Below are 142,963 nucleotides of genomic sequence, written 5' to 3'. Positions count from 1 at the left end.
TGCATTCCCACCAACAGTGTAAGAGGGTTCCCTTTTCTCCACACCCTCTCCAGCATTTATTGCTTGTAGACTTTTGGATAGCAGCCATCCTGACTGGCGTGTAATGGTACCTCATTGTGGTTTTGATTTGCATTTCTCTAATAATGAGTGATGTTGAGCATCTTTTCATGTGTTTGTTAGCCATCTGTATGTCTTCCTTGGAGAAATGTCTGTTTAGTTCTTTGGCCCATTTTTTGATTGGGTCATTTATTTTTCTGGAATTGAGCTGCAGGAGTTGCTTGTATATTTTTGAGATTAGTCCTTTGTCTGTTTCTTCATTTGCTATTATTTTCTCCCAATCTGAGGGCTGTCTTTTCATCTTACTTATAGTTTCCTTTGTAGTGCAAAAGCTTTTAAGTTTCATTAGGTCCCATTTGTTTAGTTTTGCTTTTATTTCCAATATTCTGGGAGGTGGGTCATAGAGGATCTTGGTTTGATTTATGTCGGAGAGTGTTTTGCCTATGTTCTCCTCTAGGAGTTTTATAGTTTCTGGTCTTACATTTAGATCTTTAATCCATTTTGAGTTTATTTTTGTGTATGGTGTTAGAAAGTGTTCTAGTTTCATTCTTTTACAAGTGGTTGACCAGTTTTCCCAGCACCACTTGTTAAAGAGGTTGTCTTTTTTCCATTGTATATCCTTGCCTCCTTTGTCAAAGATAAGGTGTCCATAGGTTCGTGGATTTATCTCTGGGCTTTCTATTCTGTTCCATTGATCTATATTTCTGTCTTTGTGCCAGTACCATACTGTCTTGATGACTGTGGCTTTGTAGTAGAGTCTGAAGTCAGGCAGGTTGATTCCTCCAGTTCCATTCTTCTTTCTCAAGATTACTTTGGCTATTCGAGGTTTTTTGTATTTCCATACAAATTGTGAAATTCTTTGGTCTAGTTCTGTGAAAAATACCGTTGGTAGCTTGATAGGGATTGCATTGAATCTATAGACTGCTTTGGGTAGAATAGCCATTTTGACAATATTAATTCTTCCAATCCATGAACACGGTATGTTTCTCCATCTGTTTGTGTCCTCTTTGATTTCTTTCATCAGTGTTTTATAGTTTTCTATGTATAGGTCCTTTGTTTCTTTAGGTAGATATACTCCTAAGTATTTTATTCTTTTTGTTGCAATGGTGAATGGTATTGTTTCCTTAATTTCTCTGTCTGTTTTTTCATTGTTAGTATATAGGAATGCAAGGGATTTCTGTGTGTTAATTTTATATCCTGCAACTTTACTATATTCATTGATTAGCTCTAGTAATTTTCTGGTAGAATCTTTAGGGTTTTCTATGTAGAGGATCATGTCATCTGCAAACAGTGAGAGTTTTACTTCTTCTTTTCCTATCTGGATTCCTTTTACTTCTTTTTCTGCTCTGATTGCTGTGGCCAGCACTTCCAACACTATGTTGAATAGTAGTGGTGAGAGTGGGCACCCTTGTCTTGTTCCTGATTTCAGGGGAAATGCCTTCAATATTTCACCATTGAGGGTGATGCTTGCTGTGGGTTTGTCATATATAGCTTTTATTATGTTGAGGTATGTTCCTTCTATTCCTGCTTTTTGGAGAGTTTTAATCATAAATGAGTGTTGAATTTTGTCAAAGGCTTTCTCTGCATCTATTGAGATAATCATATGGTTTTTATCTTTCAATTTGTTAATGTGGTGTATTACATTGATTGATTTGCGGATATTAAAGAATCCTTGCATTCCTGGGATAAAGCCCACTTGGTCATGGTGTATGATTTTTTTAATATGTTGTTGGATTCTGTTTGCTAGAATTTTGTTAAGGATTTTTGCATCTATGTTCATCAGTGATATTGGCCTGTAGTTTTCTTTTTTTGTGGCATCTTTGTCTGGTTTTGGAATTAGGGTGATGGTGGCCTCATAGAATGAGTTTGGAAGCTTACCTTCTTCTGCAATTTTCTGGAAGAGTTTGAGTAAGATAGGTGTTAGCTCTTCTCTAAATTTTTGGTAGAATTCAGCTGTGAAGCCATCTGGTCCTGGGCTTTTGTTTGCTGGAAGATTTTTGATGACAGTTTCGATTTCCTTGCTTGTGATGGGTCTGTTAAGATCTTCTATTTCTTCCTGGTTCAGTTTTGGAAAGTTATACTTTTCTAAGAATTTGTCCATTTCATCCAAGTTGTCCATTTTATTGGCATAGAGCTGCTGGTAGTAGTCTCTTATGATCCTTTGTATTTCAGTGTTGTCTGTTGTGATCTCTCCATTTTCATTTCTAATTTTGTTAATTTGGTTTTTCTCTCTTTATTTCTTAATGAGTCTTGCTAATGGTTTGTCAATTTTGTTTATTTTTTCAAAAAACCAGCTTTTAGCTTTGTTGATTTTTGCTATGGTCTCTTTAGTTTCTTTTGCATTTATTTCTGCCCTGATTTTTAAGATTTCTTTCCTTCTGCTAACTCTGGGGTTCTTCATTTCTTCCTTCTCTAATTGCTTTAGGTGTAGAGTTAGGTTATTTAATTGGTTTTTTTCCTGTTTCTTGATGTAAGCCTGTAATGCTATGAACCTTCCCCTTAGCACTGCTTTTACAGTGTCCCATAGGTTTTGGGTTGTTGTGTTTTCATTTTCATTCATTTCTATACATATTTTGATTTCTTTTTTGATTTCTTCTATGATTTGTTGGTTATTCAGAAGCGTGTTATTTAGCCTCCATATGTTTGAAGTTTTAACAATTTTTTCCCTGTAATTGAGATCTAATCTTACTGCACTGTGGTCAGAAAAGATAACTGGAATGATTTCAATTTTTTTGAATTTTCCAAGACCAGATTTATGGCCCAGGATGTGATCTATTCTGGAGAATGTTCCGTGTGCACTTGAGAAAAAGGTGAAGTTGATTGTTTTGGGGTGAAATGTCCTATAGATATCAATTAGGTCTAGCTGGTCCATTGTGTCATTTAAGGTTTGTGTTTCCTTGTTAATTTTCTGTTTAGTTGATCTATCCATAGTTGTGAGTGGGGTATTAAAGTCTCCCACTATTATTGTGTTACTATTAATTTCCTCTTTCATACTTGTTAGCGTTTGCCGTACATATTGCGGTGCTCCTATGTTGGGTGCATATATATTTATAATTGTTATATCTTCTTTTTTGATTGATCCTTTGATCATTATGTAGTGTCCTTCTTTGTCTCTTTTCACTTCCTTTATTTGAAAGTCTATTTTATCTGATATGAGTATTGCGACTCCTGCTTTCTTTTGGTCTCCATTTGCATGAAATATTTTTTTCCAGCCCTTCACTTTTAGTCTGTATGTGTCTCTTGTTTTGAGGTGGGTCTCTTGTAGACAGCATATATAGGGGTCTTGTTTTTGTATCCATTCAGCCAATCTTTGTCTTTTGGTTGGGGCATTCAACCCATTTACATTTAGGGTAATTATTGATAGGTGTGGTCCCGTTGCCATTTACTTTGTTGTTTTGGGTTCACATTTATAAAACCTTTCTGCATTTCCTGTCTAGAGAAGATCCTTTAGCATTTGTTGAAGAGCTGGTTTGGTGGTGCTGAATTCTCTCAGCTTTTGCTTATCTGTAAAGCTTTTGAATTCTCCTTCATATCTGAATGAGATCCTTGCTGGATACAGTAATCTAGGTTGTAGGTTATTCTCTTTCATTACTTTCAGTACGTCCTGCCATTCCCTTCTGGCCTGGAGGGTTTCTATTGATAGATCAGCTGTTATCCTTATGGGAATCCCTTTGTGTGTTATTTGTTGTTTTTCCCTTGCTGCTTTTAATATTTGTTCTTTGTGTTTGATCTTTGTTAATTTGATTAATATGTGTCTTGGGGTGTTTCGCCTTGGGTTTATCCTGTTTGGGACTCTCTGGGTTTCTTGGATTTGGGTGGCTATTTCCTTCCCCATTTTCGGGAAGTTTTCAGCTATTATCTCCTCGAGTATTTTCTCATGGCCCTTCTTTTTGTCTTCTTCTTCTGGAACTCCTATGATTCGAATGTTGGGGCGTTTCACAGTGTCCCAGAGGTCCCTGAGGTTGTCCTCATTTCTTTTGATCCTTTTTTCTTTTTTCCTCTCTGCTTCATTTATTTCCACCATTTTATCTTCTACCTCACTTATCCTATCTTCTGCCTCCGTTATTCTACTCTTGGTTCCCTCCAAAGTGTTTTTGATCTCATTCATTGCATTATTCATTTGTAATTGACTCTTTTTTATTTCTTCTAGGTCTTTATTAAACAGTTCTTGAATCTTTTCAATCTTTGTTTCCAGGCTATTTATCTGTAACTCCATTTTGTTTTCAAGATTTTGGATCATTTTTATTATCATTATTCTAAATTCTTTTTCAGGTAGATTCCCTATCTCCTCCTCTTTTGTTTGACTTGGTGGGCATTTTTCATGTTCCTTTACCTGTTGGGTATTTCTTTGCCTTTTCATCTTGTTTAGATTGCTGTATCTGGAGTGGGCTTTCTGTATTCTGGAGGTCTGTGGTTCCTTTTTGTTGTGGAGGATTAACCCAGTGGATGGGGTTAGACGATTGGCTTGTCAAGGTTTCCTGGTTAGGGAAGCTTGCATCAGTGTTCTGGTGTGTGGAACTTGATTTCTTCTCTTTGGAAAGCAATGGAGTGCCCAGTAATGAGTTTTGAGATGGGTCTATGTGTTAGGTGTGACCTTGGGCAGCCTGTATGTTGATGTTCAGGGCTATGTTCCTGCGTTGCTGGAGAATTTGCGTGGTATGTCTTGCTCTAAAACTTATTGGCTCTTGTGTGGTAGTTGGTTTCAGTGTAGGTATGGAGGCTTTTGGACAGTCACTTATCACTTAAAGTTCCTTGTAGTCAGGAGTTTTCTGGTGTTCTCAGGTTTTGGGCTTAAGTCTCCTGCCTCTGGATTTCAGTTTTATTCTTCCTGTAGTCTCAGGACTTCTCCAACTATGCAGCCCTGATAAGAAAACTTCTAGGTTAATGGCTAAAAGATTCTCCCCCGTTAGGGACACCCAGAGAGGTTCACAGAGTCACATGAAGAAGAGGAGAGGGAGGAGGGAGATAGAGATGAACAGGAGGAGAAAAAGGGGGACTCAAGAGGAGAGAGACAGATCTACACAGCTGTCTGTTCCCAGAGTGTTCTCCGTAGCCCAGTCACCTACAAAGATTCACAGAATTGGATTGGGAAGAGAAGGGGAAAGGAGGAAATAGAGGTGTTCTGAGGTAGAAAACAGAGAGTCAAGATTGGGAGAGAATAATCTTCAGTTTAAAAATAGGGCTTCTCTTCTTTTTTTTTTTTTTTGTAAGGTTATAGTGTATTGAAAAGGAAAATTAAGGAGTAGTAGAGGAGTACTAGAGGAATTTAAAAGAAATAAGAGAAAAAGAAAAATAGAAAATAGAAGAGAAAAAGGAAAGAAAAAAAAGAAACAAAAAAGAAAGAAAAAGAAAAAAAAGAGAAAAAAAAGAAAAAAAAAAGGAAAAAAAATTTTTTTTTTCCCCCTAATTAAAAAATCGTAAAAGTCTATGGAAATGAAAGTTAAGGAGTAATGGGGGAGTAATAGGGGATTTTAAAGGAAAATAAAAGAGAAAAAATAAAAAAGAAAAAAGAAAAAAAGAAAAAAAAATTAAAAAAAGAGAAAAAAGTAAAATTATATCTAGGAGTTTCTCTGGAGCTGTTGCGGTCAGTGTGTGTTCGGCTCAGTTTCAGATAGCTCCTCGTTCCAGCTTATGCTTCTCGATATCTACAGGCTCCTCCGGTGTAGTCAATGTTTCCTAGAGGGATTTTAATCTGTTGCACCAGTCCCTTCTGAAGCGGTTCCCTTTGTTTATTTGGCTTCTGTTTGCCGGTCTCTTCAGAGCCTCATTTCCGCCCTGACACAGGCGGGCGGAGGTGGACTCTTATTCAGGTAGCTAGTTCCGTCGCTCCGGGGGGAGGGGCTTGTGCTGCGGGGACGGGCTGGCGCTGCGGGGAGGGGCTGGCGCTGCTCTCTCCGTCTGCGCTGCTCAGGAATTGCTCTGCACGCAGTGCAGGGGAATCGGGCCTCATCTCGCGGTGAGGGGGAATTCTCATGGTTTTTCTCGAGTTGCGGCCGGAACGTGGGGTATATTCTCGAGTTACGACGGGGAGGGCCCTTCCAGACACGTGTTTGTTCAGCGACGTCAGGACTCCTGCCTAGGTGCGAGGGACAACTCGGGATTCTCCTGGAGTCTTGGCATGGCAATTGGGACGCGTCTCCACGTGAGGCGGGAGACCCAGGGTCCCTTTCCACGTGCCACAGGGATCCTGGGGCTCCTATCCATTTTCAAGAGGAGTCAGGCATCGTCTCCTTTGGAAGCATTGATCTCCGCGGATCTCTCGAGTTTTCAAAGGATGTGAGGCCTCCGGTCGCGATGAGGCGGAGAACTCGGTCTTTCTCTGTGGTCTCCACAGGGGATTCAGACATCCCTTCGTCTTGGGAGATGTAAGACTAGCCTGCATTCAATCCACTGCAGGGATATCCGGCCTTACTTCGAGTCAGAGCATCTCGGTGTCCTTTCCACTTCAGGCCACAAACTCAGGGTCCCTCTAACTTACCTGTAGCTGAGAGAAGCCTCCTCTTGAGGTGCTTGTGGAAAGTTGGTATTCCTCTTGAGTCGAAGCCAGGGACTAAGCTCTCATCTCGAGTTGATTTGGGGTCCACCGAGCCCTTTCGTGTTGCTCCAGTGACCTCAGGATCCCTCTAGACTTGAGACAGTGATCTTGGGTTTTCTCTGGAGTGCCATCAAGGAAATCAAGGCTCCTTTCACGTTTGATGTGGAACACGGAATTGTTCTGCACACAGTGCAGGGGAATCGGGCCTCATCCAGCAGCGAGGGGGAAGTCTCATGGTTTTTCTCAAGTTGTAGCCGGAACCTGGGGTATATTCTCGAGTTACGACGGGGAGGGCCCTTCCAGACACGTGTTTGTTCAGCGACGTCAGGACTCCTGCCTAGGTGCGAGGGAAACCTCGGAATTCTCCTGGAGTCTTGGCATGGCAATGGGGACGCGTCTCCACGTGAGGCGGGAGACCCAGGGTCCCTTTCCACGTGCCACAGGGATCCTGGGACTCCTATCGATTTTCAAGAGGAGTCAGGCATCGTCTCCTTTGGAAGCATTGATCTCTGCGGACCTCTCGAATTTTCAAAGGATGTGAGGCCTCCGGTCGCGATGAGGCGGAGTACTAGGTCTTTCTCTGTGGTCTCCACAGGGGAACCAGACAACCCTTCATCATGGTAGATGCAAGACGAGCCTGCATTCTCTTCACTGCAGGGATATCCGGCCTTACTTCTAGTCAGAGCATCTCGGTGTCCATTCCACTTGAGGCCACAAACTCAGGGTCCCTCTCTCATACCTGTATCTGAGAGAAGCCTCCTCTTGAGGTGCTTGTGGAAAGTTGATATTCCTCTTGAGTCGAAGCCAGGGACTAAGCTCTCATCTCGAGTTGATTTGGGGTCCACGGAGCCCTTTCCTGTTGATCCAGTGACCTCAGGATCCCTCTAGATTTGAGACAGTGATCTTGGGTTTTCTCTGGAGTGCCATCAGGGAAATCAAGGCTCCTTTCACCTTTGATGTGGAACACGGAATTGCTCTGCACGCAGTGCAGGGGAATCCAGCCTCATCTCGCGGCCAGGGAGAAGTCTCATGGTTTTTCTCGAGTTGCGGCCGGAACCTGGTTTATATTCTCGAGTTATGACGGGGAGTGCCCTTCCAGACACGTGTTTGTTCAGCGACGTCAGGACTCCTGCCTAGGTGAGAGGGACACCTCGGGATTCTCCTCGAGTCTTGGCATGGCAATTGGGACGCGTCTCCACATGAAGCGGGAGACCCAGGGTCCCTTTCCACGTGCCACAGGGATCCTGGGACTCCTATCCATTTTCAAGAGGAGTCAGGCATCGTCTCCTTTGGAAGCATTGATCTCCGCGGACCTCTCGAGTTTTCAAAGGATGTGAGGCCTCTGCTCGCGATGAGGCGGAGAACTAGGTCTTTCTCTGTGGTCTCCACAGGGGATTCAGACATCCCTTCGTCTTGGGAGATGCAAGACGAGCCTGCATTCAATTCACTGCAGGCATATCCGGCCTTACTTCGAGTCAGAGCATCTCTGTGTCCATTCCACTTGAGGCCACAAACTCAGGGTCCCTCTCACATACATGTAGCTGAGAGAAGACTCCTCTTGAGGTGCTTGTGGAAAGTTGGTATTCCACTTGATTCGAAGCCAGGGACTAAGCTCTCATCTCGAGTTGATTTGGGGTGCACGGAGCCCTTTCGTGTGACTCCAGTGACCTCAGGATCCCTCTCGACTTGAGACAGTGATCTTGGGTTTTCTCTGGAGTGCCATCAAGGAAATCAAGGCTCCTTTCACGTTTGATGTGGAACACGGAATTGCTCTGCATGCAGTGCAGGGGAATCGGGCCTCGTCTCGCGGCGAGGGGGAAGTCTCATGGTTTTTCTCGAGTTGCGGCCGGAATCTGGGGCATATTCTCGAGTTACGACGGGGAGGGCCCTTCCAGACACGTGTTTGTTCAGCGACGTCAGGACTCCTGCCTAGGTGCGAGGGACACCTCGGGATTCTCCTCGAGTCTTGGCATGGCAATTGGGACGCGTCTCCACGTGAGGCGGGAGACCCAGGGTCCCTTTCCACGTGCCACAGGGATCCTGGGACTCCTATCCATTTTCAAGAGGAGTCAGGCATCGTCTGCTTTGGAAGCATTGATCTCCGCGGACCTCTCGAATTTTCAAACGATGTGAGGACTCCGGTCGCGATGAGGCGGAGAACTAGGTCTTTCTCTGTGGTCTCCACAGGGGATTCAGACATCCCTTCGTCTTGGGAGATGCAAGACGAACCTGCATTCAATTCACGGCAGGGATACCCGGCCTTACATCGAGTCAGAGCATCTCGTGTCCATTCCACTTAAGGCCACGAACTCAGGGTCCTCTCACATAGCTGTAGCTGAGAGAAGCCTCCTCTTGAGGTGCTTGTGGAAAGTTGGTATTCCTCTTGAGTCGAAGCCAGGGACTAAGCTCTCATCTCGAGTCGATTTAGGGTCCACGGAGCCCTTCGTGTTGCTCCATTGACCTCAGGATCCCTCTAGACTTGAGACAGTGATCTTGGGTTTTCTCTGGAGTGCCATCAAGGAAATCAAGGCTCCTTTCACGTTTGATGTGGAACACGGAATTGCTCTGCACGCAGTGCAGGGGAAACGGGCCTCATCTCGCGGCGAGGGGGAAGTCTCATGGTTTTTCTCGAGTTGAGGCCGGAACCTGGGGTATATTCTCGAGTTACGACGGGGAGGGATCTTCCAGACACGTGTTTGTTCAGCGACGTCAGGACTCCTGCCTAGGTGCGAGGGACACCTCGGGATTCTCCTCGAGACTTGGCATGGCAATTTTGACGCGTCTCCACGTGAGGCGGGAGACCCAGGGTCCCTTTCCACGTGCCACAGGGATCCTGGGACTCCTATCCATTTTCTTTTTTTTTTTTTTTTTTTAATTTTTATTATTATTTTTTTTTTTCCAGTGGGTTTTGTCATACATTGATATGAATCAGCCATGGATTTACATGTATTCCCAATCCCGATCCCCCCTCCAACCTCCCTCTCCACCCGATTCCTCTGGGTCTTCCCAGTGCACCAGGCCGGAGCACTTGTCTCGTGCATCCCACCTGGGCTGGTGATCTGTTTCACCATAGATAGTATACATGCTGTTCTTTTGAAATATCCCACCCTCACATTCTCCCACAAAGTTCAAAAGTCTGTTCTGTATTTCTGTGTCTCTTTTTCTGTTCTGCATATAGGGTTATCGTTATCACCTTTCTAAATTCCATATACATGGGTCAGTATGCTGTAATGTTCTTTATCTTTCTGGCTTACTTCACTCTGTATAAGGGGCTCCAGCTTCATCCATCTCATTAGGACTGGTTCAAATGAATTCTTTTTAATGGCTGAGTAATATTCCATGGTATATATGTACCACAGCTTCCTTATCCATTCATCTGCTGATGGGCATCTAGGTTGCTTCCATGTCCTGGCTATTATAAACAGTGCTGCAATGAACATTGGGGTGCACGTGTCTCTTTCAGATCTGGTTTCCTCAGTGTGTATGCCCAGAAGTGGGATTGCTGGGTCATATGGCAGTTCTATGTCCAGTTTTTTAAGAAATCTCCACACTGTTTTCCATAGCGGCTGTACTAGTTTGCATTCCCACCAACAGTGTAAGAGGGTTCCCTTTTCTCCACACCCTCTCCAGCATTTATTGCTTGTAGACTTTTGGATAGCAGCCATCCTGACTGGCGTGTAATGGTACCTCATTGTGGTTTTGATTTGCATTTCTCTAATAATGAGTGATGTTGAGCATCTTTTCATGTGTTTGTTAGCCATCTGTATGTCTTCCTTGGAGAAATGTCTGTTTAGTTCTTTGGCCCATTTTTTGATTGGGTCATTTATTTTTCTGGAATTGAGCTGCAGGAGTTGCTTGTATATTTTTGAGATTAGTCCTTTGTCTGTTTCTTCATTTGCTATTATTTTCTCCCAATCTGAGGGCTGTCTTTTCATCTTACTTATAGTTTCCTTTGTAGTGCAAAAGCTTTTAAGTTTCATTAGGTCCCATTTGTTTAGTTTTGCTTTTATTTTCAATATTCTGGGAGGTGGGTCATAGAGGATCTTGGTTTGATTTATGTCGGAGAGTGTTTTGCCTATGTTCTCCTCTAGGAGTTTTATAGTTTCTGGTCTTACATTTAGATCTTTAATCCATTTTGAGTTTATTTTTGTGTATGGTGTTAGAAAGTGTTCTAGTTTCATTCTTTTACAAGTGGTTGACCAGTTTTCCCAGCACCACTTGTTAAAGAGGTTGTCTTTTTTCCATTGTATATCCTTGCCTCCTTTGTCAAAGATAAGGTGTCCATAGGTTCGTGGATTTATCTCTGGGCTTTCTATTCTGTTCCATTGATCTATATTTCTGTCTTTGTGCCAGTACCATACTGTCTTGATGACTGTGGCTTTGTAGTAGAGTCTGAAGTCAGGCAGGTTGATTCCTCCAGTTCCATTCTTCTTTCTCAAGATTACTTTGGCTATTCGAGGTTTTTTGTATTTCCATACAAATTGTGAAATTCTTTGGTCTAGTTCTGTGAAAAATACCGTTGGTAGCTTGATAGGGATTGCATTGAATCTATAGACTGCTTTGGGTAGAATAGCCATTTTGACAATATTAATTCTTCCAATCCATGAACACGGTATGTTTCTCCATCTGTTTGTGTCCTCTTTGATTTCTTTCATCAGTGTTTTATAGTTTTCTATGTATAGGTCCTTTGTTTCTTTAGGTAGATATACTCCTAAGTATTTTATTCTTTTTGTTGCAATGGTGAATGGTATTGTTTCCTTAATTTCTCTGTCTGTTTTTTCATTGTTAGTATATAGGAATGCAAGGGATTTCTGTGTGTTAATTTTATATCCTGCAACTTTACTATATTCATTGATTAGCTCTAGTAATTTTCTGGTAGAATCTTTAGGGTTTTCTATGTAGAGGATCATGTCATCTGCAAACAGTGAGAGTTTTACTTCTTCTTTTCCTATCTGGATTCCTTTTACTTCTTTTTCTGCTCTGATTGCTGTGGCCAGCACTTCCAACACTATGTTGAATAGTAGTGGTGAGAGTGGGCACCCTTGTCTTGTTCCTGATTTCAGGGGAAATGCCTTCAATATTTCACCATTGAGGGTGATGCTTGCTGTGGGTTTGTCATATATAGCTTTTATTATGTTGAGGTATGTTCCTTCTATTCCTGCTTTTTGGAGAGTTTTAATCATAAATGAGTGTTGAATTTTGTCAAAGGCTTTCTCTGCATCTATTGAGATAATCATATGGTTTTTATCTTTCAATTTGTTAATGTGGTGTATTACATTGATTGATTTGCGGATATTAAAGAATCCTTGCATTCCTGGGATAAAGCCCACTTGGTCATGGTGTATGATTTTTTTAATATGTTGTTGGATTCTGTTTGCTAGAATTTTGTTAAGGATTTTTGCATCTATGTTCATCAGTGATATTGGCCTGTAGTTTTCTTTTTTTGTGGCATCTTTGTCTGGTTTTGGAATTAGGGTGATGGTGGCCTCATAGAATGAGTTTGGAAGCTTACCTTCTTCTGCAATTTTCTGGAAGAGTTTGAGTAAGATAGGTGTTAGCTCTTCTCTAAATTTTTGGTAGAATTCAGCTGTGAAGCCATCTGGTCCTGGGCTTTTGTTTGCTGGAAGATTTTTGATGACAGTTTCGATTTCCTTGCTTGTGATGGGTCTGTTAAGATCTTCTATTTCTTCCTGGTTCAGTTTTGGAAAGTTATACTTTTCTAAGAATTTGTCCATTTCATCCAAGTTGTCCATTTTATTGGCATAGAGCTGCTGGTAGTAGTCTCTTATGATCCTTTGTATTTCAGTGTTGTCTGTTGTGATCTCTCCATTTTCATTTCTAATTTTGTTAATTTGGTTTTTCTCTCTTTATTTCTTAATGAGTCTTGCTAATGGTTTGTCAATTTTGTTTATTTTTTCAAAAAACCAGCTTTTAGCTTTGTTGATTTTTGCTATGGTCTCTTTAGTTTCTTTTGCATTTATTTCTGCCCTGATTTTTAAGATTTCTTTCCTTCTGCTAACTCTGGGGTTCTTCATTTCTTCCTTCTCTAATTGCTTTAGGTGTAGAGTTAGGTTATTTAATTGGTTTTTTTCCTGTTTCTTGATGTAAGCCTGTAATGCTATGAACCTTCCCCTTAGCACTGCTTTTACAGTGTCCCATAGGTTTTGGGTTGTTGTGTTTTCATTTTCATTCATTTCTATACATATTTTGATTTCTTTTTTGATTTCTTCTATGATTTGTTGGTTATTCAGAAGCGTGTTATTTAGCCTCCATATGTTTGAAGTTTTAACAATTTTTTCCCTGTAATTGAGATCTAATCTTACTGCACTGTGGTCAGAAAAGATAACTGGAATGATTTCAATTTTTTTGAATTTTCCAAGACCAGATTTATGGCCCAGGATGTGATCTATTCTGGAGAATGTTCCGTGTGCACTTGAGAAAAAGGTGAAGTTGATTGTTTTGGGGTGAAATGTCCTATAGATATCAATTAGGTCTAGCTGGTCCATTGTGTCATTTAAGGTTTGTGTTTCCTTGTTAATTTTCTGTTTAGTTGATCTATCCATAGTTGTGAGTGGGGTATTAAAGTCTCCCACTATTATTGTGTTACTATTAATTTCCTCTTTCATACTTGTTAGCGTTTGCCGTACATATTGCGGTGCTCCTATGTTGGGTGCATATATATTTATAATTGTTATATCTTCTTTTTTGATTGATCCTTTGATCATTATGTAGTGTCCTTCTTTGTCTCTTTTCACTTCCTTTATTTGAAAGTCTATTTTATCTGATATGAGTATTGCGACTCCTGCTTTCTTTTGGTCTCCATTTGCATGAAATATTTTTTTCCAGCCCTTCACTTTTAGTCTGTATGTGTCTCTTGTTTTGAGGTGGGTCTCTTGTAGACAGCATATATAGGGGTCTTGTTTTTGTATCCATTCAGCCAATCTTTGTCTTTTGGTTGGGGCATTCAACCCATTTACATTTAGGGTAATTATTGATAGGTGTGGTCCCGTTGCCATTTACTTTGTTGTTTTGGGTTCACATTTATAAAACCTTTCTGCATTTCCTGTCTAGAGAAGATCCTTTAGCATTTGTTGAAGAGCTGGTTTGGTGGTGCTGAATTCTCTCAGCTTTTGCTTATCTGTAAAGCTTTTGAATTCTCCTTCATATCTGAATGAGATCCTTGCTGGATACAGTAATCTAGGTTGTAGGTTATTCTCTTTCATTACTTTCAGTACGTCCTGCCATTCCCTTCTGGCCTGGAGGGTTTCTATTGATAGATCAGCTGTTATCCTTATGGGAATCCCTTTGTGTGTTATTTGTTGTTTTTCCCTTGCTGCTTTTAATATTTGTTCTTTGTGTTTGATCTTTGTTAATTTGATTAATATGTGTCTTGGGGTGTTTCGCCTTGGGTTTATCCTGTTTGGGACTCTCTGGGTTTCTTGGATTTGGGTGGCTATTTCCTTCCCCATTTTCGGGAAGTTTTCAGCTATTATCTCCTCGAGTATTTTCTCATGGCCCTTCTTTTTGTCTTCTTCTTCTGGAACTCCTATGATTCGAATGTTGGGGCGTTTCACAGTGTCCCAGAGGTCCCTGAGGTTGTCCTCATTTCTTTTGATCCTTTTTTCTTTTTTCCTCTCTGCTTCATTTATTTCCACCATTTTATCTTCTACCTCACTTATCCTATCTTCTGCCTCCGTTATTCTACTCTTGGTTCCCTCCAAAGTGTTTTTGATCTCATTCATTGCATTATTCATTTGTAATTGACTCTTTTTTATTTCTTCTAGGTCTTTATTAAACAGTTCTTGAATCTTTTCAATCTTTGTTTCCAGGCTATTTATCTGTAACTCCATTTTGTTTTCAAGATTTTGGATCATTTTTATTATCATTATTCTAAATTCTTTTTCAGGTAGATTCCCTATCTCCTCCTCTTTTGTTTGACTTGGTGGGCATTTTTCATGTTCCTTTACCTGTTGGGTATTTCTTTGCCTTTTCATCTTGTTTAGATTGCTGTATCTGGAGTGGGCTTTCTGTATTCTGGAGGTCTGTGGTTCCTTTTTGTTGTGGAGGATTAACCCAGTGGATGGGGTTAGACGATTGGCTTGTCAAGGTTTCCTGGTTAGGGAAGCTTGCATCAGTGTTCTGGTGTGTGGAACTTGATTTCTTCTCTTTGGAAAGCAATGGAGTGCCCAGTAATGAGTTTTGAGATGGGTCTATGTGTTAGGTGTGACCTTGGGCAGCCTGTATGTTGATGTTCAGGGCTATGTTCCTGCGTTGCTGGAGAATTTGCGTGGTATGTCTTGCTCTAAAACTTATTGGCTCTTGTGTGGTAGTTGGTTTCAGTGTAGGTATGGAGGCTTTTGGACAGTCACTTATCACTTAAAGTTCCTTGTAGTCAGGAGTTTTCTGGTGTTCTCAGGTTTTGGGCTTAAGTCTCCTGCCTCTGGATTTCAGTTTTATTCTTCCTGTAGTCTCAGGACTTCTCCAACTATGCAGCCCTGATAAGAAAACTTCTAGATTAATGGCTAAAAGATTCTCCCCCGTTAGGGACACCCAGAGAGGTTCACAGAGTCACATGAAGAAGAGGAGAGGGAGGAGGGAGATAGAGATGAACAGGAGGAGAAAAAGGGGGACTCAAGAGGAGAGAGACAGATCTACACAGCTGTCTGTTCCCAGAGTGTTCTCCGTAGCCCAGTCACCTACAAAGATTCACAGAATTGGATTGGGAAGAGAAGGGGAAAGGAGGAAATAGAGGTGTTCTGAGGTAGAAAACAGAGAGTCAAGATTGGGAGAGAATAATCTTCAGTATAAAAATAGGGCTTCTCTTCTTTTTTTTTTTTTGTAAGGTTATAGTGTATTGAAAATGAAAATTAAGGAGTAGTAGAGGAGTACTAGAGGAATTTAAAAGAAATAAGAGAAAAAGAAAAATAGAAAATAGAAGAGAAAAAGGAAAGAAAAAAAAGAAACAAAAAAGAAAGAAAAAGAAAAAAAACAGAAAAAAAAGAAAAAAAAAAGGAAAAAAATTTTTTTTCCCCCTAATTAAAAAATCGTAAAAGTCTATGGAAATGAAAGTTAAGGAGTAATGGGGGAGTAATAGGGGATTTTAAAGGAAAATAAAAGAGAAAAAATAAAAAAGAAAAAAGAAAAAAAGAAAAAAAAATTAAAAAAAGAGAAAAAAGTAAAATTATATCTAGGAGTTTCTCTGGAGCTGTTGCGGTCAGTGTGGGTTCGGCTCAGTTTCAGATAGCTCCTCGTTCCAGCTTATGCTTCTCGATATCTACAGGCTCCTCCGGTGTAGTCAATGTTTCCTAGAGGGATTTTAATCTGTTGCACCAGTCCCTTCTGAAGCGGTTCCCTTTGTTTATTTGGCTTCTGTTTGCCGGTCTCTTCAGAGCCTCATTTCCGCCCTGACACAGGCGGGAGGAGGTGGACTCTTATTCAGGTAGCTAGTTCCGTCGCTCCGGGGGGAGGGGCTTGTGCTGCGGGGACGGGCTGGCGCTGCGGGGAGGGGCTGGCGCTGCTCTCTCCGTCTGCGCTGCTCAGGAATTGCTCTGCACGCAGTGCAGGGGAATCGGGCCTCATCTCGCGGTGAGGGGGAATTCTCATGGTTTTTCTCGAGTTGCGGCCGGAACCTGGGGTATATTCTCGAGTTACGACGGGGAGGGCCCTTCCAGACACGTGTTTGTTCAGCGACGTCAGGACTCCTGCCTAGGTGCGTGGGACACTTCGGGATTCTCCACGAGTCTTGGCATGGCAATTGGGAGGCGTCTCCACGTGAGGCGGGAGACCCAGGGTCCCTTTCCACGTGCCACAGGGATCCTGGGTCTCCTATCCATTTTCAAGAGGAGTCAGGCATCGTCTCCTTTGGAAGCATTGATCTCCGCGGACCTCTCGAGTTTTCAAAGGATGTGAGGCCTCCGCTCGCGATGAGGCGGAGAATTAGGTCTTTCTCTGTGGTCTCCACAGGGGATTCAGACATCCCTTCGTCTTGGGAGATGCAAGACGAGCCTGCATTCAATTCACTGCAGGGATATCCAGCCTAACTTCGAGTCAGAGCATCTCAGTGTCCATTCCACTTGAGGCCACAAACTCAGGGTCCCTCTCACCTACCTGTAGCTGAGAGAAGCCTCCTCTTGAGGTGCTTGTGGAAACTTGGTATTCCTCTTGAGTCGAAGCCAGGGACAAAGCTCTCATCTCGAGTTGATTTGGGGTCCACGGAGCCCTTTCGTGTTGCTCCAGTGACCTCAGGATCCCTCTAGACTTGAGACAGTGATCTTGGGTTTTCTCTGGAGTGCCATCAAGGAAATCAAGGCTCCTTTCACGTTTGATGTGGAACACGGAATTGCTCTGCACGCAGTGCAAGGGAATCGGGCCTCATCTCGCGACGAGGGGGAAGTCTCATGGTTTTTCTCGAGTTGCGGCCGGAACCTGGGGTATATTCTCGAGTTACCACGGGGAGGGCCCTTCCAGAAAAGTGTTTGTTCAGCGACGGCAGGACTCCTGCCTAGGTGCGAGGACACCTCGGGATTCTCCTCGAGTCTTAGCATGGCAATTGGGACGCGTCTCCACGTGAAGCAGGAGACCCAGGGTCCCCGTCCATGTGGACAGGGATCCTGGGACTCCTAACCATTTTCAAGAGGAGTCAGGCAACGTCTCCTTTGGAAGCATTGATCTCCGCGGACCTCTCGAGTTTTCAAAGGATGTGAGGCCTCCGGTCGAGATGAGGCGGAGAACTAGGTCTCTCTCTGTGGTCTCCACAGGGGATTCAGACATCCCTTCGTCTTGGGAGATGCAAGACGAGCTTGCATTCAATTCACTGCAGGGATAACCGGCCTTACGTCGAGTCAGAGCATCTCGGTGTCCATTCCACTTGAGGCCACAAACTCAGGGTACCTCTCACATACATGTAGCTGAGAGAAGCCTCCTCTTGAGGTGGTTGTGGAAACTTGGTATTCCTCTTGAGTCGAAGCCAGGGACTAAGCTCTCATCTCGAGTTGATTTGGGGTCCATGGAGCCCTTTCGTGTTGCTCCAGTGACCTCAGGATCCCTCTAGACTTGAGACAGTGACTTTGGGTTTTCTCTGGAGTGCCATCAAGGAAATCAAGGCTCGTTTCACGTTTGATGTGCAACACGGAATTGCTCTGCACGCAGTGCAGGGGAATCGGGCCTCATCTTGCGGCGAGGGGGAAGTCTCATGGTTTTTCTCGAGTTGCGGCCGGAACCTGGGGTATATTCTCGAGTTACGACGGGGAGGGCCCTTCCAGACTCGTGTTTGTTCAGCGACGGCAGGATTCCGGCCTAGGTGCGAGGGACACCTCGGTATTCTCCTCGAGTCTTGGCATGGCAATTGGGACGCGTCTGCAGGTGAGGCGGGAGACCCAGGGTCCCTTTCCACGTGCCACAGGGATCCTGGGACTCCTATCCATTTTCAAGAGGAGTCAGGCATCGTCTCCTTTGGAGGCATTGATCTCCGCGGACCTCTCGAGGTTTCAAAGGATGTGAGGCCTCCGGTCGCGATGAGGCGGAGGACTAGGTCTTTCTCTGTGGTCTCCACAGGGGATTCAGACATCCCTTCGTCTTGGGAGATGCAAGACGAGCCTGCATTCACTTCACTGCAGGGATATCCGACCTTACTTCGAGTCAGAGCATCTCGGTATCCATTCCACTTGAGGCCACAAACTCAGGGTCCCTCTCACCTACCTGTAACTGAGAGAAGTCTCCTCTTGAGGTGCTTGTGGAAAGTTGGTATTTCTCTTGAGTCGAAGTCAGGGACTAAGCTCTCATCTCGAGTTGATTTGGGTTCCACGGAGCCCTTTCGTGTTGCTACAGTGACCTCAGGATCCCTCTAGACTTGAGACAGTGATCTTGGGTATTCTCTGTAGTGCCATCAAGGAAATCAAGGCTCCTTTCACGTTTGTTGTGGAACACGGAATTGCTCTGCACGCAGTGCAGGGGAATCGGACCTCATCTCGCGGCAAGGGGGAAGTCTCATGGTTTTTCTCGAGTTGCGGCCGGAACCTGGGGTATATTCTCGAGTTACGACGGGGAGGGCCCTTCCAGACTCGTCTTTGTTCAGCGACGTCAGGACTCCGGCCTAGGTGCGAGGGACACCTCGGTATTCTCCTCGAGTCTTGGCATGGCAATTGGGACGCGTCTGCAGGTGAGGCGGGAGACCCAGGGTCCCTTTCCACGTGCCACAGGGATCCTGGGACTCCTATCCATTTTCAAGAGGAGTCAGGCATCGTCTCCTTTGGAAGCATTGATCTCCGCGAACCTCTCGAGTTTTCAAAGGATGTGAGGCCTCCGGTCGCGATGAGGCGGAGGACTAGGTCTTTCTCTGTGGTCTCCACAGGGGATTCAGACATCCCTTTGTCTTGGGAGATGCAAGACGAGCCTGCATTCACTTCACTGCAGGGATATCCGGCCTTACTTCGAGTCAGAGCATCTCGGTATCCATTCCACTTGAGGCCACAAACTCAGGGTCCCTCTCACCTACCTGTAGCTGAGAGAAGCCTCCTCTTGAGGTGCTTGTGGAAAGTTGGTATTCCTCTTGAGTCGAAGCCAGGGACTAAGCTCTCATCTCGAGTTGATTTGGGTTCCACGGAGCCCTTTCGTGTTGCTACAGTGACCTCAGGATCCCTCTAGACTTGAGACAGTGATCTTGGGTATTCTCTGGAGTGCCATCAAGGAAGTCAAGGCTCCTTTCACGTTTGATGTGGAACACGGAATTGCTCTGCACGCAGTGCAAGGGAATCGGGCCTCATCTCGCGACGAGGGGGAAGTCTCATGGTTTTTCTCGAGTTGCGGCCGGAACCTGGGGTATATTCTCGAGTTACCACGGGGAGGGCCCTTCCAGAAAAGTGTTTGGTCAGCGACGGCAGGACTCCTGCCTAGGTGCGAGGACACCTCGGGATTCTCCTCGAGTCTTAGCATGGCAATTGGGACGCGTCTCCACGTGAAGCAGGAGACCCAGGGTCCCCGTCCATGTGGACAGGGATCCTGGGACTCCTAACCATTTTCAAGAGGAGTCAGGCAACGTCTCCTTTGGAAGCATTGATCTCCGCGGACCTCTCGAGTTTTCAAAGGATGTGAGGCCTCCGGTCGAGATGAGGCGGAGAACTAGGTCTCTCTCTGTGGTCTCCACAGGGGATTCAGACATCCCTTCGTCTTGGGAGATGCAAGACGAGCTTGCATTCAATTCACTGCAGGGATAACCGGCCTTACGTCGAGTCAGAGCATCTCGGTGTCCATTCCACTTGAGGCCACAAACTCAGGGTACCTCTCACATACATGTAGCTGAGAGAAGCCTCCTCTTGAGGTGGTTGTGGATCTTGGTATTCCTCTTGAGTCGAAGCCAGGGACTAAGCTCTCATCTCGAGTTGATTTGGGGTCCATGGAGCCCTTTCGTGTTGCTCCAGTGACCTCAGGATCCCTCTAGACTTGAGACAGTGACTTTGGGTTTTCTCTGGAGTGCCATCAAGGAAATCAAGGCTCCTTTCACGTTTGATGTGCAACACGGAATTGCTCTGCACGCAGTGCAGGGGAATCGGGCCTCATCTTGCGGCGAGGGGGAAGTCTCATGGTTTTTCTCGAGTTGCAGCCGGAACCTGGGGTATATTCTCGAGTTACGACGGGGAGGGCCCTTCCAGACTCGTGTTTGTTCAGCGACGGCAGGACTCCGGCCTAGGTGCGAGGGACACCTCGGTATTCTCCTCGAGTCTTGGCATGGCAATTGGGACGCGTCTGCAGGTGAGGCGGGAGACCCAGGGTCCCTTTCCACGTGCCACAGGGATCCTGGGACTCCTATCCATTTTCAAGAGGAGTCAGGCATCGTCTCCTTTGGAGGCATTGATCTCCGCGGACCTCTCGAGGTTTCAAAGGATGTGAGGCCTCCGGTCGCGATGAGGCGGAGGACTAGGTCTTTCTCTGTGGTCTCCACAGGGGATTCAGACATCCCTTCGTCTTGGGAGATGCAAGACGAGCCTGCATTCACTTCACTGCAGGGATATCCGACCTTACTTCGAGTCAGAGCATCTCGGTATCCATTCCACTTGAGGCCACAAACTCAGGGTCCCTCTCACCTACCTGTAACTAATTGAAGCCTCCTCTTGAGGTGCTTGTGGAAAGTTGGTATTTCTCTTGAGTCGAAGTCTGGGACTAAGCTCTCATCTCGAGTTGATTTGGGTTCCACGGAGCCCTTTCGTGTTGCTACAGTGACCTCAGGATCCCTCTAGACTTGAGACAGTGAACTTCGGTATTCTCTGGAGTGCCATCAAGGAAATCAAGGCTCCTTTCATGTTTGATGTGGAACACGGAATTGCTCTGCACGCAGTGCAGGGGAATCGGACCTCATCTCGCGGCGAGGGGGAAGTCTCATGGTTTTTCTCGAGTTGCGGCCGGAACCTGGGGTATATTCTCGAGTTACGACGGGGAGGGCCCTTCCAGACTCGTCTTTGTTCAGCGACGTCAGGACTCCGGCCTAGGTGCGAGGGACACCTCGGTATTCTCCTCGAGTCTTGGCATGGCAATTGGGACGCGTCTGCAGGTGAGGCGGGAGACCCAGGGTCCCTTTCCACGTGCCACAGGGATCCTGGGACTCCTATCCATTTTCAAGAGGAGTCAGGCATCGTCTCCTTTGGAAGCATTGATCTCCGCGAACCTCTCGAGTTTTCAAAGGATGTGAGGCCTCCGGTCGCGATGAGGCGGAGGACTAGGTCTTTCTCTGTGGTCTCCACAGGGGATTCAGACATCCCTTCGTCTTGGGAGATGCAAGACGAGCCTGCATTCACTTCACTGCAGGGATATCCGGCCTTACTTTGAGTCAGAGCATCTCGGTATCCATTCCACTTGAGGCCACAAACTCAGGGTCCCTCTCACCTACCTGTAGCTGAGAGAAGCCTCCTCTTGAGGTGCTTGTGGAAAGTTGGTATTCCTCTTGAGTCGAAGCCAGGGACTAAGCTCTCATCTCGAGTTGATTTGGGTTCCACGGAGCCCTTTCGTGTTGCTACAGTGACCTCAGGATCCCTCTAGACTTGAGACAGTGATCTTGGGTATTCTCTGGAGTGCCATCAAGGAAGTCAAGGCTCCTTTCACGTTTGATGTGGAACATGGAATTGCTCTGCATGCAGTGCAGGGGAATCGGGCCTCATCTCGCGGCGAGGGGGAAGTCTAATGGTTTTTCTCGAGTTGCGACCGGAATCTGGGGTATATTCTCGAGTTACGATGGGGAGGGCCCTTCCAGACACGTGTTTGTTCAGCGACGTCAGGACTCCTGCCTAGGTGCGAGGGACACCTCGGGATTCCCCTCGAGTCTTGGCATGGCAATTGGGACGCGTCTCCACGTGAGGCGGTAGACCAAGGGTCCCTTTCCAATTTCCACAGGGATCCTGAAACTCCTGTCCATTTTCAAGAGGAGTCACGCATCGTCTCCTTTGGAAGCATTGATCGCCGCGGACCTCTCCAGTATTGAACGGATGTGAGGCCTCCGGTCACGATGAGGCGGAGAACTAGGTCTTTCTCTGTGGTCTCCACAGGGGATTCAGACATCCCTTCGGATTGGGAGGAGCAAGACGAGCCTGCATTCAATTCACTGCACGGATATCCGGCCTTACTTCGAGTCAGAGAATCTCAGTGTCCATTCCACTTGAGGCCACAAACTCAGGGTCCCTCTCACATACCTGTAGCTGAGAGAAGCCTCCTCTTGAGGTGCTTGTGGAAAGTTGGTATTCCTCTTGAGTCGAAGCCAGAGATTAAGCTCTCATCTCGAGTTGATTTGGGGTCCACGGAGCCCTTTCGTGTTGCTCCAGTGACCTCAGGATCCCTCTAGACTTGAGGCAGTGATGCTGGATACTCTCTGGAGTGCAATCAAGGAAATCAAGGCCCCTTCACGTTTGATGTGGAACACGGAAATGCTCTGCACGCAGTGCAGGGGAATCGGGCCTCATCTCGCGGCGAGGGGGAAGTCTCATGGTTTTTCTCGTGTTGCGGCCGGAACCTGGGGTATATTCTCGAGTTACGACGGGGAGGGCCCTTCCAGACACGTGTTTGTTCAGCGACGGCAGGACTCCTGCCTATGTGCGAGAGACACCTCGGGATTCTCCTCAAATCTTGGCATGGCAATTGGGATGCGTCTCCACGTGAGGCGGGAGACCCAGGGTCCCTTTCCACGTGCCACAGGGATCCTGGGACTCCTATCCATTTTCAAGAGGAGTCAGGCATCGTCTCCTTTGGAAGCATTGATCTCCGTGGACCTCTCGAGTTTTCAAAGGATGTGAGGCCTCCGGTCGCGATGAGGCGGAGAACTAGTTCTTTCTCTGTGGTCTCCAAAGGGGATTCAGACATCCCTTCGTCTTGGGAGATGCAAGAGGAGCCTGCATTCAATTCACTGCAGGGATATCCGGCCTTACCTCGAGTCAGAGCATCTCGATGTCCATTCCACTTGAGGCCACAAACTCAGGGTCCCTCTCACATACCTGTAGCTGAGAAAAGCCTCCTCTTGAGGTGCTTGTGGAAAGTTGGTATTCCTCTTGAGTCGAAGCCAGGGACTAAGCTCTCATCTCGAGTTGATTTGGGGTCCACGGAGCCCTTTCGTGTTGCTCCAGTGACCTCAGGATCCCTCTAGACTTGAGACATTGATGTTGGGTTTTCTCTGGAGTGCCATCAAGGAAATCAATGCTCCTTTCAGGTTTGATGTGGAACACGGAATTGCTCTGCACGCAGTGCAGGGGAATCGGGCCTCATCTCTCGGCGAGGGGGAAGTCTCATGGTTTTTCTTGTGTTCCGGCCGGAACCTGGCGTATATTATCGAGTTACGACGGGGAGGGCCCTTCCAGACACGTGTTTGTTCAGCGACGTCAGGACTCCTGCCTAGGTGCGAGGGACACCTCGGGATTCTCCTCGAGCCTTGGCATGGCAATTGGGACGCGTCTCCACGTGAGGCGGGAAACCCAGGGTCCCTTTCCACGTGCCACAGGGATCCTGGGACTCCTATCCATTTTCAAGAGGAGTCAGGCATCGTCTCCTTTGGAAGCATTGATCTCCGCGGACCTCTCGAGTTTTCAAAGGATGTGAGGCCTCCGGTCGCGATGATGCAGAGAACTAGGTCTTTCTCTGTGGTCTCCACACCGGATTCAGACATCCCTTCGTCTTGGGAGATGCAAGACGAGCCTGCATTCAATTCACTGCAGGGATATCCGGCCTTACTTCGAGTCAGAGCATCTCGGTGTCCATTCCACTTGAGGCCACATAATCAGGGTCCCTCTCACATACCTGTAGCTGAGAGAAGCCTCCTCTTGAGGTGCTTGTGGAAAATTGGTATTCCTCTTGAGTCGAAGCCAGGGACTAAGCTCTCATCTCGAGTTGATTTGGGGTCCATGGAGCCCTTTTGTGTTGCTCCTGTGACCTGAGGATCCCTCTAGACTTGAGACAGTGATCTTGGGTTTTCTCTAGAGTGCAATCAAGGCAATCAAGGCTCCTTTCACGTTTGATGTGGAACACAGAATTGCTCTGCACGCAGTGCAGGGGAATCGGGCCTCATCTCGCGGCGAGAGGGAAGTCTCATGGTTTTTCTCGAGTTGCGGCCGGAACCTGGGGTATATTCTCGAGTTACGACGGGGAGGGCCCTTCCAGACACCTGTTTGTTCAGCGACGTCAGGACTCCTGCCTAGGTGCGAGGGACACCTCGGGATTCTCCTCGAGTGTTGGCATGGCAATTGGGACGCGTCTCCACGTGAGGCGGGAGCCCCAATGTCCCTTTCCACGTGCCAAAAAGATCCTGGGACTGCTATCCATTTTCAAGAGGAGTCAGGCATCGTCTACTTTGGAAGCATTGATCTCCGCGGACCTCTCCAGTTTTCAAAGGATGTGAGGCCTCCTGTCGCGATGAGGTGGAGGACTAGGTCTTTCTCTGTGGTCTCCACAGGGGTTTCACACATCCCTTCGTCTTGGGAGATGCAAGATGAGCCTGCATTCAATTGACTGCAGGGATGTCAGGCCTTACTTCGTGTCAGAGCATCTCGGTGTCCATTCCACTTGAGGCCACAAACTCAGGGTCCATCTCACATACCTGTAGCTGAGAGAAGCCTCCTCTTGAGGTGCTTGTGGAAAGTTCATATTCCTCTTGAGTCAAAGCCAGGGACTAAGCTCTCATCTCGAGGTGATTTGGGGTCCATGGAGCCCTTTTGTGTTGCTCCAGTGACCTCAGGATCCCTCTAGACTTGAGACAGTGATCTTGGGTTTTCTCTGGAGTGCCATCAAGGAAATCAAGGCTCCTCTCATGTTTGATGTGGAACACGGAATTGCTCTTTAGGCAGTGCAGGGGAATCGGCCCTCATCTCGTGGGCGACAGGGAAGTCTCATGGTTTTTCTCGAATTGCGGCCTAAACCCGGGGTATATTCTCGAGTTACGACTGGGAGGGCCCTTCCAGACGCGTGATTGTTCAGCGAGGTCAGGACTCCTGCCTAGGTGCGAGGGACACCTCGGTATTCTCCTCGAGTCTTGGCATGGCAATTGGGACGCATCGCCACGTGAGGCGGGAGACCCAGGTTCCCTTTCCACATGCCACAGGGATCCTGGGACTCCTATCCATTTTCAAGAGGAGTCAGTCGTCGTCTCCTTTGGAAGCATTGATCTCTGCGGACCTCTCGAGTTTTCAAAGGATGTGAAACATCCGGTCGCAATGAGGCGGAGAACTAGGTCTTTCTCTGTGGTCTCCACAGGGGATTCAGACATCCTTTATCTTGGGAGACGTAAGACGAGCCTGCATTCAATTCACTGCAGGGATATCCGGCCTTACTTCGAGTCAGAGCATCTCGGTGTCCATTCCACTTGAGGCCACAAACTCAGGGTCCCTCTCACATACATGTAGCTGAGAGAAGCCTCCTCTTGAGGTGCTTGTGGAAAGTTGGTATTCCTCTTGAGTCGAAGCCAGGTACTAAGCTCTCATCTCGAGTTGTTTTGGGGTCCACGGAGCCCTTTCGTGTTGCTCCAGTGACCTCAGGATCCCTGTAGACTTGAGACAGTGATCTTGGGTTTTCTCTGGAGTGCCATAAAGGAAATCAAGGCTCCTTTCACGTTTGATGTGGAACACGGAATTACTCTGCACGCAGTGCAGGGGAATCGGGCCTCAGCTCGCGGTGAGGGGGAAGTCTCATGGTTTTTCTCGAGTTGCGGCCGGAACCTGGGGTATATTCTCGAGTTACGAGGGGGAGGGCCCTCCCAGACACCTGTTTTTTCAGCGACGTCAGGACTCCTGCCTAGGCGTGAGGGACACCTCGGTATGCTCCTCGAGTCTTGGCATGTCAATTGGGACGTGTCTCCACGTGATGCGGGAGACCCAGGTTCCCTTTCCACGTGCCACAGTGATCCTGGGACTCCTATCCATTCTCAAGAGGAGTCAGGCATCGTCTCCTTTGGAAGCATTGATCTCCGCCGACCTCTCGAGTTTTCAAAGGATGTGAGGCCTCTGGTTGCGATGAGGCGGAGAACTAGGTCTTTCTCTGTGGTATCCACACTGGATTCAGACATCCCTTCCTCTTGGGAGATGCAAGACGAGCCTGCATTCAATTCACTGCAGGGATATCCGGCCTTACTTAGAGTCAGAGCATCTCGGTGTCCGTTCCACGTGAGGCAACAAACTCAGGGTCCCTCTCACATACCTGTAGCTGAGAGAAGCCTCCTGTTGAGGTGCTTGTGGAAAGTTGGTATTCCTCTTTAGTCGAAGCCAGGGCCTAAGCTCTCATCTCGAGTTGATTTGGTGTCCACGGAGCCCTTTCCTGTTGCTACAATGACCTCAGGTTCCCTCTAGACTTGAGACAGTTATCTTGGGTTTTCTATGGAGTGCCATCAAGGAAATCAAGGCTCCTTTCATGTTTGATGTGGAACACGGATTTGCTGTGCACGCAGTGCAGGGGAATCGGCCCTCATCTCGCAGGGGAGGGGGAAGTCTCATGGTTTTTCTCGAGTTGCGGCCGGAACCTGTCGCATAATCTCGAGTTACGATGGGGGGGCCCTTCCAGACCCGTGTTTGTTCAGAGACGTCAGGACTCCTGCCTAGGTGCGAGGGATACCTCGGGATTCTCCTCGAGTCTTGGCATGGCAATTGGGACGCCTCTCCATGTGAGGCGGGAGACCCAGGGTCCCTTTCCACGTGCCACAGGGATCCTGGGACTCCTATCCATTTTCAAGAGGAGTCAGGCATCGTCTCCTTTGGAAGCATTGATCTCCGCGGACCTCTCCAGTTTTTAAAGGATGTGAGGCCTCCGGTCGCGATGAGGCGGAGAACTAGGTCTTTCTCTGTGGTCTCCAAATGGGATTCAGACATCCCTTCTTCTTGGGAGATGCAAGACGAGCCTGCATTCAATTCACTGCAGGGATATCTGGCCTTAGTTCGAGTCAGAGCATCTCGGTGTCCATTCCACTTGAGGCCACAAACTCAGGGTCCCTCTCACATACTTGTAGCTGAGAGAAGCCTCCTCTTGAGGTGCTTGTGGAAAGTTGGTATTCTTCTTGAGTCGAGGCCAGGGTCTAAGCTCTCATTTCGAGTTGATTTGGGGTCCACGGAGCCCTTTGCTGTTGTTACAGTGACCTCAGGATCCCTCTAGACTTGAGACAGTGATTTGGGTATTCTCTGGAGTGCCATCAAGGAAATCAAGGCTCCTTTCACGTTTGATGTGGAACACGGAATTACTCTGCCCGCAGTGCAGGGGAATCGTGCCTCATCTCACGGCGAGGGGGAAGTCTCATGGTTTTTCTCGAGTTGCGGCCGGAACCTGGGGTATATTCTCAAGTTACGATGGGGAGGGCCCTTCCAGACACGTGTTTGTTCAGCGACGTCAGCACTCCTGCCTAGGTTCGAGGGACACCTCGGGATTCTCCTCTAGTCTTGGCATGGCAATTGGGACGCGTCTACACGTGAGGCGGGAGACCCAGGGTCCCTTTCCACGTGCCACAGGGATCCTGTGACTTCTATCCATTTCCAAGAGGAGTCAGGCATCGTCTCCTTTGGAAGCATTGATCTCCGCGGACCTCTCGGGTTTTCAAAGGATGTGAGGCCTCCGGTCGCGATGAGGCGGAGAACTATGTCTTTCTCTGTGGTCTCCCCAGTGGATTCAGACATCCCTTCGTTTTGGGAGATGCAAGACCAGCCTGCTTTCACTTCACTGCAGGGATATTCAGCCTTACTTCGAGTCAGAGCATCTCCGTGTCCATTCCACTTGAGGCCACAAACTCAGGGTCCTTCTCACATACCTGTAGCTGAGAAAAGCCTCCTCTTCAGGTGCTTGTGGAAAGTTGGTATTCCTCTTGAGTCGAAGCCAGGGACTAAGCTCTCATCTCGAGTTGATTTGGGGTCCACGGAGTCCTTTCGTGTTGCTCCAGTGACTTCAGGATCCCTGTAGACTTGAGACCGTGATCTTTTGTATTCTCTGGAGTGCGATCAAGGAAATCAAGGCTCCTTTCACGTTTGATGTGGAACACAGAATTTCTCTGCACACAGTGCAGGGGAATCGGGCCTCATCTCGCGGCGAGGGAGAAGTCTCATGGTTTTTCTCGAGTTGCAGCCGAAACCTGGGGTATATTCTCGAGTTACGACGGGGAGGGCCCTTCCAGACACGTGTTGGTTCAGCGACGTCAGGACTCCTGCCTATGTGCGAGGGACACCTCAGTATTCTCCTCGAGTCTTGGCATGGCAATTGTGACGCGTTTCCACGTGAGGCGGGAGACCCAGTGTCCCTTTCCACGTGCCACAGGGATCCTGGGACTCCTATCCATTTTCAAGAGGAGTCAGGCATCGTCTCCTTTGGAAGCATTAATCTCCGCGGACCTCTCGAGTTTTCAAAGGATGTGAGGCCTCCGGTCGCGATGAGGCGGAGAACTAGGTCGTTCTCTGTGGTTTTCTGCAAAAACTCCCCCAGTCAATAATGTATTAATCAAACTAACAAAACTGAAATTCAAAGAAAAATATTAAAAGTAGCAAGGGAAAAGCAACAAATAACAAACAAGGAATCCCCATAAGGCTATTAGCTGATTCTTCAGTAGAAACCCTTCAGGTAAGAAGGAAGTGGCAGGATATATTTAAAGTGATAAGTTGGTATTCCTCTTGAGTCGAAGCCAGGGACTAAGCTCTCATCTCGAATTGATTTGGGGTCCATGGAGCCCTTTCATGTTGCTCCAGTGACCTCAGGATCCCTCTAGACTTGAGACAGTGATCTTGGGTTTTCTCTGGAGTTACATCAAGGAAATCAAGGCTCCTTTCACGTTTGATGTGGAACACGGAATTGCTCTGCACACAGTGCAGGGCAATCGGGCCTCATCTCGCGGCGAGGGGGAAGTCTCATGGTTTTTCTCGAGTTGCGGCCGGAACCTGGGGTATATTCTCGAGTTACGACGGGGAGGGCCCTTCCAGACACGTGTTTGTTCAGCGATGTCAGGACTTCTGCCTAGGTGGGAGGGACACCTCTGGATTCTCCTCGAGTCTTGGCATGGCAATTGGGACGCATCTCCACGTGAGGCGGGAGACCCAGCGTCCCTTTCCACGTGCCATTGGGATCCTGGGACTCCTATCCATTTTCAAGAGGAGTCAGGCATCGTCTCCTTTGGAAGCATTGATCTCCACGGACCTCTCGAGTTCTCAATGGATATGAGTCCTCCGGACGCGATGTGGCGAGAACTAGGTCTTTCTCTGTGGTCTCCACAGGGGATTCAGACATCCCTTCGTTTTGGGAGATGCAAGACGAGCCTGTAATCAATTCACTGCAGGGATATCTGGCCTTATTTCGAGTCAGAGCATCTCGGTGTCCATTCCACTTGAGGCCACAAACTCAGGGTCCCTCTCACATACCTGTAGCTGAGAGAAGCCTCCTCTTGAGGTGCTGTGGAAAGTTGGTATTCCTCTTGAGTCGAAGCCAGGGACTAAGCTCTCATCTCGAGTTGATTTGGGGTCCACGGAGCCCTTTCCTGTTGGTCCAGTGACTTCAGGATCGCTCTAGACTTGAGACAGTGATCTTGGGTTTTCTCTGGAGTGCCATCAAGGAAATCAAGGCTCCTTTCACGTTTGATGTGGAACACGGAATTGCTCTGCACGCAGTGCAGGGGAATCGGGCCTCATCTCACGGCGAGGGGGAAGTCTCATGGTTTTTCTCGAGTGGCGGCCGGAACCTTTGGTATATTCTCGCGTTACGACCGGGTGTGCCCTTCCAGACACGGGTTTGTTCAGCGACGTCAGAACCAATGCCTAGGTTCGATGGACACCTCGGTATTCTCCCCGAGGCGTGGCATGGCAATTGGGACGCATCTCCACGTGAGGCGGGAGACCCAGGGTCCCTTTCCACGTGTCACAGGGATCCTGGGAATCCTATCCATTTTCAAGAGGAGTCAGGCATCGTCTCCTTTGGAAGCATTGATCTCCGCGGACCTCTCGAATTTTCAAAGGATGTGAGGCCTTTGATTGCGATGAGGTGGAGAACTAGTTCTTTCTCTGTGGTCTCCACAGGGGATTCAGACATCGCTTCGTCTTGGGAGATGAAAATCGAGACTGCTTTAAATTCACTGCAGGGATATCCAACCTTACTTCGAGTCAGAGCATCTCAGTGTCCATTCCACTTGAGGCCACAAACTCAGGGTCCCTCTCACATACCTGTAGCTGAGAGAAGCCTCCTCTTGAGGTGCTTGTGGAAAGTTGGTATTCCTCTTGAGTCTAAGCCAGGGACTAAGCTCTAATCTCGAGTTGATTTGGGTTCCACGGAGCCCTTTCTTGTTGCTACAGTGACCTCAGGATCCCTCTAGACTTGAGACAGTGATCTTGGGTTTTCTCTGGAGTACCATCAAGGAAATCAAGGCTCCTTTCATGTTTGACGTGGAACACGGAATTGCTCTGCACGCAGTGCAGGGGAATCGGGCCTCATCTCGTGGCGAGGGGGAAGTCTCATGGTTTTTCTCGAGTTGCGGCCGGAACCTGGGGTACATTCTCGAGTTACGAATGGGGGTTAACTTCCAGACACGTGTTTGTTCAGCGACGTCAGAACCCATGCCTAGGTACGATGGACACCTCGGTATTCTCCCCGAGGCTTGACATGGCAATTGGGACGCGTCTCCACGTGAGACGGGAGACCCAGGGTCCCTTTCCACGTGCCACAGGGATCCTGGGACTCCTATCCATTTTCAAGAGGAGTCAGGCATCGTCACCTTTGGAAGCATTGATCTCCGCGGACCTCTCGAGTTTTCAAAGGATGTGAGGCTTCCGGTCGCGATGAGGCGGAGAACTAGGTCTTTCTCTGTGGTCTCCACAGGGGATTCAGACAACCCTTCGTCTTGGGAGATGCAAGACGAGCCTGTATTCAATTCACTGCAGGGATATCTGGCTCTATTTCGAGTCAGAGCATCTCGGTGTCCATTCCACTTGTGGCCACAAATTCAGGGTCCCTCTCACATACCTGTAGCTGAGAGAAGCCTCCTCTTAGGGTGCTTGTATAAAGTTGGTATTCCTCTTGAGTCGAAGCCAGGGACTAAACTCTCATCTCGAGTTGAATTTGGGTCCACGGAGCCCTTTCATGTTGCTACAGTGAACTCAGGATCCCTCTAGACTTGAGAAAGTGATCTTGGGTTTTCTCTGGAGTGCCATCAAGGAAATCAAGGCTCCTTTCAAGTTTGATGTGGAAAACGGAATTGCTCTGCACACAGTGCAGGGGAATCGGGCCTCATTTCGCGGCGAGGGGGAAGTCTCATGGTTTTTCTCGAGTTGCGTCCAGAACCTGTGGTATATTCTCGAGTTACCTCGGGGAGGGCCCTCCAGACACGTATTTTTTCAGCGACCTCAGGACTCCTGCCTAGGTGCGAGGGACACTTCGGGATTCTCCTCGAGTCTTGGCATGGCAATTGGGACCCGTCTCCACATGAGGCACGAGACCCAGGGTCCCTTTCCACGTGCCAAAGGGATCCTGGGACTCCTATCCATTTTCAAGAGGAGTCAGGCATCGTCTGCTTTGGACGCATTGATCTCCGCAGACCTCTCGAGTTTTCAAAGAATGTGAGGCCTCTGGTCGCGATGAGGCGGAGAACTAGTTCTTTCTCTGTGGTCTCCAAAGGGGATTCAGACATCCCTTCGTCTTGGGAGATGCAAGACGAGCCTGCATTCAATTCACTGCAGGGATATCCGGCCTTAGTTCGAGTCAGAGCATCTCGGTGTCCATTCCACTTGAGGCCACTAACTCAGGGTCCCTCTCACATACCTGTAGCTGAGAGAAACCTCCTCTTGAGGTGCTTGTGGAAACTTGGTATTCCTCTTGAGTCGAAGCCAGGGACTAAGCTCTCATCTCGAGTTGATTTTGGGTCCACGGAGCCATTTCGTGTTGCTCCAGTGACCTCAGGATCCCTCTAGACTTGAGACAGTGATCTTGGGTTTTCGCTGGAGTGCCATCAAGGGAATCAAGGCTCCTTTCTTGTTTGATGTGGAACACGGAATTGCTCTGCACGCAGTGCAGGGGAATCGGGCCTCAGCTCGCGGCGAGGGGGAAGTCTCTTGGTTTTTCTCGACTTGCGGCTGGAACCTGGGGTATATTCTGGAGTGACAACGGGGAGGGCCCTTACAGACACGTGTTTGTTCAGCGAAGAGAGGACTCCTGCCTAAATGTGAGTGACACCACGGGGTTCTCCTCGAGTATTGGCATGGCAATTGGGACGCGTCTCCACGTGAGACGGGAGACCCAGGGTCCCTTTCCACGTGCCACAGGGATCCTGGGACTCCTATCCATTTTCAAGAGGAGTCAGGCATCGTCTGCTTTGGAAGCATTGATCTCCGCGGACCTCTCGAGTTTTCAAAGGATGTGAGGCCTCCGGTCGCGATGAGGCCCACATCTAGGTCTTTCTCTGTGGTCTCCACAAGGGATTCAAACATCCCTTCGTCTTGGGAGAGGCAAGACGAGCCTGCATTCAGTTCACTGCAGCGATATCCGGCCTTACTTCGAGTCAGAGCATCTCGTTGTCCATTCCACTTGAGGCCACAAATTCAGGGTCCCTCTGACATACCTGTAGCTGAGAGAAGCCTCCTCTTGAAGTGCTTTTGGAAACTTGGTATTCCTCTTGAGTCGAAGCCAGGGACTAAGTTCTCATCTTTAGTTGATTTGGGGTCCACGGAGCCCTTTCGTGTTGCTCCAGTGACCTTAGGTTCCCTCTAGAATTGAGACAGTGATCTTGGGTATTCTCTGGAGTGCCACCAAGGAAATCAAGGCTCCTTTCACGTTTGATGTGGAACACGGAATTGCTCTGCACGCAGTGCAGGGGAATCGGGCCTCATCTCGCGGCGAGGGGGAAGTCTCATGGTTTTTCTCCAGTTGCGGCCGGAACCTGGGGTATATTCTAGACTTACGATGGGGAGGGCCCTTCCAGACACGTGTTTGTTCAGCGACGTCAGGACTCCTGCCTAGGTGCGAGGGACTTTTCGGGATTATCCTCGAGTCTTGGCATGGCAATTGGGACCCGTCTCCACATGAGGCACGAGACCCAGGGTCCCTTTCCACGTGCCAAAGGGATCCTGGGACTCCTATCCATTTTCAAGAGGAGTCAGGCATCGTCTGCTTTGGACGCATTGATCTCCGCAGACCTCTCGAGTTTTCAAAGGATGTGAGGTCTCCGGTCACGATGAGGCGGAAGACTAGTTCTTTCTCTGTCCTCTCCACAGGGGATTCAGACACCCCTTCGTCTTGGGAGAAGCAAGACGAGCCTGCATTCAGTTCACTGCAGGGATATCCGGCCTTACTTCGAGTCAGAGCATCTCGGTGTCCATTCCACTTGAGGCCACAAACTCAGGGTCCCTCTCACATACCTGTAGCTGAGAGAAGCCTCCTCTTGAGGGGCTTGTGGAAAGTTGGTATTCCTCTTGAGTCGAAGCCAGGGATTAAGCTCTCATCTCGAGTTGATTTGGGGTGCACGGAGCCCTTTCGTGTTTCTCCAGTGACCTCAGGATCCCTCTAGACTTGAGACAGTGATCTTGGGTTTTCTCTGGAGTGCCATCAAGCAAATCAAGGCTCCTTTCACGTTTGATGTGGAACACAGAATTGCTCTGCCCGCAGTGCAGGGGAATCGGGCTTCATCTCGCAGCGAGGGGGAAGTCTCATTGTTTTTCTCGAGTTGCGGCTGGAACCTGGGGTATATTCTCGAGTCACGACGGGGAGGGCCCTTCCAGACACGTGTTCGTGCAGCGACGTCAGGACTCCTGCCTAGGTGCGAGGGACACCTCGGGATTCTCCTCGAGTCTTGGCATGGCAATTGGGACGCGTCTCCACGTGAGGCGGGAGACCCAGGGTCCCTTTCCACGTGCCACAGGGATCCTGGGACTCCTATCCATTTTCAAGAGGAGTCAGGCATCGTCTCCTTTGGAAGCATTGATCTCCGCGGACCTCTCGAGTTTTCAAAGGATGTGAGGCCTCCGGTCGCGATGAGGCGGAGAACTAGGTCTTTCTCTGTGGTGTCCACAGGGGATTCAGACATCCCTTCGTTTTGGGAGATGCAAGACGAGCCTGCATTCAATTCACTGCAGGGATATCCGGCCTTACTTCGAGTCAGAGCAATTCGGGGTCCATTCCACTTGAGGCCACAAACTCAGGGTCCCTCTCACATACCTGTAGCTGAGAGAAGCCTCCTCTTGAGGTGCTTGTGGAAAGTTGTTATTCCTCTTGAGTCGAAGCCAGGGACTAAGCTCTCATCTCGAGTTGATTTGGGGTCCATGGAGACCTTTCTTGTTGCTACAGTGACCTCAGGATCCCTCTAGACTTGAGACAGTAATCTTGGGTTTTCTCTGGAGTACCATCAAGGAAATCAAGGCTCCTTTCATGTTTGACGTGGAACACGGAATTGCTCTGCACGCAGTGCAGGGGAATCGGGCCTCATCTCGTGGCGAGGGGGAAGTCTCATGGTTTTTCTCGTGTTGCGGCCGGAACCTGGGGTACATTCTCGAGTTACGAATGGGGGTTCACTTCCAGACACGTGTTTGTTCAGCGACGTCAGAACCCATGCCTAGGTTCGATGGACACCTCGGTATTCTCCCCGAGGCTTGACATGGCAATTGGGACGCGTCTCCACGTGAGACGGGAGACCCAGGGTCCCTTTCCACGTGCCACAGGGATCCTGGGACTCCTATCCATTTTCAAGAGGAGTCAGGCATCGTCACCTTTGGAAGCATTGATCTCCGCGGACCTCTCGAGTTTTCAAAGGATGTGAGGCCTCCGGTCGCGATGAGGCGGAGAACTAGGTCTTTCTCTGTGGTCTCCACAGGGGATTCAGACAACCCTTCGTCTTGGGAGATGCAAGACGAGCCTGTATACAATTCACTGCAGGGATATCTGGCTCTATTTCGCGTCAGAGCATCTCGGTGTCCATTCCACTTGAGGCCACAAATTCAGGGTCCCTCTCACATACCTGTAGCTGAGAGAAGCCTCCTCTTAGGGTGCTTGTATAAAGTTGGTATTCCTCTTGAGTCGAAGCCAGGGACTAAACTCTCATCTCGAGTTGATTTTGGGTCCACGGAGCCCTTTCATGTTGCTACAGTGAACTCAGGATCCCTCTAGACTTGAGAAAGTGATCTTGGGTTTTCTCTGGAGTGCCATCAAGGAAATCAAGGCTCCTTTCACGTTTGATGTGGAACACGGAATTGCTCTGCATGCAGTACAGGGGTATCGGGCCACATCTCGCGCCGATGGGGAAGTCTCATGGTTTTTCTCAAGTTGCGGCCGGAAACTGGGGTATATACTCGAGTTACGACGGGGAGGGCCCTTCCAGACATGTGTTTGTTCAGCGACGTCAGCACTCCTGCCTAGGAGCGAGGGACACCTCGGGATTCTCCTCGAGTCTTGGCATGGCAATTGGGACGCGTCTTCACGTGAGGCGGGAGACCCAGGGTCCCTTTCCACGTGCCACAGGGATCATGGGACTCCTATCCATTTTCAAGAGGAGTCAGGTATCGTCTCCTTTGGAAGCATTGATCTCCGCGGACCTCTCGAGATTTCAAAGGATGTGAGGACTCCGGTCGCGATGAGGCGGAGAACTAGGTCTTTGTCTGTGGTCTCCACACGGGATTCAGACATCCTTTCGTCTTGGGAGATGCAAGACGAGCCTGCATTAAATTCACTGCAGGGATATCCGGCCTTACTTCGAGTCAGAGCATCTCGTTGTCCATTCCACTTGAGGCCACAAACTCAGGGTCCCTCTCACATACCTGTAGCTGAGAGAAGCCTCCTCTTGAGGTGCTTGTGGAAAGGTGGTATTCCTCTTGAGTCGAAGCCAGGGACTAAGTTCTCATCTTTAGTTGATTTGGGGTCCACGGAGCCCTTTCGTGTTGCTCCAGTGACCTTAGGTTCCCTCTAGACTTGAGACAGTGATCTTGGGTATTCTCTGGAGCGCCACCAAGGAAATCAAGGCTCCTTTCACGTTTGATGTGGAACACGGAATTGCTCTGCACGCAGTGCAGGGGAATCGGGCCTCATCTCGCGGCGAGGGGGAAGTCTCATGGTTTTTCTCCAGTTGCGGCCGGAACCTGGGGTATATTCTCGACTTACGACGGGGAGGGCCCTTCCAGACACGTGTTTGTTCAGTGACGTCAGGACTCCTGCCTAGGTGCGAGGGACTCTTCGGGATTCTCCTCGAGTCTTGGCATGGCAATTGGGAACCGTCTCCACATGAGGCGCGAGACCCAGGGTCCCTTTCCACGTGCCAAAGGGATCCTGGGACTCCTATCCATTTTCAAGAGGAGTCAGGCATCGTCTCCTTCGGAAGCATTGATCTCCGTGGACCTCTCGAGTTTTCAAAGGATTGAGGCCTCCGGTTGCGTTGAGGCGGAGGACTAGGTCTTTCTCTGTGGTCTCCACAGGGGATTCAGACAACCCTTCGTCTTGGGAGATGCACGACAAGCCTGCATTCAATTCACTGCAGGGATATCCGGCCTTACTTCGAGTCAGAGCATCTCGGTGTCCATTCCACTTGAGGCCACAAACTCAGGGTCCCTCTCACATACCTGTAGCTGAGAGAAGCCTCCTCTTGCGGTGCTTGTGGAAAGTTGGTATTTCTCTTGAGTCGAAGCCAGGGACTAAGCTCTCATCTCGAGTTGATTTTTGGTCCACGGAGCCCTTTTGTGTCTACAGTGACCTCAGGATCCCTCTAGACTTGAGACAGTGATCTTGGGTTTTCTCTGGAGTGCCATCAAGCAAATCAAGGCTCCTCTCATGTTTGATGTGGAACACGGAATTGCTCTTTACGCAGTGCAGGGGAATCGACCCTCATCTCGTGGGCGACAGGGAAGTCTCATGGTTCTTCTCGAATTGCGGCCTAAACATGGGGTATATTCTCGAGTTACGACTGGGAGGGCCCTTCCAGACCCTTGATTGTTCAGCGAGGTCAGGACTCCTGCCTAGGTGCGAGGGACACCTCGGTATTCTCCTCGAGTCTTGGCATGGCAATTGGGACGCATGGCCACTTGAGGCGGGAGACCCAGGGTCCCTTTCCACGTGCCACAGGGATCCTGGGACTCCTATCCATTTTCAAGAGGAGTCAGGCATCGTCTCTTTTTGAAGCATTGATCTCCGCGGACATCTCGATTTTTCAAAGGATGTGAGGCCTCCGGTCGCAATGAGGCGGAGAACTAGGACTTTCTCTGTGGTCTCCACAGGGCATTCAGACATCCCATCGTCTTGGGAGGTGAAAGACGATCCTGCATTCAATTCACTGCAGGGATTTCCGGCCTTACTTCGAGTCAGAGCATCTCGGTGTCCATTCCACTTGAAGCCACAAACTCAGGGTCCCTCTCACATACCTTTAGCTGAGAGAAGCGTCTTCTTCAGGTGCTTATGGAAAGTTGGTATTCCTCTTGAGTCGAAGCGAAGGACTAAGCTCTCATCTCGAGTTGATTTGCGGTCCACGGAGCCCTTTCGTGTTACGACAGTGACCTCAGGATCCCTCTAGCCTTGAGACAGTGATCTTCGGTTTTCTCTGGAGTGCCATCAAGTAAATCAAGGCTCCTTTCAGGTTTGATATGGAACACGGAATTGCTCTGCACGCAGTGCAGGGGAATCGGGCCTCATCTCGCGGCGAGGGGGAAGTCACATGGTTTTTCGCGAGTTGCGGCCGGAACCTGGGGTATATTCTCGAGGTACGACGGAGAGGGCCCTTCCAGACACGTGTTGGTTCAGCGACCTCAGGACTCCTGCCTAGGTGCGAGGGACACCTCGGGATTATCCTCGAGTCGTGGCATGGCAATTGGGACGCGTCTCCACGTGAGGCGGGAGACCCAGGGTCCCTTTCCACGTGCCACAGGGATCCTGGGACTCCTATCCATTTTCAAGAGGAGTCAGGCATCGTCTCCTTTGGAAGCATTGATCTCCGTGGACCTCTCGAGTTTTCAAAGGATGTGAGGCCTCTGGTCTCGATGAGGCGGAGAACGAGGTCTTTCTCTGTGGTCTCCACAGGGGATTCAGACATCCCTTCGTTTTGGGAGATGCAAGAAGAGCCTGCATTCAATTCACTGCAGGGATATTCGGCTTTACTTCGAGTCAGAGCATCTCGGGGTCCATTCCACTTGAGGCCACAAACTCAGGGTCCCTCTCACATACCTGTAGCTGAGAGAAGCCTCCTCTTGAGGTGCTTGTGGAAAGTTGTTATTCCTCTTGAGTCGAAGCCAGGGACTAAGCTCTCATCTCGAGTTGATTTGGGGTCCACGGAGACCTTTCGTGTTGCCTCAGTGACCTCAGGATCCCTCTAGACTTGGGACAGTGATCTTCGGTTTTCTCTGGAGTGCCATCAAGCAAATCAAGGCTCCTTTCAGGTTTGATGTGGAACACGGAATTGCTCTGCACGCAGTGCAGGGGAATCGGGCCTCATCTCGCGGCGAGGGGAAAGTCTCATGGTTTTTCTCAAGTTGTGGCCGGAACCTGGGGTATATTCTCGAGTTACGACGGGGAGGGCCTTTCCAGACACGTGTTTGTTCAGCGACGTCAGGACTCCTGCCTAGGTGCGAGGGACACCTCGGGATTCTCCTTCACACCTGGCATGGCAATTGGGACCCGTCTCCACGTGACGCAGGAGACCACGGGTCCCTTTCCAATTGCCACAGGGATCCTGGAACTCCTATCCAATTTCAAGAGAGTCAGCAACGTTTCCTTTGGAAGCATTGATCTCCGCGGACCTCTCGTGTTTTCAAAGGATGTGAGGCCTCCGGTCGCGATGAGGGGGAGATCTAGGTCTTTCTCTGTAGTCTCCACAGGGGATTCAGACATCCCTTCCTCTTGGGAGATGCAGGACGAGCCTGCATTCAATTCACTGCAGGGATATCCGGCCTTACTTCGAGTCAGAGCATCTCGGTGTCCATTCCACTTGAGGCCACAAACTCAGGGTCCCTCTCACATACCTGTAGCTGAGAGAAGCCTCTTCTTGAGGTGATTGTGGAAAGTTGGTATTCCTCTTGAGTCGAAGCCAGGGACTAAGCTCTCATCTCGAATTGATTTGGCGTCCACAGAGGCCTTTCGTGTTGCAACAGTGACCTCAGGATCCCTCTAGACTTGAGATAGTGATCTTAGGTTTTCTCTGGAGTGCCATCAAGGAATTCAAGGCTCTTTTCACGTTTGATGTGGAACACGGAATTGCTCTGCACGCAGTGAAGGGGAATCCGGCCTCATCTCGTGGCGAGGGGGAAGTCTCATGGTTTTTTTCGAGTTGCGGCCGGAACCTGGGGTATATTCTCGAGTTACGACGGGGAGGGCCCTTCCAGACACGTGTTTGTTCAGCGACGTCAGGACTCCTGCCTAGGTGGGATGGACACCTCGGGATTCTCCTCGAGTCTTGGCATGGCAATTAGAACACGTCTCCACGTGAGGCGGGAGACCCAGGGTCCCTTTCCACGTGCCACAGTGATCCTGGGACTCCTATCCATTTTCAAGAGGAGTCAGGCATCGTCTCCTTTGCAAACATTGATCTCCGCGGATCTCTCGAGTTTTCAAAGGATGTGAGGCCTCCGCTCGCGATGAGGCGGAGGACTAGGTCTTACTCTGTGGTCTCCACAGGGGATTCAGACATCCCTTCGTCTTGGGAGATGCAAGACGACCCTGCATTTAATTCACTGCAGGGATATCAGGCCTTACTTCGAGTCAGAGCATCTCGGTGTCCATTTCACTTGAGGCCACAAACTCAGGGTCCCTCTCACATACCTGTAGCTGAGAGAAGCCTCCTCTTGAGGGGCTTGTGGAAACTTGGTATTCCTCTTGAGTCGAAGCAACGGACTAAGCGCTCATCTCGAGTTGATTTGGGTCTACGGAGCCCTTTCGTGTTGCTCCAGTGACTTCAGGATCCCTCTAGACTTGAGAGAGTGATCTTGGGTTTTCTCTGGAGTGCCATCAAGGAAATCAAGGCTCCTTTCACGTTTGACATGGAACACGCAATTGCTCTGCACGAGTGCAGGGGATCCGGGCCTCATCTCGCGGCGAGGGGGAAGTCTCATGGTTTTTCTCGAGTTGCGACCGGAACCTGGGGTATATTCTCGAGTTACGACGGGGAGGGCCCTTCCAGACACGTGTTTGTTCAGGGACGTCAGCACTACTGCCTAGGTGCGAGGGACACCTCGGGATTCTCCTCGAGTCTTTGCATGGCAATTGGGACGCGTCTCCACGTGAGGCGGGAGACCCAGGGTCCCTTTCCACGTGCCACAGGGATCCTGGGAATCCGATCCATTTTCAAGGGGAGTCAGGCATCGTCTCCTTTGGAAGCATTGATCTCCGTGGACCTCTCGTGTTTTGAAACGATGTGAGGCCTCCAGTTGCGATGAGGAGGAGAACTAGGTCTTTCTCTGTGGTCTCCACAGGGGATTCAGACATACCTTTGTGTTGGGAGATTCAAGACGAGCCTGCACTCAATTCACTGCAGGGATATCTGACCTTACTTCGAGTCAGAGCATCTCGGTGTCGGTTCCACCTGAGGAGACAAACTCAGGGTCCCTCTCACATGCCTGTAGCTGAGAGAAGCCTCCTCTTGAGGTGCTTGTGGAAACTTGGTATTCCTCTTGAGTCAAAGCCAGGGACTAAGCTCTCATCTCGAGGTTATTTGGGGTCCACGGAGCCCTTTCGTGTTCCTACAGTGACCTCAGGATCCCTCTAGACTTGAGACAGTGATCTTGGATTTTCTCTGGAGTGCCATCAAGGAAATCAAGGCTCCTTTCACGTTTGATGTGGAACACGGAATTGCTCTGCACGCAGTGCGGGGAAATCAGGCCTCATCTCGCGGCGAGGGGGAAGTGTCATGGTTTTTCTCGAGTTGCGGACATAACCTGGGGTATATTCTCGAGTTACGACGGGGAGGGCCCTTCCAGACACGTGTTTGTTCAGCGACGTCAGGACTCCTGCCTAGGTGGGATGGACACCTCGGGATTCTCCTCGAGTCTTGGCATGGCAATTGGGACGCGTCTCCCCGTGAGGCTGGATACCCAGGGTCCCTTTCCAAGTGCCACAGGGATCCTGGGTCTCATATCCATTTTCAAGAGGAGTCAGGCATCGTCTCCTATGGAAGCATTGATCTCCGCGGACCTCTCGAGTTTTCAAAGGATGTGAGGCCTCCGGTCGCGATGACGCGGAGAACTAGGTCTTTCTCTGTGGTCTCCACAGGGGATTCAGACATCCCTTCGTCTTGGGAGATGCAAGACGAGCCTGCATTCCATTCACTGCAGGGATATCCGGCCTTACTTCGAGTCAGAGCATCTCTGTGTCCATTCCACTTGAGGCCACAAACTCAGGGTCCCTCTCACATACCTGTAGCTGAGAGAAGCCTCCTATTGAGGTGCTAGCGGAAAGTTGGTATTCCTCTTGAGTCGAAGCCAGGGACTAAGCTCTCATCTCGAGTTGATTTGGGGTCCACGGAGCCCTTTCGTGTTGCTACAGTGACCTCACTGTCCCTCTAGACTTGGGACAGTGATCTTGGGTTTTCTCTGGAGTGCCATCAAGGAAATCAAGGCTCCTTTCACGTTTGATGTGGAACACGGAATTGCTCTACACGCAGTGCAGGGGAATCTGGCCTCATCTCGCGGCGAGGGGGAAGTCTCATGGTTTTTCTTGAGTTGCGGCCGGAACCTGGGGTATATTCTCGAGTTAGGACGGGGAGGGCCCTTCCAGACACGTGTTTGTTCAGGGACGTCAGGACTCCTGCCTAGGTGCGAGGGACACCTCGGGATTCTCCTCGAGTCTTGGCATGGCAATTGGGACGCGTCTCCACGTGAGGCGGGAGACCCAATGTCCCTTTCCATGTGCCACACGGATCTTGGGACTCCTATCCATTTTCAAGAGGAGTCAGGCATCGTATCCTTTGGAAGCATTGATCTGCGCGGACCTCTCGAGTTTTCAAAGGATGTGAGGCCTCCAGTCGTGAAGAGGTGGAGAACTAGGTATTCTCTGTGGTCTCCACAGGGGATTCAGACATCCCTTCATCTTGGTAGATGCAAGACGAGCCTGCATTCAATTCACTGCAGGAATATCCGGCCTTACTTTGAGTCAGAGCATCTCGGTGTCCATTCCACTTGAAGCCACAAACTCAGGGTCCCTCTCACATACTTGTAGCTGAGAGAAGCCTCCTCTTGAGGTGCTTGTGGAAAGTTGGTATTCCTCTTGAGTCGAAGCCAGGAACTAAGCTCTCATCTCGAGTTGATTTGGGGTCCATGGAGCACTTTCGTGTTGCTACAGTGACCTCACTGTCCCTCTAGACTTGAGACAGTGATCTTGTGTTTTCTCTGGAGTGCCATCAAGGAAATCAAGGCTCCTTTCTCGTTAAATGTGGAACACGGAATTGCTCTGCATGCAGTGCAGGGGAATATGGCCTCATCTCGCAGCGAGGGGGAAGTCTCATGGTTTTTCTCGAGTTGCGGCCGGAACCTGGGGTATATTCTTGAGTTACGATGGGGAGGGCCCTTCCAGACACGTGTTTGTTCAGCGACGTCAGGACTCCTGCCTAGGTGCGAGGGACACCTCGGGATTCTCCTCGAGTCTTGGCATGGCAATTGGGACGCGTCTCCACGTGAGTTGGGAGACCCAGGGTCCCTTTCCACGTGCCACAGGGATCCTGGGACTCCTATCCATTTTCATTTTTTTTTTTTTTTCTTTTTTTTAAATTATTATTATTTTTTTTCCAGTGGGTTTTGTCATACATTGATATGAATCAGCCATGGATTTACATGTATTCCCAATCCCGATTTTCAAGAGGAGTCAGGCATCGTCTCCTTTGGTAGCATTGATCTCCGTGTACCTCTCGAGTTTTCAAAGGATGTGAGGCATCCGGTCTCGATGAGGCAGAGAACTAGGTCTTTCTCTGTCGTCGCCACAGGGGATTCAGCCATCCCTTCGTCTTGGGAGATGCAAGACGAGCCTGCATTCAATTTACTGCAGGGATATCCGGCCTTACTTCGAGTCAGAGCATCTCGGTGTCCATTCCACTTGAGGCCACAAACTCAGGGTCCCTCTCACATACCTGTAGCTGAGAGAAGCCTCCTCTTGAGGTGCTTGTGGAAAGTTGCTGTTCCTCTTGAGTCGAAGCCAAGGACTATGCTCTCATCTCGAGTTGACTTGGGGTCCACGGAGCCCTTTCGTGTTTCTCCAGTGACCTCAGGATCCCTCTAGACTTGAGACAGTGATCTTGGGTTTTCTCTGGAGAGCCATCAAGGAAATCAAGGCTCCTTTCACGTTTGATTTGGAACACGGAATTGCTCTGCATGCAGTGCAGGGGAATCGGGGCTCATCTGGCGGCGAGGGGGAAGTCTCATAGTTTTTCTCGGGTTGCGGCCGGAACCTGGGGTATATTCTCGAATTCCGATGGGGAGGGCCCTTCCAGACACGTGTTTGTTCAGCGACGGCAGGACTCCTGCCTAGGTGCGAGGGACACCTCGGGATTCTCCTCGAGTCTTGGCATGGCAATTGGGACGCGTCTCCACGTGAGGCGGGAGACCCAGCGTCCCTTTCCACGTGCCATTGGGATCCTGGGACTCCTATCCATTTTCAAGAGGAGTCAGGCATCGTCTCCTTTGGAAGCATTGATCTCCACGGACCTCTCGAGTTCTCAATGGATATGAGTCCTCCGGACGCGATGTGGCGAGAACTAGGTCTTTCTCTGTGGTCTCCACAGGGGATTCAGACATCCCTTCGTTTTGGGAGATGCAAGACGAGCCTGTAATCAATTCACTGCAGGGATATCTGGCCTTATTTCGAGTCAGAGCATCTCGGTGTCCATTCCACTTGAGGCCACAAACTCAGGGTCCCTCTCACATACCTGTAGCTGAGAGAAGCCTCCTCTTGAGGTGCTGTGGAAAGTTGGTATTCCTCTTGAGTCGAAGCCAGGGACTAAGCTCTCATCTCGAGTTGATTTGGGGTCCACGGAGCCCTTTCCTGTTGGTCCAGTGACTTCAGGATCGCTCTAGACTTGAGACAGTGATCTTGGGTTTTCTCTGGAGTGCCATCAAGGAAATCAAGGCTCCTTTCACGTTTGATGTGGAACACGGAATTGCTCTGCACGCAGTGCAGGGGAATCGGGCCTCATCTCACGGCGAGGGGGAAGTCTCATGGTTTTTCTCGAGTGGCGGCCGGAACCTTTGGTATATTCTCGCGTTACGACCGGGTGTGCCCTTCCAGACACGGGTTTGTTCAGCGACGTCAGAACCAATGCCTAGGTTCGATGGACACCTCGGTATTCTCCCCGAGGCGTGGCATGGCAATTGGGACGCATCTCCACGTGAGGCGGGAGACCCAGGGTCCCTTTCCACGTGTCACAGGGATCCTGGGAATCCTATCCATTTTCAAGAGGAGTCAGGCATCGTCTCCTTTGGAAGCATTGATCTCCGCGGACCTCTCGAATTTTCAAAGGATGTGAGGCCTTTGATTGCGATGAGGTGGAGAACTAGTTCTTTCTCTGTGGTCTCCACAGGGGATTCAGACATCGCTTCGTCTTGGGAGATGAAAATCGAGACTGCTTTAAATTCACTGCAGGGATATCCAACCTTACTTCGAGTCAGAGCATCTCAGTGTCCATTCCACTTGAGGCCACAAACTCAGGGTCCCTCTCACATACCTGTAGCTGAGAGAAGCCTCCTCTTGAGGTGCTTGTGGAAAGTTGGTATTCCTCTTGAGTCTAAGCCAGGGACTAAGCTCTAATCTCGAGTTGATTTGGGTTCCACGGAGCCCTTTCTTGTTGCTACAGTGACCTCAGGATCCCTCTAGACTTGAGACAGTGATCTTGGGTTTTCTCTGGAGTACCATCAAGGAAATCAAGGCTCCTTTCATGTTTGACGTGGAACACGGAATTGCTCTGCACGCAGTGCAGGGGAATCGGGCCTCATCTCGTGGCGAGGGGGAAGTCTCATGGTTTTTCTCGAGTTGCGGCCGGAACCTGGGGTACATTCTCGAGTTACGAATGGGGGTTAACTTCCAGACACGTGTTTGTTCAGCGACGTCAGAACCCATGCCTAGGTACGATGGACACCTCGGTATTCTCCCCGAGGCTTGACATGGCAATTGGGACGCGTCTCCACGTGAGACGGGAGACCCAGGGTCCCTTTCCACGTGCCACAGGGATCCTGGGACTCCTATCCATTTTCAAGAGGAGTCAGGCATCGTCACCTTTGGAAGCATTGATCTCCGCGGACCTCTCGAGTTTTCAAAGGATGTGAGGCTTCCCGTCGCGATGAGGCGGAGAACTAGGTCTTTCTCTGTGGTCTCCACAGGGGATTCAGACAACCCTTCGTCTTGGGAGATGCAAGACGAGCCTGTATTCAATTCACTGCAGGGATATCTGGCTCTATTTCGAGTCAGAGCATCTCGGTGTCCATTCCACTTGTGGCCACAAATTCAGGGTCCCTCTCACATACCTGTAGCTGAGAGAAGCCTCCTCTTAGGGTGCTTGTATAAAGTTGGTATTCCTCTTGAGTCGAAGCCAGGGACTAAACTCTCATCTCGAGTTGAATTTGGGTCCACGGAGCCCTTTCATGTTGCTACAGTGAACTCAGGATCCCTCTAGACTTGAGAAAGTGATCTTGGGTTTTCTCTGGAGTGCCATCAAGGAAATCAAGGCTCCTTTCAAGTTTGATGTGGAAAACGGAATTGCTCTGCACACAGTGCAGGGGAATCGGGCCTCATTTCGCGGCGAAGGGGAAGTCTCATGGTTTTTCTCGAGTTGCGTCCAGAACCTGTGGTATATTCTCGAGTTACCTCGGGGAGGGCCCTCCAGACACATATTTTTTCAGCGACCTCAGGACTCCTGCCTAGGTGCGAGGGACACTTCGGGATTCTCCTCGAGTCTTGGCATGGCAATTGGGACCCGTCTCCACATGAGGCACGAGACCCAGGGTCCCTTTCCACGTGCCAAAGGGATCCTGGGACTCCTATCCATTTTCAAGAGGAGTCAGGCATCGTCTGCTTTGGACGCATTGATCTCCGCAGACCTCTCGAGTTTTCAAAGAATGTGAGGCCTCTGGTCGCGATGAGGCGGAGAACTAGTTCTTTCTCTGTGGTCTCCAAAGGGGATTCAGACATCCCTTCGTCTTGGGAGATGCAAGACGAGCCTGCATTCAATTCACTGCAGGGATATCCGGCCTTAGTTCGAGTCAGAGCATCTCGGTGTCCATTCCACTTGAGGCCACTAACTCAGGGTCCCTCTCACATACCTGTAGCTGAGAGAAACCTCCTCTTGAGGTGCTTGTGGAAACTTGGTATTCCTCTTGAGTCGAAGCCAGGGACTAAGCTCTCATCTCGAGTTGATTTTGGGTCCACGGAGCCATTTCGTGTTGCTCCAGTGACCTCAGGATCCCTCTAGACTTGAGACAGTGATCTTGGGTTTTCGCTGGAGTGCCATCAAGGGAATCAAGGCTCCTTTCTTGTTTGATGTGGAACACGGAATTGCTCTGCACGCAGTGCAGGGGAATCGGGCCTCAGCTCGCGGCGAGGGGGAAGTCTCTTGGTTTTTCTCGACTTGCGGCTGGAACCTGGGGTATATTCTGGAGTGACAACGGGGAGGGCCCTTACAGACACGTGTTTGTTCAGCGAAGAGAGGACTCCTGCCTAAATGTGAGTGACACCACGGGGTTCTCCTCGAGTATTGGCATGGCAATTGGGACGCGTCTCCACGTGAGACGGGAGACCCAGGGTCCCTTTCCACGTGCCACAGGGATCCTGGGACTCCTATCCATTTTCAAGAGGAGTCAGGCATCGTCTGCTTTGGAAGCATTGATCTCCGCGGACCTCTCGAGTTTTCAAAGGATGTGAGGCCTCCGGTCGCGATGAGGCCCACATCTAGGTCTTTCTCTGTGGTCTCCACAAGGGATTCAAACATCCCTTCGTCTTGGGAGAGGCAAGACGAGCCTGCATTCAGTTCACTGCAGCGATATCCGGCCTTACTTCGAGTCAGAGCATCTCGTTGTCCATTCCACTTGAGGCCACAAATTCAGGGTCCCTCTGACATACCTGTAGCTGAGAGAAGCCTCCTCTTGAAGTGCTTTTGGAAACTTGGTATTCCTCTTGAGTCGAAGCCAGGGACTAAGTTCTCATCTTTAGTTGATTTGGGGTCCACGGAGCCCTTTCGTGTTGCTCCAGTGACCTTAGGTTCCCTCTAGACTTGAGACAGTGATCTTGGGTATTCTCTGGAGTGCCACCAAGGAAATCAAGGCTCCTTTCACGTTTGATGTGGAACACGGAATTGCTCTGCACGCAGTGCAGGGGAATCGGGCCTCATCTCGCGGCGAGGGGGAAGTCTCATGGTTTTTCTCCAGTTGCGGCCGGAACCTGGGGTATATTCTAGACTTACGACGGGGAGGGCCCTTCCAGACACGTGTTTGTTCAGCGACGTCAGGACTCCTGCCTAGGTGCGAGGGACTTTTCGGGATTATCCTCGAGTCTTGGCATGGCAATTGGGACCCGTCTCCACATGAGGCGCGAGACCCAGGGTCCCTTTCCACGTGCCAAAGGGATCCTGGGACTCCTATCCATTTTCAAGAGGAGTCAGGCATCGTCTGCTTTGGACGCATTGATCTCCGCAGACCTCTCGAGTTTTCAAAGGATGTGAGGTCTCCGGTCACGATGAGGCGGAAGACTAGTTCTTTCTCTGTCCTCTCCACAGGGGATTCAGACACCCCTTCGTCTTGGGAGAAGCAAGACGAGCCTGCATTCAGTTCACTGCAGGGATATCCGGCCTTACTTCGAGTCAGAGCATCTCGGTGTCCATTCCACTTGAGGCCACAAACTCAGGGTCCCTCTCACATACCTGTAGCTGAGAGAAGCCTCCTCTTGAGGGGCTTGTGGAAAGTTGGTATTCCTCTTGAGTCGAAGCCAGGGACTAAGCTCTCATCTCGAGTTGATTTGGGGTGCACGGAGCCCTTTCGTGTTTCTCCAGTGACCTCAGGATCCCTCTAGACTTGAGACAGTGATCTTGGGTTTTCTCTGGAGTGCCATCAAGCAAATCAAGGCTCCTTTCACGTTTGATGTGGAACACAGAATTGCTCTGCCCGCAGTGCAGGGGAATCGGGCTTCATCTCGCAGCGAGGGGGAAGTCTCATTGTTTTTCTCGAGTTGCGGCTGGAACCTGGGGTATATTCTCGAGTCACGACGGGGAGGGCCCTTCCAGACACGTGTTCGTGCAGCGACGTCAGGACTCCTGCCTAAGTGCGAGGGACACCTCGGGATTCTCCTCGAGTCTTGGCATGGCAATTGGGACGCGTCTCCACGTGAGGCGGGAGACCCAGGGTCCCTTTCCACGTGCCACAGGGATCCTGGGACTCCTATCCATTTTCAAGAGGAGTCAGGCATCGTCTCCTTTGGAAGCATTGATCTCCGCGGACCTCTCGAGTTTTCAAAGGATGTGAGGCCTCCGGTCGCGATGAGGCGGAGAACTAGGTCTTTCTCTGTGGTGTCCACAGGGGATTCAGACATCCCTTCGTTTTGGGAGATGCAAGACGAGCCTGCATTCAATTCACTGCAGGGATATCCGGCCTTACTTCGAGTCAGAGCAATTCGGGGTCCATTCCACTTGAGGCCACAAACTCAGGGTCCCTCTCACATACCTGTAGCTGAGAGAAGCCTCCTCTTGAGGTGCTTGTGGAAAGTTGTTATTCCTCTTGAGTCGAAGCCAGGGACTAAGCTCTCATCTCGAGTTGATTTGGGGTCCATGGAGACCTTTCTTGTTGCTACAGTGACCTCAGGATCCCTCTAGACTTGAGACAGTGATCTTGGGTTTTCTCTGGAGTACCATCAAGGAAATCAAGGCTCCTTTCATGTTTGACGTGGAACACGGAATTGCTCTGCACGCAGTGCAGGGGAATCGGGCCTCATCTCGTGGCGAGGGGGAAGTCTCATGGTTTTTCTCGTGTTGCGGCCGGAACCTGGGGTACATTCTCGAGTTACGAATGGGGGTTCACTTCCAGACACGTGTTTGTTCAGCGACGTCAGAACCCATGCCTAGGTTCGATGGACACCTCGGTATTCTCCCCGAGGCTTGACATGGCAATTGGGACGCGTCTCCATGTGAGACGGGAGACCCAGGGTCCCTTTCCACGTGCCACAGGGATCCTGGGACTCCTATCCATTTTCAAGAGGAGTCAGGCATCGTCACCTTTGGAAGCATTGATCTCCGCGGACCTCTCGAGTTTTCAAAGGATGTGAGGCCTCCGGTCGCGATGAGGCGGAGAACTAGGTCTTTCTCTGTGGTCTCCACAGGGGATTCAGACAACCCTTCGTCTTGGGAGATGCAAGACGAGCCTGTATACAATTCACTGCAGGGATATCTGGCTCTATTTCGCGTCAGAGCATCTCGGTGTCCATTCCACTTGAGGCCACAAATTCAGGGTCCCTCTCACATACCTGTAGCTGAGAGAAGCCTCCTCTTAGGGTGCTTGTATAAAGTTGGTATTCCTCTTGAGTCGAAGCCAGGGACTAAACTCTCATCTCGAGTTGATTTTGGGTCCACGGAGCCCTTTCATGTTGCTACAGTGAACTCAGGATCCCTCTAGACTTGAGAAAGTGATCTTGGGTTTTCTCTGGAGTGCCATCAAGGAAATCAAGGCTCCTTTCAAGTTTGATGTGGAAAACGGAATTGCTCTGCACACAGTGCAGGGGAATCGGGCCTCATTTCGCGGCGAGGGGGAAGTCTCATGGTTTTTCTCGAGTTGCGTCCAGAACCTGTGGTATATTCTCGAGTTACCTCGGGGCGGGCCCTCCAGACACGTATTTTTTCAGCGACCTCAGGACTCCTGCCTAGGTGCGAGGGACACTTCGGGATTCTCCTCGAGTCTTGGCATGGCAATTGGGACCCGTCTCCACATGAGGCACGAGACCCAGGGTCCCTTTCCACGTGCCAAAGGGATCCTGGGACTCCTATCCATTTTCAAGAGGAGTCAGGCATCGTCTGCTTTGGACGCATTGATCTCCGCAGACCTCTCGAGTTTTCAAAGAATGTGAGGCCTCTGGTCGCGATGAGGCGGAGAACTAGTTCTTTCTCTGTGGTCTCCAAAGGGGATTCAGACATCCCTTCGTCTTGGGAGATGCAAGACGAGCCTGCATTCAATTCACTGCAGGGATATCCGGCCTTAGTTCGAGTCAGAGCATCTCGGTGTCCATTCCACTTGAGGCCACTAACTCAGGGTCCCTCTCACATACCTGTAGCTGAGAGAAACCTCCTCTTGAGGTGCTTGTGGAAACTTGGTATTCCTCTTGAGTCGAAGCCAGGGACTAAGCTCTCATCTCGAGTTGATTTTGGGTCCACGGAGCCATTTCGTGTTGCTCCAGTGACCTCAGGATCCCTCTAGACTTGAGACAGTGATCTTGGGTTTTCGCTGGAGTGCCATCAAGGGAATCAAGGCTCCTTTCTTGTTTGATGTGGAACACGGAATTGCTCTGCACGCAGTGCAGGGGAATCGGGCCTCAGCTCGCGGCGAGGGGGAAGTCTCTTGGTTTTTCTCGACTTGCGGCTGGAACCTGGGGTATATTCTGGAGTGACAACGGGGAGGGCCCTTACAGACACGTGTTTGTTCTGCGAAGAGAGGACTCCTGCCTAAATGCGAGGGACACCACGGGGTTCTCCTCGAGTATTGGCATGGCAATTGGGACGCGTCTCCACGTGAGACGGGAGACACAGGGTCCCTTTCCACGTGCCACAGGGATCCTGGGACTCCTGTCCATTTTCAAGAGGAGTCAGGCATCGTCTGCTTTGGAAGCATTGATCTCCGCGGACCTCTCGAGTTTTCAAAGGATGTGAGGCCTCCGGTCGCGATGAGGCCCAGATCTAGGTCTTTCTCTGTGGTCTCCACAGGGGATTCAAACATCCCTTCGTCTTGGGAGAGACAAGACGAGCCTGCATTCAGTTCACTGCAGCGATATCCGGCCTTACTTCGAGTCAGAGCATCTCGTTGTCCATTCCACTTGAGGCCACAAATTCAGGGTCCCTCTCACATACCTGTAGCTGAGAGAAGCCTCCTCTTGAGGTGCTTGTGGAAACTTGGTATTCCTCTTGAGTCGAAGCCAGGGACTAAACTCTCATCTCAAGTGGATTTGGGGTCCACGGATCCCTTTCTTGTTGCTACAGTGACCTCAGGATCCCTCTAGACTTGAGACAGTGATCTTGGGGTGGCTCTGGAGTGCCATCAAGGAAATCAAGGCTCCTTTCACGTTTGATGTGGAACACGGAATTGCTCTGCATGCAGTACAGGGGTATCGGGCCACATCTCGCGCCGATGGGGAAGTCTCATGGTTTTTCTCAAGTTGCGGCCGGAAACTGGGGTATATACTCGAGTTACGACGGGGAGGGCCCTTCCAGACATGTGTTTGTTCAGCGACGTCAGCACTCCTGCCTAGGAGCGAGGGACACCTCGGGATTCTCCTCGAGTCTTGGCATGGCAATTGGGACGCGTCTTCACGTGAGGCGGGAGACCCAGGGTCCCTTTCCACGTGCCACAGGGATCATGGGACTCCTATCCATTTTCAAGAGGAGTCAGGTATCGTCTCCTTTGGAAGCATTGATCTCCGCGGACCTCTCGAGATTTCAAAGGATGTGAGGACTCCGGTCGCGATGAGGCGGAGAACTAGGTCTTTGTCTGTGGTCTCCACACGGGATTCAGACATCCTTTCGTCTTGGGAGATGCAAGACGAGCCTGCATTAAATTCACTGCAGGGATATCCGGCCTTACTTCGAGTCAGAGCATCTCGTTGTCCATTCCACTTGAGGCCACAAACTCAGGGTCCCTCTCACATACCTGTAGCTGAGAGAAGCCTCCTCTTGAGGTGCTTGTGGAAAGGTGGTATTCCTCTTGAGTCGAAGCCAGGGACTAAGTTCTCATCTTTAGTTGATTTGGGGTCCACGGAGCCCTTTCGTGTTGCTCCAGTGACCTTAGGTTCCCTCTAGACTTGAGACAGTGATCTTGGGTATTCTCTGGAGCGCCACCAAGGAAATCAAGGCTCCTTTCACGTTTGATGTGGAACACGGAATTGCTCTGCACGCAGTGCAGGGGAATCGGGCCTCATCTCGCGGCGAGGGGGAAGTCTCATGGTTTTTCTCCATTTGCGGCCGGAACCTGGGGTATATTCTCGACTTACGACGGGGAGGGCCCTTCCAGACACGTGTTTGTTCAGTGACGTCAGGACTCCTGCCTAGGTGCGAGGGACTCTTCGGGATTCTCCTCGAGTCTTGGCATGGCAATTGGGAACCGTCTCCACATGAGGCGCGAGACCCAGGGTCCCTTTCCACGTGCCAAAGGGATCCTGGGACTCCTATCCATTTTCAAGAGGAGTCAGGCATCGTCTCCTTCGGAAGCATTGATCTCCGTGGACCTCTCGAGTTTTCAAAGGATTGAGGCCTCCGGTTGCGTTGAGGCGGAGGACTAGGTCTTTCTCTGTGGTCTCCACAGGGGATTCAGACAACCCTTCGTCTTGGGAGATGCACGACAAGCCTGCATTCAATTCACTGCAGGGATATCCGGCCTTACTTCGAGTCAGAGCATCTCGGTGTCCATTCCACTTGAGGCCACAAACTCAGGGTCCCTCTCACATACCTGTAGCTGAGAGAAGCCTCCTCTTGCGGTGCTTGTGGAAAGTTGGTATTTCTCTTGAGTCGAAGCCAGGGACTAAGCTCTCATCTCGAGTTGATTTTTGGTCCACGGAGCCCTTTTGTGTCTACAGTGACCTCAGGATCCCTCTAGACTTGAGACAGTGATCTTGGGTTTTCTCTGGAGTGCCATCAAGCAAATCAAGGCTCCTCTCATGTTTGATGTGGAACACGGAATTGCTCTTTACGCAGTGCAGGGGAATCGACCCTCATCTCGTGGGCGACAGGGAAGTCTCATGGTTCTTCTCGAATTGCGGCCTAAACATGGGGTATATTCTCGAGTTACGACTGGGAGGGCCCTTCCAGACCCTTGATTGTTCAGCGAGGTCAGGACTCCTGCCTAGGTGCGAGGGACACCTCGGTATTCTCCTCGAGTCTTGGCATGGCAATTGGGACGCATGGCCACTTGAGGCGGGAGACCCAGGGTCCCTTTCCACGTGCCACAGGGATCCTGGGACTCCTATCCATTTTCAAGAGGAGTCAGGCATCGTCTCTTTTTGAAGCATTGATCTCCGCGGACATCTCGATTTTTCAAAGGATGTGAGGCCTCCGGTCGCAATGAGGCGGAGAACTAGGACTTTCTCTGTGGTCTCCACAGGGCATTCAGACATCCCATCGTCTTGGGAGGTGAAAGACGATCCTGCATTCAATTCACTGCAGGGATTTCCGGCCTTACTTCGAGTCAGAGCATCTCGGTGTCCATTCCACTTGAAGCCACAAACTCAGGGTCCCTCTCACATACCTTTAGCTGAGAGAAGCGTCTTCTTCAGGTGCTTATGGAAAGTTGGTATTCCTCTTGAGTCGAAGCGAAGGACTAAGCTCTCATCTCGAGTTGATTTGCGGTCCACGGAGCCCTTTCGTGTTACGACAGTGACCTCAGGATCCCTCTAGCCTTGAGACAGTGATCTTCGGTTTTCTCTGGAGTGCCATCAAGTAAATCAAGGCTCCTTTCAGGTTTGATATGGAACACGGAATTGCTCTGCACGCAGTGCAGGGGAATCGGGCCTCATCTCGCGGCGAGGGGGAAGTCACATGGTTTTTCGCGAGTTGCGGCCGGAACCTGGGGTATATTCTCGAGGTACGACGGAGAGGGCCCTTCCAGACACGTGTTGGTTCAGCGACCTCAGGACTCCTGCCTAGGTGCGAGGGACACCTCGGGATTATCCTCGAGTCGTGGCATGGCAATTGGGACGCGTCTCCACGTGAGGCGGGAGACCCAGGGTCCCTTTCCACGTGCCACAGGGATCCTGGGACTCCTATCCATTTTCAAGAGGAGTCAGGCATCGTCTCCTTTGGAAGCATTGATCTCCGTGGACCTCTCGAGTTTTCAAAGGATGTGAGGCCTCTGGTCTCGATGAGGCGGAGAACGAGGTCTTTCTCTGTGGTCTCCACAGGGGATTCAGACATCCCTTCGTTTTGGGAGATGCAAGAAGAGCCTGCATTCAATTCACTGCAGGGATATTCGGCTTTACTTCGAGTCAGAGCATCTCGGGGTCCATTCCACTTGAGGCCACAAACTCAGGGTCCCTCTCACATACCTGTAGCTGAGAGAAGCCTCCTCTTGAGGTGCTTGTGGAAAGTTGTTATTCCTCTTGAGTCGAAGCCAGGGACTAAGCTCTCATCTCGAGTTGATTTGGGGTCCACGGAGACCTTTCGTTTTGCCTCAGTGACCTCAGGATCCCTCTAGACTTGGGACAGTGATCTTCGGTTTTCTCTGGAGTGCCATCAAGCAAATCAAGGCTCCTTTCAGGTTTGATGTGGAACACGGAATTGCTCTGCACGCAGTGCAGGGGAATCGGGCCTCATCTGGCGGCGAGGGGAAAGTCTCATGGTTTTTCTCAAGTTGTGGCCGGAACCTGGGGTATATTCTCGAGTTACGACGGGGAGGGCCTTTCCAGACACGTGTTTGTTCAGCGACGTCAGGACTCCTGCCTAGGTGCGAGGGACACCTCGGGATTCTCCTTCACACCTGGCATGGCAATTGGGACCCGTCTCCACGTGACGCAGGAGACCACGGGTCCCTTTCCAATTGCCACAGGGATCCTGGAACTCCTATCCAATTTCAAGAGAGTCAGCAACGTTTCCTTTGGAAGCATTGATCTCCGCGGACCTCTCGTGTTTTCAAAGGATGTGAGGCCTCCGGTCGCGATGAGGGGGAGATCTAGGTCTTTCTCTGTAGTCTCCACAGGGGATTCAGACATCCCTTCCTCTTGGGAGATGCAGGACGAGCCTGCATTCAATTCACTGCAGGGATATCCGGCCTTACTTCGAGTCAGAGCATCTCGGTGTCCATTCCACTTGAGGCCACAAACTCAGGGTCCCTCTCACATACCTGTAGCTGAGAGAAGCCTCTTCTTGAGGTGATTGTGGAAAGTTGGTATTCCTCTTGAGTCGAAGCCAGGGACTAAGCTCTCATCTCGAATTGATTTGGCGTCCACAGAGGCCTTTCGTGTTGCAACAGTGACCTCAGGATCCCTCTAGACTTGAGATAGTGATCTTAGGTTTTCTCTGGAGTGCCATCAAGGAATTCAAGGCTCTTTTCACGTTTGATGTGGAACACGGAATTGCTCTGCACGCAGTGAAGGGGAATCCGGCCTCATCTCGTGGCGAGGGGGAAGTCTCATGGTTTTTTTCGAGTTGCGGCCGGAACCTGGGGTATATTCTCGAGTTACGACGGGGAGGGCCCTTCCAGACACGTGTTTGTTCAGCGACGTCAGGACTCCTGCCTAGGTGGGATGGACACCTCGGGATTCTCCTCGAGTCTTGGCATGGCAATTAGAACACGTCTCCACGTGAGGCGGGAGACCCAGGGTCCCTTTCCACGTGCCACAGTGATCCTGGGACTCCTATCCATTTTCAAGAGGAGTCAGGCATCGTCTCCTTTGCAAACATTGATCTCCGCGGATCTCTCGAGTTTTCAAAGGATGTGAGGCCTCCGCTCGCGATGAGGCGGAGGACTAGGTCTTACTCTGTGGTCTCCACAGGGGATTCAGACATCCCTTCGTCTTGGGAGATGCAAGACGACCCTGCATTTAATTCACTGCAGGGATATCAGGCCTTACTTCGAGTCAGAGCATCTCGGTGTCCATTTCACTTGAGGCCACAAACTCAGGGTCCCTCTCACATACCTGTAGCTGAGAGAAGCCTCCTCTTGAGGGGCTTGTGGAAACTTGGTATTCCTCTTGAGTCGAAGCAAGGGACTAAGCGCTCATCTCGAGTTGATTTGGGTCTACGGAGCCCTTTCGTGTTGCTCCAGTGACTTCAGGATCCCTCTAGACTTGAGAGAGTGATCTTGGGTTTTCTCTGGAGTGCCATCAAGGAAATCAAGGCTCCTTTCACGTTTGACATGGAACACGCAATTGCTCTGCACGAGTGCAGGGGATCCGGGCCTCATCTCGCGGCGAGGGGGAAGTCTCATGGTTTTTCTCGAGTTGCGACCGGAACCTGGGGTATATTCTCGAGTTACGACGGGGAGGGCCCTTCCAGACACGTGTTTGTTCAGGGACGTCAGCACTACTGCCTAGGTGCGAGGGACACCTCGGGATTCTCCTCGAGTCTTTGCATGGCAATTGGGACGCGTCTCCACGTGAGGCGGGAGACCCAGGGTCCCTTTCCACGTGCCACAGGGATCCTGGGAATCCGATCCATTTTCAAGGGGAGTCAGGCATCGTCTCCTTTGGAAGCATTGATCTCCGTGGACCTCTCGTGTTTTCAAACGATGTGAGGCCTCCAGTTGCGATGAGGAGGAGAACTAGGTCTTTCTCTGTGGTCTCCACAGGGGATTCAGACATACCTTTGTGTTGGGAGATTCAAGACGAGCCTGCACTCAATTCACTGCAGGGATATCTGACCTTACTTCGAGTCAGAGCATCTCGGTGTCGGTTCCACCTGAGGAGACAAACTCAGGGTCCCTCTCACATGCCTGTAGCTGAGAGAAGCCTCCTCTTGAGGTGCTTGTGGAAACTTGGTATTCCTCTTGAGTCAAAGCCAGGGACTAAGCTCTCATCTCGAGGTTATTTGGGGTCCACGGAGCCCTTTCGTGTTCCTACAGTGACCTCAGGATCCCTCTAGACTTGAGACAGTGATCTTGGATTTTCTCTGGAGTGCCATCAAGGAAATCAAGGCTCCTTTCACGTTTGATGTGGAACACGGAATTGCTCTGCACGCAGTGCGGGGAAATCAGGCCTCATCTCGCGGCGAGGGGGAAGTGTCATGGTTTTTCTCGAGTTGCGGACATAACCTGGGGTATATTCTCGAGTTACGACGGGGAGGGCCCTTCCAGACACGTGTTTGTTCAGCGACGTCAGGACTCCTGCCTAGGTGGGATGGACACCTCGGGATTCTCCTCGAGTCTTGGCATGGCAATTGGGACGCGTCTCCCCGTGAGGCTGGATACCCAGGGTCCCTTTCCAAGTGCCACAGGGATCCTGGGTCTCATATCCATTTTCAAGAGGAGTCAGGCATCGTCTCCTATGGAAGCATTGATCTCCGCGGACCTCTCGAGTTTTCAAAGGATGTGAGGCCTCCGGTCGCGATGACGCGGAGAACTAGGTCTTTCTCTGTGGTCTCCACAGGGGATTCAGACATCCCTTCGTCTTGGGAGATGCAAGACGAGCCTGCATTCCATTCACTGCAGGGATATCCGGCCTTACTTCGAGTCAGAGCATCTCGGTGTCCATTCCACTTGAGGCCACAAACTCAGGGTCCCTCTCACATACCTGTAGCTGAGAGAAGCCTCCTATTGAGGTGCTAGCGGAAAGTTGGTATTCCTCTTGAGTCGAAGCCAGGGACTAAGCTCTCATCTCGAGTTGATTTGGGGTCCACGGAGCCCTTTCGTGTTGCTACAGTGACCTCACTGTCCCTCTAGACTTGGGACAGTGATCTTGGGTTTTCTCTGGAGTGCCATCAAGGAAATCAAGGCTCCTTTCACGTTTGATGTGGAACACGGAATTGCTCTACACGCAGTGCAGGGGAATCTGGCCTCATCTCGCGGCGAGGGGGAAGTCTCATGGTTTTTCTTGAGTTGCGGCCGGAACCTGGGGTATATTCTCGAGTTAGGACGGGGAGGGCCCTTCCAGACACGTGTTTGTTCAGGGACGTCAGGACTCCTGCCTAGGTGCGAGGGACACCTCGGGATTCTCCTCGAGTCTTGGCATGGCAATTGGGACGCGTCTCCACGTGAGGCGGGAGACCCAATGTCCCTTTCCATGTGCCACACGGATCTTGGGACTCCTATCCATTTTCAAGAGGAGTCAGGCATCGTATCCTTTGGAAGCATTGATCTGCGCGGACCTCTCGAGTTTTCAAAGGATGTGAGGCCTCCAGTCGTGAAGAGGTGGAGAACTAGGTATTCTCTGTGGTCTCCACAGGGGATTCAGACATCCCTTCATCTTGGTAGATGCAAGACGAGCCTGCATTCAATTCACTGCAGGAATATCCGGCCTTACTTCGAGTCAGAGCATCTCGGTGTCCATTCCACTTGAAGCCACAAACTCAGGGTCCCTCTCACATACTTGTAGCTGAGAGAAGCCTCCTCTTGAGGTGCTTGTGGAAAGTTGGTATTCCTCTTGAGTCGAAGCCAGGAACTAAGCTCTCATCTCGAGTTGATTTGGGGTCCATGGAGCCCTTTCGTGTTGCTACAGTGACCTCACTGTCCCTCTAGACTTGAGACAGTGATCTTGTGTTTTCTCTGGAGTGCCATCAAGGAAATCAAGGCTCCTTTCTCGTTAAATGTGGAACACGGAATTGCTCTGCATGCAGTGCAGGGGAATATGGCCTCATCTCGCAGCGAGGGGGAAGTCTCATGGTTTTTCTCGAGTTGCGGCCGGAACCTGGGGTATATTCTTGAGTTACGATGGGGAGGGCCCTTCCAGACACGTGTTTGTTCAGCGACGTCAGGACTCCTGCCTAGGTGCGAGGGACACCTCGGGATTCTCCTCGAGTCTTGGCATGGCAATTGGGACGCGTCTCCACGTGAGTTGGGAGACCCAGGGTCCCTTTCCACGTGCCACAGGGATCCTGGGACTCCTATCCATTTTCATTTTTTTTTTTTTTCTTTTTTTTAAATTATTATTATTTTTTTTTCCAGTGGGTTTTGTCATACATTGATATGAATCAGCCATGGATTTACATGTATTCCCAATCCCGATTTTCAAGAGGAGTCAGGCATCGTCTCCTTTGGTAGCATTGATCTCCGTGTACCTCTCGAGTTTTCAAAGGATGTGAGGCATCCGGTCTCGATGAGGCAGAGAACTAGGTCTTTCTCTGTCGTCGCCACATGGGATTCAGCCATCCCTTCGTCTTGGGAGATGCAAGACGAGCCTGCATTCAATTTACTGCAGGGATATCCGGCCTTACTTCGAGTCAGAGCATCTCGGTGTCCATTCCACTTGAGGCCACAAACTCAGGGTCCCTCTCACATACCTGTAGCTGAGAGAAGCCTCCTCTTGAGGTGCTTGTGGAAAGTTGCTGTTCCTCTTGAGTCGAAGCCAAGGACTATGCTCTCATCTCGAGTTGACTTGGGGTCCACGGAGACCTTTCTTTTTGCAACAGTGACCTCAGGATCCCTCTAGACTAGAGACAGTGACTTTGGGTTTTCTCTGGAGTGCCATCAAGGAAATCAAGGCTCCTTTCACGTTTGATGTGGAAAACGGAATTGCTCTGCAAGCAGTGCAGGGTAATCGGGCTTCATCTTGAGGCAAGGGGGAAGTCTCATGGTTTTTCTCAAGTTGCGGCTGAAACCTGGGGTATATTCTCGAGTTATGACGGGGAAGGCCCTTCCAGACACGTGTTTGTTCAGCAACGTCAGGACTCTTGCCTAGGTGCGAGGGACACCTCGGGATTCTCCTCGAGTCTTGGCATGGCAATTGGGCCGCGTCTCCACGTGAGGCCGGAGACCCAGGGTCCCTTTCCACGTGCCACAGGGATCCTGGGACTCCTATCCATTGTCAAGAGGAGTCAGGCATCGTCTCCTTTGGAGCATTGATCTCCGCGGACATCTCGAGTTTTCAAAGGATGTGAGTACTCCGGTCGCAATGTGGCGAGAACTAGGTCTTTCTCTGTGGTCTCCACAGGGGATTCAGACATCCCTTTGTCTTGGGAGATGTAAGACGAGCCTGCATTCAATTCACTGCGGGGATATCTGTCCTTACTTCTAGTCAGAGCATCACCGTGTCCATTCCACTTGAGGCCACAAACTCAGGGTCCCTCTCACATACCTGTAGCTGAGAGAAGCCTCCTCTTGACGTGCTTGTGGAAAGTTGGTATTTCCCGTGAGTTGAAGCCAGGGACTAAGCTCTCATCTCGAGTTAATTTGGGGTCTACGGAGCCCTTTCGTGTTGCTCCATTGACCTCAGGATCCCTCTAGACTTGAGACAGTGATCTTGGGTTTTCTCTGGAGTGCCATCAAGGAAATCAAGGCTCCTTTCAAGTTTGATGTGGAACACGGATTTGCTCTGCACACAGTGCAGGGGAATCGGGCCTCATGTTGCGGCGAGAGAAAGTCTCATGTTTTTCTCGAGATGCGGCCGGAACCTGGGGTATATTCTCGAGTTACGACGGCGAGGGCCCTTCCAGACACGTGTTTGTTCAGCGACGTTAGGACTCCTGCCTAGGTGCGAAGGACACCTCGGGATTCTCCTCGAGTCTTGGCATGGCAATTGGGACGCGTCTCCACGTGAGGCGGGAGACCCAGGGTCCCTTTCCACGTGCCACAGGGATCCTGGGAATCCTAACCATTTTCAAGAGGAGTCAGGCATCGTCTCCTTTGGAAGCATTGATCTCCACGGACCTCGAGTTTTCAATGGATGTGAGTCCTCCGGTCGCGATGTGGCGAGAACTAGTTCTTTCTCTGTGGTCTCCACAGGGGATTCAGACATCCCTTCGTTTTGGGAGATGCAAGACGAGCCTGTATTCAATTCACTGCAGGGATATCCGGCCTTACTTCGAGTCAGAGCATCTCGGTGTCCATTCCACTTGAGGCCACAAACTCAGGGTCCCTCTCACATACCTGTAGCTGAGAGAAGCCTCCTCTTGAGGTGCTTGTGGAAAGTTGGTATTCCTCTTGAGTCGAAGCCAGGGACTAAGCTCTCATCTCGAGTTGATTTGGCGTCCACGGAGCATTTTCGTGTTGCTCCAGTGACCTCATGTTCCCTCTAGACTTGAGACAGTGATCTTGGGTTTTCTCTGGAGTGCCATCAAGGAAATCAAGGCTCCTTTCACGTTTGATGTGGAACACGGAATTGCTCTGCACGCAGTGCAGGGGAATCGGTCCTCATCTCACGGCGAGGGGGAAGTCTCATGGTTTTTCTCGAGTGGCGGCCGGAACCTTTGGTATATTCTCGCGTTACGACCGGGTGTGCCCTTCCAGACACGTGTTTGTTCAGCGACGTCAGAACCAATGCCTAGGTTCGATGGACACCTCGGTATTCTCCCCGAGGCGTGGCATGGCAATTGTGACGCATCTCCACGTGAGGCGGGAGACCCAGCGTCCCGTTCCACGTGCCACAGGGATCCTGGGACTCCTATCCATTTTCAAGAGGAGTCAGGCATCGTCTCCTTTGGAAGCATTGATCTCCGCGGACCTCTCGAATTTTCAAAGGATGTGAGGCCTTTGATTGCGATGAGGTGGAGAACTAGTTCTTTCTCTGTGGTCTAAACAGGGGATTCAGATATCCCTTCCTCTTGGGAGATGCAAGACGAGCCTGCATTAAATTCACTGCAGGGATATCCGGCCTTACTTCGAGTCAGAGCATCTCGGTGTCCATTCCACTTGAGGCCACAAACTCAGGGTCCCTCTCACATACCTGTAGCTGAGAGAAGCCTCCTCTTGAGGTGCTTGTGGAAAGTTGGTATTCCTCTTGAGTTTAAGCCAGGGACTAACCTCTAATCTCGAGTTGATTTGGGTTCCACGGAGCCCCTTCATGTTGCTCCAGTGACCTCAGGATCCCTCTAGACTTGAGACAGTGATCTTGGGTTTTCTCTGGAGTGCCATCAAGGAAATCAAGGCTCCTTTCACGTTTGATGTGGAACACGGAATTGCTCTGCACGCAGTGCAGGGGAATCGGGCCTCACCTCCCAGCGAGTGGGAAGTCTCATGTTTTTTCTCGCGTTGCGGCCGGAACCTGGGGTATATTCTCGAGTTATGACGGGGAGGGCCCTTCCGGACACGTGTTTGTTCAGCGACGTCAGGACTCCTGCCTAGGTGCGAGGGACACCTCAGGATTCTCCTCGAGTCTTTGTATGGCAATTGGGACGTGTCTCCAGGTGAAGCGGGAGACCCAGGGTCCCCGTCCATGTGGAAAGTGATCCTGGGATTCCTATTCATTTTCAAGAGGAGTCAGGGATCGTCTACTTTGGAAGCATTGATCTCCGCGGACCTCTCGAGTTTTCAAAGGATGTGAGGCCTCCGGTCGCGATGACGCGGAGAACTAGGTCTTTCTCTGTGGTCTCCACAGGGGATTCAGACATCCCTTCGTCTTGGGAGATGCAAGACGAGCTTGCATTCAATTCACTTCAGGGATATGTGGCCTTACTTCGAGTCAGAGCATCTCGGTGTGCATTCCACTTGAGGCCACAAACTCAGGGTCCCTCTCACATACATGTAGCTGAGAGAAGCCTCCTCTTGAGGTGCTTGAGGAAACTTGGTATTCCTCTTGAGTCGAAGCCAGGGGCTAAGCTCTCATCTCGAGTTGATTTGGGGTCCACGGAGCCCTTTCCTGTTGCTCCAGTGACCTCAGGATCCCTCTAGACTTGAGACAGCTATCTTGGGTTTTCTCTGGAGTGCCATCAAGGAAATCAAGGCTCCTTTCACGTTTGATGTGGAACACGGAATTGCTCTGCACGCAGTGCAGGGGAATCGGGCCTCATCTCAGGGCGAGGGGGAAGTCTCATGGTTTTTCTCGAATGCGGCCGGAACCTGGAGTATATTCTCGAGTTACCACGGGGAGGGCCCTTCCAGACACGTGTTTGAACAGCGACGTCAGGACTCCTGCCTAGGTGCGAAGGATATCTCGGGATTCTCCTCGAGTCTTCGCATGGCAATTGGGACGCGTCTCCACGTGAGGCGGGAGATCCAGGGTACCTTTCCACGTGCCACAGGGATCCTGGGACTCCTATCCATTTTCAAGAGGATTCAGGCATCGTCTCCTTTGGAAGCATTGATCTCCGCGGACCTCTCGAGTTTTCAAAGGATGTGAGGCCTCCGGTCGCGATGAGGCGGAGGACTAGGTCTTTCTCTGTGGTCTCCACAGGGAATTCAGACATCCCTTCGCCTTGGGAGATGCAAGACGAACCTGCATTCAATTCACTGCAGGGATATCCGGCCTTACTTCCAGTCAGAGCATCTCGGTGTCCATTCCACTTGAGGCCACAAACTCAGGGTCCCTCTCACATACCTGTAGCTGAGAGAAGCCTCCTCTTGAGGTGCTTGTGGAAAGTTGGTATTCCTCTTGAGTCGAAGCCAGGGACGAAGCTCTCATCTCGAGTTGATTTGAGGTCCACGGAGCAATTTCGTGTTGCTCCAGTGACCTCAGGATCCCTCTAGACTTGAGACAGTGATCTTGGGTTTTCTCTGGAGTGCCATCAAGGAAATCAAGGCTCCTTTCAAGTTTGATGTGGAACACGGAATTGCTCTGCACGCAGTGCAGGGGAATCGGGCCTCATCTCGCGGCGTGAGGGAAGTCTCATGGTTTTCCTCTAGTTACGGCCGGAATCTGGGGTATATTCTCGAGTTACGACGGGGAGGGCCCTTCCATGCACGTGTTTGTTCAGCGACGTCAGGACTCCTGCCTAGGTGCGAGGGAGACCTCGGGATTCTCCTCGAGTCTTGGCATGGCAATTGGGACGCGTCTCCATGTGAGGCGGGAGACCCAGGGTCCCTATCCACGTGCCACAGGGATCCTGGGACTCCTATCCATTTTCAAGTGGAGTCAGGCATCGTCTCCTTTGGAAGCATTGATCTCCGCAGACCTCTCGAATTTTCAAAGGATGTGAGGCCTCTGGTCGCGATGAGGCGGAGAACTAGTTCTTTCTCTGTGGTCTCCAGAGGGGATTCAGAGATCCCTTCGTCTTGGGAGATGAAAGACAAGCCTGCTTTCAATTCACTTCAGGGATATGTGGCCTTACTTCGAGTCAGAGCATCTCGGTGTCCATTCCACTTGAGGCCACAAAATCAGGGTCCCTCTCACATACCTGTAGCTGAGAGAAGCCTCCTCTTGAGGTGCTTGTGGAAAGTTGGTATTCCTCTTGAGTCGAAGCCAGGGACTAAGCTCTCATCTCGAGTTGATTTGGGGTCCGCGGAGCCCTTTCCTGTTGCTCCAGTGACCTCAGGATCCCTGTAGACTTGAGACAGCTATCTTGGGTTTTCTCTGGAGTGCCATCAAGGAAATCAAGGCTCCTTTCACGTTTGATGTGGAACACGGAATTGCTCTGCACGCAGTGCAGGGGAATCGGGCCTCACCTCCCAGCGAGTGGGAAGTCTCATGGTTTTTCTCGAGTTGCGGCCGGAACCTGGGGTATATTCTCGAGTTACGATGGGGAGGGCCCTTTCAGACACGTGTTTGTTCAGCGACGTCAGGACTCCTGCCTAGGTGCCATGGACACCTCGGGATTCTCCTCGAGTCTTGGCATGGCAATTGGGACGCGTCTCCACGTGAGGCAGGAGACCCAGGGTCCCTTTCCACGTGCCACAGGGATCCTGGGACTCCTATCCATTTTCAAGAGGAGTCAGGCATCGTCTCCTTTGGAAGCATTGATCTCCCCGGACCTCTCGAGTTTTCAAAGAATGTGAGGCCTCCGGTCGCGATGAGGCAGAGAACTAGGTCTTTCTCTGTGTTCTCCAGAGGGTATTCAGACATCCCTTCGTCTTGGGAGATGCAAGACGAGCCTGCATTCAATTCACTGCAGGGATATCCGGCCTTACTTCGAGTCAGAGCATCTAGGTGTCCATTCCAATTGAGGCCACAAACTCAGGGGCCCTCTCACATACCTGTAGCTGAGAGAAGCCTCCTCTTGAGGTGCTTGTGGAAAGTTGGTATTCCTCTTGAGTCGAAGCCAGGGACTAAGCTCTCATCTCGAGTTGATTTGGGGTCCACGGAGCCCTTTCGTGTTGCTCCAGTGACCTCAGGATCCCTCTAGACTTGAGACAGTGATCTTGGGTTTTCTCTGGAGTGCCATCAAGGAAATCAAGGCTCCTTTCACTTTTGATGTGGAACACAGAAATGCTCTGCACGCAGTGCAGGGGAATCGGGCCTCATCTCGCGGCAATTGGCAAGTCTCATGGTTTTTCTCGAGTTGCGGCCGGAACCTGGGGTATATTCTCGAGTTACGACGGTGAGGGCCCTTCTAGACACGTGTTTGTTCAGCGACCTCACGACTCCTGCCTGGGTGCGAGGGACACCTCGGGATTCTCCTCGAGTCTTGGCATGGCAATTGGGACGCGTCTCCACGTGAGGCAGGAGACGTAGGGTCCCTTTCCACATGCCACATTGATCCTGGGACTCCTATCCATTTTCACGAGGAGTCAGGCATCGTCTCCTTTGAAAGCATTGATCTCCGCGGACCTCTCGAGTTTTCAAAGGATGTGAGGCCTCCGGTCGCGATGAGGCGGAGAACTAGGTCTTTCTCTGTGGTCGCCACAGGGGATTCAGACATCCCTTCGACTTGGGAGATGCAAGAAGAGCCTGCATTCAATTCACTGCAGGGATATCCAGCCTTACTTCGAGTCAGAGCATCTCGGTGTCCATTCCACTTGAGGCCACAAACTCAGGGTCCCTCTCACATACCTGTAGGTGAGAGAAGCCTCCTCTTGAGGTGCTGTGGAAAGTTTGTGTTCCTCTTGAGCTGAAGCCAGGGACTAAGCTCTCATCTCGAGTTTATTTGGTGTCCACGGAGACCTTTCGTTATGCTCCAGTGACGTGAGGATCCCTCTAGACTTGAGACAGTGATCTTGCTTTTTCTCTGGAGTGCCATCAATGAAATCAAGGCTCCTTTCACGTTTGATGGGGAACACGGAATTGCTCTGCACCCAGTGCAAGGGAATCGGGCCTCATCTCGGAGGGAGGGGGAAGTCTCATGATTTTTCTCGAGTGGCGGTCGGAACCTGGGGTATATTCTCGAGTTACGACGGGGAGGGCCCTTCCAGACATGTGTTTGTTCAGCGACGTCAGGACTCCTGCCTAGTTGCGAGGGACACCTCGGGATTCTCCTCGAGTCTTGGCATGGCAATTGGGACGCGTCTCTACATGAGGCGGGAGACCCAGGGTCCCTTTCCACGTGCCACAGGGATCCTGGGACTCCTATCCATTTTCAAGAGGAGTCAGGCATCGTCTCCTTTTGAAGCATTGATCTCCGTGGACCTCTCGAGTTTTCAAAGGATGTGAGTCCTCCGGTCGCGATGAGGCAGAGAACTAGGTCTTTCTCTGTGGTCTCAACAGGGGATTCAGACATCCCTTCGTCTTTGGAGATGCAAAACGAGCCTGCATTCAATTCACTGCAGGGATATCTGGCCTTACTTCGAGTCAGAGCATCTCGGTGTCCATTCCACTTGAGGCCACAAACTCAGGGTCCCTCTCACATACCTGCAGCTGAGAGATGCCTCTTCTTGAGGTGCTTGTGGAATGTTGGTATTCCTCTTGAGTCGAAGCCAGGGACTTAGCTCTCATCTCGAGTTGATTTGGTGTCCACGGAGCCCTTTTGTGTTGCTCCAGTGACCTCAGGATCCCTCTAGACTTGAGACAGTGATCTTGGGTTTTCTCTGGAGTGCCATTAAGGAAATCAAGGCTCCTTTCACGTTTGATGTGGAACACGGAATTGCTCTGCACGCAGAGCAGGGGAATCGGGCCTCATCTCGCGGCGAGGGGGAAGTCTCATGGTTTTTCTCGAGTTGCAGCCGGAACCTGGGGTATATTCTCGAGTTACGATGGGGTGTGCCCTTCCAGACACGTGTTAGTTCCGCGAAGTCAGAACCAATGCCTAGGTTCGATGGACACCTCGGTATTCTCCACGAGGCTTGGCATGGCACCTGGGACGCGTCTCCACGTGAGGCGGAAGACCCAGGGTCCCTTTCCAAGTGCCACAGAGATCCTGGGAATCCTATCCATTTTCAAGAGGAGTCAGGCATCGTCTCCTTTGGAAGCACTGATCTCCGCGGACCTCTCGAATTTTCAAAGGATATGAGGCCTTTGGTCGCGATGAGGTGGAGAACTAGTTATTTCTCTGTGGTCTCCACAGGGGATTCAGACATCCCTTCGTCTTGGGAGATGGAAGACGAGACTGCTTTCAATTCACTGCAGGGATATCCGGCCTTACTTCGAGTCAGAGCATCTCGGTGTCCATTCCACTTGAGGCCACAAACTCAGGGTCCGTCTCACATACCTGTAGCTGAGAGAAGCTTCCTCTTGAAATGCTTGTGGAAAGTTGGTATTCCACTTGAGTCGAAGCCAGGGACTAAGCTCTCATCTCGAGTTGATTTGGGGTCCACGGAGCCCTTTCTTGTTGCTACAGTGTCCTCAGGATCCCTCTAGACTTGAGACAGTGATCTTGGGTTTTCTCTGGAGTGCCATCAAGGAAATCAATGCTCCTTTCACGTTTGATGTGGAGCACGGAATTGTGCTGCACGCAGTGCAGGGGAATCGGGCCTCATCTCGCGGCGAGGGGGAAGTCTCATGGTTTTTCTCGAGTTGCCGCCGGAACCTGGGATATATTCTCGAGTTACGACGGGGAGGGCCCTTCCAGACACGTGTTTGTTCAGCGACGTCAGAACTCCTGCCTAGGTGTGAGGGACACCTCGGGATTCTCCTCGAGTCATGGAATGGCAATTGGGACGCGTCTCCACGTGAGGCGGGAGACCCAGTGTCCCTTTCCACGTGCCACAGGGATCCTGGGACTCCTATCCATTTTCAAGAGGAGTCAGGCATCGTCTCCTTTGGAAGCATTGATCTCCGTGGACCTCTCGAATTTTCAAAGGATGTGAGGCCTCCGGTCGCGATGAGCCGGAGAACTAGGTCTTTCTCTGTGGTCTCCACAGGGGATTCAGACATCCCTTCGTCTTGGGAGATGCAATACGAGCCTGCATTCAATTCACTGCAGGGATATCTGGCCTTACTTCGAGTCAGAGCATCTCGGTGTCCATTCCACTTGAGGCCACAAACTCAGGGTCCCTCTCACATACCTGCAGTTGAGAGATGCCTCCTCTTGAGGTGCTTGTGGAAAGTTGGTATTCCTCTTGAGTCGAATCCAGGGACTAAGCTCTCATCTCGAGTTGATTTGGTGTCCACGGAGCCCTTTCGTTATGGTCCAGTGACGTGAGGATCCCTCTAGACTTGAGACAGTGATCTTGCTTTTTTCTGGAGTACCATCAAGGAAATCAAGGCTCCTTTCACGTTTGATGGGGAACACGGAATTGCTCTGCACGCAGTGCAAGGGAATCGGGCCTCTTCTCGGGGCGAGGGGGAAGTCTCTTTGTTTTTCTCGAGTGGCGGCCGGAACCTGGCGTATATTCTCGAGTTACGACGGGGAGGCCCCTTCCAGACATGTGTATGTTCAGCGACGTCAGGACTCCTGCCTAGTTGCGAGGGACACCTCGGGATTCTCCTCGAGTCTTGGCATGGCAATTGGGACGCGTCTCTACATGAGGCGGGAGACCCAGGGTCCCTTTCCACGTGCCACAGGGATCCTGGGACTCCTATCCATTTTCAAGAGGAGTCAGGCATCGTCTCCTTTGGAAGCATTGATCTCCGGGGACCTCTCGAGTTTTCAAAGGATGTGAGTCCTCCGGTCGCGATGAGGCAGAGAACTAGGTCTTTCTCTGTGGTCTCCACAGGGGATTCAGACATCCCTTCGTCTTGGGAGATGCAAAACGAGCCTGCATTCAATTCATTGCAGGGATATCTGGCCTTACTTCGAGTCAGAGCAACTCGGTGTCCATTCCACTTGAGGCCACAAACTCAGGGTCCCTCTCACATACCTGCAGCTGAGAGATGCCTCTTCTTGAGGTGCTTGTGGAAAGTTGGTATTCCTCTTGAGTCGAATCCAGGGACTAAGCTCTCATCTCGTGTTGATTTGGTGTCCACGGAGCGCTTTTGTGTTGCTCCAGTGACCTCAGGATCCCTCTAGACTTGAGACAGTGATCTTGGGTTTTCTCTGGAGTGCCATCAAGGAAATCAAGGCTCCTTTCACGTTTGATGTGGAACACGTAAATGCTCTGCACGCAGAGCAGGGGAATCGGGCCTCATCTCGCGGCGAGGGGTAAGTCTCATGGTTTTTCTTGAGTTGCAGCCGGAACCTGGGGTATATTCTCGAGTTACGACGGGGTATGCCCTTCCAGACACGTGTTAGTTCAGCGAAGACAGAACCAATGCCTAGGTTCGATGGACACCTCGGTATTCTCCACGAGGCTTGGCATGGCAACTGGGACGCGTCTCCACGTGAGGCGGAAGACCCAGGGTCCCTTTCCACGTGCCACAGGGATCCTGGGAATCCTATCCATTTTCAAGAGGAGTCAGGCATCGTCTCCTTTGGAAGCATTGATCTCCGCGGACCTCTCGAGTTTTCAAAGGATGTGAGGCCTCCGGTCGCGATGAGGCGGAGAACTAGGTCTTTCTCTGTGGTCTCCACAGGGGATTCAGACATCCCTTCGTCTTGGGAGATGCAAAACGCGCCTGCATAAAATTCACTGCAGGGATATCTGGCCTTACTTCGAGTCAGAGCATCTCGGTGTCCATTCCACTTGAGGCCACAAACTCAGGGTCCCTCTCACATACCTGCAGCTGAGAGATGCCTCTTCTTGAGGTGCTTGTGGAAAGTTGGTATTCCTCTTGAGTCGATTCCAGGGACTAAGCTCTCATCTCGAGTTGATTTGGTTTCCACGGAGCCGTTTCGTTATGCTCCAGTGACGTGAGGATCCCTCTAGACTTGAGACAGTGATCTTGCTTTTTCTCTGGAGTGCCATCAAGGAAATCAAGGCTCCTTTCACATTTGATGGGGAACAGGGAATTGCTCTGCACGCAGTGCAAGGGAATCGGGCCTCCTCTCGGGGCGAGGGGGAAGTCTCATGGTTTTTCTCGAGAGGCGGCCGGAACCTGGCGTATATTCTCGAGTTACGACGGGGAGGGCCCTTCCAGACATGTGTTTGTTCAGCGACGTCAGGACTCCTGCCTAGTTGCGAGGGACACCTCGGGATTCTCCTCGAGTCTTGGCATGGCAATTGGGACGCGTCTCTACATGAGGCGGGAGACCCAGGGTCCCTTTCCACGTGCCACAGGGATCCTGGGACTCCTATCCATTTTCAAGAGGAGTCAGGCATCATCTCCTTTGGAAGCATTGATCTCCGCGGAGCTCTCAAGTTTTCAAAGGATGTCAGGCCTCCGGTCCCGAAGAGGCGGAGAACTAGGTCTTTCTCTGTGGTCTCCACAGGGGATTCAGACATCCCTTCGTCTTGGGAGATGCAAGACGAGCCTGCATTCAATTCACTGCAGGGATATCTGGCCTTACTTCGAGTCAGAGCATTTCGGTGTCCTTTTCAGTTCAGGCCACAAACTCAGGGTCCCTCTCACATACCTGTAGCTGAGAGAAGCCTCCTCTTGAGGTGCTTGTGGAAAGTTGGTATTCCTCTTGAGTCGAAGCCAGGGACTAACCTCTCATCTCGAGTTGATTTGGGGTCCACGGAGCCCTTTCGCATTTCTACAGTGACCTCAGGATCCCTCTAGACTTGAGACAGTGATCTTGCTTTTTGTCTGGAGTGCCATCAAGGAAATCAAGCCTCCTTTCCTGTTTCATGTGGATCACGGAATTGCTCTGCACACAGTGCAGGGAAATCGGGCCTCATCTCGCGGCGAGGGGGAAGTCTCATGGTTTTGCTCGAGTTGCGGCTGGAACCTGGGGTATATTCTCGACTTACGACGGGGAGGGCCCTTCCAGACACGTGTTTGTTCAGCGACCTCAGGACTCCTGACTAGTTGCGAGGGACACCTCGGGATTCTCCTCGAGTCTTGGCATGGCAATTGGGACGCGTCTCTACATGAGGCGGGAGACCCAGGGTCCCTTTCCACGTGCCACAGGGATCCTGGGACTCCTATCCATTTTCAAGAGGAGTCAGGCATCGTCTCCTTTGGAAGCATTGATCTCCGGGGACCTCTCGAGTTTTCAAAGGATGTGAGTCCTCCGGTCGCGATGAGGCAGAGAACTAGGTCTTTCTCTGTGGTCTCCACAGGGGATTCAGACATCCCTTCGTCTTGGGAGTTGCAATACGAGCCTGCATTCAATTCACTGCAGGGATATCTGGCCTTACTTCGAGTCAGAGCATCTCGGTGTCCATTCCACTTGAGGCCACAAACTCAGGGTCCCTCTCACATACCTGCAGCTGAGAGATGCCTCTTCTTGAGGTGCTTGTGGAAAGTTGGTATTCCTCTTGAGTCGAATCCAGGGACTAAGCTCTCATCTCGAGTTGATTTGGTGTCCACGGAGCCCTTTTGTGTTGCTCCAGTGACCTCAGGATCCCTCTAGACTTGAGACAGTGATCTTGGGTTTTCTCTGGAGTGCCATCAAGGAAATCAAGGCTCCTTTCACGTTTGATGTGGAACACGGAAATGCTCTGCACGCAGAGCAGGGGAATCGGGCCTCATCTCGCGGCGAGGGGTAAGTCTCATGGTTTTTCTTGAGTTGCAGCCGGAACCTGGGGTATATTCTCGAGTTACGACGGGGTATGCCCTTCCAGACACGTGTTAGTTCAGCGAAGACAGAACCAATGCCTAGGTTCGATGGACACCTAGGTATTCTCCACGAGGCTTGGCATGGCAACTGGGACGCGTCTCCACGTGAGGCGGAAGACCCAGGGTCCCTTTCCACGTGCCACAGGGATCCTGGGAATCCTATCCATTTTCAAGAGGAGTCAGGCATCGTCTCCTTTGGAAGCATTGATCTCCGCGGACCTCTTGAGTTTTCAAAGGATATGAAGCCTTTGGTCGCGATGAGGTGGAGAACTAGTTATTTCTCTGTGGTCTCCACAGGGGATTCAGACATCCCTTCGTCTTGGGAGATGAAAGACGAGACTGCTTTCAATTCACTGCAGGTATATCCGGCCTTACTTCGAGTCAGAGCATCTCGGTGTCCATTCCACTAGAGGCCACAAACTCAGGTTCCGTCTCACATACCTGTAGCTGAGAGAAGCCTTCTCTTGAAATGCTTGTGGAAAGTTGGTATTCCACTTGAGTCGAAGCCAGGGACTAAGCTCTCATCTCGAGTTGATTTGGGGACCACGGATCCCTTTCGTGTTGCTACAGTGTCCTCAGGATCCCTCTAGACTTGAGACAGTGATCTTGGGTTTTCTCTGGAGTGCCATCAAGGAAATCAATGCTCCTTTCAAGTTTGATGTGGAGCACGGAATTGCTCTGCACGCAGTGAAGGGGAATCGGGCCTCATCTCGCGGCGAGGGGGAAGTCTCATGGTTTTTCTCGAGTTGCAGCCGGAACCTGGGGTATATTCTCGAGTTACGACGGGGAGGTCCCTTCCAGACACGTGTTTGTTCAGCGACGTCAGAACTCCTGCCTAGGTGTGAGGGACACCTCAGGATTCTCCTCGAGTCTTGGAATGGCAATTGGGTCGCGTCTCCACGTAAGGCGGGAGACCCAGTGTCCCTTTCCACGTGCCACAGGGATGCTGGGACTCCTATCCATTTTCAAGAGGAGTCAGGCATCGTCTCCTTTAGAAGCATTTATCTCCACGGAACTCTCGAGTTTTCAAAGGATGTGAGGCCTCCGGTCGCGATGAGGTGGAGAACTAGGTCTTTCTCTGTGGTCTCAACAGGGGATTCACACATCCCTTCGTCTTGGGAGATGCAAGACGAGCCTGCATTCAATTCACTGCAGGGATATCCGGCCTTACTTCGAGTCAGAGCATCTCGGTGTCCTTTCCACTTGAGGCCACAAACTCAGGGTCCCTCTCACATACCTGTAGCTGAGAGAAGCCTCCTCTTGAGGTGCTTGTGGAAAGCTGGTATTCCTCTTGAGTCGAAGCCAGGGACTAAGCTCTCATCTCGAGTTGATTTGGGCTCCCCGGAGCCCTTTCGTGTTGATACAGTGACCTCAGGATCCCTCTAGACTTGAGACAGTGATCTTGGGTTTTCTCTGGAGTGCCATCAAGGAAATCAAGGCTCCTTTCAAGTTTGATGTGGAACACGGAATTGCTCTGCACGCAGTGCAGGGGAATCGGGCCTCATCTCACGGCGAGGTGGAAGTCTCATGGTTTTTCTCGAGTTGCGGCCGGAACCTGGGGTATATTCTCGAGTTACGACTTGTAGGGCCCTTCCAGACACGTGTTGGTTCACCGACGTCAGGACTCCTGCCTATGTGCGAGGGACACCTCAGTATTCTACTCGAGTCTTGGAATGGCAATTGGTACGCGTCTCCACGTAAGGCGGGAGACCCAGGGTCCCTTTCCACGTGCCACAGGGATCCTGGGACTCCTATCCATTTTCAAGAGGAGTCAGGCATCGTCTCCTTTGGAAGCATTGATCTCCGTGGACCTCTCGAGTTTTCAAAGGATGTGAGGTCTCCTGTTGCGATGAGAAGGAGAACCACGTCTTTCTCTGTGGTCTCCACAGGGGATTCAGACATCCCTTCGTCTTGGGAGATGCAAGACGAGCCTGCATTCATTTCACTGCAGGGATATCCGGCCTTACTTCAAGTCAGAGCATCTCGGTGTCCATTCCACTTGAGGCCACAAACTCAGGGTCCCTCTCACATACCTGTAGTTCAGAGAAGCCTCCTCTTGAGGTGCTTGTGGAAAGTTGGTATTCCTCTTGAGTCGAACCCAGGGACTAAGCTCTCATCTCGAGTTGATTTGGGGTCCACGGAGCCCTTTTGTGTTGCTCCAGTGACCTCAGGATCCCACTAGACTTGAGACAGTGATCTTGGGTTTTCTCTGGAGTGCCATCAAGGAAATCCAGGCTCCTTTCACGTATGATGTGGAACACGGAACTGCTCTGCACACAGTGCAGGGGAATCGGGCCTCATCTCGCGGCGAGGGGGAAGTCTCATGGTTTTTCTCGAGTTGCGGACCGAACCTTGGGTATATTCTCGAGTTACGATGGGGAGGGCCCTTCCAGACACGTGTTTGTTCAGCGACGTCAGGACTCCTGCCTAGGTGGGATGGACACCCGGGATTCTCCTCGAGTCTTGACATGGCAATTGGGACGCGTCTCGCCTTGAGGCTGGAGACCCAGGGTCCGTTTCCACGTGCCACAGGGATCCTGGGACTCCTATCGATTTTCAAGAGGAGTCAGGCATCATCTCCTTTGGAAGCATTGATCTCCGCGGAGCTCTCGAGTTTTCAAAGGATGTCAGGCCTCCGGTCCCGAAGAGGCGGAGAACTAGGTCTTTCTCTGTGGTCTCCACAGGGGTTCAGACATCCATTCGTATTGGGAGATGCAAGACGAGCCTGCATTCAATTCACTGCAGGGATATCTGGCCTTACTTCGAGTCAGAGCATTTCGGTGTCCTTTTCAGTTGAGGCCACAAACTCAGGGTCCCTCTCACATACCTGTAGCTGAGAGAAGCCTCCTCTTGAGGTGCTTGTGGAAAGTTGGTATTCCTCTTGAGTCGAAGCCAGGGACTAACCTCTCATCTCGAGTTGATTTGGGGTCCACGGAGCCCTTTCGCATTTCTACAGTGACCTCAGGATCCCTCTAGACTTGAGACAGTGATCTTGCTTTTTGTCTGGAGTGCCATCAAGGAAATCAAGCCTCCTTTCCTGTTTCATGTGGATCACGGAATTGCTCTGCACACAGTGCAGGGAAATCGGGCCTCATCTCGCGGCGAGGGGGAAGTCTCATGGTTTTGCTCGAGTTGCGGCTGGAACCTGGGGTATATTCTCGACTTACGACGGGGAGGGCCCTTCCAGACACGTGTTTGTTCAGCGACCTCAGGACTCCTGACTAGGTGAGAGGGACACCTCGGGATTCTCCTCGAGTCTTGGCATGGCAATTGGGACGCGTCTCCACGTGAGGCGGGAGACCAAGTGTCCCTTTCCACGTGTCACAGGGATCCTGGGACTCCTATCCATTTTCAAAAGGAGTCAGGCATCGTCTCCTTTGGAAGCATTGATCTCCGCGGACCTCTCGAGTTTTCAAAGGATGTGAGGTCTCCTGTTGCGATGAGAAGGAGAACCACGTCTTTCTCTGTGGTCTCCACAGGGGATTCAGACATCCCTTCGTCTTGGGAGATGCAAGACGACCCTGCATTCATTTCACTGCAGGGATATCCGGCCTTACTTCAAGTCAGAGCATCTCGGTGTCCATTCCACTTGAGGCCACAAACTCAGGGTCCCTCTCACATACCTGTAGTTCAGAGAAGCCTCCTCTTGAGGTGCTTGTGGAAAGTTGGTATTCCTCTTGAGTCGAAGCCAGGGACTAAGCTCTCATCTCGAGTTGATTTGGGGTCCACGGAGCCCTTTTGTGTTGCTCCAGTGACCTCAGGATCCCACTAGACTTGAGACAGTGATCTTGGGTTTTCTCTGGAGTGCCATCAAGGAAATCCAGGCTCCTTTCACGTATGATGTGGAACACGGAACTGCTCTGCACACAGTGCAGGGGAATCGGGCCTCATCTCGCGGCGAGGGGGAAGTCTCATGGTTTTTCTCGAGTTGCGGACCGAACCTGGGGTATATTCTCGAGTTACGATGGGGATGGCCCTTCCAGACACGTGTTTGTTCAGCGACGTCAGGACTCCTGCCTAGGTGGGATGGACACCCGGGATTCTCCTCGAGTCTTGACATGGCAATTGGGACGCGTCTCGCCTTGAGGCTGGAGACCCAGGGTCCGTTTCCACGTGCCACAGGGATCCTGGGACTCCTATCCATTTTCAAGAGGAGTCAGGCATCATCTCCTTTGGAAGCATTGATCTCCGCGGAGCTCTCAAGTTTTCAAAGGATGTCAGGCCTCCGGTCCCGAAGAGGCGGAGAACTAGGTCTTTCTCTGTGGTCTCCACAGGGGATTCAGACATCCCTTCGTCTTGGGAGATGCAAGACGAGCCTGCATTCAATTCACTGCAGGGATATCTGGCCTTACTTCGAGTCAGAGCATTTCGGTGTCCTTTTCAGTTCAGGCCACAAACTCAGGGTCCCTCTCACATACCTGTAGCTGAGAGAAGCCTCCTCTTGAGGTGCTTGTGGAAAGTTGGTATTCCTCTTGAGTCGAAGCCAGGGACTAACCTCTCATCTCGAGTTGATTTGGGGTCCACGGAGCCCTTTCGCATTTCTACAGTGACCTCAGGATCCCTCTAGACTTGAGACAGTGATCTTGCTTTTTGTCTGGAGTGCCATCAAGGAAATCAAGCCTCCTTTCCTGTTTCATGTGGATCACGGAATTGCTCTGCACACAGTGCAGGGAAATCGGGCCTCATCTCGCGGCGAGGGGGAAGTCTCATGGTTTTGCTCGAGTTGCGGCTGGAACCTGGGGTATATTCTCGACTTACGACGGGGAGGGCCCTTCCAGACACGTGTTTGTTCAGCGACCTCAGGACTCCTGACTAGTTGCGAGGGACACCTCGGGATTCTCCTCGAGTCTTGGCATGGCAATTGGGACGCGTCTCTACATGAGGCGGGAGACCCAGTGTCCCTTTCCACGTGCCACAGGGATCCTGGGACTCCTATCCATTTTCAAGAGGAGTCAGGCATCGTCTCCTTTGGAAGCATTGATCTCCGGGGACCTCTCGAGTTTTCAAAGGATGTGAGTCCTCCGGTCGCGATGAGGCAGAGAACTAGGTCTTTCTCTGTGGTCTCCACAGGGGATTCAGACATCCCTTCGTCTTGGGAGTTGCAATACGAGCCTGCATTCAATTCACTGCAGGGATATCTGGCCTTACTTCGAGTCAGAGCATCTCGGTGTCCATTCCACTTGAGGCCACAAACTCAGGGTCCCTCTCACATACCTGCAGCTGAGAGATGCCTCTTCTTGAGGTGCTTGTGGAAAGTTGGTATTCCTCTTGAGTCGAATCCAGGGACTAAGCTCTCATCTCGAGTTGATTTGGTGTCCACGGAGCCCTTTTGTGTTGCTCCAGTGACCTCAGGATCCCTCTAGACTTGAGACAGTGATCTTGGGTTTTCTCTGGAGTGCCATCAAGGAAATCAAGGCTCCTTTCACGTTTGATGTGGAACACGGAAATGCTCTGCACGCAGAGCAGGGGAATCGGGCCTCATCTCGCGGCGAGGGGTAAGTCTCATGGTTTTTCTTGAGTTGCAGCCGGAACCTGGGGTATATTCTCGAGTTACGACGGGGTATGCCCTTCCAGACACGTGTTAGTTCAGCGAAGACAGAACCAATGCCTAGGTTCGATGGACACCTAGGTATTCTCCACGAGGCTTGGCATGGCAACTGGGACGCGTCTCCACGTGAGGCGGAAGACCCAGGGTCCCTTTCCACGTGCCACAGGGATCCTGGGAATCCTATCCATTTTCAAGAGGAGTCAGGCATCGTCTCCTTTGGAAGCATTGATCTCCGCGGACCTCTTGAGTTTTCAAAGGATATGAAGACTTTGGTCGCGATGAGGTGGAGAACTAGTTATTTCTCTGTGGTCTCCACAGGGGATTCAGACATCCCTTCGTCTTGGGAGATGAAAGACGAGACTGCTTTCAATTCACTGCAGGTATATCCGGCCTTACTTCGAGTCAGAGCATCTCGGTGTCCATTCCACTAGAGGCCACAAACTCAGGTTCCGTCTCACATACCTGTAGCTGAGAGAAGCCTTCTCTTGAAATGCTTGTGGAAAGTTGGTATTCCACTTGAGTCGAAGCCAGGGACTAAGCTCTCATCTCGAGTTGATTTGGGGACCACGGATCCCTTTCGTGTTGCTACAGTGTCCTCAGGATCCCTCTAGACTTGAGACAGTGATCTTGGGTTTTCTCTGGAGTGCCATCAAGGAAATCAATGCTCCTTTCAAGTTTGATGTGGAGCACGGAATTGCTCTGCACGCAGTGAAGGGGAATCGGGCCTCATCTCGCGGCGAGGGGGAAGTCTCATGGTTTTTCTCGAGTTGCAGCCGGAACCTGGGGTATATTCTCGAGTTACGACGGGGAGGTCCCTTCCAGACACGTGTTTGTTCAGCGACGTCAGAACTCCTGCCTAGGTGTGAGGGACACCTCAGGATTCTCCTCGAGTCTTGGAATGGCAATTGGGTCGCGTCTCCACGTAAGGCGGGAGACCCAGTGTCCCTTTCCACGTGCCACAGGGATGCTGGGACTCCTATCCATTTTCAAGAGGAGTCAGGCATCGTCTCCTTTAGAAGCATTTATCTCCACGGAACTCTCGAGTTTTCAAAGGATGTGAGGCCTCCGGTCGCGATGAGGTGGAGAACTAGGTCTTTCTCTGTGGTCTCAACAGGGGATTCACACATCCCTTCGTCTTGGGAGATGCAAGACGAGCCTGCATTCAATTCACTGCAGGGATATCCGGCCTTACTTCGAGTCAGAGCATCTCGGTGTCCTTTCCACTTGAGGCCACAAACTCAGGGTCCCTCTCACATACCTGTAGCTGAGAGAAGCCTCCTCTTGAGGTGCTTGTGGAAAGCTGGTATTCCTCTTGAGTCGAAGCCAGGGACTAAGCTCTCATCTCGAGTTGATTTGGGCTCCCCGGAGCCCTTTCGTGTTGATACAGTGACCTCAGGATCCCTCTAGACTTGAGACAGTGATCTTGGGTTTTCTCTGGAGTGCCATCAAGGAAATCAAGGCTCCTTTCAAGTTTGATGTGGAACACGGAATTGCTCTGCACGCAGTGCAGGGGAATCGGGCCTCATCTCACGGCGAGGGGGAAGTCTCATGGTTTTTCTCGAGTTGCGGCCGGAACCTGGGGTATATTCTCGAGTTACGACTTGTAGGGCCCTTCCAGACACGTGTTGGTTCACCGACGTCAGGACTCCTGCCTATGTGCGAGGGACACCACAGTATTCTACTCGAGTCTTGGAATGGCAATTGGTACGCGTCTCCACGTAAGGCGGGAGACCCAGGGTCCCTTTCCACGTGCCACAGGGATCCTGGGACTCCTATCCATTTTCAAGAGGAGTCAGGCATCGTCTCCTTTGGAAGCATTGATCTCCGTGGACCTCTCGAGTTTTCAAAGGATGTGAGGTCTCCTGTTGCGATGAGAAGGAGAACCACGTCTTTCTCTGTGGTCTCCACAGGGGATTCAGACATCCCTTCGTCTTGGGAGATGCAAGACGAGCCTGCATTCATTTCACTGCAGGGATATCCGGCCTTACTTCAAGTCAGAGCATCTCGATGTCCATTCCACTTGAGGCCACAAACTCAGGGTCCCTCTCACATACCTGTAGTTCAGAGAAGCCTCCTCTTGAGGTGCTTGTGGAAAGTTGGTATTCCTCTTGAGTCGAACCCAGGGACTAAGCTCTCATCTCGAGTTGATTTGGGGTCCACGGAGCCCTTTTGTGTTGCTCCAGTGACCTCAGGATCCCACTAGACTTGAGACAGTGATCTTGGGTTTTCTCTGGAGTGCCATCAAGGAAATCCAGGCTCCTTTCACGTATGATGTGGAACACGGAACTGCTCTGCACACAGTGCAGGGGAATCGGGCCTCATCTCGCGGCGAGGGGGAAGTCTCATGGTTTTTCTCGAGTTGCGGACCGAACCTTGGGTATATTCTCGAGTTACGATGGGGAGGGCCCTTCCAGACACGTGTTTGTTCAGCCACGTCAGGACTCCTGCCTAGGTGGGATGGACACCCGGGATTCTCCTCGAGTCTTGACATGGCAATTGGGACGCGTCTCGCCTTGAGGCTGGAGACCCAGGGTCCGTTTCCACGTGCCACAGGGATCCTGGGACTCCTATCCATTTTCAAGAGGAGTCAGGCATCATCTCCTTTGGAAGCATTGACCTCCGCGGAGCTCTCGAGTTTTCAAAGGATGTCAGGCCTCCGGTCCCGAAGAGGCGGAGAACTAGGTCTTTCTCTGTGGTCTCCACAGGGGTTCAGACATCCATTCGTATTGGGAGATGCAAGACGAGCCTGCATTCAATTCACTGCAGGGATATCTGGCCTTACTTCGAGTCAGAGCATTTCGGTGTCCTTTTCAGTTGAGGCCACAAACTCAGGGTCCCTCTCACATACCTGTAGCTGAGAGAAGCCTCCTCTTGAGGTGCTTGTGGAAAGTTGGTATTCCTCTTGAGTCGAAGCCAGGGACTAACCTCTCATCTCGAGTTGATTTGGGGTCCACGGAGCCCTTTCGCATTTCTACAGTGACCTCAGGATCCCTCTAGACTTGAGACAGTGATCTTGCTTTTTGTCTGGAGTGCCATCAAGGAAATCAAGCCTCCTTTCCTGTTTCATGTGGATCACGGAATTGCTCTGCACACAGTGCAGGGAAATCGGGCCTCATCTCGCGGCGAGGGGGAAGTCTCATGGTTTTGCTCGAGTTGCGGCTGGAACCTGGGGTATATTCTCGACTTACGACGGGGAGGGCCCTTCCAGACACGTGTTTGTTCAGCGACCTCAGGACTCCTGACTAGGTGAGAGGGACACCTCGGGATTCTCCTCGAGTCTTGGCATGGCAATTGGGACGCGTCTCCACGTCAGGCGGGAGACCAAGTGTCCCTTTCCACGTGTCACAGGGATCCTGGGACTCCTATCCATTTTCAAAAGGAGTCAGGCATCGTCTCCTTTGGAAGCATTGATCTCCGCGGACCTCTCGAGTTTTCAAAGGATGTGAGGTCTCCTGTTGCGATGAGAAGGAGAACCACGTCTTTCTCTGTGGTCTCCACAGGGGATTCAGACATCCCTTCGTCTTGGGAGATGCAAGACGACCCTGCATTCATTTCACTGCAGGGATATCCGGCCTTACTTCAAGTCAGAGCATCTCGGTGTCCATTCCACTTGAGGCCACAAACTCAGGGTCCCTCTCACATACCTGTAGTTCAGAGAAGCCTCCTCTTGAGGTGCTTGTGGAAAGTTGGTATTCCTCTTGAGTCGAAGCCAGGGACTAAGCTCTCATCTCGAGTTGATTTGGGGTCCACGGAGCCCTTTTGTGTTGCTCCAGTGACCTCAGGATCCCACTAGACTTGAGACAGTGATCTTGGGTTTTCTCTGGAGTGCCATCAAGGAAATCCAGGCTCCTTTCACGTATGATGTGGAACACGGAACTGCTCTGCACACAGTGCAGGGGAATCGGGCCTCATCTCGCGGCGAGGGGGAAGTCTCATGGTTTTTCTCGAGTTGCGGACCGAACCTGGGGTATATTCTCGAGTTACGATGGGGATGGCCCTTCCAGACACGTGTTTGTTCAGCGACGTCAGGACTCCTGCCTAGGTGGGATGGACACCCGGGATTCTCCTCGAGTCTTGACATGGCAATTGGGACGCGTCTCGCCTTGAGGCTGGAGACCCAGGGTCCGTTTCCACGTGCCACAGGGATCCTGGGACTCCTATCCATTTTCAAGAGGAGTCAGGCATCATCTCCTTTGGAAGCATTGATCTCCGCGGAGCTCTCAAGTTTTCAAAGGATGTCAGGCCTCCGGTCCCGAAGAGGCGGAGAACTAGGTCTTTCTCTGTGGTCTCCACAGGGGATTCAGACATCCCTTCGTCTTGGGAGATGCAAGACGAGCCTGCATTCAATTCACTGCAGGGATATCTGGCCTTACTTCGAGTCAGAGCATTTCGGTGTCCTTTTCAGTTCAGGCCACAAACTCAGGGTCCCTCTCACATACCTGTAGCTGAGAGAAGCCTCCTCTTGAGGTGCTTGTGGAAAGTTGGTATTCCTCTTGAGTCGAAGCCAGGGACTAACCTCTCATCTCGAGTTGATTTGGGGTCCACGGAGCCCTTTCGCATTTCTACAGTGACCTCAGGATCCCTCTAGACTTGAGACAGTGATCTTGCTTTTTGTCTGGAGTGCCATCAAGGAAATCAAGCCTCCTTTCCTGTTTCATGTGGATCACGGAATTGCTCTGCACACAGTGCAGGGAAATCGGGCCTCATCTCGCGGCGAGTGGGAAGTCTCATGGTTTTGCTCGAGTTGCGGCTGGAACCTGGGGTATATTCTCGACTTACGACGGGGAGGGCCCTTCCAGACACGTGTTTGTTCAGCGACCTCAGGACTCCTGACTAGGTGAGAGGGACACCTCGGGATTCTCCTCGAGTCTTGGCATGGCAATTGGGATGCGTCTCCACGTGAGGCGGGAGACCAAGTGTCCCTTTCCACGTGTCACAGGGATCCTGGGACTCCTATCCATTTTCAAGAGGAGTCAGGCATCGTCTCCTTTGGAAGCATTGATCTCCGCGGACCTCTCGAGTTTTCAAAGGATGTGAGGCCTCCGGTCGCGATGAGGCGGAGAACTAGGTCTTTCTCTGTGGTCTACACAGGGGATTCAGACATCCCTTCGTCTTGCGAGATGCAAGACGAGCCTGCATTCAATTCACTGCAGGGATATACAGCCTTACTTCGAGTCAGAGCATCTCGGTGTCCATTCCACTTGAGGCCACAAACTCAGGGTCCCTCTCACATACCTGTAGCTGAGAGAAGCCTCCTCTTGAGGTGCTTGTGGAAAGTTGGTATTCCTCTTGAGTTGAAGCCAGGGACTAAGCTCTCATCTCGAGTTGAATTGGGGTCCACGGAGCGCTTTCGTGTTTCTACAGTGACCTCAGGATCCCTTTAGACTTGAGACAGTGATCTTGCTTTTTCTCTGGAGTGCCATCAAGGAAATCAAGGCTCCTTTCACGTTTGATGTGGAACACGGAATTGCTCTGCACGCAGTGCAGGGGAATCGGGCCTCATCTCGCGGGGAGGGGGAACTCTCATGGTTTTTCTCGAGTTGCGGCCGGAACCTGGGGTATATTCTCGAGTTACGACGGGGAGGGCCCTTCCAGACACGTGTTTGTTCAGCGACGTCAGGACTCCTGCCTAGGTGGGATGGACACCTCGGGATTCTCCTCGAGTCTTGGCATGGAAATTGGAAGGCGTCTCCACGTGAGGGGGGAGACCCAGTGTCCCTTTCCACGTGCCACAGTGATCCTGGGACTCCTATTCATTTTCAAGAGGAGTCAGGCATCGTCTCCTTTGGAAGCATTGATCTCCGCGGATCTCTCGAGTTTTCAAAGGATGTGAGGCCTCTGGTCGCGATGAAGCGGAGGACTAGGTCTTACTCTGTGGTCTCCACACGGGATTCAGACATCCCTTCGTCTTGGGAGATGCAAGACGACCCTGCATTTAATTCACTTCAGGGATATCAGGCCTTACTTCGAGTCAGAGCATCTCGGTGTCCATTCCACTTGAGGATACAAACTCAGGGTCCCTCTCACATACCTGTAGCTGAGAGAAGCCTCGTCTTGAGGTGCTGGTGGATACTTGGTATTCCTCTTGAGTCGAAGCAAGGAACTAAGCGCTCATCTCGAGTAGATTTGGGTCTACGGAGCCCTTTCGTGTTGCTACAGTGACCTCAGGATCCCTCTAGACTTGAGACAGTGATCTTGGGTATTCTCTGGAGTGCCATCAAGGAAATCAAGGCTCCTTTCACTTTTAATGTGGAACACGCAATTACTCTGCACGCAGTGCAGGGGATCCGGGCCTCATCTCGCCGCGAGGGGGAAGTCTCATGGTTTTCATCGAGTTGCGGCCGGAACCTGGGGTATATTCTCGAGTTACGACGGGGAGGGCCCTTTCAGACACGTGTTTGTTCAGGGACATCAGCACTACTGCCTAGGAGAGAGGGACACCTCGGGATTCTCCTCGAGTCTTTGCATGGTAATTGGGACGCGTCTCCACGTGAGGCGGGGACCCAGGGTCCCTTTCCACGTGCCACAGGGATCCTGGGAATCCGATCCATTTTCAAGAGGAGTCAGGCATCGTCTCCTTTGGAAGCATTGATCTCCGTGGACCTCTCGAGTTTTCAAACGATGTGAGGCCTCCGGTTGCGATGAGGCGGAGAAGTAGGTCTTTCTCTGTGGTCTCCACAGGGAATTCAGACATCCCTTCATCTTGGGAGATGCAAGACGACCCTGCATTCAATTCACTGCAGGGATATCCAGCCTTACTTCGAGTCAGAGCATCTCGGTGTCCATTCCACTTGAGGCCACAAACTCAGGGTCCCTCTCACATACCTGTAGCTTAGAGAAGCCTCCTCTTGAGGTGCTTGTGGAAAGTTGGTATTCCTCTTGAGTGGAAGCCAGGGTCTAAGCTCTCATCTCGAGTTGATTTGGGTCCACGGAGCCCTATTGCGTTTCTCCAGTACCTCAGGATCCCTCTAGACTTGACACAGTGGTCTTGCTTTTTCTCTGGAGTGCCATCAAGGAAATCAAGCCTCCTTTCATGTTTGATGTGCAACACGGAATTGCTCTGCACAGAATGCAGGGGAATCGGGCCTCATCTCGCGGCGAGGGGGAAGTCTCATGGTTTTTCTCGAGTTGCGGCCGGAACCTGGGGTATATTCTCGAGTTACGAAGGGGGGTTCACTTCCAGACATGTGTTTGTTCAGCGACGTCAGAACCCATGCCTAGGTGTGAGGGACACCTCGGGATTCTCCTAGAGTCTTGGCATGGCAATTGGGACGCGTTTCCACGTGAGGCGGGAGACCCAGCGTCCCTTTCGATGTGCCACAGGTATCCTGGGACTCCTATCCATTTTCAAGAGGAGTCAGGCATCGTCTCCTTTGGAAGCATTGATCTCCGCGGACCTCTCGAGTTTTCAAAAGATGTGAGGCCTCGGGTCGCGAGGAGGCAGAGAACTAGGTCTTTCTCTGTGGTCTCCACAGGGGATTCAGACATCCCTTCGTCTTGGGAGATACAAGACGAGCCTGCATTCAATTCACTGCAGGGATATCCGGCCTTACTTCGAGTCAGAGCATCTCAGTGTCCATTCCACTTTAGTCCACAAACTCAGAGTCCCTCTCACATAGCTGTAGCTGAGAGAAGCCTCCTCTTGAGGTGCTTGTGGAAACTTGGTATTCCTCTTGAGTCGAAGCCAGGGAATAAGCTATCATCTCGAATTGATTTGGGGTCCACGGAGCCCTTTCGTGTTGCTCCAGTGACCTCAGGATCCCTCTACACTTGAGACAGTGATCTTGGGTTTTCTCTGGAGTGCCATCAAGGAAATCAAGGCTCCTTTCACGTTTGATGTGGAACACGGAATTGCTCTGCACGCAGTGCAGGGGAATCCGGCCTCATCTCGAGGCGAGGGGGAAGTCTCATGGTTTTTCTCGAGTTGCGGCCGGAACCTGGGGTATATTCTCGAGTTACGACGGGGAGTACACTTCCAGACACGTGTTTGTTCAGCGACGTCAGGACTCCTGCCTAGGTGCGAGGGACACATCGGATTCTCCTCGAGTCTTGGCATGGCAATTGGGACGCGTCTCCACGTGAGGCGGGAGACCCAGTGTCCCTTTCCACGTGCCCCAGGGATCCTGGGACTCCTATCCATTTTCAATAGGAGTCAGGCATCGTCTCCTTTGGAAGCATTGATCTCCGCGGACGTCTCGAGTTTTCAAAGGATGTGAGGCCTCCGTTCGCGTTGAGGCGGAGGACTAGGTCTTTCTCTGTGGTCTCCACAGGGGATTCAGACATCCCTTCGTCTTGGGAGATGCAAGACGAGCCTGCATTCAATTCAGTGCAGGGATATCCGGCCTTACTTCGAATCAGAGCATCTCGGTGTCCATTCCACTTGAGCCCACAAACTCAGGGTCCTCTCACATACTTTTAGCTGAGAGAAGCCTCCTCTTGAGGTGCTTGTGGAAAGTTGGTATTCCTCTTGAGTCAAAGCCAGGGACTAAGCACTCATCTTGAGTTGATTTGGGGTCCACGGAGCCCTTTCGTGTTGCTCCAGTGACCTCAGGATCCCTCTAGATTTGGGACCGTGATCTTGGGTTTTCTCTGGAGTGCCATCAAGGAAATCAAGGCTCCTTTCACGTTTGATGTGGAACACGGAATTGCTCTGCACGCAGTGCAGGGGAATCGGGCCTCATCTCGCGGCGAGGGGGAAGCCTCATGGTTTTTCTCGAGTTGCGGCCGTAACCTGATTTATATTCTCGAGTTACGACGCGGAGGGCCCTTCCAGACACGTGTTTGTTCAGCGACGTCAGGACTCCTGCCTAGGTGCGAGGGACACCTCGGGATTCTCCTCGAGTCTTGGCATGGCAATTGGGACGCGGCTCCACCTGAGGCGGGAGACCCAGGGTCCCTTTCCACGTGCCACAGGGATCCTGGGACTCCTATCCATTTTCAAGAGGATTCAGGCATCGTCTCCTTTGGAAGCATTGATCTCCGCGGACCTCACGAGTTTTCAAAGGATGTGAGGCCTCCGTTCGCTTTGAGGCGGAGGACTAGGTCTTTCTCTGTGGTCTCCACAGGGGATTCAGTCATCCCTTCGTCTTGGGAGATGCAAGAGGAGCCTGCATTCAATTCATTGCAGGGATATCCGGCCTTACTTCGAGTCAGAGCATCTCGGTGCCATTCCACTTGAGGCCAAAAACTCAGGGTCCGTCTCACATACCTGTAGCTGAGAGAAGCCTCCTCTTGAGGTGCTTGGGGAAAGCTGGTATTCCTCTTTAGTCGAAGCCAGGGACTAAGCTCTCATCTCAAGTTGATTTGGGGTCCATGGAGCCCTTTCGTGTTGCTCCAGTGACCTCAGGATCCCTATAGACTTGAGACAGTGATCTTGGATTTTCTCTGGAGTGCCATCAATGAAATCAAGGCTCCTTTCACGTTTGATGTGGAACACGGAATTGCTCTGCACGCAGTGCAGGGGAATCGGTCCTCATCTCGTGGAGAGGGGGAATTCTCATGGTTTTTCTCGAGTTGCGGCCGGAACCTGGGGTATATTCTCGAGTTACGACGGGGAGGGCCCTTCCAGACACGTGTTTGTTCAGCGACGTCAGGACTCCTGCCTAGGTGCGAGGGACACCTCGGTATTCTCCTCGAATCTTGGCATGGCAATTGGGACGCGTCTCCACGTGAGGCGCGAGACCCAGGGTCCCTTTCCACGTGCCACAGGGATCCTGGGACTCCTATCCATTTTCAAGAGGAGTCAGGCATCGTCTCCTTTGGAAGCATTGATCTCCGCAGACCTCTCGAGTTTTCAATGGATGTGAGGCCTCCTGTCTCGATGATGCGGAGAAGTAGGTCTTTCTCTGTGGTCTCCACAGGGGATTCAGACATCCCTTCATCTTGGGAGATGCAAGAGGAGCCTGCATTCAATTCACTGCAGGGATATCCGGCCTTACTTCGAGTCAAAGCATCTCGGTGTGCATTCCACTTGAGGCCACAAACTCAGGGTCCATCTCACATACCTGTAGCTGGAGAAGCCTCCACTTGAGGTGCTTGTGGAAAGTTGGTATTCCTCTTGAGTCGAAGCCAGGGACTAAGCTATCATCTCGAGTTGACATGGGGTCCACGGAGCCCTTTCGTGTTGTTCCAGTTACCTCAGGATCCCTCTAGACTTGAGACAGTGATCTTGGGTTTTCTCTGGAGTGCCATCAAGGAAATCAAGGCTCCTTTCACGTTTGATGTGGTACACGGAATTGCTCTGCACGCAGTTCAGGGGAATCGGGCCTCATCTCGCGGCGAGGGGGAAGTGTCTTGGTTTTTCTCGAGTTGCGGCTGGAACCTGGGGTATATTCTCGAGTTACCATGTGGAGGGCCCTTCCAGACACGTGTTTGTTCAGCGACGTCAGGACACCTGCCTAGGTGCGAGAGACACCTCGGGTTTCTCCTCGAGTCTTGGCATGGCAATTGGGACGCGGCTCCACGTGAGGCGCGAGACCCAGTGTCCCTTTCCACGTGCAACAGGGATCCTGGGACTCCTATCCATTTGCAAGAGGAGTCAGGCATCGTCTCCTTTGGAAGCATTGATCTCCGCGGACCTCACGAGTTTTAAAAGGATGTGAGGCCTCCTTTCGCGTTGAGGCGGAGGACTAGGTCTTTCTCTGTGGTCTCCACAGGGGATTCAGACAACCCTTCGTCTTGGGAGATGCAAGAGGAGCCTGCATTCAATTCATTGCAGGGATATCTGAACTTACTTCGAGTCAGAGCATCTCGGTGTCCATTCCACTTGAGGCCACAAACTCAGGGTCCCTCTCACATACATGTAGTTGAGAGAAGCCTCCTCTTGAGGTGCTTGTGGAAAGTTGGTATTCCTCTTGAGTCGAAGCCAAGGACTAAGCTCTCATCTCGAGTTGATTTGGGGTCCACGGAGCCCTTTCGTGTTGCTCCAGTGACCTCAGGATCCCACTAGACTTGAGACAGTGATCTTGGGTTTTCTCTGGAGTGCCATCAAGGAAATCAAGGCTCCTTTCACGTTTGATGTGGAACACGGAATTGCTCTGCACGCAGTGCAGGGTAATCGGGCCTCATCTCGCGGCGAGGGGGAAGTCTCATGGTTTTTCTCGAGTTGCGGCCGGAACCTGGGGTATACTCTCGAGTTACGACGGGGAGGGCCCTTCCAGACACGTGTTTGTTCAGCGACGTCAGCACTCCTGCCTAGGTGTGAGGGACACATCGGGATTCTCCTTGAGTCTTGGCATTGCAATTGGGACGCATCTCCACGTGAGGCGGGAGACCCAGGGTCCCTTTCCATGTGCCACAGGGATCCTGGGACTCCTATCCATTTTCAAGAGGAGTCAGGCATCGTCTCCTTTGGAAGCATTGATCTCCGCGGACCTCTCGAGTTTTAAAAGGATGTGAGGCCTCCGTTCGCGTTGAGGCGGAGGACTAGGTCTTTCTCTGTGGTCTCCTCAGGGGATTCAGACATCCCTTCATCTTGGGAGATGCAAGACGAGCCTGCATTCAATTCACTGCAGGGATATCCGGCCTTATTTCGAGTCAGAGCATCTCGGTGTCCATTCGATTTGAGGCCACAAACTCAGGGTCCCTCTCACCTACCTGTAGCTGAGAGAAGCCTCCTCTTGAGGTGCTTGTGGAAAGTTGGTATTCCTCTTGAGTCGAAGCCAGGGACTAAGCTCTCATCTCGAGTTGATTTGGGTTCCACGGAGCCCTTTCGTGTTGCTACAGTGACCTCAGGATCCCTCTAGACTTGAGAGAGTGATCTTAGGTTTTCTCTGGAGTGCCATCAAGGAAATCAAGGCTCCTTTCACGTTTGATGTGGAACACGGAATTGCTCTGCACGCAGTGCAGGGGAATCGGGCCTCATCTCGCGGCGAGGGGGAAGTCTCATGGTTTTTCTCGAGTTGCGGCCGGAACCTGGGGTATATTCTCGAGTTGCGACGGGGAGGGCCCTTCCAAACACGTGTTTGTTCAGCGACGTCAGCACGCCTGCCTAGGTGTGAGGGACACCTTGGGATTCTCCTCGAGTCTTGGCATTGCAATTGGGACGCATCTCCACGTGAGGCGGGAGACCCAGGGTCCCTTTCCATGTGCCACAGGGATCCTGGGACTCCTATCCATTTTCAAGAGGAGTCAGGCATCGTCTCCTTTGGAAGCATTGATCTCCGCGGACCTCTCGAGTTTTAAAAGGATGTGAGGCCTCCGTTCGCGTTGAGGCGGAGGACTAGGTCTTTATCTTTGGTCTCCACAGGGGATTCAGACATCCCTTCATCTTGGGAGATGCAAGACGAGCCTGCATTCAATTCACTGCAGGGATATCCGGCCTTATTTCGAGTCAGAGCATCTCGGTGTCCATTCGATTTGAGGCCACAAACTCAGGATCCCTCTCACCTACCTGTAGCTGAGAGAAGCCTCCTCTTGAGGTGCTTGTGGAAAGTTGGTATTCCTCTTGAGTCGAAGCCAGGGACTAAGCTCTCATCTCGAGGTGATTTGGGGTCCACGGAGCCCTTTCGTGTTGTTCCAGTGACCTCAGGATCCCTCTAGACTTGAGACAGTGATCTTGGGTTTTCTCTGGAGTGCCATCAAGGAAATCAAGGCTCCTTTCACGTTTGATGTGGAACACGGAATTGCTCTGCACGCAATGCAGGGGAATCGGGCCTCATCTCGCGACGAGGGGTAAGTCTCATGGTTTTTCTCGTGTTGCGGCCGGAACCTGGGGTATATTCTCGAGTTACGACGGGGAGGGCCCTTCCAGACACGTGTTTGTTCAGCGACGTCAGGACTCCTGCTTAGGTGCGAGAGACACCTCGGGATTCTCCTCGAGTCTTGGCATGGCAATTGGGACGTGTCTCCACGTGATGCGGGAGACCCAGGGTCCCTTTCCACGTGCCACAGGGATCCTGGGACTCCTATCCATTTTCAAGAGGAGTCAGGCATCGTCTCCTTTGGAAGCATTGATCTCCGCGGACCTCTCGAGTTTTCAAAGGATGTGAGGGTTCCGGTCGCGTTGATTTGGACGACTAGGTCTTTCTCCGTGGTCTCTACAGGGGAATCAGACATCCCGTTGTCTTGGGAGATGCAAGACGAGCCTGCATTCCATTCACTGCAGGCATATACTGCCTTACTTCGAGTCAGAGCATCTCGGTGTCCATTCCACTTGAGGCCACAAACTCAGGGTCCCTCTCACATACCTGTAGCTGAGAGAAGCCTCCTCTTGAGGGGCTTGTGGAAACTTGGTATTCCTCTTGAGTCGAAGCAAGGGACTAAGCGCTCATCTCGAGTTGATTTGGGTCTACGGAGCCCTTTCGTGTTGTTACAGTGACCTCAGGATCCCTCTAGACTTGAGACAGTGATCTTGGGTTTTCTCTGGAGTGCCATCAAGGAAATCAAGGCTCCTTTCACGTTTGATGTGGAACACGCAATTGCTCTGCATGCAGTGAAGGGGTTCCGGGCCTCATCTCGCGGCGAGGGGGAAGTCTCATGGTTTTTCTCGAGTTGCGCCCGGAACCTGGGGTATATTCTCGAGTTACGACGGTGAGGGCCCTTCTAGACACGTGTTTGTTCAGCGACCTCACGACTCTTGCCTGGGTGCGAGGGACACCTCGGGATTCTCCTCGAGTCTTGGCATGGCAATTGGGACGCGTCTCCACGTGAGGCAGGAGACGCAGGGTCCCTTTCCACATGCCACAGTGATCCTGGGACTCCTATCCATTTTCACGAGGAGTCAGGCATCGTCTCCTTTGAAAGCATTGATCTCCGCGGACCTCTCGAGTTTTCAAAGGATGTGAGGCCTCCGGTCGCGATGTGGCGGAGAACTAGGTCTTTCTCTGTGGTCGCCACAGGAGATTCAGACATCCCTTCGACTTGGGAGATGCAAGAAGAGCCTGCATTCAATTCACTGCAGGGATATCCAGCCTTACTTCGAGTCAGAGCATCACGGTGTCCATTCCACTTGAGGCCACAAACTCAGGGTCCCTCTCACATACCTGTAGGTGAGAGAAGCCTCCTCTTGAGGTGCTTGTGGAAAGTTTGTGTTCCTCTTGAGCTGAAGTCAGGGACTAAGCTCTCATCTTGAGTTTATTTGGTGTCCACGGAGACCTTTCGTTATGCTCTAGTGACGTGAGGATCCCTCTAGACTTGAGACAGTGATCTTGCTTTTTCTCTGGAGTGCCATTAAGGAAATCAAGGCTCCTTTCACGTTTGATGGGGAACACGGAATTGCTCTGCACCCAGTGCAAGGGAATCGGGCCTCATCTCGGGGCGAGGGGGAAGTCTCATGATTTTTCTCGAGTGGCGGTCGGAACCTGGGGTATATTCTCGAGTTACGACGGGGAGGGCCCTTCCAGACATGTGTTTCTTCAGCGACGTCAGGACTCCTGCCTAGGTGCGAGGGACACCTCGGGATTCTCCTCGAGTATTGGCATGGCAATTGGGACGCGTATCTACATGAGGCGGGAGACCCAGGGTCCCTTTCCACGTGCCACAGGGATCCTGGGACTCCTATCCATTTTCAAGAGGAGTCAGGCATCGTCTCCTTTGGAAGCATTGATCTCCGGGGACCTCTCGAGTTTTCAAAGGATGTGAGTCCTCCGGTCGCGATGAGGCAGAGAACTAGGTCTTTCTCTGTGGTCTCAACAGGGGATTCAGACATCCCTTCGTCTTGGGAGATGCAAAACGAGTCTGCATTCAATTCACTGCAGGGATATCTGGCCTTACTTCGAGTCAGAGCATCTCGGTGTCCATTCCACTTGAGGCCACAAACTCAGGGTCCCTCTCACATACCTGCAGCTGAGAGATGCCTCTTCTTGAGGTGCTTGTGGAAAGTTGGTATTCCTCTTGAGTCGAAGCCAGGGACTAAGCTCTCATCTCGAGTTGATTTGGTGTCCACGGAGCCCTTTTGTGTTGCTCCAGTGACCTCAGGATCCCTCTAGACTTGAGACAGTGATCTTGGGTTTTCTCTGGAGTGCCATTAAGGAAATCAAGGCTCCTTTCACGTTTGATGTGGAACACGGAATTGCTCTGCACGCAGAGCAGGGGAATCGGGCCTCATCTCGCGGCGAGGGGGAAGTCTCATTGTTTTTCTCGAGTTGCAGCCGGAACCTGGGGTATATTCTCGAGTTACGATGGGGTGTGCCCTTCCAGACACGTGTTAGTTCAGCGAAGTCAGAACCAATGCCTAGGTTCGATGAACAACTTGGTATTCTCCACGAGGCTTGGCATGGCCACTGGGACGCGTCTCCACGTGAGGCGGAAGACCCAGGGTCCCTTTCCACGTGCCACAGGGATCCTGGGAATCCTATCCATTTTCAAGAGGAGTCAGGCATCGTCTCCTTTGGAAGCATTGATCTCCGCGGACCTCTCGAATTTTCAAAGGATGTGAGGCCTTTGGTCGCGATGAGGTGGAGAACTAGTTATTTCTCTGAGGTCTCCACAGGAGAATCAGACATCCCTTCGTCTTGGAAGATGGAAGACGAGACTGCTTTCAATTCACTGCAGGGATATCCGGCCTTACTTCGAGTCAGAGCATCTCGGTGTCCATTCCACTTGAGGCCACAAACTCAGGGTCCGTCTCACATACCTGTAGCTGAGAGAAGCTTCCTCTTGAAATGCTTGAGGAAAGTTGGTATTCCACTTGAGTCGAAGCCAGGGACTAAGCTCTCATCTCGAGTTGATTTGGGGTCCACGGAGCCCTTTTGTGTTGCTACAGTGTCCTCAGGATCCCTCTAGACTTGAGACAGTGATCTTGGGTTTTCTCTGGAGTGCCATCAAGGAAATCAAGGCTCCTTTCACGTTTGATGTGGAGCACGGAATTGCTCTGCACGCAGTGCAGGGGAATCGGGCCTCATCTCGCGGCGAGGGGGAAGTCTCATGGTTTTTCTCGAGTTGCGGCCGGAACCTGGCGTATATTCTCGAGTTACGACGGGGAAGGCCCTTCCAGACATGTGTTTGTTCAGCGACGTCAGGACTCCTGCCTAGTTGCGAGGGACACCTCGGGATTCTCCTCGAGTCTTGGCATGGCAATTGGGACGCGTCTCTACATGAGGCGGGAGACCCAGGGTCCCTTTCCACGTGCCACAGGGATCCTGGGACTCCTATCCATTTTCAAGAGGAGTCAGGCATCGTCTCCTTTGGAAGCATTGATCTCCGGGGACCTCTCGAGTTTTCAAAGGATGTGAGTCCTCCGGTCGCGATGAGGCAGAGAACTAGGTCTTTCTCTGTGGTCTCCACAGGGGATTCAGACATCCCTTCGTCTTGGGAGATGCAAAACGAGTCTGCATTCAATTCACTGCAGGGATATCTGGCCTTACTTCGAGTCAGAGCATCTCGGTGTCCATTCCACTTGAGGCCACAAACTCAGGGTCCCTCTCACATACCTGCAGCTGAGAGATGCCTCTTCTTGAGGTGCTTGTGGAAAGTTGGTATTCCTCTTGAGTCGAATCCAGGTACTAAGCTCTCATCTCGAGTTGATTTGGTGTCCACGGAGCCCTTTTGTGTTGCTCCAGTGACCTCAGGATCCCTCTAGACTTGACACAGTGATCTTGGGTATTCTCTGGAGTGCCATCAAGGAAATCAAGGCTCCTTTCACGTTTGATGTGGAACACGGAATTGCTCTGCACGCAGAGCAGGGGAATCGGGCCTCATCTCGCGGCGAGGTGTAAGTCTCATGGTTTTTCTTGAGTTGCAGCTGGAACCTGGGGTATATTCTCGAGTTACGACGGGGTATGCCCTTCCAGACACGTGTTAGTTCAGCGAAGACAGAACCAATGCCTAGGTTCGATGGACACCTCGGTATTCTCCATGAGGCTTGGCATGGCAACAGGGACGCGTCTCCAAGTGAGGCGGAAGACCCAGGGTCCCTTCCCACGTGCCACAGGGATCCTGGGAATCCTATCCATTTTCAAGAGGAGTCAGGTATCGTCTCCTTTGGAAGCATTGATCTCCGCGGACCTCTCGAATTTTCAAAGGATGTGAGGCCTTTGGTCGCGATGAGGTGGAGAACTAGTTATTTCTCTGTGGTCTCCACAGGGGATTCAGACATCCCTTCGTCTTGGGAGATGCAAGACGAGCCTGCATTCAATTCACTGTAGGGATATCCGGCCTTACTTCGAGTCAGAGCATCTCGGTGTCCATTCCACTTGAGGCCACAAACTCAGGGTCCCTCTCACATACATGTAGCTGAGAGAAACCTCCTCTTGAGGTGCTTGTGGAAAGTTGGTATTCCTCTTGAGTCGAAGCCAGGGACTAAGCTCTCATCTCGAGTTGATTTGGGCTCCACGGAGCCCTTTCCTGTTGATACAGTGACCTCAGGAAGCCTCTAGACTTGAGACAGTGATCTTGGGTTTTCTCTGGAGTGCCATCAAGGAAATCAAGGCTCCTTTCTCGTTTGATGTGGAACACGGAATTGCTCTGCACGCAGTGCAGGGGAATCGGGCCTCATCTCGCGGCGAGGGGGAAGTCTCATGGTTTTTCTCGAGTTGCGGCCGGAACCTGGGGTATGTTCTCGAGTTACGACTTGTAGGGCCCTTCCAGACACGTGTTGGTTCACCGACGTCAGGACTCGTGCCTATGTGCGAGGGACACCTCAGTATTCTACTCGAGTCTTGGAATGGCAATTGGTACGCGTCTCCACGTAAGGCGGGAGACCCAGGGTCCCTTTCCACGTGCCACAGGGATCCTGGGACTCCTATCCATTTTCAAGAGGAGACAGGCATCGTCTCCTTTGGAAGCATTGATCTCCGTGGACCTCTCGAGTTTTCAAAGGATGTGAGGTCTCCTGTTGCGATGAGAAGGAGAACCACGTCTTTCTCTGTGGTCTCCACAGGGGATTCAGACATCCCTTCGTCTTGGGAGATGCAAGACGAGCCTGCATTCATTTCACTGCAGGGATATCCGGCCTTACTTCAAGTCAGAGCATCTCGGTGTCCATTCCACTTGAGGCCACAAACTCAGGGTCCCTCTCACATACCTGTAGTTCAGAGAAGCCTCCTCTTGAGGTGCTTGTGGAAAGTTGGTATTCCTCTTGAGTCGAAGCCAGGGACTAAGCTCTCATCTCGAGTTGATTTGGGGTCCACGGAGCCCTTTTGTGTTGCTCCAGTGACCTCAGGATCCCACTAGACTTGAGACAGTGATCTTGGGTTTTCTCTGGAGTGCCATCAAGGAAATCAAGGCTCCTTTCACGTATGATGTGGAACACGGAACTGCTCTGCACACAGTGCAGGGGAATCGGGCTTCATCTCGCGGCGAGGGGGAAGTCTCATGGTTTTTCTCGAGTTGCGGACCGAACCTGGGGTACATTCTCGAGTTACGATGGGGAGGGCCCTTCCAGACACGTGTTTGTTCAGCCACGTCAGGACTCCTGCCTAGGTGGGATGGACACCCGGGATTCTCCTCGAGTCTTGACATGGCAATTGGGACGCGTCTCCCCTTGAGGCTGGAGACCCAGGGTCCGTTTCCACGTGCCACAGGGATCCTGGGACTCCTATCCATTTTCAAGAGGAGTCAGGCATCATCTCCTTTGGAAGCATTGATCTCCGCGGAGCTCTCGAGTTTTCAAAGGATGTCAGGCCTCCGGTCCCGAAGAGGCGGAGAACTAGGTCTTTCTCTGTGGTCTCCACAGGGGTTCAGACATCCCTTCGTATTGGGAGATGCAAGACGAGCCTGCATTCAATTCACTGCAGGGATATCTGGCCTTACTTCGAGTCAGAGCATTTCGGTGTCCTTTTCAGTTGAGGCCACAAACTCAGGGTCCCTCTCACATAGCTGTAGCTGAGAGAAGCCTGCTCTTGAGGTGCTTGTGGAAAGTTGGTATTCCTCTTGAGTCGAAGCCAGGGACTAACCTCTCATCTCGAGTTGATTTGGGGTCCACGGAGCCCTTTCGCATTTCTACAGTGACCTCAGGATCCCTCTAGACTTGAGACAGTGATCTTGTTTTTGTCTGGAGTGCCATCAAGGAAATCAAGCCTCCTTTCCTGTTTCATGTGGATCACGGAATTGCTCTGCACACAGTGCAGGGAAATCGGGCCTCATCTCGCGGCGAGGGGGAAGTCTCATGGTTTTGCTCGAGTTGCGGCTGGAACCTGGGGTATATTCTCGACTTACGACGGGGAGGGCCCTTCCAGACACGTGTTTGTTCAGCGACCTCAGGACTCCTGACTAGGTGAGAGGGACACCTCGGGATTCTCCTCGAGTCTTGGCATGGCAATTGGGACGCGTCTCCACGTGAGGCGGGAGACCAAGTGTCCCTTTCCACGTGTCACAGGGATCCTGGGACTCCTATCCATTTTCAAGCGGAGTCAGGCATCGTCTCCTTTGGAAGCATTGATCTCCGCGGACCTCTCGAGTTTTCAAAGGATGTGAGGCCTCCGGTCGCGATGAGGCGGAGAACTAGGTCTTTCTCTGTGGTCTCCACAGGGGATTCAGACATCCCTTCGTCTTGGGAGATGCAAGACGTGCCTGCATTCAATTCACTGCAGGGATATACAGCCTTACTTCGAGTCAGAGCATCTCGGTGTCCATTCCACTTGAGGCCACAAACTCAGGGTACCTCTCACATACCTGTAGCTGAGAGAAGCCTCCTCTTGAGGTGCTTGTGGAAAGTTGGTATGCCTCTTGAGTTGAAGCCAGGGACTAAGCTCTCATCTCGAGTTGAATTGGGGTCCACGGAGCGCTTTCGTGTTTCTACAGTGACCTCAGGATCCCTTTAGACTTGAGACAGTGATCTTGCTTTTTCTCTGGAGTGCCATCAAGGAAATCAAGCCTCCTTTCATGTTTGATGTGGAACACGGAATTGCTCTGCACGCAGTGCAGGGGAATCGGGCCTCATCTCGCGGCGAGGGGGAAGTCTCATGATTTTTCTCGAGTTGCGGCCGGAACCTGGGGTATATTCTCGAGTTACGACGGGGAGGGCCCTTCCAGACACGTGTTTGTTCAGCGACGTCAGGACTCCTTCCTAGGTGTGAGGGACACCTCGGGATTCTCCTCGAGTCTTGGCATGGCAATTGGGACACGTCTCCAGGTGAGGTGGGAGACCCAGTGTCCCTTTCGATGTGCCACAGGGATCCTGGGACTCCTATCCATTTTCAAGAGGAGTCAGGGATCGTCTCCTTGGGAAGCATTGATCTCCGCGGACCTCTCGAGTTTTCAAAAGATGTGAGGCCTCTGGTCGCGAGGAGGCAGAGAACTAGGTCTTTCTCTGTGGTCTCGACAAGGGATTCAGACATCCCTTCGTCTTGGGAGATGCAAGACGAGCCTGCATTCAATTCACTGCAGGGATATCCGGCCTTACTTCGAGTCAGTGCATCTCGGTGTCCTTTCCAATTGAGGCCACAAACTCAGGGTCCTTCTCACATACCTGTGGCTGAGAGAAGCCTCCTCTTGAGGTGCTTGTGGAAAGTTGGTATTCCTCTTGAGTCGAAGCCAGGGACTAAGCTCTCATCTCGAGTTGACTTGGGGTCCACGGAGCCCTTTCCTGTTGCTCCAGTGACCTCAGGATCCCTCTAGACTTGAAACAGTGATCTTGGGTTTTCTCTGGAGTGCCATCAAGGAAATCAAGGCTCCTTTCATGTTTGATGTGGAACACGGAATTGCTCTGCACGCAGTGCAGGGGAATCGGGCCTCATCTCGCGGCGAGGGGGAAGTCTCATGGTTTTTCTCGAGTTGCGGCTGGAACCCGGGGTATATTCTCGAGTTACGAGGGGGAGGGCCCTTCCAGACACGTGTTTGTTCAGCGATGTCAGCACTCCTGCCTAGGTGCGAGGGAAACCTCAGGATTCTCCTCGAGTCTTGGCATGGCAATTGGGACGCGTCTTCACGTGAGGCGGGAGACCCAGGGTCCCTTTCCACGTGCCACAGGGATACTGGGACTCCTATCCTTTTTCAAGAAGAGTCAGGCATCGTCTCCTTTGGAAGCATTGATCTCCGCGGACCTCTCGAGTTTTCAAAGGATGTGAGGCCTCCGGTAACGATGAGGCGGAGAACTAGGTCTTTCTCTGTGGTCTCCACAGGGGATTCAGACATCCCTTCGTCTTGGGAGATGCAAGACGAGCCTGCATTCAATTCACTGCAGGGATATCCGGCCTTACTTCGAGTCAGAGCATCTCGGTGTCCATTCCACTTGAGGCCACAAACTCAGGGTCCTTCTCACATTCCTGTAGCTGAGAGAAGCCTCCTCTTGAGGGGCTTGTGGAAACTTGGTATTCCTCTTGAGTCGAAGCCAGGGACTAAGCTCTCATCTCGAGTTGATTTGGTGTCCACGGAGCCATTTCGTGTTGCTACAGTGACATCAGGATCCCTCTGGACTTGAGACAGTGATCTTGGGTTTTCTCTGGAGTGCCATCAAGGAAATCAAGGCTCCTTTCACGTTTGATGGGGAACACGGAATTGCTCTGCACGCAGTGCAAGGAAATCGGGCCTCATCTCGGGGCGAGGGTGAAGTCTCATGGTTTTTCCCGAGTGTAGGCCGGAACCTGGGGTATATTCTCGAGTTACGACGGGGAGGGCCCTTCCAGACATGTGTTTGTTCAGCGACGTCAGGACTCCTGCCTAGTTGCGAGGGAAACCTCGGGATTCTCCTCGAGTCTTGGCATGGCAATTGGGACGCGTCTCCCCATGAGGCGGGAGACCCAGGGTCCCTTTCCACGTGCCACAGGGATCCTGGGACTCCTATCCATTTTCAAGAGGAGTCAGGCATTGTCTCCTTTGGAAGCATTGATCTCCGCGGACCTCTCGAGTTTTCAAAGGATATGAGGCCTCCGGTCTCAATGAGGCGGAGAACTAGGTTTTTCTCTGTGGTCTCTACAGGGGATTCAGACATCCCTTCGTCTTGGGAGATGCAAGACAAGACTGCTTTCAATTCACTGCAGGGATATCCGGCCTTACTTCGAGTCAGAGCATCTCAGTGTCCATTCCACTTGAGGCCCCAAACTCAGGGTCCGTCTCACATACATGTAGCTGAGAAAAGCCTCCAAGTGAAATGCTTGTGGAAAGTTGGTATTCCACTTGAGTCGAAGCCAGGGACTAAGCTCTCATCTCGAGTTGATTTGGGGTCCACGGAGGCCTTTCGTGTTGCTACAGTGTCCTCAGGATCCCTCTAGACTTGAGACAGTGATCTTGGGTTTTCTCTGGAGTGCCATCAAGGAAATCAATGCTCCTTTCACGTTTGATGTGAAGCACGGAATTGCTCTGCACGCAGTGCAGGGGAATCGGGCCTCATCTCGCGGCGGGGGGGAAGTCTCATGGTTTTTCTCGAGTTGCAGCCGGAACCTGGGGTGTATTCTCGAGTTACGACGGGGAGGGCCCTTCCAGACACGTGTTTGTTCAGCGACGTCAGAACTCCTGCCTAGGTGTGAGGGACATCTCGGTATTCTCCTCGAGTCTTGGAATGGCAATTGGGACGCGTCTCCACGTAAGGCGGGAGACCCAGTGTCCCTTTCCACGTGCCACAGGGATGCTGGGACTCCTATCCATTTTCAAGAGGAGTCAGGCATCGTCTCCTTTGGAAGCATTGATCTCCACGGAACTCTCGAGTTTTCAAAGGTTGTGAGGCCTCCGGTCGCGATGAGGCGGAGAACTAGGTCTTTCTCTGTGGTCTCAACAGGGGATTCACACATCCCTTCGTCTTGGGAGATGCAAGACGAGCCTGCATTCAATTCACTGCAGGGATATCCGGCCTTATTTCGAGTCAGAGCATCTCGGTGTACTTTCCACTTGAGGCCACAAATTCAGGGTCCCTCTCACATACCTGTACCTGAGAGAAGCCTCCTCTTGAGGTGCTTGTGGAAAGTTGGTATTCCTCTTGAGTCGAAGCCAGGGAATAAGCTCTCATCCCGAGTTGATTTGGGCTCCCCGGAGCACTTTCGTGTTGATACAGTGACCTCAGGATCCCTCTTGACTTGAGACAGTGATCTTGGGTTTTCTCTGGAGTGCCATCAAGGAAATCAAGGCTCCTTTCAAGTTTGATGTGGAACACGGAATTGCTCTGCACGCAGTGCAGGGGAATCGGGCCTCATCTCACGGCGAGGGGGAAGTCTCATGGTTTTTCTCGAGTTGCGGCCAGAACCTGGGGTATATTCTCGAGTTACGACGGGGAGGGCCCTTCCAGACACGTGTTTGTTCAGCGACGTCAGGACTCCTGCCTAGGTGCGAGGGACACCTCGGGATTCTCCTCGAGTCTTGGCATGGCAATTGGGACGCGTCTCCACGTGAGGCGGGAGACCCAGCGTCCCTTTCCATGCGCCACATGGATCCTGGGACTCCTATCCATTTTCAAGAGGAGTCAGGCATCGTCTCCTTTGGAAGCATTGATCTCCGCGGACCTCTCGAGTTTTCAAAGGATGTGAGGCCTCCGCTCGCGATCAGGCGGAGAAATCGGTCTTTCTCTGTCATATCCACAGGGGATTCAGACATCCCTTTTCCTTGGGAGATGCAAGACGAGCCTGCATTCAATTCACTGCAGGGATGTCCGGCCTTATTTCGAGTCAGAGCATCTCGGTGTCCATTCCACTTGAGGCAACAAACTCAGGGGCCCTCTCACATACCTATAGCTGAGAGAATCCTCCTCTTGAGGTGCTTGTGGAAAGTTGGTATTCCTCTTGAGTCGAAGCCATGGACTAAGCTCTCATCTCGAGTTGATTTGGGGTACACGGAGCCCTTTCGTGTTGCTCCAGTGACCTCAGGATCCCTCTAGAATTGAGACAGTGATCTTGAGGTTTCTCTGGAGTGCCATCAAGGAAATCAAGGCTCCTTTCACGTTTTATGTGGGAAACGGAATTGCTCTGCACGCAGGGCAGGGGAATCGGGCCTCATCTCGCGGCGAGGGCGAAGTCTCATGGTTTTTCTCGAGTTTCAGCCGGAACCTGGGGTATATTCTCGAGTTACGACGGGGAGGGCCCTTCCAGACACGTGTTTGTTCAGCGACGTCAGGACTCCTCCCTTGGTGCGAGGGACACCTCGGGATTCTCCTCGAGTCTTGGCATGGCAATTGGGACGTGCCTCCACGTGAGGCGGGAGACCCAGTTTCCCTTTCCACGTGCCACAGGGATCCTGGGACTCCTATCCATTTTCAAGAGGAGTCAGGCATCGTCTCCTTCGAAGTATTGATCTCTGCGGACCTGTCGAGTTTTCAAAGGATATGAGGCCTCCGGTTGCGTTGAGGTGGAGGGATAGGACTTTCTCTGTGGTCTCCACAGGGGATTCAGACATCCCTTTGTCTTGGGAGATGCAAGACGAGCATGCATTCAATTCACTGCAGGGATATCAGGCCTTACTTCGAGTCAGAGCATTTCAGTGTCCTTTTCAGTTGAGGCCACAAACTCAGGGTCCCTCTCACATACCTGTATCTGAGAGAAGCCTCCACTTGAGGTGCTTGTGGAAAGTTGGTCTTCCTCTTGAGTCTAAGCCCGGGGCTAAGCTCTCATCTCGAGTTGATTTGGGGTCCACGGGGCCCTTTCGTGTTGCTACAGTGACCTCAGGATCCCTCTAGACTTGAGACAGTGATCTTGGGTTTCCTCTGGAGTGCCATCAAGGAAAACAAGTCTCCTTTCATGTTTAATGTGGAACACGGAATTGCTCTGCACGCAGTGCATGGGAATCGGGCCTCATCTCGCGGCGAGGGGGAAGTCTCATGGTTTTTCTCGAGTTGCGGCCGGAACCTTGGGTATATTCTCGAGTTACGATGGGGAGGGCCCTTCAGGTCGCGTGTTTTTTCAGCGACGTCAGTACTCCTGCCTAGGTGCGAGGGAGTCCTCGGGATTCTCCTCGAGTCTTGGCATGGCAATTGGGACGCCGCTCCCCGTGAGGCGGGAGACCCAGGGTCCCTTTCCACGTGCCACAGGGATCCTGGGTCTCCTATCCATTTTCAAGAGGAGTCAGGCATCGTCTCCTTTGGAAGCATTGATCTCCGCGGACCTCTCGAGTTTTCAAAGGATGTGAGGCCTCCGGTCGCGATGAGGCGGAGAACTAGGTCTTTCTCTGTGGTATCCACATTGGATTCAGAAATCCCTTCACTTAGGAGATGCAAGACGAGCCTGCATTCAATTCACTGCAGGGATATCCAGCCTTACTTCGAGTCAGAGTATGTTGGTGTCCATTCCACTTGAGGCCACAAACTCAGGGTCCCCCTCACATACCTGTAGCTGAGAGAATCCTCCTCTTGAGGTGCTTGTGGAAAGATGGTATTCCCCTTGAATCGAAACCAGGGACTAAGCTCGCATCTCGAGTTGATTTGGCGTCCACGGAGCCCTTTCGTGTTGCTACAGTGACCTCAAGATCCCTCTAGACTTCAGACAGTGATCTTGGGATTTCTCTCGAGTAAAATCAAGAAAATCAAGGCTTCTTTCACGTTTGATGTGGAACACGGAATTGCTCTGCACGCAGTGCAGGGGAATCGGGCCTCATCTCGCGGCGAGGGGGAAGTCTCATTGTTTTTTTCGAGTTGCGCCCAGAACCTTGGGTATATTCACGAGTTACGACGGGGAGGGCCCTTCCAGACACGTGTTTCTTCAGCGACGTCAGGACTCCTGCCTAGGGGCCAGGGACACCTCGGGATTCTCCTCGAGTCTTGGCATGGCAATAGGGACGCGTCTCCACGTGAGGCGGGAGACCCAGGGTCCCTTTCCACGTGTCACAGGGATCCTGGGACTCCTATGCTTTTTCAAGAGGAGTCAGGCATCGTCTCCTTTGGAAGCATTGATCTCCGCAGACCTCTCGAGTTTTCAAAGGATGTGAGGCCTCCGGTCTTGATGAGGTGGAGGACTAGGTCTTTCTCTGTGGTCTCCACAGGGGATTCAGACATCCCTTCGTCTTGGGAGATGCAAGACGAGCCTGCATTCAATTCACTGCAGGGATATCCGGCCTTACTTCGAGTCAGAACATCTCGGTGTCCATTCCACTTGAGGCCACAAACTCAGGGTCCCTCTCACATACCTGTAGCTGAGAGAAGCCTCCTCTTGAGGTGCTTGTGAAAAGTTGGTATTCCTCTTGAGTCGAAGCCAGGGACTAACTCTCATCTAGAGTTGATTTGGGGTCCACGGAGCCGTTTCGTGTTGCTCCAGTGACCTCAGGATCCCTCTATTCTTGAGACAGTGATCTTGGGTTTTCTCTGGAGTGCCATCAAGGAAATCAAGGCTCCTTTCACGTTTGATGTGGAACACGGAATTGCTCTGCACGCAGTGCAGGTGAATCGGGCCTCATCTCGTGGCGAGGGGGAAGTCTCATGGTTTTTCTCGAGTTGTGGCCGGAACCTGGGGTATATTCTCGAGTTACGACGGGGAGGGCCCTTCCAGACACGTGTTTGTTCAGCGACGTCAGGACTCCTGCCTAGGTGCGAGGGACACCTCGGGATTCTCCTCGAGTCTTGGCATGGCAATTGGGACGCGTCTCCACGTGAGGCGGGAGACCCAGGGTCCCTTTCCACGTGCCACAGGGATCCTGGGACTCCTATCCATTTTCAAGAGGAGTCAGGCATCGTCTCCTTTGGAAGCATTGATCTCCGCTGACCTCTCGAGTTTTCAAAGGATGTGAGGCCTCCGGTGGCGTTGAGGCGGAGGACTAGGTCTTTCTCTTTGGTATCCACAGCGGATTCAGACAACCCTTCGTCTTGGGAGATGCAAGACGAGCCTGCATTCAATTCACTTCACGGATATCCGGCCTTACTTCGAGTCAGAGCATCTCGGTGTCCATTCCACTTGAGGCCACAAACTCAGGGTCCCTCTCACATACCTGTAGCTGAGAGAAGTCTCGTCTTGAGGTGCTTGTGAGAAGTGGGTATTCCTCTTGAGTCGAAGCCAGTGTCTAATCTCTCATCTCGAGTTGATCTGGGGTCCACGGAGCCCTTTCGTGTTGCTCCAGTGACCTCATGATCCCTCTAGACATGAGACAGTGATTTTGGGTTTCTCTGGAGTGCCATCAAGGAAATCAAGGCTCCTTTCACGTTTGATGTGGAACACGGAATTGCTCTACATTCAGTGCAGGGGAATCGGGCCTCATCTCACGGCGAGGGGGAAGTCTCATGGTTTTTCTCGAGTTGCGGCCGTAACCTGGGGTATATTCTCGAGTTTCGACGGGGAGGGCCCTTCCAGACACGTGTTTGTTCAGCGACGTCAGGACTCCTGCCTAGGTGCGAGGGACACCTCGGGATTCTCCTCGAGTCTTGGCATGGCAATTTGGACGCGTCTCCACGTGAGGCGGGAGACCCAGGGTCCCTTTCCACGTGCCACAGGGATCCTGGGACTCATATCCATTTTCAAGAGGATTCAGGCATCGGCTCCTTTGGAAGCATTGATCTCCGCGGACCTCTCGAGTTTTCAAAGGATGTGAGGCCTCCGGTCGCGATGAGGCGGAGAAGTCGGTATTTCTCTGTGGTCTCCACAGGGGATTCAGACATCCCTTCGTCTTGGGAGATGCAAGACGAGCCTGCATTCAATTCACTGCAGGGATATCCGGCCTTACTTCGAGTCAGAGCATCTCGGTATCCATTCCACTTGAGGCCACATACTCAGGGTCCCTCTCACATACCTGTAGCTGAGAGAAGCCTCGTCTTGAGGTGCTTGTGAAAAGTGGGTATTCCTCTTGAGTCGAAGGCAGGGTCTAAGCTCTCATCTCGAGTTGATCTGGGGTTCACGGTGCCCTTTCGTGTTGCTCCAGTGACCTCAGGATCCCTCTAGACTTGAGACAGTGATTTTGGGTTTTCTCTGGAGTGCCATCAAGGAAATCAAGGCTCCTTTCACGTTTGATGTGGAACACGGAATTGCTCTGCACGCAGTGCAGGGGAATCGGGCCTCATCTCGCAGCGAGGGGGAAGTCTCATGGTTTTTCTCGAGTTGCGGCCGGAACCTGGGGTATATTCTCGAGTTACGACGGGGAGGGCCCTTCCAGACACGTGTTTGTTCAGCGACGTCAGGACTCCTGCCTAGGTGCGAGGGACACCTCGGGATTCTCCTCGAGTCTTGGCATGGCAATGGGGAAGCGTCTCCACGTGAGGCGGGAGACCCAGGGTCCCTTTCCACGTGCCACAGGGATCCTGGGACTCCTATCCTTTTTCAAGAGGAGTCAGGCATCGTCTCCTTTGGAAGCATTGATCTCCGCAGACCTCTCGAGTTTTCAAAGGATGTGAGGCCTCCGGTCTTGATGAGGTGGAGGACTAGGTCTTTCTCTGTGGTCTCCACAGGGGATTCAGACATCCCTTCGTCTTGGGAGATGCAAGACGAGCCTGCATTCAATTCACTGCAGGGATATCCGGCCTTACTTCGAGTCAGAGCATCTCGGTGTCCATTCCACTTGAGGCCACAAACTCAGGGTCCCTCTCACATACCTGTAGCTGAGAGAAGCCTCCTCTTGAGGTGCTTGTGAAAAGTTGGTATTCCTCTTGAGTCGAAGCCAGGGACTAACTCTCATCTAGAGTTGATTTGGGGTCCACGGAGCCGTTTCGTGTTGCTCCAGTGACCTCAGGATCCCTCTATTCTTGAGACAGTGATCTTGGGTTTTCTCTGGAGTGCCATCAAGGAAATCAAGGCTCCTTTCACGTTTGATGTGGAACACGGAATTGCTCTGCACGCAGTGCAGGTGAATCGGGCCTCATCTCGTGGCGAGGGGGAAGTCTCATGGTTTTTCTCGAGTTGTGGCCGGAACCTGGGGTATATTCTCGAGTTACGACGGGGAGGGCCCTTCCAGACACGTGTTTGTTCAGCGACGTCAGGACTCCTGCCTAGGTGCGAGGGACACCTCGGGATTCTCCTCGAGTCTTGGCATGGCAATTGGGACGCGTCTCCACGTGAGGCGGGAGACCCAGGGTCCCTTTCCACGTGCCACAGGGATCCTGGGACTCCTATCCATTTTCAAGAGGAGTCAGGCATCGTCTCCTTTGGAAGCATTGATCTCCGCTGACCTCTCGAGTTTTCAAAGGATGTGAGGCCTCCGGTGGCGTTGAGGCGGAGGACTAGGTCTTTCTCTTTGGTATCCACAGCGGATTCAGACAACCCTTCGTCTTGGGAGATGCAAGACGAGCCTGCATTCAATTCACTTCACGGATATCCGGCCTTACTTCGAGTCAGAGCATCTCGGTGTCCATTCCACTTGAGGCCACAAACTCAGGGTCCCTCTCACATACCTGTAGCTGAGAGAAGTCTCGTCTTGAGGTGCTTGTGAGAAGTGGGTATTCCTCTTGAGTCGAAGCCAGTGTCTAATCTCTCATCTCGAGTTGATCTGGGGTCCACGGAGCCCTTTCGTGTTGCTCCAGTGACCTCATGATCCCTCTAGACATGAGACAGTGATTTTGGGTTTCTCTGGAGTGCCATCAAGGAAATCAAGGCTCCTTTCACGTTTGATGTGGAACACGGAATTGCTCTACATTCAGTGCAGGGGAATCGGGCCTCATCTCACGGCGAGGGGGAAGTCTCATGGTTTTTCTCGAGGTGCGGCCGTAACCTGGGGTATATTCTCGAGTTTCGAAGGGGAGGGCCCTTCCAGACACGTGTTTGTTCAGCGACGTCAGGACTCCTGCCTAGGTCCGAGGGACACTTCCGGATTCTCCTCCAGTCTTGGCATGGCAATGGGGACGCGTATCCAAGTGAGGGGGGAGACCCAGGGTCCCTTTCCACGTGCCACAGGGATCCTGGGACTCCTATCCATTTTCAAGAGGAGTCAGGCATCGTCTCCTTTGGAAGCATTGATCTCCGCGGACCTCTCGAGTTTTCAAAGGATGTGAGGCCTCCGGTCGCGATGAGGCGGAGAAGTCGGTCTTTCTCTGAGGTCTCCACAGGGGCTTCAGACATCCCTTCGTCTTGGGAGATGCAAGACGAGCCTGCATTCAATTCACTGCAGGGATATCCGGCCTTACTTCGCGTCAGAGCATCTCGGTGTCCATTCCACTTGAGGCCACAAACTCAGGGTACCTCTCACATACCTGTAGCTGAGAGAAGCCTCCTCTTGAGGTGCTTGTGAAAAGTTGGTATTCCTCTTGAGACGAAGCCAGGGACTAAGCTCTCATCTCGAGTTGATTTGGGGTCCACGGAGCCCTTTCGTGTTGCTCCAGTGACCTCAGGATCCCTCTAGACTTGAGACAGTGATCTTGGGTTTTCTCTGGAGTGCCATCAAGGAAATCAAGGCTCCTTTCACGTTTGATGTGGAACACGGAATTGCTCTGCATGCAGTGCAGGGGAATCGGGCCTCAACTCACGGCAAGTGGGAAATCTCATGGTTTTTCTCGAGTTGCGGCCGGAACCTGGGGTATATTCTCGAGTTACGATGGGGAGGGCAATTCCAGACACGTGTTTGTTCAGCGACGTCAGGACTCCTGCCTAGGTCCGAGGGACACCTCCGGATTCTCCTCGAGTCTTGGCATGGCAATTGGGATGCGTCTCCACGTGAGGCGGGAGACCCAGGGTCCCTTTCCACGTGCCAGAGGGATCCTGGGCCTCCTATCCATTTTCAAGAGGAGTCAGGCATCGTCTCCTTTGGAAGCATTGTTCTCCGCGGACCTCTTGAGTTTTCAAAGGATGTGAGGCCTCCGGTCGCGATGAGGCGGAGAACTAGGTCTTTCTCTGTGGTCTCCACAGGGGATTCAGACATCCCTTCGTCTTGGGAGATGCAAGACGAGCCTGCATTCAATTCACTGCAGGGATATCCGGCCTTACTTCGAGTCAGAGCATCTCGGTGTCCATTCCACTTAAGGCCACGAACTCAGGGTCCTCTCAGATACCTGTAGCTGATAGAAGCCTCCTCTTGAGGTGCTTGTGGAAAGTTGGTATTCCTCTTGAGTCGAAGCCAGGGACTAAGCTCTCATCTCGAGTTGATTTGGGGTCCACGGAGCCCTTTCGTGTTGCTCCAGTGACCTCAGGATCCCTCTAGACTTCAGACAGTGATCTTGGGTTTTCTCTGGAGTGCCATCAAGGAAATCAAGGCTCCTTTCACGTTTGATGTGGAACACGGAATTGCTCTGCACGCAGTGCAGGGGAATCGGGCCTCATCTCGCGGCGAGGGGGAAGTCTCATGGTTTTTCTCGAGTTGCGGCCGGAACCTCGGGTATATTCCCGAGTTACGACGGGGAGGGCCCTTCATGACACGTGTTTGTACAGCGATGTCAGGACTCCTGCCTAGGTGCGAGGGACACCTCGGGATTCTCCTCGAGTCTTGGCATGGCAATGGGGAAGCGACTCCACGTGAGGCGGGAGACCCAGGGTCCCTTTCCACGTGCCACAGGGATCCTGGGACTCCTATCCATTTTCAAGAGGACTCAGGTATCGTCTCCTTTGGAAGCATTGATCTCCGCGGACCTCTCGAATTTTCAAAGGATGTGAGGCCTCCGGTCGCTATGAGGCGGAGAATTAGGTCTTTCTCTGTGGTCTCCACAGGGGATTCAGACATCCCTTCGTCTTGGGAGATGCAAGACGAGCCTGCATTCAATTCACTGCAGGGATATCCGGCCTTATTTCGAGTCAGAGAATCTCGGTGTCCATTCCACTTGAGGCCACAAACTCAGGGTCCCTCAAATATACCTGTAGCTGAGAGAAAAATCCTCTTGAGTTGCTTGTGGAAAGTTGCTATTCCTCTTGAGTCTAAGCCAGGTCTAAGCTCTCATCTCGAGTTGATTTGGGGTCCATGAAGCCCTTTCCTGTTGGTCCAGTGACTTCAGGATCCCTCTAGACTTGAGACAGTGATCTTGGGTTTTCTCTGGAGTGCCATCAAGGAAATCAAGGCTCCTTTCACGTTTGATGTGGAACACGGAATTGCTCTGCATTCAGTGCAGGGGAATCGGGCCTCAACTCGAGGCGAGGGGGAAATCTCATGGTTTTTCTCGAGTTGCGGCTGGAACCTGGGGTATATTCTCGAGTTACGACGGGGAGGGCCCTTCCAGACACGTGTTTGTTCAGCGACATCAGGACTCCTGCCTAGGTGCGAGGGACACCTCGGGATTCTCCTCGAGTCTTGGCCTGGTAATTTGGACGCGTCTCCACGTGAGGCGGGAGACCCAGGGTCCCTTTCCACGTGTCACAGGAATCCTGGGACTCGTATCCATTTTCAAGAGGAGTCAAGCATCGTCTCCTTTGGAAGCATTGATCTCCGCGGACCTCTCGAGTTTTCAAAGGAGTTGAGGCTTCCGATCGCGATAAGGCGGAGGACTAGGTCTTTCTCTGTGGTCTCCACAGGGGATTCAGACAACCCTTCTTCTTGGGAGATGCAAGACGAGACTGCATTCAATTCACTGCAGGGATATCCGGCCTTACTTCGAGTCAGAGCATCTCGGTGTCCATTCCACTTGAGGCCACAAACTCAGGGTCCCTCTCACATACCTGTAGCTGAGAGAAGCCTCCTCTTGAGGTGCTTGTGGAAAGTTGGTGTTCCTCTTGAGTCGAAACCAAGGACTAAGCTCTCATCTCGAGTTGACATGGGGTCCACAGAGCCCTTTCGTGTTGCTCCAGTGACCTCAGGATCGCTCTCAACTTGAGACAGTGATCTTGGGTTTTCTCTGGAGGGCCATCAAAGAAATCAAAGCTCCTTTCACGTTTAATGTGGAACACGGAATTGCTCTGCACGCAGTGCAGGGGAATCGGGCCTCATCTCACGGCGAGGGGGAAGTCTCATGGTTTTTCTCGAGTTGCGGCCGGAACCTAGGGTATATTCCCGAGTTACGACGGGGAGGGCCCTTACAGACACGTGTTTGTTCAGAGACGTCAGGACTCCTGCCTAGGTGCGAGGGACACCTCGGGATTCTCCTCGAGTCTTGGCATGGCAATGGGGAAGCGACTCCACGTGAGGCGGGAGACCCAGGGTCCCTTTCCACGTGCCACAGGGATCCTGGGACTCCTATCCATTTTCAAGAGGAGTCAGGCATCGTCTCCTTTGGAAGCATTGATCTCCGCGGACCTCTCGAATTTTCAAAGAATGTGAGGCCCCCGGTCGCTATGAGGCGGAGAATTAGGTCTTTCTTGTGGTCTCCACAGGGGATTCAGACATCCCTTCGTCTTGGGAGATGCAAGACGAGCCTGCATTCAATTCACTGCAGGGATATCTGGCCTTACTTCGAGTCAGAGCATCTCGGTGTCCATTCCACTTGAGGCCACAAACTCAGGGTCCCTCAAATATACCTTTAGCTGAGAGAAACCTCCTCTTGAGTTGCTTGTGGAAAGTTGGTATTCCTCTTGAGTCTAAGCCAGGTCTAAGCTCTCATCTCGAGTTGATTTGGGGTCCACGAAGCCCTTTCCTGTTGGTCCAGTGACTTCAGAATCCCTCTAGACTTGAGACAGTGATCTTGGGTTTTCTCTGGAGTGCCATCAAGGAAAGCAAGGCTCCTTTCACGTTTGATGTGGAACATGGAATTGCTCTGCATTCAGTGCAGGGGAATCGGGCCTCAACTCGCGGCGAGGGGGAAATCTCATGGTTTTTCTCGAGTTGCAGCTGGAACCTGGGGTATATTTTCGAGTTACGACGGGGAGGGCCCTTCCAGACACGTGTTTGTTCAGCGACATCAGGACTCCTGCCTAGGTGCGAGGGACACCTCGGGATTCTCCTCGAGTCTTGGCCTGGTAATTTGGACGCGTCTCGACGTGAGGCGGGAGACCCAGGGTCCCTTTCCACGTGCCACAGGAATCCTGGGACTCCTATCCATTTTCAAGAGGAGTCAAGCATCGTCTCCTTTGGAAGCATTGATCTCCGCGGACCTCTCGAGTTTTCAAAGGAGTTGAGGCTTCCGATCGCGATAAGGCGGAGGACTAGGTCTTTCTCTGTGGTCTCCACAGGGGATTCAGACAACCCTTCGTCTTGGGAGATGCAAGACGAGACTGCATTCAATTCACTGCAGGGATATCCGGCCTTACTTCGAGTCAGAGCATCTCGGTGTCCATTCCACTTGAGGCCACAAACTCAGGGTCCCTCTCACATACCTGTAGCTGAGAGAAGACTCCTCTTGAGGGGCTTGTGGAAAGTTGGTGTTCCTCTTGAGTCGAAACCAAGGACTAAGCTCTCATCTCGAGTTGACATGGGGTCCACAGAGCCCTTTCGTGTTGCTCCAGTGACCTCAGGATCGCTCTCAACTTGAGACAGTGATCTTGGGTTTTCTCTGGAGGGCCATCAAAGAAATCAAAGCTCCTTTCACGTTTAATGTGGAACACGGAATTGCTCTGCACGCAGTGCAGGGGAATCGGGCCTCATCTCGCGGCGAGGGGGAAGTCTCATGGTTTTTCTCGAGTTGCGGCCGGAACCTGGGGTATATTCTCGAGTTACGACGGGGAGGGACCTTCCAGACACGTGTTTGTTCAGCGACGTCAGGACTCCTGCCTAGGTGCCAGGGACACCTCGGGATTCTCCACGAGTCTTGGCATGGCAATTGGGACGCGTCTCCAGGTGAGGCGGGAGACCCAGGGTCCCTTTCCAAGTGCCACAGGCATCCTGGGACTCCTATCCATTTTCAAGAGGAGTCAGGCATCGTCTCCTTTGGAAGCATTGATCTCCTTGGACCTCTCGAGTTTTCAAAGGATGTGAGGCCTCCGTTCGTGTTGAGGCGGAGGACTAGGTCTTTCTCTGTGGTCTCCACAGGGGATTCAGACATCCCTTCGTCTTGGGAGATGCAAGACGAGCCTGCATTCAATTCACTGCAGGGATATCCGGCCTTACATCGAGTCAGAGCATCTCGCTGTCCATTCCACTTGAGGCCACAAACTCAGGGTCCCTCTCACATACCTGTAGCTGAGAGAAGCCTCCTCTTGAGGTGCTTATGGAAACTTGATATTCCTCTTGAGTCAAAGCCAGGGAATAAGCTCTCATCTCGAGTTGATTTGGGGTACACGGAGCCCTTTCGTGTTGCTCCAGTGACCTCAGGATCCCTCTGACTTGAGACAGTGATCTTGGGTTTTCTCTGGAGTGCCATCAAGGAAATCAAGGCTCCTTTCACGTTTGATGTGGAACATGGAATTGCTCTGCATGCAGTGCAGGGGAATCGGGCCTCATCTTGCGGCGAGGGGGAAGTCTGATGGTTTTTCTCGAGTTGCGGCCGGAACCTGGGGCATATTCTCGAGTTACGACGGGGAGGGCCCTTCCAGACACGTGTTTGTTCAGCGACGTCAGGACTCCTGCCTAGTTGCGAGGAACACCTCGGAATTCTCCTCGAGTCTTGGCATGGCAATTGGGATGCGTCTCCACGTGAGGCAGGAGACCCAGTTTTCCTTTCTACGTGCCACAGGGATCCTGGGACTCCTATCCATTTTGAAGAGGAGTCAGGCATCGTCTGCTTTGGAAGCATTGATCTCCGCGGACCTCTCGAGTTTTCAAAGGATGTGAGGCCTCTGCTCGCGATGAGGCGGAGAATTAGGTCTTTCTATGTAGTCTCCACAGGGGATTCAGACATCCCTTCGTCTTGGGAGTTACAAGACGAGCCTGCATTCAAATCACTGCAGGGATATCCGGCCTTACTTCGAGTCAGAGCATCTCGGTGTCCATTCCACTTGAGGCCACAAACTCAGGGTCCCTCTCACATACCTGTAGCTGAGAGAAGCCTCCTCTTGAGGGGCTTGTGGAAAGTTGGTGTTCCTCTTGAGTCGAAACCAAGGACTAAGCTCTCATCTCGAGTTGACATGGGGTCCACAGAGCCCTTTCGTGTTGCTCCAGTGACCTCAGGATCGCTCTCAACTTGAGACAGTGATCTTGGGTTTTCTCTGGAGTGCCATCAAAGAAATCAAGGCTCCTTTCACGTTTGATGTGGAACACGGAATTGCTCTGCATGCAGTGCAGTGGAATCGGGCCTCATCTCGCGGCGAGGGGGAAGTCTCATGGTTTTTCTCGAGTTGCGGCCGGAACCTGGGGCATATTCTCGAGTTACGACGGGGAGGGCCCTTCCAGACACGTGTTTGTTCAGCGACGTCAGGACTCCTGCCTAGGTGCGAGGGACACCTCGGGATTCTCCTCGAGTCTTGGCATGGCAATGGGGACGCGTCTCCACGTGAGGCGGGAGACCCAGGGTCCCTTTCCACGTGCCAGAGAGATCCTGGGACTCCTATCCATTTTCAAGAGGAGTCAGGCATCGTCTCCTTTGGAAGCATTGATCTCCGCGGACCTCTCGAATTTTCAAAGGATGTGAGGACTCTGGTCGCGATGAGGCGGAGAACTAGGTCTTTCTTTGTGGTCTCCACAGGGGATTCAGAAATCCCTTCGTCTTTGGAGATGCAAGACGAACCTGCATTCAATTCACTGCTGTTATACCCGGCCTTACATCGAGTCAGAGCATCTCGGTGTCCATTCCACTTAAGGCCACGAACTCAGGGTCCTCTCACATAGCTGTAGCTGAGAGAAGCCTCCTCTTGAGGTGCTTGTGGAAAGTTGGTATTCCTCTTGAGTCGAAGCCAGGGACTAAGCTTTCATCTCGAGTCAATTTGGGGTCCACGGAGCCCTACGTGTTGCTCCATTGACCTCAGGATCCCTCTAGACTTGCGACAGTGATCGTGGGTTTTCTCTGGAGTGCCATCAAGGAAATCAAGGATCCTTTCACGTTTGATGTGGAACACGGAATTGCTCTGCACGCATTGCAGGGGAATCGGGCCTCATCTCGCGGCGAGGGGGAAGTCTCATGGTTTTTCTCGAGTTGCGGCCGGAACCTGGGGTATATTCTCGAGTTACGATGGGGAGGGCCCTTCCAGACACGTGTTTGTTCATCGAAGTCAGGACTCCTGCCTAGGTGCGAGGGATACCTCGGGATTTTCCTCGAGTCTTGGCATGGCAATTGGGACGCGTCTCCACGTGAGGCGGGAGACCCAGGGTCCCTTTACACTTGCCACAGGGATCCTGGGACTCCTATCCATTTTCAAGAGGAGTCAGGCATCGTCTCCTTTGGAAGCATTGATCTCCGTGGACCTCTCGAGTTTTCAAAGGATGTGAGGCCTCCGTTCGCAATGAGGAGGAGGACTAGGTCTTTCTCTGTGGTCTCCACAGGGGATTCAGACAACCCTTCGTCTTGGGAGATGCAAGAAGGGCCTGCATTCATTTCACTGCAGGGATATCCGGCCTTACTTCGAGTCAGAGCATCTCGGTGTCCATTCCACTTGAGGCCACAAACTCAGGGTCCCTCTCACATACCTGTTGCTGAGAGAAGCCTCCTCTTGAGGTGCTTATGGAAAGTTGGTATTCCTCTTGAATCAAAGCCAGGGAATAAGCTCTCATCTCGAGTTGATTTGGGGTACACGGAGCCCTTTCATGTTGCTCCAGTGACCTCAGGATCCCTCTAGACTTGAGACAGTGATCTTGGGTTTTCTCTGGAGTGCCATCAAGGTAATCATGGCTCCTTTCACGTTTGATGTGGAACATGGAATTGCTCTGCATGCAGTGCAGGGGAATCGGGCCTCATCTTGCGGCGAGGGGGAAGTCTCATGGTTTTTCTCGAGTTGCGGCCGGAACCTGGGGCATATTCTCGAGTTAAGACGGGGAGGGCCCTTCCAGACACGTGTTTGTTCAGCAACGTCAGGACTCCTGCCTAGGTGCGAGGGACACCTCGGGATTCTCCTCGAGTCTTGGCATGGCAATTTGGACGCGTCTCCACGTGAGGCGGGAGACCCAGGGTCCCTTTCCACGTGCCACAGGGATCCTGGGACTCCTATCCATTTTCAAGAGGAGTCAGGCATCGTCTCCTTTGGAAGCATCGATCTCCGCGGACCTCTCGAGTTTTCAAAGGATGTGAGGCCTCCGGTCGCGAAGAGGCGGAGAACTAGGTCTTTCTCTGTGGTCTCCACAGGGGATTCAGACATCCTTTCTTCTTGGGAGATGCAAGACGAACCTGCATTCAATTCACTGCAGGGATATCCGGCCTTACATCGAGTCAGAGCATCTCGGTGTCCATTCCACTTAAGGCCACGAACTCAGGGTCCTCTCACATACCTGTAGCTGATAGAAGCCTCCTCTTGAGGTGCTTGTGGAAAGTTGGTATTCCTCTTGAGTCGAAGCCAGGGAATAAGCTCTCATCTCGAGTCGATTTGGGGTCCACGGAGCCCTTCGTCTTGCTCCATTGACCTCAGGATCCCTCTAGACTTGAGCCAGTGATCTTGGGTTTTCTCTGGAGTGCCATCAAGGAAATCCAGGCTCCTTTCACCTTTGATGTGGAACACGGAACTGCTCTGCACACAGTGTAGGGGAATCGGGCTTCATCTCGCGGCGAGGGGGAAGTCTCATGGTTTTTCTCGAGTTGCGGCCGGAACCTGGGGCATATTCTCGAGTTACGACGGGGAGGGCCCTTCCAGACACGTGTTTGTTCAGCGACGTCAGGACTCCTGCCTAGGTGCGAGGGACACCTCGGGATTCTCCTCGAGTCTTGGCATGGCAATTGGGACGCGTCTCCACGTGAGACGGGAGACCCGGGGTCCCTTTCCACGTGCCACAGAGATCCTGGGACTCCTATCCATTTTCAAGAGGAGTCAGGCATCGTCTCCTTTGAAGCATTGATCTCCGCTGACCTCTCGAATTTTCAAAGGATGTGAGGACTCTGGTCGCGATGAGGCGGAGAACTAGGTCTTTCTCTGTGGTCTCCACAGGGGATTCAGACATCCCTTCGTTTTTGGAGATGCAAGACGAACCTGCATTCAATTCACTGCAGGGATACCCGGCCTTACATCGAGTCAGAGCATCTCGGTGTCCATTCCACTTAAGGCCACGAATTCAGGGTCCTCTCACATAGCTGTAGCTAAGAGAAGCCTCCTCTTGAGGTGCTTGTGGAAAGTTGGTATTCCTCTTGAGTCGAAGCCAGGGACTAAGCTCTCATCTCGAGTCGATTTAGGGTCCTCGGAGCCCTACGTGTTGCTCCATTGACCTCAGGATCCCTCTAGACTTGAGACAGTGATCTTGGGTTTTCTCTGGAGTGCCATCAAGGAAATCAAGGCTCCTTTCACGTTTGATGTGGAACACGGAATTGCTCTGCACGCAGTGCAGGGGAAACGGGCCTCATCTCGCGGCGAGGGGGAAGTCTCATGGTTTTTCTCGAGTTGAGGCCGGAACCTGGGGTATATTCTCGAGTTACGACGGGGAGGGACCTTCCAGACACGTTTTTGTTCAGCGACGTCAGGACTCCTGCCTAGGTGCGAGGGACACCTCGGGATTCTCCTCGAGACTTGGCATGGCAATTTTGACGCATCTCCACGTGAGGCGGGAGATCCAGGGTCCCTTTCCACGTGCCACAGTGATCCTGGGACTCCTATCCATTTTCAAGAGGAGTCAGGCATCGTCTCCTTTGGAAGCATTGATCTCCGTGGACCTCTCGAGTTTTCAAAGGATGTGAGGCCTCCGATCGCGATGAGGCGTAGAACTAGGTCTTTCTTTGTGGTCTCCACAGGGGATTCAGACATCCCTTCGTCTTGGGAGATGCAAGACGAGCCTGCATTCAATTCACTGCAGGGATATCCGGCCTTACATCGAGTCAGAGCATCTCGGTGTCCATTCCACTTAAGGCCACGAACTCAGGGTCCTCTCACATACCTGTAGCTGAGAGAAGCCTCCTCTTGAGGTGCTTATGGAAAGTTGGTATTCCTCTTGAGGCGAAGCCAGGGACTAAGCTCTCATCTCGAGTTGATTTGGGGTCCACGGAGCCCTTTCGTGTTGCTCCAGTGACCTCAGGATCCCTCTAGACTTGAGACAGTGATCTTGGGTTTTCTCTGGAGTGCCATCAAGGAAACCAAGGCTCCTTTCACGATTGATGTGGAACACGGAATTGCTCTGCACGCAGTGCAGGGGAATCGGGCTTCATGTCGCTGTGAGGGGGAAGTCTCATGGTTTTTCTCGAGTTCCGGCCGGAACCTGGGGTATATTCTCGAGTTACGATGGGGAGGGCCCTTCCAGACACGTGTTTGTTCAGCGACGTCAGCACTCCTGCCTAGGTGCGAGGGACACCATCGGGATTCTCCTCGAGTCTTGGCATGGCAATTGGGACGTGTCTCCACGTGAGGCGGGAGACTCAGGGTCTCTTTCCACGTGCCACAGGGATCCTGGGACTCCTATCCATTTGCAAGAGGAGTCAGGCATCGTCTCCTTTGGAAGCATTGATCTCCGCGGACCTCTCGAGTTTTCAAAGGATGTGAGGCCTCCGGTCGCGATGAGGTGGAGAACTAGGTCTTTCTCTCTGGTCTCCACAGGGGATGCAGACATCCCTTTGTCTTGGAGATGCAAAACGAGCCTGCATTCAATTCACTGCAGGGGTATCTGGCCTTACTTCGAGTCAGAGCATCTCGGTGTCCATTCCACTTGAGGCCACAAAATCAGGGTCCCTCTCACATACCTGTAGCTGAGAGAAGCCTCCTCTTGAGGTGCTTGTGGAAAGTTGGTATTCCTCTTGAGTCGAAGCCAGGGACTAAGCTCTCATCTCTAGTTGATTTGGGGTCCACGGAGGCCTTTCATGTTCCTACAGTGACCTCAGAATCCCTCTAGACTTGAGACAGTGATCTTGGGTTTTCTCTGGAGTGCCATCAAGGAAATCAAGGCTCCTTTCTCGTTTGATGTAGGAAACGGAATTGCTCTGCACGCAGTGCAGGGGAATCGGGTCTCATCTCGCGGTGAGTGGGAAGTCTCATGGTTTTTCTCGAGTTGCGGCCGGATCCTGGGTATATTCTCGAGTTACGACGGGGAGGGCCCTTCCAGACACGTGTTTGTTCAGCGACGTCAGGACTCCTGCCTAGGTGCGAGGAACACCTCGGAATTCTCCTCGAGTCTTGGCATGGCAATTGGGATGCGTCTCCACGTGAGGCAGGAGACCCAGTTTTCCGTTCTATGTGCCACAGGGATCCTGGGACTCCTATCCATTTTCAAGAGGAGTCAGGCATCGTCTCCTTTGGAAGCATTGATCTCCGCGGACCTCTCGAGTTTTCAAAGGATGTGAGGCCTCCGGTCGCGATGAGCGGAGACCTAGGTCTTTCTCTGTGGTCTCCACAGGGGATTCAGACATTCCTTCGTCTTGGGAGATGCAAGACGAGCCTGCATTCAATTCACTGCTGGGATATCCGGCCTTAATTCGAGTCAGAGCATCTCGGTGTCCATTCCACTTGAGGCCACAAACTCAGGGTCCCTCTCTCATACCTGTAGCTGAGAGATGACTTCTCATGAGGTGCTTGTGGAAAGTTGGTATTCCTCTTGATTCGAAGCCAGGGACTAAGCTATCATCTTGAGTTGATTTGGGGTCCACGGAGCCCTTTCGTATTGCTACATTGACCTCAGGATCCCTCTAGACTTGAGACAGTGATTTTGGATTTTCTCTGGAGTGCCATCAAGGAAATCAAGGCTCCTTTCACGTTTGATGTGGAACACGGAATTGCTCCGCACGCAGTGCAGGGGAAATGGGCCTCATCCCGCGGCGAGGGGGAAGTCTCAAGGTTTTTCTCGAGTTGCGACCGGAATCTGGGGTATATTCTTGAGTTACGATGGGGAGGGCCCTTCCAGACACGTGTTTGTTCAGCGACGTCAGGGTCTTTGCCTAGGTGCGAGGGACACCTCGGGATTATCCTCGAGTCTTGGCATGGCAATTGGGACGCGTCTCCACATGAGGCGGGAGACCCAGTGTCCCTTTCCACGTGCCACAGGGATCCTGGGACTCCTATCCATTTTCAAGAGGATTCAGGGATCGTCTCCTTGGAAGCATTGATCTCCGCGGACCTCTCGAGTTTTCAAAGGATGTGTGACCTCCGGTCGCCATGAGGCGGAGAACTAGGTATTTGTGGTCTCCACAGGGGATTCAGACATCCCTTCGCCTTGGGAGATGCAAGACGAGCCTGCATTCAATTCACTGCAGGGATATACAGCCTTACTTAGAGTCAGAGCATCTCAGTGTCCATTCCACTTGAGGCCACAAACTCAGGGTCCCTCTCACATACCTGTAGCTGAGAGAAGCCTCCTCTTGAGGTGCTTATGGAAACTTGGTATTCCTCTTGAGTCGAAGCCAGGGACTAAGATCTCATCTCGAGTTGATTTGGGGTCCACAGAGCCCTTTTGTGTTGCTACAGTGACCTCAGGATCCCTTTAGACTTGAGACAGTGATCTTGGGTTTTCTCTGCAGTGCCATCAAGGAAATCAAGGCTCCTTTCCCGTTTGATGTGGAAGACGGAATTGCTCTGCACGCAGTGCAGGGGAATCGGGCTTCATCTGTCGGCGAGGGGGAAGTCTCATGGTTTTTCTCGAGTTGCGGCCACAACCTGGGGTATATTCTCGAGTTACGACGGGGAGGGCCCTTCCGGACACGTGTTTGTTCAGCGACGTCAGCACTCCTCCCTAGGTGCGAGGGAAACCTCGGGATTCTCCTCGAGTCTTGGCATGGCAATGGGACGCGTCTTCACGTGAGGCGGGAAACCCAGGGTCCCTTTCCACGTGCCACAGGGATCCTGGGACTCCTATCCATTTTCAAGAGGAGTCAGGCATCGTCTCCTTTGGAAGCATTGATCTCCACGGACCTCTCGAGTTTTCAAAGGATGTGAGGCCTCCGGACGCGATGAGGCGGAGAACTAGGTCTTTCTTGTGGTCTCCACAGGGGATTCAGACATCCCTTCGTCTTGGGAGATGCAAGACGAGCCTGCATTCAATTCACTGCAGGGATATCCGGCCTTACTTCGAGTCAGAGCATCTCGGTGTCCATTCCACTTGAGGCCACAAACTCAGGGTCCCTCAAATATACCTGTAGCTGAGAGAAACCTCCTCTTGAGTTGCTTGTGGAAAGTTGGTATTCCTCTTGAGTCTAAGCCAGGTCTAAGCTCTCATCTCGAGTTGATTTGGGGTCCACGAAGCCCTTTCCTGTTGGTCCAGTGACTTCAGGATCCCTCTAGACTTGAGACAGTGATCTTGGGTTTTCTCTTGAGTGCCATCAAGGAAATCAAGGCTCCTTTCACGTTTGATGTGGAACACGGAATTGCTCTGCATTCAGTGCAGGGGAATCGGGCCTCAACTAGCGGCGAAGGGGAAATCTCATGGTTTTTCTCGAGTTGCGGCTGGAACCTGGGGTATATTCTCGAGTTACGACGGGGAGGGCCCTTCCAGACACGTGTTTGTTCAGCGACATCAGGACTCCTGCCTAGGTGCGAGGGACACCTCGGGATTCTCCTCGAGTCTTGGCCTGGTAATTTGGACGCGTCTCCACGTGAGGCGGGAGACCCAGGGTCCCTTTCCACGTGCCACAGGAATCCTGGGACTCGTATCCATTTTCAAGAGGAGTCAAGCATCGTCTCCTTTGGAAGCATTGATCTCCGCGGACCTCTCGAGTTTTCAAAGGAGTTGAGGCTTCCGATCGCGATAAGGCGGAGGACTAGGTCTTTCTCTGTGGTCTCCACAGGGGATTCAGACAACCCTTCTTCTTGGGAGATGCAAGACGAGACTGCATTCAATTCACTGCAGGGATATCCGGCCTTACTTCGAGTCAGAGCATCTCGGTGTCCATTCCACTTGAGGCCACAAACTCAGGGTCCCTCTCACATACCTGTAGCTGAGAGAAGCCTCCTCTTGAGGTGCTTGTGGAAAGTTGATGTTCCTCTTGAGTCGAAACCAAGGACTAAGCTCTGATCTCGAGTTGACATGGGGTCCACAGAGCCCTTTCGTGTTGCTCCAGTGACCTCAGGATCGCTCTCAACTTGAGACAGTGATCTTGCGTTTTCTCTGGAGGGCCATCAAAGAAATCAAAGCTCCTTTCACGTTTAATGTGGAACACGGAATTGCTCTGCACGCAGTGCAGGGGAATCGGGCCTCATCTCACGGCGAGGGGGAAGTCTCATGGTTTTTCTCGAGTTGCGGCCGGAACCTAGGGTATATTCCCGAGTTACGACGGGGAGGGCCCTTACAGACACGTGTTTGTTCAGAGACGTCAGGACTTCTGCCTAGGTGCGAGGGACACCTCGGGATTCTCCTCGAGTCTTGGCATGGCAATGGGGAAGCGAAACCACGTGAGGCGGGAGACCCAGGGTCCCTTTCCACGTGCCACAGGGATCCTGGGACTCCTATCCATTTTCAAGAGGAGTCAGGCATCGTCTCCTTTGGAAGCATTGATCTCCGCGGACCTCTCGAATTTTCAAAGAATGTGAGGCCCCCGGTCGCTATGAGGCGGAGAATTAGGTCTTTCTCTGTGGTCTCCACAGGGGATTCAGACATCCCTTCGTCTTGGGAGATGCAAGACGAGCCTGCATTCAATTCACTGCAGGGATATCCGGCCTTACTTCGAGTCAGAGCATCTCGGTGTCCATTCCACTTGAGGCCACAAACTCAGGGTCCCTCAAATATACCTGTAGCTGAGAGAAACCTCCTCTTGAGTTGTTTGTGGAAAGTTGGTATTCCTCTTGAGTCTAAGCCAGGTCTAAGCTCTCATCTCGAGTTGATTTGGGGTCCAGGAAGCCCTTTCCTGTTGGTCCAGTGACTTCAGAATCCCTCTAGTCTTGAGACAGTGATCTTGGGTTTTCTCTGGAGTGCCATCAAGGAAATCAAGGCTCCTTTCACGTTTGATGTGGAACATGGAATTGCTCTGCATTCAGTGCAGGGGAATCGGGCCTCAACTCGCGGCGAGGGGGAAATCTCATGGTTTTTCTCGAGTTGCAGCTGGAACCTGGGGTATATTTTCGAGTTACGACGGGGAGGGCCCTTCCAGACACGTGTTTGTTCAGCGACATCAGGACTCCTGCCTAGGTGCGAGGGACACCTCGGGATTCTCCTCGAGTCTTGGCCTGGTAATTTGGATGCGTCTCGACGTGAGGCGGGAGACCCAGGGTCCCTTTCCACGTGCCAAAGGAATCCTGGGACTCCTATCCATTTTCAAGAGGAGTCAAGCATCGTCTCCTTTGGAAGCATTGATCTCCGCGGACCTCTCGAGTTTTCAAAGGAGTTGAGGCTTCCGATCGCGATAAGGCGGAGGACTAGGTCTTTCTCTGTGGTCTCCACAGGGGATTCAGACAACCCTTCGTCTTAGGAGATGCAAGACGAGACTGCATTCAATTCACTGCAGGGATATCCGGCCTTACTTCGAGTCAGAGCATCTCGGTGTCCATTCCACTTGAGGCCACAAACTCAGGGTCCCTCTCACATACCTGTAGCTGAGAGAAGACTCCTCTTGAGGGGCTTGTGGAAAGTTGGTGTTCCTCTTGAGTCGAAACCAAGGACTAAGCTCTCATCTCGAGTTGACATGGGGTCCACAGAGCCCTTTCGTGTTGCTCCAGTGACCTCAGGATCGCTCTCAACTTGAGACAGTGATCTTGGGTTTTCTCTGGAGGGCCATCAAAGAAATCAAAGCTCCTTTCACGTTTAATGTGGAACACGGAATTGCTCTGCACGCAGTGCAGGGGAATCGGGCCTCATCTCGCGGCGAGGGGGAAGTCTCATGGTTTTTCTCGAGTTGCGGCCGGAACCTGGGGTATATTCTCGAGTTACGACGGGGAGGGCCCTTCCAGACACGTGTTTGTTCAGCGACGTCAGGACTCCTGCCTAGGTGCGAGGGACACCTCGGGATTCTCCACGAGTCTTGGCATGGCAATTGGGACGCGTCTCCACGTGAGGCGGGAGACCCAGGGTCCCTTTCCAAGTGCCACAGGGATCCTGGGACTCCTATCCATTTTCAAGAGGAGTCAGGCATCGTCTCCTTTGGAAGCATTGATCTCCTCGGACCTCTCGAGTTTTCAAAGGATGTGAGGCCTCCGTTCGCGTTGAGGCGGAGGACTAGGTCTTTCTCTGTGGTCTCCACAGGGGATTCAGACATCCCTTCGTCTTGGGAGATGCAAGACGAGCCTGCATTCAATTCACTGCAGGGATATCCGGCCTTACATCGAGTCAGAGCATCTCGCTGTCCATTCCACTTGAGGCCACAAACTCAGGGTCCCTCTCACATACCTGTAGCTGAGAGAAGCCTCCTCTTGAGGTGCTTGTGAAAAGTTGGTATTCCTCTTGAGTCGAAGCCAGGGACTAAGCTCTCATCTCGAGTTGATTTGGGTTCCACGGAGCCCTTTCGTGTTGCTCCAGTGACCTCAGGATCCCTCTAGACTTGAGACAGTGAACCTGGGTTTTCTCTGGAGTGCCATCAAGGAAATCAAGGCTTCTTTCACGTTTGATGTGGAACACGGAATTGCTCTGCACGCAGTGCAGGGGAATCGGGCCTCATCTCGCGGGGAGGGGGAAGTCTCATGGTTTTTCTCGAGTTGCGGCCGGAACCTGTTGTATATTCTCGAGTTACCACGGGGAGGGCCCTTCCAGACACGTGTTTGTTCAGCGAGGTCAGACTCCTGCCTAGGTGCGAGGGACACCTCGGGATTCTCCTCGAGTCTTGGTATGGCAATTGGGAGGCGTCTCCACGTGAGGCGGGAGACCCAGGGTCCCTTTACACGTGCCACAGGGATCCTGGGACTCCTATCCATTTTCAAGAGGAGTCAGGCATCGTCTCCTTTGGAAGCATTGATCTCCGTGGACCTCTCGTGTTTTCAAAGGATGTGAGGCCTCCGTTCGCAATGAGGAGGAGGACTAGGTCTTTCTCTGTGGTCTCCACAGGGGATTCAGACAACCCTTCGTCTTGGGAGTTGCAAGAAGAGCCTGCATTCATTTCACTGCAGGGATATCCGGGCTTACTTCGAGTCAGAGCATCTCGGTGTCCATTCCACTTGAGGCCACAAACTCAGAGTCCCTCTCACATACCTGTTGCTGAGAGAAGCCTCCTCTTGAGGTGCTTATGGAAACTTGATATTCCTCTTGAGTCAAAGCCAGGGAATAAGCTCTCATCTCGAGTTGATTTGGGGTACACGGAGCCCTTTCGTGTTGCTCCAGTGACCTCAGGATCCCTCTAGACTTGAGACAGTGATCTTGGGTTTTCTCTGGAGTGCCATCAAGGAAATCAAGGCTCCTTTCACGTTTGATGTGGAACATGGAATTGCTCTGCATGCAGTGCAGGGGAATCGGGCCTCATCTTGCGGCGAGGGGGAAGTCTGATGGTTTTTCTCGAGTTGCGGCCGGAACCTGGGGCATATTCTCGAGTTACGACGGGGAGGGCCCTTCCAGACACGTGTTTGTTCAGCGACGTCAGGACTCCTGCCTAGTTGCGAGGAACACCTCGGAATTCTCCTCGAGTCTTGGCATGGCAATTGGGATGCGTCTCCACGTGAGGCAGGAGACCCAGTTTTCCTTTCTACGTGCCACAGGGATCCTGGGACTCCTATCCATTTTGAAGAGGAGTCAGGCATCGTCTGCTTTGGAAGCATTGATCTCCGCGGACCTCTCGAGTTTTCAAAGGATGTGAGGCCTCTGCTCGCGATGAGGCGGAGAATTAGGTCTTTCTATGTAGTCTCCACAGGGGATTCAGACATCCCTTCGTCTTGGGAGTTACAAGACGAGCCTGCATTCAAATCACTGCAGGGATATCCGGCCTTACTTCGAGTCAGAGCATCTCGGTGTCCATTCCACTTGAGGCCACAAACTCAGGGTCCCTCTCACATACCTGTAGCTGAGAGAAGCCTCCTCTTGAGGGGCTTGTGGAAAGTTGGTGTTCCTCTTGAGTCGAAACCAAGGACTAAGCTCTCATCTCGAGTTGACATGGGGTCCACAGAGCCCTTTCGTGTTGCTCCAGTGACCTCAGGATCGCTCTCAACTTGAGACAGTGATCTTGGGTTTTCTCTGGAGTGCCATCAAGGAAATCAAGGCTCCTTTCACGTTTGATGTGGAACACGGAATTGCTCTGCATGCAGTGCAGGGGAATCGGACCTCATCTCGCGGCGAGGGGGAAGTCTCATGGTTTTTCTGGAGTTGCGGCCGGAACCTGGGGTATATTCTCGAGTTACGACGGGGAGGGCCCTTCCAGACACGTGTTTGTTCAGCGACGCCAGGACTCCTGCCTAGGTGCGAGGGACACCTCGGGATTCTCCTCGAGTCTTGGCATGGCAATTGGGATGCGTCTCCACGTGAGGCGGGAGACCCAGGGTCCCTTTCCACGTGCCACAGGGATCCTGGGACTCCTATCCATTTTCAAGAAGAGTCAGGCATCTTCTCCTTTGGAAGCATTGATCTCCGCGGAACTCTCGAATTTTCAAAGGATGTGAGGCCTCCGGTCGCGATGAGGCGGAGAACTAGGTCTTTTTCTGTGCTCTCCACAGGGGATTCAAACATCCCTTCGTCTTGGGAGATGCAAGACGAGCCTGCATTCAATTCACTGCAGGGATATCCGGCCTTACTTCGAGTGAGAGCATCTCGGTGTCCATTCCACTTGAGGCCACAAACTCAGGGTCCCTCTCACATACATGTAGCTGAGAGAAGCCTCCTCTTGAGGGGCTTGTGGAAAGTTCGTATTCCTCTTGAGTCGAAGCCAGGGACTAAGCTCTCATCTCGAGTTGATTTGGGGTCCACGGAGCCCTTTCGTGTTGCTCCAGTGACCTCAGGATCCCTCTAGACTTGAGACAGTGATCTTGGGTTTTCTCTGGAGTGCCATCAAGGAAATCAAGGCTCCTTTCACTTTTGATGTGGAATACGGAATTGCTCTGCACGCAGGGCAGGGGAATCGGGCCTCATATCGCGGCGAGGGGGAAGTTCATGGTTTTTCTCGAGTTGTGGCCGGAACCTGGGGTATATTCTCGAGTTACGACGGGGAGGGCCCTTCCAGACACGTGTTTGTTCAGCGACGTCAGGACTCCTGCCTAGGTGTGAGGGACACCTCCGGATTCTCCTCGAGTCTTGGCATGGCAATTGGGACGCGTCTCCACGTGAGGCGGGAGACCCAGTGTCCCTTTCGATGTGCCACAGGGATCCTGGGACTCCTATCCATTTTCAAGAGGAGTCAGGCATCGTCTCCTTTGGAAGCATTGATCTCTGCGGACCTCTCGAGTTTTCAAAGGATGTGAGGCCTCTGGTCGCGAGGAGGCGGAGAACTAGTTCTTTCTCTGTGGTCTCCACAGGGGATTCAGACATCCCTTCGTCTTGGGAGATGCAAGACGAGCCTGCATTCAATTAACTGCACGGATATCCAGCCTTACTTCGAGTCAGAGCATCTCGGTGTCCAGTTCAATTGAGGCCACAACTCAGGGTCCCTCTCACATACCTGTAGCTGAGAGAAGCCTCCTCTTGAGGTGCTTGTGGAAAGTTGGTATTCCTCTTGAGTCGAAGCCAGGGACTAAGCTATCATCTCGAGTTGATTTGGGGTCCACGGAACCCTTTCGTGTTGCTCCAGTGACCTCAGGATCCCTCTATACTAGAGACAGTGATCTTGGGTTTTCTCTGGTGTGCCATCAAGGAAATCAAGGCTCCTTTCTCGTTTGATGTGGAACACGGAATTGCTCTGCACGCAGTGCAGGGGAATCGGGCCTCATCTCGCGGCGAGGGGGAAGTTCATGGTTTTTCTCGAGTTGTGGCCGGAACCTGGGGTATATTCTCGAGTTACGACGGGGAGGGCCCTTCCAGACACGTGTTTGTTCAGCGACGTAAGGACTCCTGCCTAGGTGCGAGGGACACCTCCGGATTCTCCTCGAGTCTTGGCATGGCAATTGGGACACGTCTCCATGTGAGGCGGGAGACCCAGGGTCCCTTTACACGTGCCACAGGGATCCTGGACTCCTATCCATTTTCAAGAGGAGTCAGGCATCGTCCCCTTTGGAAGCATTGATCTCCGCGGACCTCTCAAATTTTCAAAGGATGTGAGGCCTCCGGTCGCGAGGAGGCGGAGAACTAGGTCTTTCTCTGTGGGCTCCACAGGGGATTCAGACATCCCTTCGTCTTGGGAGAGGCAAGACGAGCCTGCATTCAATTCACTGCAGGGATATCCGGCCGTACTTCGAGTCAGAGCATCTCGGTGTCCATTCCACTTGAGGCCACTAACTCCGGGTCCCTCTCACATACCTGTAGCTGAGAGAAGCCTCCTCTTGAGGTGCTTGTGGAGCGTTGGTATTCCTCTTGAGTCGAAGCCAGGGACTAAGCTCTCATCTCGAGTTGATTTGGGGTCCACGGAGCCCTTTCGTGTTGCTCCAGTGACCTCAGGATTCCTCTAGACTTGAGACAGTGATCTTGGGTTTTCTCTGGAGTGCCATCAAGGAAATCAAGGCTCCTTTCACGTTTAATGTGGAACACGAAATTGCTCTGCACGCAGTGCAGGGGAATTGGGCCTCATCTCACGGCGAGGGGGAAGTCTCATGGTTTTTCTCGAGTTGTGGCCGGAACCTGGGGTATATTCTCGAGTTACGACGGGGAGGGCCCTTCCAGACACGTGTTTGTTCAGCGACATCAGGACTCCTGCCAGGTGCGAGGGACACCTCGGGATTATCCTCGAGTCTTGGCATGGAAATTGGGACGCGTCTCCACGTGTGGCGGGAGACCCAGTGTCCCTTTCAACGTGCCACAGTGATCCTGGGACTCCTATCTATTTTCAAGAGGAGTCAGGCATCGTCTCCTTTGGAAGCATTGATCTCCGCGGACCTCTCTGCCGGGCCCGCCGGAAGATTTCAGCGAGCAACACTACGCGTTCCTTTAGGCTAAGAAATAAAGGAGACAGAACAGATGGGGTCGAGAGGATCGCTGCAGTCAACGATGATTCTTTATTTCTCAGGGTTACATATATACTAAACCAAGAAGAGAGGCATCACAAAGAAAATTCTTCCCCATGTACATCATCTTTAAGATAACAATAACCAGAGCTCTCTCATGGCGCCAAAGGCATCCTACTTATCTTAAGGGCAGTCGTGCAAAGCCATCTATCTGCACCTTGTGTACATTCAAGGCTCACTAATGGTCTGTTAGGAGTTAACTTGGATAGTAAATTTCAGAGGGGTGGCGGGACAGAGAGCTATGTCTGCGAACAGACCCTTGATAATCAATCAAGGCAGCTCCCAGAGTCAGCTTTTTCAAGCCGCTCCCCGCAGCTCCCCCTCTTTTATTAAATAAAATGGCACGCCTGATTCTTTTGGCGTAAATAATTACTGTGTAGGACAGCCTTGATGTCCCACAACTCTTTGACAAATTTCTTTATGATACAAGGAGTAATGCACACAAAAAGCGCTAATACCAGAAGCACGGCCACGACCCCTGAAAAAAAGATGCCAAAGTGAGGTTATTGAAGGAAAATTGGAAAACAAACTTTTAACAAACTCTTCAGCATTTTCTGCCAAATCCATACTAGCCCGAGGAGCATTTTCTATATCAAGAATTTCCTGATGAAGTTGTAATAGATCTAAGGAAATGTTTTCATTATGCCAAATACCATCTAAATGTAATTTTATCTTATTCCAAGGGGTCTCAGTATTATTATAAATTTTTGGAGTTACACAAATCCAACGATAGTTAGCATGACACCTGATTTTTGCCCTCAGTTTCAAGCCTAATATTTCTTCTCCCAAAATCTCACGGTATCATAGAGGGCATTTAGCCTATCTTCTAGTTTTCTATCTATATCTTCCTGAATTCCTAAAGCTTTTGAAGTGTTCTTTGCTAAATCATCTACAATATTAGCAGTATGTACAGATTGAGCTAAGGATACAGAAGTAGTAGTAGCAGAAGCAATTAAAGTTATAAGCGTTACTACTCCTAGAATTATTAATCCTATCCCCCTTCGTGGCCTAGCAAGGGCTGTACGCACTTTATTCCACAGCTCAAGCCCTGACTCTTCATACCAGGGCTCAGTAAGATTTACAGGCATCATGACGAAGGGTGGTTGTTTAACTATCAGAGCCCCAGAATTATTTTCCATACCTCTTATACAATTAGTCAGGGTACAATTAAAACAATGAACATGATATAGGCCAGCATTTTTAGAAAGAGTCACAGAGCCAACAAGGATCATAAAGGGATAGGGTACGCAGGCCCGAGGATATCTCCAAGTCTCATTCCACCAATACGCTCTCCAGGATAGTACTCCTTTGGTCTTTCCTCCAGTCCGTAAAAGGGACCCATCTGTTCTGAAAGCAGCCAACAGCTTCCATATCTCAGTCTGATACACCGTGGTGCCACCAAGATTCCAAATTCTAGCTGCAAGTTGTCTGCCGCCTTCCTTTCCGGGGTTCCTGTTGGAGTCTGGCGACCAGTCCCAAAGTGAATGTGTGTCATTAGTAATAGAATATACAGTAGCAGTCTCATCTCTACAAAGTTTCCATGGCACAGCTATATATCGTCCTTTTACCCCCAGGCCACAAAATGGAATGTCTTTAGGTCCGGTTCCATTGACTCGTCGTGCATATCCTGTAGATTTCGTAATGCTAGGAATATCCACTATCCAATTACGGTGGTCATGGTCATAATCATAACCAAAGTATTCTGCATCTGTAACAGTAAGACATCCTGAAACATTACGATTTCGGAAAAAGCACATTGGTAATTGTGAAGAGGATCCCGAATAAGAAATACTGGCATTCTGTGGAAAAATATGCTTATCAGAAAACCCCCCCAAAAGTATTGTGTCATTCACATACACAGGAACAGAACTCATTTCCCATCCAACAGGCTGTAAAAGAGGGGGATCAGGAACATACGCCCAGAAGATACTGGCTTCCATGGAACTTATCTGGTTTAAAAGAAGTAATAATGAAATTAATATACTAGTAGGAGAGGCAGGGGAAGGGTTGGAAGCATTCTCACATGCCATCTGTAACAGTGCCTGTATCTGCTGAGCTGTCGGCAGCGGGACCGTCTCCTGGATTGTGAGCTGTCTCATTCGCTCCACCAGTGAACTCCTCTGCCGTGCGTACCAACCTTTCCGGGAGCCAGCGCGGCGCTTCAGCATTCTACGGGAAAACACAAACATGACCTCTCCCCCATATTAGAACTGGATCCGGCCCATGCCATCTGCCTTCCAGCGGGTCTTTCCATCTGACTAATGGCCGTGCCTTTTTATTATCATAGTGCCAAAAACGTTGAGCTGCTGATTTTCCATTTTTATCGAGGCTCAGAAAATTTAAAACAAACAAAGCATGACTAAGAAGATTGTTAGGCGTAATAGCATACAAACTCCCCCTTTTTAATTTTTTCAGTTGGTGCTGAAGGGTTTGATGTGCCCGCTCAACAATTCCTTGGCCCTGTGGATTATATGGGATTCCAGTCTTGTGTACGATGTGCAGCTGGGCACAAAAGGTTTGAAAATTGCGGCCAACATATCCAGGGCCATTGTCTGTTTTGATGCATTTAGGTAGGCCCATAGCAGAAAAACTCCGTAAGCAATGCTGAATACAATGCTTGCTAGCCTCTCCAGATTGAAGTGTGGCCATGATAAAACCAGAGAAAGTATCAATAGTAACATGCACATATTTCAGTTTTCCAAAATCAGAAATATGTGTAACATCCATTTGCCACAAATCATTGGGGAGTAAACCCCGAGGATTGACTCCATATGTTGGGAGCACAAAAAACTGTGGACAAGTAGGACAAGCTTTTACAATTTGACGAGCGGCTTCCCGAGAAATTCCAAATTGCAGCCGTAATGAATTGCTATTCTGATGGTGTATTGCATGAGAGGCCTGTGCTGCAGAGGTAAGGGTTAAGGAAGAATAACATACCGTACGGGTGACTTCATCAGCCAGAGCATTCCCAGCCGCTAAAGGCCCAGGAAGGGCAGTGTGAGCACGTATGTGCCCAAAAAAGCAAGGATGAGTTCGGGCTCGAATGAGATTCTGAATTTTCAAAAACAAGGTTTGAATAGAGGCCTTAGCAGCTCCAATGAGGGGTACTGTTTCAATGACTGAGAGAGCTCTGACAACATAATGACTGTCAGAGTATAAATTAAAACTTTGAGGAACACGTTGCAGAGCCTGGAGTACTGCAAAAAGCTCTACTTCCTGAGCTGATGAATATGAGGTTTGACAATAATAAGATTCATTTTCGATTATCAAACTGGCTATGCCATTGGAAGATCCATCAGTAAAGACAGTTGTCCCCTTTTCCAAAGGGCATTGTTGCACGACTTTTGGAAAAATAAACTGATGCAGCTGTGCAAATTGTAACAATTTATTAGCAGGGTAATGTTGTTTAATCTCCCCTGCATACTGTGCAAGCGCAATTGCCCAATCATCAGAAAATTGAGAGAGCCATAGTTGCTGTTCAGTTGAAAAAGGGATACAGATAAAGTGGGGATCTCTTCCCAAATAAGTCACAGATTCCTGTCTTCCTTTTGCTATTACTTTGGCTACAAGAACATGGTAAGGACTTAATACCCGTAGGGGAGAGACTGATAGATAAATCCACCTTAAAGGATTATCTTGAAACAACACACCGGTAGGTGAATGTTCTGAGGCAAGAATATAAAGTCCCCAAGGCCTTTCATAGTCACAGTAACTGGAGTGCTGCTGTGATAAGGCAGTTTCTACTTTCTGAAGAGCTCGCTCTCCAGCTTCTGTGAGGCTGCGTGGGGAGGTAGGATTCTTATCCCCCTTTAAGATATCAAAAAGAGGCTTCAATTCGTATGTAGCAAGATGTAGGTAGGGTCTAATCCAATTAATGTCCCCGAGCAACTTTTGAAAATCATTAAGTGTTTTCAGATTATCCCTTCGTAATGCAATGGGCTGAACTCCAAATGTTTCTCTTTCTAAACGAAAGCCAAGATAGGAATAAGGAGGAAAGGTTTGCACCTTTTCTTTGGATATTATTAGCCCTACTGCTTTTAAGGCAGGTTCCATGAAGGCATAAACTGCTAATAAATACTCTTTATCAATATGTGCTAGCAGTATATCATCCATGTAATGCAGAATATAAGCATCGGAGTATTTTGTCCGAGTTTCCTGCAATGCTGCTGCAACAAACTTCTGGCACAAGGTGGGGCTATTGGCCATACCCTGTGGCAAAACTTTCCAATGATACCTGAGCATTGGTTGGGAAAAGTTAACAGATGGAACACTAAAAGCAAATCGAGGGCAATCTTGAGGTGCTAGAGGAATAGTATAAAAGCAGTCTTTTAAATCTAAGATTATTATGTGGGCATCCCTCGGAATAGCCATGGGAGAAGGCAATCCTGGTTGTAATGCTCCCATGACTTCCATAGTTTCATTAACCTTTCGCAGATCCTGTAAAAGCCTCCATTTCCCAGATTTTTTCTTAATAACGAAAATGGGTGAATTCCAAGGTGAATTAGACTGTTCAATATGTCCCAGTTCCAACTGTTCCTGCACCAGTTGTTGGGCAGTGTCAATTTTCTCTTTGGAAAGGGGCCACTGATCAACCCACACAGGCTCCCCAGACTTCCAAGTAATAGGATCTGCGTGAATTACAGGAGGATCAGAGGTCCCTTCTAAAAATACCCAAGTCCACTTCTTTTTGGTAACCTTTTTGTCTGAACAGGCGCAACAGTTCCCTGATTATTTCTTCCAAGTCCCGAGGTGGGAAGAAGCCCTTGATCTAAAAGCTGATTGCTAACCTGATCACTGGGGCTGTATAAATATACTCCCATATGAGTCATAACATCTCGTCCCCACAAATTTACAGGGAGGTTTGGGAGGACATAAGGTCTAATGTCTCCTTCGTGACCCTCATGGTCAGTCCAATGTAACAGCTCTGTACTTTGTTCAGGGTTATTAGTTTGACCAATTCCTTGCAATGTTGATATAGCTATCTGTTTAGGCCATTCTCGGGGCCAGTGTCTCTCAGCAATAACAGAAACATCAGCTCCTGTGTCCAGAATGCCTGTAAAGAACTTTCCATTTATTCTTAACGTGAACTCAGGACGATTATTAGTTATTGCCTGGACCCAGTAGGCGTCAGAGGATCCAAAGGCACCTTCCCCTCTCCTGGAAGCCAATGCTTTTCCTGTTTGCACCGCAGGGACCAATATTAATTGAGCTATACGCTGTCCGCTAGCTATGGTGGTAATGCATTGTGGAGAATGGGCCATAATTTTGATTTCTCCTGTATAATCAGCATCAATTACTCCAGGAGCTATGAGCAGCCCTTTTATGGTAGAGCTACTGCGTCCGAGTAAAAGTCCCACGGTTCCATCAGGCAAAGGGCCGTATACCCCAGTGGGCAGAGCCTGCATTCCCATTTCGGGAGTCAGTACTGTGTAGGAGGAGGAACAGAGGTCCAAGCCTGCACTCCCTGAGGTGGCTCTGAACAAGTCTGTAACTCTCCTTCTACCATCTGATTTCCCTGCATTGCCCCATAACATTGTTTCGGTGCCAGGGGCTGGCCCCTCACCCAGTTTCCCGACTGCGAGGGAAGTGGGTTGCCCTGGACATCAATTTTAGATTTACAATCTTTTGCCCAATGTCTTCCTTTTTTACACCTAGGGCATAAATTAGGAGTTTTATTATTCCCTGAATTGGCTCGTTGGGAGCAAAAGGCAGCACGATGTCCAGGCTGGCCACAAACAAAACAGCCAGCATTTCCTCTACTAGGTAATCCTCGTTTATTTTTCATTTGCTGTTGATATAATACTTCTTTTATGCTTTTCCCTTGTAAAGCTGCAGCCAGGGTAATACCCTGCATATAGGAAGGTCCGATATCAGCACATATACGAATGTAATCTGATAGACCTCCCTTTTTTCTGTACGGTCTAAGTGCAGCCTGACAGGCAGAATTTGCATTTTCATAGGCTAATTGTTTAGTAAGCACTATTCCAGCCTGCTCATCAGCTATAATCTTACCTACTGCTTCAAGAAGACGAGCCACAAAATCTTGATATGGTTCATCAGGCCCCTGACGAATTTTTGAAAGATCCTCAGTCTTATTACTAGAGCAAGGGAGCTTTTTCCAAGCCTGCCGGGCAGCATTAGAAATTTGAGCATATGCTCCAGGCAAATAGTTCAATTGAGCATTGGTATTTTGGTAGGCCCCTTCCCCTACCAACATTTCATATGTAGTATTGATCCCTTGTCGCTGGTTTAGTTCAGCTATATGGCCACATTGTTCTGTAAATTCTGATTTCCATAATAAATAGTCCCCTCCTGATAAGCAAGCTCTTGCAATTTGTTTCCAATCACTAGGTGGCAAATTTTGACCTCCTAGGCTCTCTATCATGGTCTGGGTAAAAGGAGCCGTAGGTCCATATTGAGCACAGGCAATTTTTAATTCCTTTAGTTGTTTGAAAGGTAAAGCTTCATAATACCTTTGGTTTTCATGTTCGAATACCGGGAAAGTAGCAGAGAATCCCTGAACAGTTTCTCCAGCTCTTTGGGCTTGTTGCATAGCCTTTTGCAAGGGGGACAAACTGTGTGATTCACGAGTTATATTCAACAAATTTTCAGGTTTGGAAATAGGTGGAGGATCTAATCCAGCAATAGTTGAGGGTGCATAAGCAGGAGGCGCAGTAGAGATTGCACCAGCGCCTTCATCCCTACCTTCCCTTTTTATTTCTTCCTTTATTGTTATTAATAATTTCTGCATGAGTGCCTCCAGACCCTTTGTCGGAGGGGCAGCTGCTGCCTGCACATTCGAATTGTCAGTTACAAGTAATTCCCGATGATCATCCTTATGATAAGCAGCTGCCTGTTCTTCTAAACTTTCCTCATCCTCTGAAGTCAGCGTTCCCTCATTTTCCTTCAAAGGTTTTGCATATTCTAATTCAAAGGTTGTGGGTCCTTTCCCTTCAGGAGTAGCATAAACTTTAGGAGTAGCATAAATTGGTTCTTTGGGTGGGAGCATGTGTTTTAATTTACTCCCTTCCTCATGTTCAAAATCAAGGCAGTCTCTTATTAAAGACCATAATGAAAATGTTTCCACAGGAACCTTATTAGGTCCATGGAGAGTATAATATGTTTGAATCTGTTTCCCTATCTTTTTCCATATCTCTAAACTCATAGTCCCTTCCTGTGGAAACCAGGGACATACTTCCTCAACAAAACTAAGAAAAGTCTGCAATTTTGTTTTAGTAACCTGAATTCCCCGATCCTTCAACATTATCTGTAACATATGCACAAACAACTGACGACTATTATCTTGTCCCATGGTTTATACTCTCGACAATATTCCTTCCTGCCCCTCAATATACAAATACACACACTCTTACTTACCTTAATAGTTTCAACGGGCAGCGGCCGCAAGGAACTTTCGTCGAGCTCCACGCTGTTGGGCGCCACTTGCCGGGCCAGCCGGAAGATTTCAGCGAGCAACACTACGCGTTCCTTTAGGCTAAGAAATAAAGGAGACAGAACAGATGGGGTCGAGAGGATCGCTGCAGTCAACGATGATTCTTTATTTCTCAGGGTTACATATATACTAAACCAAGAAGAGAGGCATCACAAAGAAAATTCTTCCCCATGTACATCATCTTTAAGATAACAATAACCAGAGCTCTCTCATGGCGCCAAAGGCATCTTACTTATCTTAAGGGCAGTCGTGCAAAGCCATCTATCTGCACCTTGTGTACATTCAAGGCTCACTAATGGTCTGTTAGGAGTTAACTTGGATAGTAAATTTCAGAGGGGTGGCGGGACAGAGAGCTATGTCTGCGAACAGACCCTTGATAATCAATCAAGGCAGCTCCCAGAGTCAGCTATTTCAAGCCGCTCCCCGCACCTCTCGAGTTTTCAAAGGATGTGAGGCCTCCGGTCGCATTGAGGCGGAGGACTAGGTCTTTCTCTGTGGTCTCCACAGGGGATTCAGACATCCCTTCATCTTGGGAGATGCAAGACGAGCCTGCATTCAACTCACTGCAGGGATATCCGGCCTTACTCCGAGTCAGAGCATCTCGGTGTCCATTCCACTTGAGGCCACAAACTCAGGGTCCCTCTCACATACCTGTAGCTGAGAGAAGCCTCCTCTTGAGGGGCTTGTGGAAAGTTGGTATTCCTCTTGAGTCGAAGCCAGGGACTAAGCTCTCATCTCGAGTTGATTTGGGGTGCACGGAGCCCTTTCGTGTTTCTCCAGTGACCTCAGGATCCCTCTAGACTTGAGACAGTGATCTTGGGTTTTCTCTGGAGTGCCATCAAGCAAATCAAGGCTCCTTTCACGTTTGATGTGGAACACAGAATTGCTCTGCCCGCAGTGCAGGGGAATCGGGCTTCATCTCGCAGCGAGGGGGAAGTCTCATGGTTTTTCTCGAGTTGCGGCTGGAACCTGGGGTATATTTTCGAGTCACGACGGGGAGGGCCCTTTCAGACACGTGTTGGTGCAGCGACCTCAGGACTCCTGCCTAGGTGCGAGGGACACTTCGGGATTCTCCTCGAGTCTTGGCATGGCAATTGGGACCCGTCTCCACATGAGGCACGAGACCCAGGGTCCCTTTCCACGTGCCAAAGGGATCCTGGGACTCCTATCCATTTTCAAGAGGAGTCAGGCATCGTCTCCTTTGGAAGCATTGATCTCCGCGGACCTCTCGAGTTTTCAAAGGATGTGAGGCCTCCGGTCGCGATGAGGTGGAGAACTAGGTCTTTCTCTGTGGTCTCCACATGGGATTCAGACATCCCTTCGTCTTGGGAGATGCAAGACGAGCCTGCATTCAACTCACTGCAGGGATATCCGGCCTTACTCCGAGTCAGAGCATCTCGGTGTCCATTCCACTTGAGGCCACAAACTCAGGGTCCCTCTCACATACCTGTAGCTGAGAGAAGCCTCCTCTTGAGGTGATTGTGGAAAGTTGGTATTCCTCTTGAGTCGAAGCCAAGGACTAAGCTCTCATCTCGAGTTGATTTGGGGTCCACGGAGCCCTTTTGTGTTGCAACAGTGAGCTCAGGATCCTTCTAGACTTGAGACAGTGATGTTTGGTTTTCTCTGGAGTGCCATCAAGGAAATCAAGGCTCCTTTCACGTTTGATGTGGAACACGGAATTGCTCTGCACACAGTGCAGGGGAATCGGGCCTCATCTCGCGGCGAGAGGGAAGTCTCATGGTTTTTCTCGAGTTGCGGCCGGAACCTGGGGTATATTCTCGAGTTACGACGGGGAGGGCCCTTCCAGACACGTGTTTGTTCAGCGACGTCATTACTTTTGCCTAGGTGCGAGGGACCCCTCGGGATTCTCCTTCATTCCTGGCATCGCAATTGGGACCCGTCTCCACGTGACGCAGGAGACCACGGGTCCCTTTCCAATTGCAACAGGGATCCTGGAACTCCTATCCAATTTCAAGAGAGTCAGCAACGTCTCCTTTGGAAGCATTGATCTCCGCGGACCTCTCGAGTTTTCAAAGGATGTGAGGCCTCCGGTCGCGATGAGGCGGAGAACTAGGTCTTTCTCTGTGGTCTCCACAGGGGATTCAGACATCCCTTCCTCTTGGGAAATGCAGGACGAGCCTGCATTCAATTCACTGCAGGGATATCCGGCCTTACTTCGAGTCAGAGCATCTCGGTGTCCATTCCACTTGAGGCCACAAACTCAGGGTCCCTCTCACATACCTGTAGCTGAGAGAAGCCTCCTCTTGAGGTGCTTGTGGAAAGGAGGTATTCCTCTTGAGTCGAAGCCAGGGACTAAGCTCTCATCTCGAGTTGATTTGGGGTCCATGGAGCCCTTTCATTTTGCTACAGTGACCTCAGGATCCCTCTAGACTTGAGACAGTGATCTTGGGTTTTCTCTGGAGTGCCATCAAGAAAATCAAGGCTTTTTTCTCGTTTGATGTGGAACACGGATTTGCTCTGCACGCAGTGCAGGGGAATCGGGCCTCATGTTGCGGCGAGGGGAAGTCTCATGGTTTTTCTCGAGATGCCGCCGGAACCTGGGGTATATTCTCGAGTTACGACAGCGAGGGCCCTTCCAGACACGTGTTTGTTCAGCGACGTTAGGACTCCTGCCTAGGTGCGAAGGACAACTCGGGATTCTCCTCGAGTCTTGGCATGGCAATTGGGACGCGGCTCCACGTGAGGCGGGAGACCCAGGGTCCCTTTCCACGTGCCAGAGGGATCCTGGGACTCCTAACCATTTTCAAGAGGAGTCAGGCATCGTCTACTTTGGAAGCATTGATCTCCACGGACCTCTCGAGTTTTCAATGGATGTGAGTCCTCCGGTCGCGCTGTGGCGAGAACTAGTTCTTTCTCTGTGGTCTCCACAGGGGATTCAGACATCCCTTCGTTTTGGGAGATGCAAGACGAGCCTGTATTCAATTCACTGCAGGGATATCCGGCCTTACTTCGAGTCAGAGCATCTCGGTGTCCATTCCACTTGAGGCCACAAACTCAGGGTCCCTCTCACATACCTGTAGCTGAGAGAAGCCTCCTCTTGAGGTGCTTGTGGAAAGTTGGTATTCCTCTTGAGTCGAAGCCAGGGACTAAGCTCTCATCTCGAGTTGATTTGGCGTCCACGGAGCCTTTTCGTGTTGCTCCAGTGACCTCATGTTCCCTCTAGACTTGAGACAGTGATCTTGGGTTTTCTCTGGAGTGCCATCAAGGAAATCAAGGCTCCTTTCACGTTTGATGTGGAACACGGAATTGCTCTGCACGCAGTGCAGGGGAATCGGTCCTCATCTCACGGCGAGGGGGAAGTCTCATGGTTTTTCTCGAGTGGCGGCCGGAACCTTTGGTATATTCTCGCGTTACGACCGGGTGTGCCCTTCCAGACACGTGTTTGTTCAGCGACGTCAGAACCAATGCCTAGGTTCGATGGACACCTCGGTATTCTCCCCGAGGCGTGGCATGGCAATTGGGACGCATCTCCACGTGAGGCGGGAGACCCAGGGTCCCGTTCCACGTGCCACAGGGATCTTGGGACTCCTATCCATTTTCAAGAGGAGTCAGGCATCGTCTCCTTTGGAAGCATTGATCTCCGCGGACCTCTCGAATTTTCAAAGGATGTGAGGCCTTTGATTGCGATGAGGTGGAGAACTAGTTCTTTCTCTGTGGTCTCCACAGGGGATTCAGATATCCTTTCGTCTTGGGAGATGGAAGATGAGCCTGCATTCAATTCACTGCAGGGATATCCGGCCTTACTTCGAGGCAGAGCATCTCGGTGTCCATTCCACTTGAGGCCACAAAATCAGGGTCCCTCTCACATACCTGTAGCTGAGAGAAGCCTCCTCTTGAGGTGCTTGTGTAAAGTTGGTATTCCTCTTAAGTCGAAGCCAGGGACTAAGCTCTCATCTCGAGTTGATTTGGGGTCCACGGAGCCCTTTCATCCTGCTACAGTGGCCTCAGGATCCCTCTAGTCTTGAGACAGTGACATTGGGTTTTCTCTGGAGTGCCATCAAGGAAATCAAGGCTCCTTTCACGTTTGATGTGGAACACGGAATTGGTCTGCACGCAGTGCAGGGGAATCGGGCCTCATCTCGCGGCGAGGGGGAAGTCTCATCGTTTTTCTCGAGTTGTGGCCGGAACCTGGGGTATATCCTCGAGTTACGGCAGGGAGGGCCCTTCCAGACACGTGTTTGTTCAGCGACGTCAGGACTCCTGCCTAGGTGCGAGGGACACCTCGGGATTCTCCTCGAGTCTTGGCATGGCAATTGGGACGCGTCTCCACGTGAAGCGGGAGACCCAGGGTCCCCGTCCATGTGGGCAGGGATCCTGGGACTCCTAACCATTTTCAAGAGGAGTCAGGCATCGTCTCCTTTGGAAGCATTGATCTCCGCGGACCTCTCGAGTTTTCTAAGGATATGAGGCCTCCGGTCGCGTTGAGGCGGAGGACTAGGTCTTTCTCTGTGGTCTCCACAGGGGATTCAGACAACCCTTCGTCTTGGGAGATGGAAGACGAGCCTGCATTCAATTCACTGCAGGGATATCCGGCCTTACTTCGAGTCAGAGCATCTCGGTGTCCATTCCACTTGAGGCCACAAACTCAGGGTCCCTCTCACATACCTGTAGCTGAGAGAAGCCTCCTCTTGAGGTGCTTGTCGAAAGTTGGTATTCCGCTTGAGTCGAAGCCAGGGACTAAGCTATCATCTCCAGTTGATTTGGGGTCCACGGAGCCCTTTCGTGTTGCTCCAGTGACCTCAGGATCCCTCTAGACTTGAGGCAGTGATGCTGGATACTCTCTGGAGTGCAATCAAGGAAATCAAGGCTCCTTTCACGTTTGATGTGGAACACGGAAATGCTCTGCACGCAGTGCAGGGGAATCGGGCCTCATCTGCGGCGAGGGGGAAGTCTCATGGTTTTTCTTGAGTTCCGGCCGGAACCTGGGGTATATTCTCGAGTTACGATGGGGAGGGCCTTCCAGACACGTGTTTGCTCAGCGACGTCAGGACTCCTGCCTAGGTGCGCGGGACACCTCGGAATTCTCCTCGAGTCTTGGCATGGCAATTGGGATGCGTCTCCACCTGAGGCGGGAGACCCAGGGTCCCTTTCCACGTGCCACAGGGATCCTGGGACTCCTATCCATTTTCAAGAGGAGTCAGGCATCGTCTCCTTTGGAAGCATTGATCTCCTCGGACCTCTCGAGTTTTCAAAGGATGTGAGGCCTCCGTTCGCGTTGAGGCGGAGGACTAGTCTTTCTCTGTGGTCTCCACAGGGGATTCAGACAACCCTTCGTCTTGGGAGATGCAAGAGGAGCCTGCATTCATTTCATTGCAGGGATATTCGGCCTTACTTCGAGTCAGAGCATCTCGGTGTCCATTCCACTTGAGGCCACAAACTCAGGATCCCTCTCACATACCTGTAGCTGAGAGATGCCTCCTCTTGAGGTGCTTGTGGAAAGTTGGTATTCCTCTTGAGTCGAAGCCAGGGACTATGCTCTCATCTCGAGTTGATTTGGGGTCCCTGGAGCCCTTTCGTGTTGCTCCAGTGACCTCAGGATCCCTCTAGACTTGAGCCAGTGATCAGGGTTTTCTCTGGAGTGCCATCAAGGAAATCAAGGCTCCTTTCACGTTTGATGTGGAACACGGAATTGCTCTGCACGCAGTGCAGGGGAATCGGGCCTCATCTCGCGGCGAGGGGGAAGTCTCTTGGTTTTTCTCGAGTTGCGGCCGGATCCCAGGGTATATTCTCGAGTTACGACGGGGAGGGCCCTTCCAGACACGTGTTTGTTCAGCGACGTCAGGATTCCTGCCTAGGTGCGAGGGACACCTCGGTATTCTCCTCGAGTCTTGGCATGGCAATTGGGACGCGTCTCCACGTGAGGCGGTAGACCAAGGGTCCCTTTCCACGTGCCACAGTGATCCTGGGACTCCTATCCATTTTCAAGAGGAGTCAGGCATCGTCTCCTTTGGAAGCATTGATCTCCGTAGACCTCTCGAGTTTTCAAAGATGTGAGGCCTCCGGTCGCGATGAGGCGGAGAATTAGGTCTTTCTCTGTGGTCTCCACAGGGGATTCAGACATCCCTTCGTCTTGGGAGATGCAAGACGAGCCTTCATTCAATTCACTGCAGGGATATCCGGCCTTACTTCGAGTCAGAGCATCTCGGGGTCCATTCCACTTGAGGCCACAAACTCAGGGTCCCTCTCACATAACTGTAGCTGAGAGAAGCCTCCTCTTGAGGTGCTTGTGGAAAGTTGGTATTCCTCTTGAGTCGAAGCCAGGGACTAAGCTCTCATCTCGAGTTGATTTGGGGTCCACGGAGCCCTTTCGTGTTGCTACAGTGATCTCAGGATCCCTCTAGACTTGAGACAGTGATCTTGGGTTTTCTCTAGAGTGCCATCAAGGAAATCAAGGCTCCTTTCACGTTTGATGTGGAAGAAGGAATTGCTCTGCACGCAGTGCAGGGGAATCGGGCCTCATCTCGCGGTGAGGAGGAAGTCTCATGGTTTTTCTCGAGTTGCGGCCGGAACGTGGGGTATATTCTCGAGTTACGCGGGGAGGGCCCTTCCAGACACGTGTTTGTTCAGCGACGTCAGGACTCCTGCCTTGGTGCGAGGGACACCTCGGGATTCTCCTCGAGTCTTGGCATGGCAATTGGGACGCGTTTCCACGTGAGGCGGGAGACCCAGGGTCCCTTTCCACGTGCCACAGGGATCCTGGGACTCCTATCCATTTTCAAGAGGAGTCAGGCATCGTCTCCTTAGGAAGTATTGATCTACGCAGACCTTTCGATTTTTCAAAGAATATGAGGCCTCCGGTTGCTTTGAGGCGTAGGACTAGGTCTTTCTCTGTGCTCTCCACAGGGGATTCAGACAACCGTTCGTCTTGGGAGATGCAAGACGAGCCTGCATTCACTTCACTGCAGGGATATCCGGCCTTACTTCGAGTCAGAGCATCTCGGTGTCCATTCCACTTGAGGCCACAAACTCAGGGTCCCTCTCACATACCTGTAGCTGAGAGAAGCCTCCTCTTGAGGTGCTTGTGGAAAGTTGGTAATCCTCTTGAGTCGAAGCCAGGGACTAAGCTCTCATCTCGAGTTGATTTGGGGTCCACGGAGCCCTTTCCTTTTGATACAGTGACCTCAGGATCCCTCTAGACTTGAGACAGTGATCTTGGGTTTTCTCTGGAGTGCCATCAAGGAAATCAAGGCTCCTTTTAAGTTTGATGTGGAACTCGGAATTGCTCTGCACACAGTGCAGGGGAATCGGGCCTCATCTCGCAGCGAGGGGGAAGTTTCATGGTTTTTCTCGAGTTGCGGCCGGAACCTGGGGTATATTCTCGAGTTACGACGGGGAGGGCCCTTCCGAACACGTGTTTGTTCAGCGAAGTCAGGACTCCTGCCTAGGAGCGATTGACTCCTCGGGATTCTCTTCGAGTCTTGGCATGGCAATTGGGACGCGTCTCCACGTGAGGCGGTAGACCAAGGGTCCCTTTCCAAGTTCCACAGGGATCCTGAAACTCCTGTCCATTTTCAAGAGGAGTCACGCATCGTCTCCTTTGGAAGCATTGATCGCCGCGGACCTCTCCAGTATTGAACGGATGTGAGGCCTCCGGTCACGATGAGGCGGAGAACTAGATCTTTCTCTGTGGTCTCCACAGGGGATTCAGACATCCCTTCGGATTGGGAGGAGCAAGACGAGCCTGCATTCAATTCACTGCACGGATATCCGGCCTTACTTCGAGTCAGAGCATCTCAGTGTCCATTCCACTTGAGGCCACAAACTCAGGGTCCCTCTCACATACCTGTAGCTGAGAGAAGCCTCCTCTTGAGGTGCTTGTGGAAAGTTGGTATTCCTCTTGAGTCGAAGCCAGAGATTAAGCTCTCATCTCGAGTTGATTTGGGGTCCACGGAGCCCTTTCGTTTTGCTCCAGTGACCTCAGGATCCCTCTAGACTTGAGGCAGTGATGCTGGATACTCTCTGGAGTGCAATCAAGGAAATCAAGGCTCCTTTCACGTTTGATGTGGAACACGGAAATGCTCTGCACGCAGTGCAGGGGAATCGGGCCTCATCTGCGGCGAGGGGAAAGTCTCATGGTTTTTCTTGAGTTCCGGCCGGAACCTGGG

Source organism: Dama dama, chromosome 2, assembly GCF_033118175.1.
Source record: "Dama dama isolate Ldn47 chromosome 2, ASM3311817v1, whole genome shotgun sequence".
Classification (NCBI taxonomy): Eukaryota; Metazoa; Chordata; class Mammalia; order Artiodactyla; family Cervidae; genus Dama; species Dama dama.
This window is presented reverse-complemented; position numbering follows the sequence as displayed.